This window comes from Delphinapterus leucas, chromosome 4, assembly GCF_059928025.1.
Source record: "Delphinapterus leucas isolate spDelLeu-1000000601 "Yukka" chromosome 4, BTC_Dleu_Yukka2, whole genome shotgun sequence".
NCBI lineage: Eukaryota > Metazoa > Chordata > Mammalia > Artiodactyla > Monodontidae > Delphinapterus > Delphinapterus leucas.
The window spans coordinates 18,332,241-18,476,419 of NC_143132.1; the positions used below are offsets into that span (position 1 = coordinate 18,332,241).

Below are 144,179 nucleotides of genomic sequence, written 5' to 3' on the forward strand. Positions count from 1 at the left end.
ATCTAATTTGTTTCTGGTTTTATGTTTATCTTAGTTTAGTATTTAGAGCTTAATATCATTGGTAGATTTGTTTACTGATTTTATTGCTCTCTTCCTTTTATATATATATATATTTTTTTTCCTTTTTCCCTTTTTGTGAGTGTGTATGTGTATGCTTCTTTGTGTGATTTTGTCTGTATAGCTTTGCTTTTGCCATTTGTCCTAGGGTTCTGACAGTCCATTTTACTTATTATTTTTTTTTTTAGTATAGTTTTTAGCACTTGTTATCATTGGTGGATTTGTTTTTTGCTTTGGTTGTTCTCTTCTTTTTTTCTCTCTTTCTTTTATTACATTTTAATGTTTTTATTTTTTTTTTCCATTGTAATAACTTTATTTTATTTATTTATTTTTTCTTTTTTTCTTCTTTTTTTCTCCCTTTTCTTCTGAGCTGTGTGGCTGACAGGGTCATGGTGTTCTGGACGGGTGTCAGGCCTGAGCCTCTGAGGTGGGAGAGCCGAGATCAGAACACTGGTCCTCCAGAGACCTCCAGGTCACACATAATATCAAACAGCGAAAGCTCTCTCAGAGATCTCCATCCCTACGGCAAGACTCAGCTCCACTCAATGACCAGCAAGTTACAGTGCTGGACACCATATGCCAAACAACTGGCAAAATGGGAACACAACCCCACCCATTAGCAGAGAGGCTGCCTACAATCATAATAAGGTCACAGACACCTCAAAACACACCACCGTATGTGTTCCAGCCCACCAGAAAGACAAGATCCAACCTCATCCATCAATGCAAAGGCACCAGTCCCCTCCACAAGGAATCCTAGACAACTCACTGAACCAACCTTACCCACTGGGAGCAGAGACCAAAAACAATAGGAACTACAAACCTGCAGCCTGTGAAAAGGAGACCCCAAATGCAGTAAGTTAAGCAAAATGAGAAGACAGAGAAATACACAGCAGATGAAGGAGCAAGGTAAAAACTCACCTGACCAAACAAATGAAGAAGAAATAGGCAGTCTACCTGAAAAAGAATTTGGATTAATGATAGTAAAGATGATCCAAAATCTTGGAAATAGAATGGAGAAATTACAAGAAACGTTTAACAAGGAACTAGAAGAACTGAAGAGCAAACAAACAATGATGAATAACACAATAAATGAAATTTAAAATTCTCTAGAAGGAATCAATAGCAGAATAACTGAGGCAGAAGAACGGATAAGTGACCTGGAAGATAAAACAGTGGAAATAACTACCGCAGAGCAAATAAAGAAAAAAGAATGAAAAGAATTGAGGAGAGTCTCAGAGACCTCTGGGACAACATTAAATGTACCAACATCTGAATTATAGGGGTCCCAGAAGAGGAAGAGAAAAAAAATGTTCTGAGAAAATATTTGAAGAGATTATAGTTGAAAACTTCCCTAATATGGGTAAGGAAATAGTCAATCAAGTTCAGGAAGTGCAGAGAGTCTCATCCAGAATAAATCCAAAGAGAAACACGACAAGACACATATTAATCAAACTATCAAAAATTAAATACAAAGAAAAGATTTTAAACGCAGCAAGGGAAAAGCAAATTTAACATACAAGGGAATCCCCATAAGGTTAACAACTGATCTTTCAGCAGAAACTCTGCTGGCCAGAAGGGAGTGGCAGGACATATTTAAAGTGATGAAAGGGAAAACCTACAGCCTAGATTACTCTACCCAGCAAGGATCTCACTGAGATTGGATGGAGAAATTAAAACCTTTACAGACAAGCAAAAGCTGAGAGAATTCAGCACCACCAGACCATCTTTACAGCAAATGCTAAAGAAACTTTCTAGGCAGGAAATACAACAGAAGGAAAAGACTTACAATAACAAACACAAAACAATATAGAAAATGATAATAGGAGCATACATATTGATAACTACCTTAAATGTAAATGGATTAAATGCTCCCACCAAAAATCATAGACTGGTTGAATGGACACAAATAAAAGACCCGTATATATACTGCCTACAAGAGACCCACTTGAGACCTAGGGTCACATACAGACTGAAAGTGAGGGGATGGAAAAAGATATTCCATGCAAATGGAAATCAAAAGAAAGTTGGAGTAGCAATTCTCATATCAGACACAATAGACTTTAAAATAAAAATTACCACAAGAGAAAAAGAAGAACATGACATAATGATCAAGGGATCAATCCAAGAAGAAGATATAACAATTGTAAATATTTATGCACCCATCATAGGAACACCACAATACATAAGGCAAATGTAAACAGCCATAAAAGGGGAAATCGACAGTAACGCAATCATAGTGGGGGTCTATAACACCCCACTTTCACCAATGGACAGATCAACCAAACTGAAAATCAATAAGGAAACACAAGTTTTAAATGACATATTAAACAAGGTGGACTTAATTGATATGTATAGGACATTCCATCCAAAAACAACAGAATACACTTTCTTCTCAAGTGCTCATGGAACATTCTTCAGAACAGATCATATCTTCAGTCACAAATCAAGCCTTGGTAAATTTAAGAAAATTGAAATCGTATCAAGTATCTTTTCCAACAACAATACTATGAGACTAGATATCAATTACAGGAAAAAATCTGTAAAAAATGCAAACACATGGAGGCTAAACAATACACTACTTAATAACCAAGAGATCACTGAAGAAATCAAAGAGGAAATCAAAAGATACCTAGAAACAAATAACAATGAAAACACGATGACCCAAAACCTATGAGATGCAGCAAAAGCAGTTCTAAGAGGGAAGTTTATAGCAATACAATCCTACCTCAAGAAACAAGAAACATCTCAAATAAACAACCTAACCTTACACCTAAATCACTTAGAGAAAGAAGAACAAAAATACGCCAAAGTTAGCAGAAGGAAAGAAATCATAAAAATCAGGTCAGGAATAAACGAAAAAGAAATGAAATGATAGCAAAGATCAATAAAACTAAAAGCTGGTTCTTTGAGAAGATAAACAAAATTGATAAACTGTTAGCCAGATGCATCAAGAAAAAAAGGGAGAAGACTCAAATCAATACAATTAGAAATGAAAAAGGAGAAGTAACAACTGACACTGCGGAAATACAAAGGATCATGAGAGATTACTACAAGCAACTATATGCCAATGAAATGGACAACCTGGAAGAAATGGACAAATTCTTAGAAAAGCACAACTTTCTGAGACTGAGCCAGGAAGAAACAGGAAATATAAACAGACCAATCACAAGCACTGGAATTCAAACTGTGATTTAAAATCTTCCAACAAACAAAAGTCCAGGACTGGATGGCTTCACAGGCGAATTCTATCAAATACTTAGTGAAGAGCGAACACCTATCCTTTCCAAACTCTTGTAAAATATAGAAGAGGGAGGAACACAACTAAACTCATTCTATGAGGTCACCATCACCCTGATACCAAAACCACAAAAAGATGCCACAAAAAAAGAAAACTACAAGCCAATATCACTGATGAACATAGATGCAAAAATCCTCAACAAAATACTTGAAAACAGAATACAGCAGCATATTAAAAGGATCATACACCATAATCAAGTGGGTTTTATCCCAGGAATGCACGGATTCTTCAATATACGCAATTCAATCAACATCACTAATCATTAGAGAAATGCAAATCAAAACTACAACAAGGTATCACCTCACACCCATCAGAATGGCCATCATCCAAAATTCTAAAAACAATAAATGCTGGAGAGGGTGTGGAGAAAAGGGAACCCTCTTGCACTGTTGGTGGGAATGTACATTGATACAGCCACTATGGAGAACAGTTTGGAGGTTCCTCAGAAAACTAAAAATAGAACTACCATATGACCCAGCAATCCCACTACTGGGCATATACCTTGAGAACACCATAATTTAAAAAGAGTCATGTGCTACAATGTTCACTGCACCTCTATTTACAGTAGCCAGGACATGGAAGCAACCTAAGTGTCCATTGACAGATGAATGGATAAAGAAGATGTGGCACATATATACAATGGAATATTACTCAGCCATAAAAAGAAATGAAATTGAGTTATTTGTAGTGAGGTGGATGGAGCTAGAGTCTGTCATACAGAGTGAAGTAAGTCAGAAAGAGGAAAACAAATACTGTATGCTAACACGTATATATGGAATCTAAAAAAAAAACGGTTCTGAAGAACTCGGGGCAGGACAGGAATAAAGACCCAGACGTAGAGAATGGACTGGAGGACACAGGGAGGAGGAAGGGTAATCTGGGATGAAGTGAGAGAATGGCATGGACATATATACACTACCAAATGTAAAATAGATAGCTAGTGGGAAGCAGCCACATAGCACAGGGAGATCAGCTTGGTGCTTTGTGACCACCTAGAGGGGTAGGATAGGGAGGGTGGGAGGGAGACCAAGAGGGAGGAGATATGGGGATACATGTTTAGCTGATTCACAGTTATACAGCAGAAACTAACACACCATTGTAAAGCAATTATACTCTAATAAAGGTGTTAAAAAAAAAAGAAAGCGTGTTCAATTTCAATCATAATAAGAGGAGTTCAAGAGATACCACCAATCCCATAAAACTGATAAAACAGATAAAATCAAAAGCTTGACAGTATATTTTATTGGCAGAGCTGTGGGCAACAGGCAATCAGATGCAATTCTTGTAGAAATGCGAAATGGTATATTCCCTCTATAAGAGAATTTGGCAATATTTAACAAAACTACACATGCATTTACTGTCTAACCCAGCAATTCCACTTGTGCTTATTTACCCTGAAGATATAGCTGCAACAATAAGAAAATACATATTCTCAAGGTTATTCATGGCAGCATCATTTGCAATTGAAAATACTGGGAACTATCTAAAGATCCAGACATATGAGAAGGCTATACAATAAGATACTACAAAGCATTAAAAAATTAAAGAGGACAATCTTTATGAACTGGTATAGAGTGATTTCCAAAATTCAGTATAAAAACCTGAAGTGCAAAATAGCATGGACGACATGCTACCTTCTGTGTAAGAGAGAAAGGGAAATAAGGACATCTGTACCAATAATTCCAATTTCAATCTATCACTCCAGATTTCTCCCTTTCTATTTCTGATTCCACAATCCTATAATACATCTAAAATTCCTTTGCCCACTACAAAAAATAAGCTGCTCCTCTTTACAAACAAAAAGAAACACATGAGAGACAAACTAGAAAATAATGAAGTTGATTCCACTGAAGGCACGGGGAGACTGAGATGAAAGGCATATGGGAAGGACTGACACTTCTCTGAATACATCTTACTGTTTGCTTTTGACTTTCAGAAGCTCTACATATTCAAAATATAAAATTAAATCAACAAAGATGGGGAAAGAAACCAAAACAAACAACAATGATAACAGCAGCAACCTCAAAAAACAAAAACTGAAAACAAATGGAAATAAATGAACCCAACTACATTTCAATTAAATTAAAGTTGGGGCTAGAGAGGGAGAGTTTGACTAATTCAAGTATATTATGAACACACTAATAAATTATATACCCTTAGTCTTGGGTCAAGTAGGGTGGGGGAGTAATGAAAACAATTTCTGAACTCTTTTTAGTGTTGGGTGCTTTTTTTTTTTGCATTATCATTTTTGATAGTGACATAAGCAAAGTAATTCTGAAACAATTTAAAATGTATTATAGGAATGCAAAACTAAGTTAATGTAAAAAGAGAGTTACAGATGTGAAATGGTGGAAATTGAGGAAGAGCCCTATGGTAATGAATTGGAATTGGAGTGTTGGTGTAGACTCATATATAAAACATGCATATATTTCTTATCTCTGTCCACTGGAAGGCCCAAGAAGCAAAGACACTCCAGTAGCAACAAGAATATCTAGTGATGAGATGTTGATTTCTAATACCATTATCCATTAAAAGGAACCAGGACTCCTCAGAGAAAGACTGATTCCAGGGCTGGGGAAGGTAAGATTCAATATGGACCTGGAACATCTTTTATATCAGGAAGTTAAAAGAAGTGCCTGAAGCAATTATGGGATGTGTCACAAGGACACAGGAGCTAGTTTGAAGGGACTCCACTGGCCAAATATGGGAGATTTTGAGATTAATAAATTATAAACCCTCAAAAATTAGGAATTCATGAGTCCTTATTGATGATCAATCAATCAATCAATAAAGGAGAAGCATTCTTGTTTTGAATGCCAAGTGCCAATTGGCCAATGCAGAGACAGATTTGGAGTTTGAAAAATCATCATTCTGCAACCATCACAGTAGAGACTGCTTCAAGCAAAAAACATTCATACGTGTTAAATCTAAGGAGGAGAGGGATTTTGCTGAAGAGCAGGACGTTTGGGAGGCTTAATGCATTCCCACAGATTGCATATTACTAGGAAAGGAAAAAGCAGCAACTATATAGTAGAAATTTCCCATAAACTGACCCATACACTAAAGTATTTGGGGGAAAGAGATATGATGTATGCAGCTTACTCTCAAATGGTTCAGTAAAACAATAATGCATACACATATATAGAAAAAGAGCAAATGCTAAACAAATGGGACAAAGTGTTAACGATTGGTGAATCTGAGTGAAGGAAACATGGGTGTCTTTGTACTACTCTTGAAGATTTTCTGTTTGACATTATTTCCAAATAGAAAATTTACAAAAAAGCAAAAAATAAATCTACACAAATGTCATTGTTTCATCATCCTCTGAGTAAATGAAAGTGTCACAAATGATAGAACAAACAAGAAAATATCCAAATGGTAAAGTTTCCATCTTGTCCTTAGTCTTTCTTTGAATTAGGGACAGATTGTTGGATATTTTACACAAACTTAAAGAAATGATGAAACATCTGATTTAAATAGTTAAATAAAATAGGCTACATTATGTACTTAGTAGTGATACGAGTATATTTCCTCTAAAATGTGAATTTCTTACACTGCAGTCTTTTAAGAGCCAAGCATTTAATGCCACACAAGATGGATTACAGAATAAAATTACTTCCCTGTGGATAGACTTTTAAAACTAAATTAATATTTCAAAGCATATGGCTGTTACATGAATTTCTCCCAAATTTCCTTTGAAAAGCTAAGATGGTCATATTGAGCGGGAAAAAACCCTCAAACGCAAATCCCACTTTTAATTATGAGATACTCATCAGAAATCCTTGTGAGACGTAAAATTAGAACATTTAAAAGGTGATTTGCAGGGCTGTTAATAGCCGAACTATGGTGAAAATGTGAAGATGAGAAACAGCAGTATACTAAAATGGATATGAGCTAGAAAGAGAAACCTGGATTTAAAACCTGCTTCTTTCTCTTAGAAGTCACTTGAGGCAAGGGGCAAGATTCTCTAAGTCAGAATTTTCTAAACCAGTGGTTTGGTTCTAGTTGTGGTACCCAGCCAGCAGCATCCACATCAACCAGGAACTTTTTAGAAATGCAAATTCTCGGGTACCACCCTAAACCTACCAAATCGAGTGAGGTCCAGTGACCTGTGTTTTAACAGGCCCTGCAAGTGCTTCTGATACACACTAAACTTTCAGAATCATACTGCTAAGCTACAACAAAAATAACAGTAATAAAAATAGTAATAGTAATACAATCCATTTTAGGATTATGATGATTAAATGAGATATTACATATGTGGAAATGATTTCTAAACTGTAGCAAAAACTCTCATCATTAATGGTAGATTATTATTGTGTGACATAGAATTGTGAGAGAAAAATCTTAAAACCAATAGTACTTTGTGCTTTTATCAAACTGCCCTTCTACAAAACTTCAAAGAAGGTTAATTCCTTAAAACTTCCCACACTTGGTACTAGGTCTTGAACATAGGATTGCTCATTAAGCTTTATTGATGCTATCTGAAATAAGTTCAGTTGACCAACGTCATTGGCAAGTATTTTATCTCTTGTTTTTGATATGGTCAAACTGGGAATTTTAAACGTCACTGAAACCAACCAAGCTATTAATTTTGAAAGACAATTTAGCTTCTGTGTTTAGGGGCAGATGCTCTGCTTTGGAGTTACACTATCGGGCACCACTCATTGCTGTGTGACTTTGGCAAAGTTATTTACCCACGCTGGGCCTCCTGACTTTGCTCATAGAACAAGGGTGATAATAATAATAGTATCCACCTCAATGGGCTGTTGAGAGTATTCATTGAAATTTTAAAGAACTTAAAAATGACCCTGGTACACAACATTCAATATTCTTTCTACGCCCTGAATGCCATACTTAGTTCATCTCCCTTTTACTTCTTCATTTTTTCCCTCCTTGCTTTCTTTTGGGTTTTATGCCCATGTCTGCATGAACACTTTCTTTTCTTGGCATCTGCACATCTTTTAATGAAGATGAAGACCAGACACACATAGAAACCTTAAATGTACATAAAATGACGTATATACTCTTATCTCCTATTATGAATTAGCATAGCTTTTGAAATATCAACTTCTTTGAGGTAAAATGTACATACACTAAAACATACACATTTTAAGTATACTGTTAAGTGTACAATTCCATGACTTCAGCACATGTATACACCTGTAGAATAGCCACCATTATCGAGATATAGAACATTTCCATCACCCCAAAACAGTTCCCTCATGACCTTCTGCCATCAATCTCTTCCTACACATACCCTCAGGCAACCATTCATCTGCTTTCTGTCACTATAGATTAATTGTGCCTTTCTAGAATTTCATATAAACAAAATAACACAGTAATTTGTTTGTGTCTGGCTTCTTTGCTCAGCATATTGTTAGCAGAGATTTATCCGTGTTGTTGCATGTACTTCAAACTTTCTTTTATTGCTGAGTAGTGTTTCATTGTATGGATATAGCACAATCTGTTTATCCATGGGTTACTTCCAGTTTTTTTTTCCCATTTTTCTTCTTAACTATATATCTTATGGATTTTCCCCATCATTTTAAAGTTCATATATAACATGCACATATCCTAATTTACTTAATTGTTTTACCTCTGTTGGACATGTAGGCTCTTTATCGTGTTTTAAAATGATAATAAGCACTGTTATAAATATCTTCATGAACTCAAATATTAATGGAATCCGATTTGGGAATACGATTCTTGGACTATAGTCTTTATCTTTCAATGGTTTAGAAATATTTTCACTCTCTTTTAAATTCCAAGGTTGCAAATGAGAAGTTTAATGTCTGTCTGATTCTTTTTCTAAGAGACTTTTTAAAACTTATATATCAAAATTTATATGATTTTAATTTATACAAGTTCAAGTAGGTCTTGGGGATATGTATATATGCATGCCTCTTTAAAAAAAAATTTTGGAACTCACCATTTTACATCAGAAAATTCAAATATTATTATAGCTCAGAATTTAAAAAAAAATCTTTGCTGTTTGCTTCTTCATTTTTGTTTCTTCAAAAACTGCTTCGAGCCTGCATATTATTCTCATTTGGGGCCTCCTCTCTATGGGCCTTGGAGTATTTTTAAATATTTTTATCCATGATTTCCTCACCTTTATACTTCTTCTCTATGTTACGAATATGCGCTCTATTTGATTGAACAGTCTAAGTTGTTTTTGAACGTGACCATTTTATAATTTTTCTGTAATTTTTTTAAAAAACTCAAGTCAAGCTTTATTTTACTTTCCAGAAACTGTGAGGCTGTAGGACCAAGGGATGAAGTTTCTCAGAAGCCCAGGATTAAATGTTTGGATTCTAACTTAAGGGCAACAGGAAGCCACTGAGTTTTAAACAGGTGAATGAATGTGATTAAATCTGTAGTTTAAGAAGAAATAATCTAGCTTCAGTCTGGCTGATCTCCCTTGAGGCAGGAGAATGGTTATCATGGAGACTACAAGAGCCTATATTAGGGCAGAAATGGAGGCCAAAATGCAAATTCATTTGAGTGGGTATTAGGTGTACAATCAGTGGTACTTGGTGATAGACTGGTTATTGTGGCTGAGGGAGAAGGAGAAATTGACCAGGCTTCTTGTTGGACCTGGTGGATGGTTAGCTCTGCAATGATGCATAAAACACAGTAGGAAGCTCAAGTGATGTTTATTTTGGAGGCGATGTATCATTGCATCCTCTAATACCCATGTAGCAGTATATTTATAAATTCCTAGAGGAGGACTGACTAAAGTGTTTGTGCATTTGAATTTTGATACATATTGCCACAGTGCTCTCCTTAAACCATTCACTGTTTCTGTACTTTCCAATTCTCCTAGGTTTTCCTCACTGGTTTTCTTTGTCTAACATCTTAAACCCTGAAAATTCCCTTCATTTGTGTAAAGATAAAATACAAAGCTTTTCTTCATCCATTACTTCCAAAGGAAAAATTGGAGTGGAGAGCAGGGCGATAAAGGAGCTTATTAAACTCCGTGTCGATAGCCAAAGCAAAGGGTTAGAAAAAGTTCCTTCAGGAGAGGACCAAGCTCCTCGAGTCACTCTATAGAAGGAAGAACTGGAGCGTGGGGAGGAGTCGGGGCCACCCCCGCCCCCAGCCTCACGTAGGTGCCACCCGCGGAGATGAAATGTGAGCCCGGGTGGCCGAGGACGCTGCATCGGCCGCTTAGCCCGCCGCCCGAGCGCCGCGGGGACAGACAAAGAGACCTCCGCCCCAGCGCAGCCCCGCGCGGCGGCCCGGGCTCCCCTCGAAAGCTCCCAGGGCGATGGCCAGGTCTCCGCGCCACCCGGCTCTCCAGAGCGCTGCCCTCTCCATCTGACCGCCCTCCAGCTCCCGCATCCCCTCCCGGTGCCGGGCTCTCCCTTGGCTCCCAGCCCTCTCTACAGACCTGTCTGTCTGTCTCTCTGTCCATCTCTGTCCAGGCGCGCAACCTCCGGCCACCGGCTTGGATGGACGCGCGGAGGGTCCCCGGGTGTCCAGGGGTCTTGCTTCCGAAGTTGGTCCTGCTCTTTGTCTACGCAGGTCAGTGACCTAGGGCGGCGGGAGAGGGGAAGGGGGCTCGGGGCGGCGCTGGGGTCACACTCCGAGCAAACACGGGTTGGGCGGGATGCACGGGACCATGGTGAGAGGTCAGAGACTGTGTGGTCCCCGCAGGCAGGAACAGAAGCCTGCGCCCGCGCTCTGCAGCCCTGGGCTTGACCTCCACGCGGTTGTTTTGTCCCTTTCCTTACACGTTTCCTTTTTTTTTTTTTTTCTTATCCTTTCTCTCTCTCCGCGAAGCAGCTACCCGCAACCCCACATTTAGGGGTTTTTGTTTTTATTTTCTGGATAGCGTGCATTTTTTCCAGTCGTATCCAGGACTCGGGAATTTGGGGTGAGGGTGGAGACTGAGCTGTGCGAGGAAAGCATGTTTTTTGAAAAGCACCTGAAGTTAGGGAGGCATCGCTGAGGTTTCAAATAAACTAATCTGATGACTTTTCCATTTCGGTAAATGCTACCCACTGGCCCCTCCACCTCCACATTCCTAATATTCCGGATTTTCCCTTTCAGAAATAAAAAAGCCTTAGACCTCTGTTTTTCTTCTTTAGAAGATGATCCTCAAGTGTGGTGGACAGGGTAATTGGAAGCTCTGAGTTGAAATATAGGGTTTTCGAGAGGCATAAATTCACCCAGAATCTGATCTGTTTTCGCTGAATTTGTTAAGTGCTTGCTTATAGGTGAAGGGCATCTCATTTCCCTCATCCTAATTATTCTTAGAGAGAATTGCTAATAATTGATGAAGCAAAGCAGTTTTCTTGTTTTGTGACTGATGCTGAGCCCAAAATGGCCTTTCATTGGCTATTCATGTATAAAGTTAATTACACATGCGGCTTTGTATCCGCTTCATATTTTAAAAAACAGGATAAAAGCAGAGTTCTTTGTAAATGTTTTCATGTCTCTAACTTCCTATGACAAACACCACAGGCTTACCTATGACCTTGCAGTAGTAAGTTTATGTATAGCACTGTGCTGGCCTTTTGATACTTACAATGATATTGCAACCAAAATGAAGACGTTCTTCAACATTCTTACCTGAACATCAGTAGAACTGAATTTCTCATTCAACCTTGCCAGAAATGAATCACAATAACTTCTATAGAAGTTTCCAATCTGTTTATTAAAATGTAAATTAGTGTCTGCCTATAAGTTGTTTTAAAGATATTTTATTGTAGGGGAATAGCTGACCTTCAAATACAGAAATTTATAAAATAGAAAAAGTACTTTCTATTTAATGAGGATAGTCCACATTATAATGTTTTTCCAGCACTACTTAAGTCATATGATATTTTTAGAATGTGAGAGTCTAACAGAATCAATTGCATTAATATTTGTGTTATATTAAAATCTTAATGTTAAATTAAAATGTTAAATTAAAATTAGTTCATTTGAAACAATGATAATTCTTTCCACTTCTTCTGTTTACCAAAAGAAAACAAAAATAAGAAAATAGAACACAGCAGATGAAACTTTAATTCCCTTACTCATCTTTAGTCACACCACTGAACAACTTTTTCTTGTTCTTTTGTCCATTTTATTCTCTTTGGTGAGCCGAATGCTTCTAATTTGCACTTTTCCTTCCCTTCTTCCTGTTCCCCCAATGTTAAGTGCACAGCACCCCCAGGATTCAGGAAACCCGCCCAGCTGGCCAGCAGCAAGCTTGATCAGTTTGAAAAGTTTTCATTCCATTCATTTCTTCTCTCCATCCGCATCCCTCCCTAGTACACTACAAAGTCATTGCAAGCCAATACTAGGTCGCGTTATCATCTTTGATAAGAAATGATTAGCTAATGTGCTTTTGATATTAATTCCTGAACTCTATTTCAGAGGCCTTTTTATGCTTGCCGTATTCACTCAGCTAATACTTATGGAATGAGACGTGTTGAATGATACGTAGGACAGAGGCCATGCTTTGAGTCTTGCCTGGGAGATCAGGTGTGCCCTTTACTCTAAGGTATAAAAAGCTGTATTATAGGAGAGATACACCATGTGCTCTAGGTGTTTGAAGGAGACCTTATTGCTGGCTTAGGAGGATATGCTCCATGAAGATAATGTCTATTTTGTTTAGCATAATATTCTCAGAGACTAGCAAAACACCTGGCCCATAAGAGGAACTCAGGAAATATTTGCTCAGAGAAATTAAATTGAGGAGGACATTTTAGGACCTACACCTTTGAATTAGAGGAAGCCTTGGACATAGGAGATGTAGTAGGATAGATGTGAACAAAGGCAAAAATCATGAGATTTTTATATGCAAAAACAGATAACACAGTTGGGTTGGAACTAAGAGGTAAGGCTGGAAGTGAGGATTGGGATGAAATGGGGGAACACGGAAGAAATAGAATTAATCCAGATATGCTGTTAAATAAATTGCCAGCTTTAATGGGACAAAAACCTATGTAGGTGCACTGTCCGTAACCTGAATTATTTTCTCCAAGGAAAATGCATTAAATACAGGTTCCATTCGTTAAGGAAATAACAGCAAGGTTTCTATACCTGAAGCATCGTGTCTGACTGTGGAGTCACTTTGGGGAAGGGATTCAATCAAGTGTTTATATTATTATCCAACTCCCACTGCAGGCTACAAAGACAGGATTTGGCCAAGGTTTTAACCTTCCCAACCCTAGCCAGTGATTTCTGTCTCCTCCCTTTCCTTCCTTTCTGATCCTTAGCTATAGATTACAAGAGCCAATTCTGAGCAAGTGCTTGGAGCCAGATGCTTTCCTGTACTACACATTTCTTAAGATGGGAGTGGGGAAGCTTCTTCCAGATGCTGCCTTTAACTAAAGTCATTGACAAAAATTGGAACTAGCTAATTTTCAAGGATGTTAACTTGAATATTAGTAATAATATTATTTATCTTCTGAGGGCCATTGGGATGTTTCATGCTTTTACACGTGAGAAAATGCTTCTGTACTGTCCAAACTGTGATCTTTATAGGATTATTCTCAAATAAACCGGAGAAAGCAACTAACATATCAAAATAAGTTTGAGGTGTGGTTGACCCCCCAATTTGGAAATGTGTTTGTGAATGTATTTGCCATACTATTAAACCTTCCCTTTTCAGTTGTTTAATTCTGGGAAGTAGACAAGAGTACTGGAAAATGCCATAAAAATAATGAACAATGTGTGGCAGGATCTAGATGTTTGCTGCAGGTATAATCCAGCTTCTTGGCTACAAGATTTGGGGCTTGGTTTCCTGTAACATTGGCTCAAAATATTTTGATAACACCATGTCCTTACAATAGCAGTAATTGAATCTTCGATAATCATGGAGAGCTTAATAAGATGTCACTGTCTTGGGCATTATGCAAAAGCCACCCCATGAAGCTATTTAAAAATTACTTGTCCTGCTCTGACAGAATAAGGCGGGGTGTCAGCTCTCCCACTATCTGAACGGCTTTTAAGAGCATAAAGCAAAACATCCCAGCTAAGTGCTTGAGATAACTGACTAGTCTAAATATTTGACTTAATTAAACAGTACTAAAAATAAAAGCTATAGAAATTCCCTGGGAAAATGATAAAATAAACTGCAAAAAGCAGACACTGTCAATAAATCATTAGATTGTGTTTTCTGCCCTCAAAATTTTGGATTTAAGTAGAGTTACTGAATCTTACAAAGGTAGTTATTTTTCCCTTTCATGTCTTCTTACCACATCCCAGAAGAAAACATTAAGGTTTCTTCATTTATGAAGTAGAATAAAATTGAGGAAAAGAAAACATGAACTTTTGACTTGTTCCACAGAGGCCATGCATTATTGATAAAGGTGAAAGAACTTTGCTGGGTTTTGATCGCATCAATTTGTAAAGAATCATCTTGTCAGGGAGGTGATTTAAAAGCAAAATCTGTATTTTCCTCTCTAGACAAATCAATTACATGGACATGTAGGCATATATATAACATTTGCACTTTTATGTTATGACTTTGACAGAAAAGCAAAAGTCTTATATAATTTAGATAGTAGTTATTACCTTCAGAGATTGAGTTGGAAATGACCTATTTTGTGATTCTTGAACATGTACCTTAAATTATCAGACTGTACTTAATGTTTTCCTACATGTACCTGAAACTCACATATCCATTGTAATTTATACTACTGATTATAACTAAATGATAACCTTAACTTGTTAAACATAAATCATTTAGGAAGAATTTTTTAAAGGTAGGGTAATTTTTATTTAACATTTTGGTATAATTTTCCTTGCCAAAAACATGGAAAAAAAGACAATAATTTGGTTTTGTCAGCTCTGGTATGTCCTTTTTAATCACAAAATACATTTCCCTTTTCACATAGTGCTGTTTCATAGCTTATTGATTCTTTTTTTTTTTTTTTTTTTGCGGTACGCGGGCCTCTCACTGTCGTGGCCTCTCCCGTTGTGGAGCACAGGCTCCGGACATGCAGGCTCAGTGGCCATGGCTCACGGGCCCAGCCGCTCCGCGGCACGTGGGATCCTCCAGGACCGGGGCCCGAACCTGTGTCCCCTGAATCGGCAGGCGGACTCTCAACCACTGCGCCACGAGGGAAGCCCTCATAGCTTATTGATTCTTAAATCTGGCATCAAATAAACTCTTAATTATTCACCAGTGAATTATCTATAAGAACTTTCCCCCACAGCTAACTAACTCACTATCTTCCAATCCAAATGGATTAACAGGATGTGCAGACTCATCTGTGGTACCTTATGTATACAAACTGTAATTACGAAGGTAAAAAAACTGTAGAGAAAGGGAAGCATATAATGCATTGTGGTGAAAAATATACATTACTTAATTATTATCTCCAGTTGATATTATTCGTTTTAACAACACTTTCCATTAAATGTAGTTGAGAGTAGCACCCTAAAGTCAAAAGAATTTATCATTTAAAAATTATTGCAAGAACTCTGTTGACGAATTTAATGTCTGATTAGTTGGATCATTCATTCCTCCCTTCAATGTCTCATTCAACCAACTCTGACTACCAATTATGGTGCTCGATGGAGGAGGTTCAAAGACTGGTCTTTGCCTTTTCCAGATTTATGTCTAATAAGGAAGGAAGACTAGTTTAGGTGCTTACAAATGTTTTAGAATTGTAAGCACGTAAAATGAAAGTCTAAATGTGCTAAAGAGTGGTCATTGACTGATCAAGATGTGAAATAGAGTGATTTTTCGTGAAGGTGGGATTTTCAGAAATGTAACTGCACGGATATGGTTTTTATTTTGTAGAGGATTGCCTTGCTCAGTGTGGCAAAGACTGCAAATCTTACTGCTGTGATGGAACCACACCCTACTGTTGCTCCTACTATGCCTATATTGGGAATATTCTCTCGTGAGTATTAATCGAATTTGGCCATATTGATACTTTTTCCCTTGCCCGGTTATGTTTTCAAAAAGTACTAAGTTATAGTTATGAGTAGGAAATTCTACGATTGGTTGTTGACATAAAATCTTTACTGGAGACACTCAATACTCATCACTATCTAGTGTATTGTATTATTTAACTAAATGTTCAAATTAATATACAAAATAAATTGCTTTTGTTATAAGGGAGTTTAAAGAATATTTTTTATTGTCTAATTTGCTTTATGATAATAATAATGTAATAGTAATAATAATGTTTTAACTAGACCATATTCATATATTGATCATTTTTTAACATTGTAAACTATATTTTTTTATCCGCTTTGTTGAAGGATTAGTAAGTTAGAATTTGTCATTTAATGATAGCCAGTTTATTTTGCCACGCATATATTTGTCTGACTCAGCCAGCAGATATCAGGGAAAAGAGACATTATGAATAAAAAACTGTTGGGATATGAAACGTCAGTTTTCTACATGATGCATCTAAAGCAACTTTGGGAAACAAGATTAGAGCCCAAGAAATCTAGCCTCAACAGGGTAAAGTGATAACCGACTACAAAAATCAATGAAACATACATGCAGAGAAGGTGTTAAGTATTTCTCCCTAACAAATTAAGGATTTATTTTAGAGATGCTTCTAGGCGAAGGGAAATGGACGAGCAGAAGTTGTCTTCAGGGTTGTATGTCTGAGGACTGTGCAACTCTCTGTTCCTCTACACACACCATCAAGTTGAGAAATAGAAGGTAGAGAATAGGAACATAAGAATTTCACCCATGGGTGACCATCACCCATGGCTTTCAGGAGTCTGCATTTTGTATTTTTCAAGTGACTGTCAGGATGATTTGAAGGCTGCTCCATTGTGACTTAACTTGTGTTTTATGAAGGCTTACGTGGAGCCAGGAAAGATTAGGCAATAAGTGATGTGTGCCTGGCTATTTTAAGCATATACCCATTGAGATGGCTTATAAGTCATCCTCGGTTTCCTGAGAATAGAAAACCTGGCATCGCATAGACTTTCTAGAATCAAAGTGGGGCTGATCTTAGAGATCATGTCTCCATGAATAAGGCCAGAAAGAATCATACTTCAGGATATTCTTGAAGACTGTCATGGCGATGGCAGAAATGTCAGGCTGTAATAAAGATTGATGAACAGAATTTAAGCATTCTTTGAAATGCAAATAAACTCTAAAATGTTTTAATTTTTTCTCATAGAAGATTTGGTGGAAAAACATTAAATCCCTTTACATTTAGAAAACAGTCAGAATCAGCTTAGAATATAAATACATAATGATGTTTCTCATTTGTATATCACTTCATAATTTTTAAGTAAATTAAAATACTTCATTACTAAATTCAAATTTGATTTTTCCAATGATCTCCACATGCCAGAGGCTGTTGTTACAGGTAGATGTGTGAGTGGGCCCCAAAGGTGGTATAGATTTGAAGAACCTGGTGTCAGAATGACTCTGATTCTTTGGTCCTGTGGCTCCTGGCCCATTTCTCTGCCCACTAACTACATCACAATGTGTGTGTTGTGCCCTTTTTCTCACCTCATAGATACCTCCACCCTGATAAATATATAGAGAAGACATAATTACTTACTAATCAAAATAGTTAAAATTTTTTTAATTTATAGTTGTGCTTTACATGTTTTATATTTGCAATCAGATTCATTTTTTATGGTACCTATTCTTAGAATTAATTTTATCACTTGGTTAAAGTAAAGAATTCATTGAGTTATATCTTTATCTGGGTTATTAGGGCCATGTACTTGCTATGTTTGAAAAAAAGAATTGTGTTTTTTGGAGGGCGGAAATAAACACAGATGGCATTATATTTCAGGCAGCTAAACTGAATTTTCTGTTCAAAATAGAAACCACTAAGTAAATCCCTTGCTAAACAATTCTTAGAGAAAAAAAAGAGCTTTAAAGTGTTTTCCCCACTGGATAAAGGAGAATACATTTTCAGGATTTCCAGTTATTGTTTAAGATTTGAAAAGAGTTAACTCCACCCAAAGCTTTTCTCTTTTTTGAGTTAGGGTGGGTGTGTGGGGTAGAGAAAGAGAAAATAATTCCAAGAATGCTTACAAAAGTTCTTTCATGCACATGTTTTCAAATATTGCTATTTTGGAACTCATATGCTATGCTTCTTCTCTTCCAAGCATCCAGGCACATTCTTAGTAAAATCATTTTAATCATCTTAACAGAGAATTTAATCTACGTGGTCATCAGTAAGGTAATAGGGAAGAAAGCAATAAACACAGTGGAATGTTTTGTATCCTAAATGAATAATTTTATAAATCTGGCTTCGAGTCTTGTTTATTTTCAAATAGAAAATGTCTTGGCTTAGCCTAAAATGAGCTAAAGAGAGTACAAAACACGATTTGGGTCATTCTAGACTGTGTGTAAATTGGTAAGGTAAGACACACTGGATCCTTCTTGCTGAGGCCTCTCTAAAATAATCAGAGTAGAGGTATTTAGCCCTTAATTCCATTTAGTTCAACTGCTCTTTCTAAACTTCTGCAAATTAACCGTCAAGATTTGTTTTCAAAGATATCACAAGAGCTATCTTTCAATTTACCTTTTATATAGCTGAAAAGTATTATTTTACTCAGGTCTCTCCCTTTTACCCCCTTTCTATCAGTTAGGAATTTGAAAATTTATTTGTGTCTTGTGAAAACAATTTAAAAATTAAACTTTAAAAATAACATATATACTTTTTAAAATTGAGATGTAATTGACGTGTAACATTATATTGGTTTCAGATGTACAACATAATGATTTGATATTTGTATATACTGCAAAATGAGCAATACAATAAGTCTATTTGACATAAATCTATTTAAAATGGCATGCCTACTTTTGCTCATTATGGTCACAGATATTGACTTCCATATAGAAAAGTAACTATTATTTTCCAGAATTTAAGAATAATTTTTGCAAAAGTCAGCATATACTGTGCAATCAGTTATTTACAAATTCATATTGAGTGCCTGTTACCATGGCAGCATAGGATCCAAAGATGAATAAATGATGTTCCCTGACCTTTACAATCTCACAGTCTTGTAAGAGAAGAAAATGTAGACAAATAATTCTTCATAGAATTAATCTATGAAGTGTTATCGAAGGGCTGAGAAGAGAGTAAGCAGCTAAATGTGTGTGTGTGTTTAGAAAGAGATGTTTAGAGAAAGTCTCATAAATATGAAATTTGAACAGAGTTTTAAAGAAAGAGTAGATATTTACATAAGTGGACAGTGAAGAAAGGGAAGAGCATTCCAGACAGAGACAGTGTCCCCTACAAAGGCAAAGATTTAAGAAAGAAAATGGTCAGTTTGGGAAAACCCATGTTGTTCAGTGTTGCTAGAAAAGGAAGGTTAAACTTTGAATATAACATACAAATAAATAGGTAAGACAAAAGATACATCCTTATTTTACAGACTTTTATTGGTAGACTACATTCTTTTATTGGTCATGTCTAACAAAACTAAAATAAAATAGTTCAGTATTTTTCTGGAAATAAGAGCTGGTTTTATGTAAAACGGACACACTCTTAGATACCACTAAGACAAGGGACAAAGGTGAGAAGGCACCAAATGAAGATTATTTTTACTCATTCCATAGAGAAAATATTTAGAGTGAACACTTTGAGATGTTACACTATTTAATACCATTTATGACAGAATATGTGACTGGAATTTTTTCTCCATTTTTGATCAGGAGTGTAACTACCTGACAATTAGAAACCTCACTGTGTTTGAAAATGAGAATTGGGCCAATTTACAAAGTAAACAATTTCTCATCAAACTGATTCTCAAACATTTCATCCAGCCACTTTTCTCCATGGAAAATAAACATTCTGTGATGAATATGGAAATGGGTATTTCACTTTTGCTGTTGATGAAATTTGACTGACATTTCCTAGAGATAGGATCCAACATAAAGATAAGGTTTATGGAGTATTCTTTAGAACTAGTAGAATTCAAGGGCTCAGAGGGTGCAATTGAGTGGCTAATTACCATTAGTAATGGGACAGACTAAAAGCAGGACTTTACTGAAAACGAAGAAAGACTGTTATGTGAATAGGAGAATAATTGTACAATATTGAACATGAACCAAATAATGACTGGGTTGGACATGGTGAGCCAGATGATAAGATGTAAAATTTGATCCTCTCATTCAGAAATAGATTTTTGCTTTTCCATGTTGCTTTCATAGAATGCAGATATGTCTAGGGATCCTTCAGTGTGCCATCTGGCCAACACAAAATTCCCACGGGGAAAAATCAAAAGAAAGAACTAATAATGGAGATGCTGGTGGGATTAAGTTTCTTTTCTTCTCAATGAAATGTAAAAGATGTATTGCCCGAAGTTTTGCAAAGACAGCTAATAAATATCACAACTGTGATGTTAGAACCATGTTATTCATGAAAGCAAAACTGAGTTAAAAGATAAAGGTTTCATATTTCCAAATGGCATTTGAGGTCCCATACTCACTAAGTAGCTGAGCATTCTGAATAAAATAAGTGAGGCTGTTCAAATAAGGACAGAAACGTAATACAGTTTGAAAGGCCTTTGGCATTGGTAAGAACATCATTTAAATTAAATGAATTAAAATGTTCTTAGGACTTAGATATGATAAAACACCTCTAAAAGGTACATTCTGAGCAAATCAAAGTTTGTGGGAGTCTTGTTTTTGTTTTAATAATGACAGAATGATAAATAACTAATATAATGTTAAAATGAATATGAACTTGATTTTAATGTTAATGAGGTGACTTTTGGAAAGCACCTGGGGATGGGAGCTGGTTGCCAGGGAAACCAACCATGTGATTAGGGGGTTGGGACTTTCAATCCCAACCCCTGGACCTCTAGGGAGGGAAGAGGGGCTGGAGATTGATTTCAGTATCAATGGCCAATGATTTAATCAATCGTGCCTTTGTAATGAAACCTCCATGAAAATGCAAAAGGACAGGGTTTAGAAAGCTGCCAGATTGGTGAATACATGGAGATTTGTGGAGAATGGCGTGCTCAGAGAACATTTTTTTTAGTTTAAGTAATTGAATTTAAAAAATTTAATGTAGTAACAGATAATGTTTGCTATAAGAAGAAAGTCATTGTTTCTCAGAAGACATGTATTTTATGTATTACATAAATACATTTTATGTATTATTAAGAGCAGATATAAATGTGTAGATATCTAAAAATTTTTGAATGTACTCTATTCAATCATAACTGCCTTTGTAAATTAAGCTTCATTGTTAAAAACATAACTTGTTTTTAGGAAGGTCTAGATAAGTTTCTAGAACATGTTCCCAGCAATTTATTTCTATAATATGTACAGAGATATTCTATGTTCTACAGCTGGTAATGGAGGACATAGCCATGAATCAAACACAGTTCCTGCTCTTGAATTGCTTATAAGCTACTGCGAAACATGAACTTAGAAAACAGACAGTTTAGTAGGCTGTGGAAAGGACTAAATGTAGTGGAATCAGAGAGAAGGAGTTTTTAGTCCAACTTTAGGGTGCTAGGAAGACTTCTTGAAGGAGAGCAATTCTAAGAAGATCCTTGAAAGAAACGACAATTGATGAAATCCATCACTCACTTGAGTTAAAAAACCACTTAGCAAACTATGAATAGAGGAAAATTTCTTAACTGAATAAAGATCTCAAAAGAAAAAACAAAACCTACCTCAAGAACCATACTCAGTGCTATACTGTTATGACCATTCCCTTTTAAGGCAACTACAAGACAAGCTAGCATCTAGCACCACTCTCTTCAGCATCTTACTGGCTTGGTCAGTGTAACCAACAAGACAAATTAAAAAGAAATGATTCCAATTGGAAACGAAAGAACTAAATTGTTATTATTTACCAATGATATGATTGCCTATACTCCTCAGACTATAAAAACAAATAAGAGAATTCATCAACATTGCAGGATGTAAGATCAGTGTACAAAAATTAGTGAATCCCTATACATCAACAACACTCAGAAAACGTAATATATATGTGTGTACACAAATCTCACAACACCAGAAACTAAGTACCTAATAAGAAATCCAATAATATGTGCATGGCACTTATGGAGTAATATAAATACATAAAAGTTTCAAGAGATTAAAGGGAAACTTAAAGAAATTAAGAGATACCGAATTGTGGATGGGAATACTGTAAGGTCAATATCGGGATATGTCAATTCTTCCCGAACTATATGTAAAATCAATACAATTCTAGTAAAAACCCACAGGACCATTTTTTATTGAGTTTGACAGACTGAGCCTAAAATGTATATGAGCAAGAAAAGGGTGTAGACAAAAGAAAACAGTTATGAAAAACAACAAAGTGAAAAGACATGCCTAGGAGACATCAAGATTTATTATAAAGTTATGGAAAATAAATAGTGTGATACTGGTTCACAGATATATATACTATATATATACTATATATATATATACTATATATATACACTATATATATACTTTATATTCTATATACTGATAGAATATAAAGCTTAGAAGTTGACTCATGTGATAACAGAGATGATTACTGATTACAAACCAGTAGAGGTGGGTGGATTATTTAATAAATGGTGCCAAGACAATTAACTATCCATACAGATAAACGTTAAACTAGATCACTCCATCACACCACACCCCAAAATCTGTCCTAATGGGCTAATTACATAAAGGCAAGAAGCAAACATTTACAACATTTTTAAAAAGAGTAGAATGGCATCATAGTATCAGAATAGGAAAGATTTCTAAAATAAAAGCTAGAAAGCACAAACTGTAAAAGAAGAGGTATACTAAATCACTGAACTCTACCCTTTAAAACAATGAATTTTATGGTATGTGAATTATATCTCAATCTTTAAATTTTTAAAAAATATATAAGGCAACAATTCCATAGGCGAAGTGTCAGGCAAATTCCCCACTTGGAGAAGATACTTGCAGTTCATATGATTCACAAAAGATTAGTATCCATAATGCCTCAATAGGAGAATGGGCAATGTGTGTGCTCAAAAGTAGTAGAGCAGAAAACCAGAAGGGCAATAAACACATGGAAGATGCTCCCCCTGGCTAGCTAAAGCAGGGAAATGCAGTTTAAAACAGTACAAGACTGTTCAGAGCTGTCAGGCTGGCAATACTCTATAAGTCTGATAGCACCAAGCACTGTGGGCCAACGTGAAAGGGAACTCACACTGCTGGTGGGAAAACACAAACCGTTATCAACACTTGGGAGCAATTTGACCACATGCAGAAAAGATGAAGATGGGCATCCTTTAGGACTTGGCAATTTACCCCTTCTACATATATTCCCTAGAAAATCCTCAAATACGCACAAGGAGACATCGTAATGTTGGTTGATATTATTTAAAATAGCATAACGTTGGAAGCGACCTAAATTTCTATCAGAGGGGAATGGATAAGTAAATTAGAGTATATTCATACAGTAGAATGGGATATAGCAATTAAATCCACGCATGTTAGTGTATCATTAGAGTAAATCTCAAAACTGTAATGCTGTGTGAAAAAGAGCTAACAGAAAAAGAATGTGCCAAACATGACACTATTTGCATAAAGCTAAACACATAAAATAATTCTGTTTATTATAGAAACATGCACATGTGGTAAATGTGTGGTAAATTTGTGGGGGAGGGAAAGGTACAGATGAATTTCAGTATTTCCCAGAACTGAGGGATTTCCTGGGGTACAGGACTTTCAGTGCTACAATTTGGGACAGTCCTGGGACAAGTTTGTCACCTTAGGCACAGGAGTAGGAAGTAGACCTTCAACTAATATTTTATTACTTAAAAAATACAAATCTGAAACATATTATAAATTATTAACATGCAATAAGTATGGGTAGTGGGTATGTGGGTGTTTTATATTAGTATCTATAATTCTTATATTTTGGAAAATCCTTATAATTAAAAGAAAGAAAGCAATGGAAATGTTTGATGAAGACAGTAAGGGATCACGTGGACACCTAAGATTTTAAGACCAATTTCATTGTGTGGGTTTTCCAACACCACAAGCAATTAACTCAGTTCTGACACTACATACCTGGAGAGAACATCAGATCCACAGGTTACGGGTCCAGTCCTATAAAACTGCTCCTACCTCCCCCAACTTTAGCCACCAGTTGCAAGTCCATGGTGTCACCTGAGCTTCTGAACTATAAATTAGAGGTTTCAATGACCCTAGGATTCAATAAATTTGCTAGAGCACTCACAGAAGTCAAAGAAACATTTTACTTACTAGAATAAAACATTATAACTAAGAGACAGCCAGATGGAAGAGCTGCATAGGGCAAAGTATGGGGAAAGGTTTGAAGCTTCAATGCTGTCTCCAGTCAAGTCCCTCTCCCTAATTCTCCACATGTTAACCAACCCAGGAAGCTCTCCGAACCCTGTCCTTTTGGGGTTTTATGGAGGCTTCATTACATAGACATGATTGATTAAATCATTGACTGTTAATGATTTAACTCAATCTCCAGCCCCTTTCCCCTCCCTGGAGGTCTGGAGGTTGGAATGAAAGTTCCAACCCTCTAATCACAAGGTTGGTTTCCCTGGCAACCAGCCCCCATCCTCAGGTGCTTTCTGAAACTCACCTTATTAACATAAACTCAGATGTGGTTGAAAGGGGTTTGTTATGAATATTAAGACACCTTTATTACTCTTATCACTTAGGAAATTCCAGGGGTTTTAGGATCTCTGTGCCAGAAATGGGACAAAGATCAAATATTTATTTGTTAATATAAATATCACAGCACCTTGTTAACATGTGGATTCTGATTTGGTTAGGTCTGGTGTGGAACCTGGAATTCTGCATTTTTAACAAACTCCCAGGGGGTTCTGATGCTGCCCATCCTTTAAAGCATGCTTGTAGAGAGGGCTGGTGCTCTTTGGCAATGTCCTGTACTGCAGGGCAAAGTGATAAAAGAGACTAAGAATTGGGGCTAAACAAGAGGAACAAGTACAAATCAAGTCTGAAGTCCTGAATGATTGCGTAGATAGTGTGTTCTGGGAACTAATGAGGAACATTCAAGAAGGTTCAGAGAGGGAAATGAATTCCATTTTTAATATGTTGAGTGGTGGGGAGTGGGGGTAATAGGCTTTATAGCCTATAAGACAAATTCAGTGAACCTTTAGTGGGTGGGATGCACCAACTGAACCTTATTGGAGAGCCTGGAGCATCACATCTAGATTTGGGAGTAAAAAGCCTAGAGGTGCTGGTTGAAACAGGTGTGGGGGGAGTGAATGGGATGCTCCGGAGAGAAGTGTAAGAAAGAGAACAGCAAGCCCACCATGGAGCCTGTGAAAATTCAGGAATACACTGTATTTTTCCCCTTTCTAGATCTGATCAGCCTCCTGAAAAGTGTTCTACATCTATTTCAGCTTCCCTAAAAGTGTTCTCCAGCTCTTCAAAATTCCTTCATTGCTAAAATTGATCTTTCCTTCACTAATCACCCTGAATATACCTTCCATGGTGGCGGGAACAGTGAATCCCTTAATTCTCTTCTACGTGCTTGTTGTATTTTAAATTATGTAAAAGATAGGATTTGTGGTATTTTGGTTCGTTCTGAATTGAATATGTTGCCATAACAAAGCAGTTTATGTGAGGATCCATCTTTATTTATTCATCCATGAGATTGTGCCCCAAACAAATCAACTCACAGCTGGTCATATATTCCAGGTTTTAGGGGCTACCTTCATTTGATAGAAGTCAGAGTTGGATATTATAAGGGAAAGAGTGTTTAGCGGTGGCAGAAATTATTAGAGTGAAGGGAACTATCATTTATTTAATGCAATCTCTGTCCCAGATGCTTAAAATATATTAGTTTATTAATCTTCAGAATAGCCCCCATTACCTGGGTATTATTATTCTTCTCTGTACAGATGAGGAAGTTGAGACTCAGAGTTAAGGAATTTGTCTAATTTCACACAGCTACTGTGTAATAAGCTGGCATTTAAAACTATGTGTTCTTGACCTTTTTCTGCTACTACCCACTAGCTCCTGAAGAACTGATGGTTTCAAGATGGGAAGAATGAAAACTATTTATTGCTATAAGAACTTATGAATATCTAAACATCATATTTTGGGGGGAGCTTTTTCTTAACTTCAATCTGGATTAAATTCCCTCCTATATGTTGCCATATTAGTATCCTTTCTCTGCCCTGCTATTATTTATCACTTTAATCAAGTTCCTAAATGATCTGTCTGTCCTTCCAAGAGGACAAGAAGTAGGTCTGCCAACTTACCATGGAAGGTATGGGGCCTGACCAACTGAATGATCTAGAGTGGATCATTTAAACAAAAGTAATCCTCCATTTAAGGATGAAAAATCTGACATTTTGTGAGTTCTAAATAAATATGTATCATCTGGGTAAATATTTGCTTAGAAATGTCAGCTCATAATTAAAATATGTTATTGATTTCAGAGAATTTCTTTCATGGGGTAAAAATCAGGTATGATTACAAAATAAAAGGAGTGATTTCTAGGAAGTCAGCCATCACTTTCAGATCACACTGTTAATAATAAATTATAATCAGATGATAGGAATTAGAACTCAAAAGGCAATTTGATTATAATGATTTAACTTCTTGTCATATTTCATTGTAGAGCACATATTTGAATGTGCTCTATCAATGCTCAGTGTTTCAGTGGAAAAAGTTGAAAAATGGCTCCACTGCAGAAGATCCAGAACCCAAAGGTAGAAGGTGCTTTGCACTGAAGCTTGCCTCAGGCATATACTAGGAGACCTAGTTTTGGTCCTACCTACCTCCCATACAGGCTTTCACACAATTCACATATTTGAATATGTTCTATCAATGAGGCAGTATGATCTGCCAGGCTGTGACTCATCAGGCAACAGGCTCCTGTACAACTCTATTCAGTTGCATAATTTTTAGAGATAAAATATTTTATTGATAAAATTGAGGAGGCAAGAATTATGCACACACAGTGATTTTTATTCCATTATATTGGAAGAATTCTGATGGACAGCTGCTGGCCAGAACACACTATCTTCCAGCTGTCTCCCAATTGCCAAATGTTAGGATGAACACACCCATAACTATGCAAATTTCAGAGGGAGATGATAACCACATAAAGTATAATAGGATTCCATCAGAATGTTCCATGGGTGAAAGCCTTGGCTGTTTAACCCACAGTAGCTCAGAGATAAATAGAATTTGTAGTTTGGATATGCATTCTTAAGGAAAGAGAAAGAAGAAAGAAAATCTTACAGATAACAAAAAGAATGTTTTTTATGCCTTTGGCCAAATCTGACAAAAATAAAGAAAAACATGACAAATTACTTCAAACATACTCTGTATGAATTCACACTGTCAAAATAGGTAAAGAGAATGTTATCTCCCTGTGCTTCACTTTGCAAAAAATGAGTGATACCAGTGCTTGCAAATAACCAACTGTACAGGGAGACCTTCAAGATGGCAGAGAAGTAAGACGTGGAGTTCACTTCCTCCCCACAAATACATCAGAAATACATCTACATGTGGACCAACTCCTACTGAACACTGGCAGAAGACCTCAGACTTTCCACAAGGCAAGAAAGTCCCCAAGTACCTGGCCATGTGGCTGAAAGTGTCTCGGTGCTCCGGCCAGGTGTTAGGCCTGTGCCTCTGAGGTGGGAGAGCAGAGTTCAGGACATTGGTCCACCAGAGACCTCCCAGCTACATATAATATCAAACGACGAAAGCTCTCCCAGAGATCTCCATCTCAACGCTAAGAGCCAGCTCCACTCAACAACCAGCAAGCTACAGTGTTGGACACCTTATGCCAAACAACTGGCAAGACAGGGACATAACCCCACCCATTAATGGAGAGGCTGCCTAAAATCATAATAAGGTCACAGACACCACAAAACACACCACCAGACGTGGTCCTGCCCACCAGAAAAACAAGATCCACCAGAACACAGGCAACAGTCACCTCCACCAGGAAGCCTACACAACCCACTGAACCAAACTTAGCCACTGGGGGCAGACACCAAAAACAAGGGGAACTATGAACCTGCAGCCTGCAAAAAGGAGACCCCAAACACAGTAAGTTAAGCAAAATGAGAAGACAGAGAAACACACAGCAGATGAAGGAGCAAGGTAAAAACCCACCAGATCAAACAAATGAAGAGGAAATAGGCAGTCTACCTAAAATAATTCAGAGTAATCATAGAAAAGATAATTCAAAATCTTGGAAATAGAATGGAGAAAATACAAGAAATGTTTAACAAGGACCTAGAAGAACTAAAGAGCAAACAAACAATGATGAACAACACAATAAATGAAATTTAAAATTCTCTAGAAGGAATCAATAGCAGAATAAATGAGGCAGAAGAATGGATAAGTGACATGGAAGATAAAATAGTGGAAATAACTACTGCAAAGCAGAATAAAGAAAAAAGAATGAAAAGAAATGAGGACAGTCTCAGAGACCTCTGGGACAACATTATATGCACCAACATTCAAATTATAGGTGTCCCAGAAGAAGAAGAAGAAAAAAAAGGGACTGAGAAAATATTTGAAGAGATTATATTTGAAAACTTCCCTAATATGGGAAAGGAAACAGTCAATCAAGGCCAGGAAGAGCAGAGAGTCCCATACAGGATAAATCCAAGGAGAAACACGACAAGACACATATTAATCAAACTATCAAAAATTAAATATAAAGAAAAAATATTAAAAGCAGCAAGTGAAAAGCAATAATTAACATACAAGGGAATCCCCATAAGGTTAACAGCTGATCTCTCAGAAGAAACTCTGCAAGCCAGAAGGGAGTGGCAAGACATATTTAAAGTGATGAAAGGGAAAAACCTACAACCAAGATTACTCTACCCAAAAAGGATCTCATTCAGATTTGACAGAGAAATTAAAACCTTTACAGACAAGCAAAAGCTAAGAGGATTCAGCAACACCAAACCAGCTTTACAACAAATGCTAAAGGAACTTCTCTAGGCAGGAAACACAAGAGTAGGAAAAGATTTACAGTAACAAACCCAAAACAATTAAGAAAATGGTAATAGGAACATACATATCGATAACTACCTTAAATGTAAATGGATTAAACGTGCCAACCAAAAGACATCAACTAGCTGAATGGATACAAAAACAAGACCCATATATATCCTATATACAAGAGACCCACTTCAGACCCAGGGACACATACAGACTGAAAGTGAGGGGATGGAAAAAGGTACTCCATGCAAATGGAAATCAAAAGAAAGCTAGAGCAGCAATTCTAATATCAGACAAAATAGATTTAAAATAAAGACCATTATCAGAGACAAAGAAGGACACAACATAATGATCAAGGGGTCAATCCAAGAAGAAGATATAACAATTGTAAATATTTATGCACCCAACATAGGAGCACCACAATACATAAGGCAAATGCTAACAGCCATAAAAGGGGAAATCGACAGTAACACAATCATAGTAGGGGTCTTTAACACCGCGCTTTCACCAATGGACAGATCAACCAAACTGAAAATCAATAAGGAAACACAAGCTTTAAATGACATGTTAAACAAGATGGACTTAATTGATATTTATAGGACCTTCCAGCCAAGAACAACAGAATACACTTTCTTCTCAAGTGGTCATGGAACATTCTCCAGAACAGATCATATCTTCAGTCACAAATCAAGCAAGCCTTGGTAAATTTAAGAAAATTGAAACTGTATCAAGTATCTTTTCCAACCACAATGCTATGAGACTAGATATCAATTAGAGGAAAAAACCTGTAAAAAAATACAAATACGTGGAGGCTAAACAATACACTACTAAATAACCAAGAGATCACTGAAGAAATCAAAGAGGAAATCAAAAAATACCTAGAAACAAATGACAATGAAAACATAATGACCCAAAACCTATGGGATGCAGCAAAAGCAGTTCTAAGAGGGAAGTTTATAGCAATACAATCCTACCTCAAGAAACAGAAAACATCTCAAATAAACAACCTAACCTTACACCTAAAGCAATTAGAGAAAGAAGAACAAAAAAACCCCAAATTTATCAGAAGGAAAGAAATCATAAAGTCAGATCAGAAATAAATGAAAAAGAAATGAAGGAAATGATAGCAAAGATCAATCAGACTAAAAGCTGGTTCTTTGAGAAGATAAACAAAATTGAGAAACTATTAGCGAGACTCATCAAGAAAAAAAGGGGGAAGACTCAAATCAATAGAATTAGAAATGAAAAAGGAGAAGTAACAACTGATACTGCAGCAATACAAAAGATCATGACAGACTACAACAAGCAACTATATGCCATTAAAATGGACAACCTGGAAGAAATGGACAACTTCTTAGAAAAGCACAACCTTAGGAGACTTAACTAGGAAGAAATAGAAAATATAAACAGACAAATCACAAGCACTGGAATTGAGACTGTGATTAAAAATCTTCCAATAAACAAAAGCCAAGGACCATATGTCTTCACAGGCAAATTCTATCAAACATTTAGAGCAGAGCTAACACTTAACCTTCTCAAACTCTTCCAAAGTATAGCAGAGGGAGTAACACTCCCCAACTCATTCTACAAGGCCACCATCACCCTGATACCAAAACCAGACAAGGATGTCACAAAGAAAGAAAACTACAGGCCAATATCACTGCTGAACATAGATGCAAAAATCCCCAACAGAATACTAGCAAACAGTATCCAACAGCACATTAAAAAGATCATACACCATGATCAAGTGGGGTTTATCCCAGGAATGCAAGGATTCTTCAATATATGCAAATCAATCAATGTGATAAACCATATAAACAAATTGCAGGAGAAAAACCATATGATCATCACAATAGATGTAGAAAAAGTTTTCTACAAAATTCAACACACATTTATGATAAAAACCCTGCAGAAAGTAGGCATAGAGGGAAATTTCCTCAACATAATAAAGGCCATATATGACAAACCCAGAGCCAACATCATTCTCAATGGTGAAAAACTAAAACCATTTCCACTAAGATCAGGAACAAGACAAGTTTGCCCACTCTCACCACTATTATTCAACATATTTTTGGAAGTTTTAGCCATAGCAATCAGAGAAGAAAAAGAAATAAAAGGAATCCAAATCGGAAAAGAAGAAGTAAAGCTGTCACTGTTTGCAGATGACATGATACTATACATAGAGAATCGTAAAGATGCTACCAGAAAACTACTAGGGCTAATCAATGAATTTGGTAAAGTAGCAGGAAACATAATTAATGCACAGAAATCTCTTTTATTCCTATACATTAATGATGAAAAATCTGAAAGAGAAATTAAGGAAACACTCCCATTTACCACTGCAACAAAAGGAACAAAATACCTAGGAATAAACCTACCTAAGGAGACAAAAGACCTGTATGCCGAAAACTATAAGACACTGATGAAGGAAATTAAAGATGATACAAACAGAGGGAGATATATACGTTGTTCTTGGATTGGAAGAATCAACATTTTGAAAATAACTCCACTACCCAAAGCAATCTACAGATTCCATGCAATCCCTATCAAACTACCACTGGCATTTTTCTCAGAACTTGCACAAAAAAATTCACAATTTGTATGGAAACACAAACCCCAAATAGTCAAAGCAATCTTGAGAAAGAAAAACAGAGCTGGAGGAATCAGGCTCCCTGACTTCAGACTATACTACAAAGCTACAGTAATCAAGACAGTATGGTACTGGCACAAAAACAGAAATATAGCTCAATTGTACAGGATAGAATGCCCAGAGATAAAGCCATGCACATATGGCCACCTTAGTTTTGATAAAGGATGTAAGAATATACAGTGGAGAAAACACTGCTTCTTCAGTAAGTGGTGCTGGGAAAACTGGACAGCTACATGTAAAAGAATGAAATTAGAGCACTCCTTAACACAATACATAAAAATAAACTCAAAATGGATCAAAGACCTAAATGTAAAGCCAGACACTATAAAACTCTTAGAGGAAAACATAGGCAGAAAACTCTATGACATAAATCACAGCAAGATCCATTTTGACCCACCTCCTAGAGAAATGGAAATAAAAACAAAAATAAACAGATGGGACCTAATGAAACTTAAAAGATTTTGCACAACAAAGGAAACCATAAACAAGACAAAAAGCCAACCCTCAGAATGGGAGAAAATATTTGCAAATGAATCAACGGACAAAGGATTAATCTCCAAAATATATAAACAGCTCATGTAGCTCAATATTAAAGAAACAAAAAACCCAATCCAAAAATGGACAGAAGACCTAAACAGACATTTCTCCAAATAATATATACAGATTGCCAACAAACACATGAAGGGATGCTCAGCATCACTAATCATCAGAGAAATGCAAATCAAAGTACAATGAGGTGTCACCTCACACTAGTCAGAATGGCCATCATCCTAAACTCTACAAACAATAAATGCTGGAGAGAGTGTTGAGAAAAGGGACCCTCTTGCTCTGTTGGTGGGAATGTAAATTGATACAGCCACTATGGAGAACAGTATGGAGGTTCCTCAAAAAACAAAAAATAGAACTACCATACGACCCAGCAATCCCACTACTGGGCATATATCCTGAGAAAACCATAATTCAAAAAGAGTCATGTACCAAAATGTTCATTGCAGCTGTATTTACAATAGCCAGGACATGGAAGCAATCTAAGTGTCCACTGACAGATGAATGGATAAAGAAGATGTGGCACATATATATACAATGGAATATTACTCAGCCATATAAAGAAACAAAATTGAGTTATTTGTAGTGAGGTGGATGGACCTAGCGACTGTCATACAGAGTGAAGTAAGTCAGAAAGAGAAAAATAAATACTGTATGCTAACACATATATATGGAATCTTTAAAAAAAAAAAAAGGTTCTGAAGAACCTAGGGGCAGGGCAGGAATAAAGGCACAGACGTAGAATGGACTTGAGGACACAGGGAGGGGGAAGGGTAAGCTGGGACGATGTGAGAGGCATGGACATATATATACTACCAGATGTAAAATAGATAGCTAGTGGGAAGCAGCCACATAGCACAGGGAGATCAGCTTGATGCCTTGTGACCACCTAAAGCAGTGGAATAGGGAGGGTGGAAGGGAGATGCAAGAGGGAGGAGATATGGGGATATATGTATATGTATAGCTGATTCACTTCGTTATAAAGCAGAAACTGACACACCATTGTAGAGCAATTATACTCTAATAAAGGCGTTAAAAAAAACATAGCTACCACAAATAATGAAAAAAAAAAGCAACTGTACAATGTTAATACAGCATTTTTCCTCTATAAACACCAGGAATAATGAAAGGTCAACTTCCAAAGTATTACATATAGGCAAATATTTGAATTTATATTTATCAAATAAATGGGGAAAACTCTTCTTTATGGTTTCAGTCTCAAGTAATTCCCATCCTCACATTAAGAAAATAGAACTTCTTGCCCTTTGTCAGGTGAAATTAAACAGGAAACAACTCTCTATGATTCTATTCTTAATTAATAGTTGTTTTAGCAATAGGGGGTGTAGAAGAACAACCAAGTTCACCAAATTGGTCTTGATTCCTCTTCTTTTTTGCTGTGTAAACTTTATTCTTCTAATATAATTGAGCCTCTTTATTAATTTGTTAAGAGGGTAGAAGAGTAACAACTTGCCTATCTCTCAGAATTAGACTGAAGGGTATATTAGCACATAAAAGTACTTAGAAGAGCTTTGAAATATGTTCCTGACATTGGGCTTTGAAAACGTTTGGAGTCTAGGAAAAGAGGAAACAAATGGGGAGCAAAGTGACTTCTTCAAGGTCATTAAGAAAACCTATGACTGAGCTGCAGAGTGCCCCTTCATGTGCGAGGCTCTTTTTCTGGTTCTCTGGGCCAAAACATGGGCATCTCTCCTCAGGAGAGCTTTCTCAGCCTTGAGTGAAATAAACAGCCTTCTTAATCAAATGTGATTGCAGCCTGATAACTGCAAAGGCAGCTAATTAAACTGTTTCCTGCTGCTCAGCCATCGCTATAAGCATAATACAGCCGAAAAAGTCATGTGCCTTAAGTAGCAAATCTGCCATGTTGCCCTAGGCTGACCTGTGAATTAGAGAAGCTGACTCAAAAACAGGGTAAACAAGTCTAAACAAAAATATATAAATCAGGTTTATGAAAAAATCATACATGTAATCCCAAAATCAGAGGGCAATGATTTTGCTTTACAAAAGGATTCATTGTAGAGATCCAATTAAGTTCCTTTTCATAATTTATTTCATTCACAACTTTTCAGAAATATGTAGTGTGCATATGACTGGTTCATCTCTATTGATGACATGCCAATAATTAATGCAGAAAAAGTATCCTAAGTGCTAGCCATTTCAGTGGAGTGATCCCAGTATGCTATAGAGTTGAGCATGCCTTTGCATATAAAAGTTTAGAATTGCCCTGATTAGACTTTTTTTTTAATTGTTAATCATCAGTTCTCTCAATATGTCAGTGTTTATGACTTACAAGAATGAAAAGGGGGATGAGTTTGCCTCCGATGATATCATACTTAACCAACCTTAGCAACAACCGCCAGACAAAGTGTTTTCAGTGCCAGCAAGTAAATGCCAGATGGCATGCTGAATACAAAGTCATTGATCATAGCACGGATCAGCTGAGGTCTATCAGTTCTAAAATGAGTTTCCTTTTACTCAGCGTGTTGGCTTTAAACAGCCAGCTTACTATACATGCTATGTGTTTCGCTTAGTGTTTGCTGTAAACTTGTTTTTGTCTCTTTACCTTTCTTTGGGATGATTGGCTCCACTTCTGCATAAGACAGAGAGAGCACACTCCACTCTCTGCTCCCCACTGAATGCAGCTATAGAATTTGGACGGAATGAGTGGAACAGCTATTTCAGGTAGATGAAGAGCAATTTTATGCAGATTAAGAAACAAGACCAAAATTCAAAGTACTACCCAACTAGCTATGAGTTTACCAGTTTTTTCCCCTCTGTTTACTCCACTCTGGACCAAACACAGCCCAAAATACATAAGTAGGCTTCAGGACATGGGCAGAGAGAGATACAGGAAAATCTCTCTAGTTATGGCTAAATAAGCAAGATCTCTTCATGCTCAAAGACAGTGGGGGAAGTACCCCCAATAGTTTTCTTTGTTCTCTTGTGTAGCTCCTAAGTGACCTTTTGGTTGCCACAGTAGTGGCAGTGACACTGGCAGCAACAGGAGCTGACAGGAGCCTAGAACTCTGAGAATGGCAAACCTTCCTTTCTGATCAGAATGATGTAATACTAGGAAAATGGGGTGAATCCCCATTGCTTTTTTTAAGCTTTGTCCTCCAACTATTCAACCCTGGAAATGAGCCCATTTGAGCAGGGTAAATAAAGCCCCTGTTTCTGACCAGAGAACCACAAAGGGTGGTCCCAGGGAACCAGATCATCAAGATAGAAGAACTTAAGAAAATGACCCCTAAAGTTGCTTGTGAACCCCTGGGCTCATCTCAGGTTGAACATGCATGGATCTGACCCTAAACAGTACACCATAGAACTTAAGAATTGAATACAGCATATACAACCACCCAAGTCTTAGATTGGCATTTGAGTGGTGTGCGCATGGAACAGATCCAAACATGACTACAGAAGCTTTGAAAATGGAACCTGCGTTGAAACCACAATCCACAGAAGTCTGATTGGAATTTGTGGTCTAAATTGAACCTGGCTGGTTGCCAGCTAAAACTAAATTATCAAAATTCCCCATAGACTTAAACAAATCTCAAGGTCTCATAACATAATATTCAAAAAGTTCAAGATATAGTCCAAAAATTACCCAGCATACAGTGAAACAAGGAAATCTCGACTCACAAAGGAAAACACAATCAGGAAACAAAGATGTTGGATTTATCTGATAGAGACTCAGAAGCAGCTCTTATGAAAATTACCCAGAAAGTAAGGGTGAGCACTATTAGTGAAATTAATAGTGAAAAGACTGAATTAGAAAAAAGGAAATAGAAAATATCCAATCTGAACACCATTTTTCCAACAATTGCTCATTTCATATTTCTGTATCATTCTCTCGATATTTAATGTAACTCTTTCAATATTTCAAACCTTTTCATTATTATTATATTTGTTATAGTGATCTGTGATCAATGATCTTTGATGTTACTACTATGACTTACTGAAGGCTCAGATGATGGTTAGCATTTTTCAGCAATAAAATATTTTTTAATTAAGGTAGGTATATTTTAGACACAATTCTATTGCACACTTAATAGACTAGAGTATGGTGTGAATGTAACTTTTATATGCACTTTGAAACTGAAAAATCCATGTGACTTGCTTCATTGTGATATTCACATTATTGCAGTAGTCTGGAACCGAGCCCAGTCTCTCTGAGGTATGCCTATAGTCAAAAGAAGGCAGGTAAAGGGAATGAATCAAAGGAGTGAAAAACAGAGAAAATAAGCAGAAATCACTAATAAAATGATGAACCTAAATCCAAACAGATCGATAATTACATTAATGGTCAAAGCAACACCAACTGAAGGACAGAGAATGGATTTTTTTAACTGACAGAAATGTATCCTATCTACATGAAACTCACTTCAACTATAATGATATAAGTAGGTCAGAACTATGGGAGGTGGGGAAAATGGAGTTGGTCAAAGGCTACAAAGTGTCAGTTATGTAAGATGAATAAATTCTGGGGAACTAATGTATAATAATGTGACTACAGTTAACAATACCATACATGTAATTGAAATTTGCTAAGAGGGTAGATCCTACTTTTTCTCAAGACAGGCACAGGCACACACACACAGGAAAAAGGTAACTGTGAGGTGGTCAATATGTTAATTACCTTTATTGCAGTGATCTATTTCACTATATATGTCTATAAAGTCATCAAGTTGTATACCTTAAAGGTAAACAATTTTTAATTGTCAATTATACCTTAATAAAGCTGGGGGGGGTGAGCGGAGATGAGCTATCAAGCTAAGAAAAGAAAAATAAATTAAATGGTTGAAAAAAGATTTACCATGCAAACAGTAACCAAAAGTAAGAGTGGTTTTATTAATATAAGACAAAGTAAAGTCCAGAACAGAGACACCAGAGATAAAAAGTGATATTGCTTAATGAGAAAAGGGTCAATCAACCAAAAAGGCATAACAATCAAAAGGAGAGCTTCAAAATTTTGATATTTGGTTTTTATAATCAGCAAATAAAGAAACTAATTTTGTTTTTTGAAACTAATCTTCCAAGAGAAAAATAACAATATGTGTATGTTGACTTACATGTAGGATTAAATGAAATTATTTACATTTTCTTTTTCTTCATTTTTAATTATGTCATGTCAGTGAATTGCAGATAATAGCATGGAAGGTTAGATTTACTCTATTCTAATTCTAAACCAACCTAGAACTTAACAATCCCTGGCATTTTTATGTGTAAACACCTCAACTAGGAAATGAGATCTTTAAGGAAATGGCCCACACATAATGCACCAAAAAGCCATTGGAGTGATGGTAGAAATATTAATTTAACTTACAGCATGGAGAGTATGCCCTGTAGATGGCATAGAATAAAGATCAAGACATGAGCAGCAGAAACTTGTGTTGATAATTAAATTTTGTGATGAAAATGACTAAAATGATTAATTTCAACTTAGGTTTATTTAGAGAAATATATTGTTTCATGAAATGTGGAAGAGAATTTGGGAAAAGAAAAGAATGTAATATTAAACCCAAAACCCTTTAATCATTGGCAGGATTTCCCAACTATGTTCATACATTTTAAAAAATTCATTAAGCTTTTTAAAAGAATGGTCCTGGCTTTTTTCTTCTAATCTAAGTATTTATGAGAAGAGAGAGCTTACTCAGAACTGCAAGACCCCAAAATTCATTCCTTTCTGGGTGCAGGAAGGAAGTAGTTCATAAGGGAAAAGAGCTTATCCTCAAACAATTTATCCAAAGCCGGTAAAATCTGTTCTACTTTTTAGATTATGCTATTAGGAAGACTAACCTCCCAGGTGTTTCAATTAATCGATGGTCTGATTTAAAGATCTACAAAATCTTGTAGTTCTTTTTTTCCTGTACTGCATCATTTGTTCCAAATAACACTTTCAAGCCTATATTAGCATACAAGAAACAAAAACATATTTATTCATTTCCTAAATCACATTCAAGTTTTTAAATGTCTTGCGATTATAAACACTAGACAGTTATATCTGCTCACTGGAAAGTAAAGTAGAGATTTCACAGCATTTAAATTACTTTAAATTAGGGGTTCCCAAACTTCAGTATGCATTATAATTACCTAGGAATGCTTGCTAAAAATCCATTTTCTCGGAACCTAATCTAGAAATGCAGATTCAGTAGGTCCAAAATAGAGGCAGAAAACATATTTTTATTAGCCACCTCCCATTAGGAAATTATGGAACAGATGGCCCTTGGACCACACTGGTCTAAATAAACCATACCAGGGCTTCCCTGGTGGGGCAGTGGTTAAGAATCCGCCTGCCAATGCAGGGGACACAGGTTCGAGCCCTGGTCCAGGAAGATCCCACATGCCACAGAGCAACTAAGCCCGTGAGTCACAACTACTGAGTCTGCGTGCCACGACTACTGAAGCCCGAGCACCTAGAGCCCATTCTCTGCAACGAGAAGCCCATGCACCACAATGAAGAGTAGCCCCTGCTTGCCGCAACTAGAGAAAGCCTGCGTGCAGCAACAAAGACCCAGCACAGCCAAAAATAAATTAATTAATTTCAAAAAACAAAACCATACCAAAAAACATTTCATTTTGGACTCCTATTATCTTGTTTAGTAATCAAATTAAGAGATATAATCTGTGATTTCATGAACTATGACTTTTTCATACATACATAGACACATAAAGAGTTATATTACTATGGTGAATATATTCAGGAGTTTTGAAAATAAAATCCTATAAAGATTTATTTATGTTTGATCAAAGTAATTGGACATAGGAGGAGATCAATGAGTTCTCAGTGACCCCATGGACAGTCAAATTTACAAAGCTTTTAGCACTGCCCAAAACAGGGTCGTAAAAGGGTGAGAACATTAGAATCTGTCCCATAGGTGGCTACAAGGAGTAAATTTGTTAATACTTGAGAACAACTTTAGAACAGCAGCTGGTGCTCAGTAGCCATTAGCTACCGTCTATTCTTCTCCAATGTGTGTTTCCATTACATCAGTTATCTCATACGTGATAGGCAAATCAGGGATTGGTATTAGTGTAACAGGAAAGTTATGTTGGTTCAAGCATGATTTTTCCTTGGTAAAGAGAGTCAAAAAAAGTGAGAGTAGAATTACAATCTTCAGCGGGTAAGGACAAGACCTTTAGTTTAAATCAGCAGTCCCCAACATTTTTGGCACCAGGGACCAGCTTCGTGGAAGATAATTTTTCCACGGACCGCTGGGGGCCGGGCGGGGATGGTTTAGACGGTAATGCGGACGCTGGGAGCTATGGGGAGCATGAAGCTTTGCTCGCTTGCCCACCACTCACCTTCTGCTGTGCGGCCTGGCTCCTAACAGGTTGGGAACCCCTGGTTTAAATGCTGCACAGGTGGGATCCTTTCTTGTACTACTTTAAGCAATATAAAAATGAGTGCTCATATCTGGGACTCCCTAACCCAAAAAACGCACCCTCAGCCTTACTCAACCCTTGACTTCTGCCAGATGACATTTCCATCTGCATTGTCTCAGTGTTGGGAAGCTGGCATTTCCACTAGATTGTTTTTGTGCGTTTTTAATATCCTCTGAGGCAGCCTCAGGCCACAATGAGCTTCCTCCTGGAGTTGGGCAAGTTATTTCCTGAGTATCCATCCATTATTGCTGCTGGACTACTCTAAGCCCAGTAGAAGCTATTGTGACATTAATGAAGCGTTCTCTTCAGAGCTCTTATCTTGCAGGGCCCCCTACATTGTATCTAAGAGCGAGTACTGAAATGGTCATGCATTTTTGTAACACTTGCAAAGTACGGTATTTTGACTGTCTCTTTTAAGACCACAGTCTCTTTCCACTTCAGTTTCTTCATCATCAGGGGCTTTGGAAAGGCTGCACAATTTTGGGGTTCCAGATGGGAGAAGTGGAATTGTGGATGCATTCAGTCTAAGTTTAGTATATATTTAGGTGATTCCTAGTCACTTCCATGTGTAGCTAAATTATTGCAAGTCATTCCACTACAGGAAGGGCTCCCCAAAATCTCCCATTGCGGAGCACAGGCTCCAGACGCGCAGGCTCAGTGGCCATGGCTCGCAGGCCTAGCCGCTCCGCGGCATGTGGGATCCTACCACACCGGGGCACAAACCCACGTCCCCTGTATCGGCAGGCGGACTCTCAACCACTGCGCCACCAGGGAAGCCCTGCCCAGTGCTCTTGCAGCAAGGGTCAAAGCTGGAGGTCCGGTGGCAACATGAATGTGTAACTGAAGTGTATCTTACAACTATGCAGAATGGAAGTTTATGAGTAGTGATGGAGAAACAAAATTTGACATATAGGAGCCAGAAGAAAGTCTGTGGAAAATTCTTCCAAACACAGTATTACTACTTGTATATGAAAGAAACCGAATAGAAGTTGTCTTAAATTTGATGAGTCCTAAATATTTACACAACATTATCACCAACAAGTTGTGAGGCTGAAGAAAATTTTTACACCAAGAATAACCCCAAGCAAATCTCAATCCCTGCACTAGAATAAAGACTGCGTTATCTTTTTCTTCTCTGTTTGTTGCAAAGTTATTGTCATGTGAAGAAAAGCTGAAAGAATTTGCAGCCAAAAAATATAGTAAAACATATGGGAATTTACCCTGCTGAGCTGTATCAGGCAGTTAGGTAATCTAATGTATTTTCCTTAAAAAGGGTTCTCAAAATTATACAAGTGTCAGACTTCAGGAAACACTGATCCACCACTGGCTTTGATTACCAAGCTGCATAGATCTTAACTGGTCTCTCTAATCTGTTTTTCCCATAAGTCCTATTTTTTTTTTTTTTTTTGCGATACGCGGGCCTCTCACTGTTGTGGCCTCTCCTGCGGAGCACAGGCTCCGGACGCGCAGGCTCATTGGCCATGGCTCACGGGCCCAGCCACTCCACGGCATGTGGGATCCTCCCGGACTGGGTCACGAACCCGTGTCCCCTGCATCAGCAGGCCGACCCTCAACCACTGTGCCACCAGGGAAGCCCAGTCCTATTATTTTTAATTCATGATATTGTAGAATTTTTTTTCAAGAATGCGTACATCTTGTTATAACAGAAACATCTGTTGTTGCTGTTGTTGTTATTATCATCATTGCTACAATTATTGGACCTTGGGATGAGGAGGGAGGGATACATTTAACCAAACCTCTTCAATAATAGTTTTTAAAGTATGATTTTTGTATTTTACATTGTATTTTGTAGATTAAAAACTTTCCATTTTGTATTTTAAAAATTGCATTTTAAGAAAATATCAAGAGAATGAAAGCCCACAGAAATTTTGTTTTATTTATTTGTTTGTTTTATTGAGGTATTGTTGATTTACAATATTATATTAGTTTTAAGTGTACAACATAGTGATTCAAAAATGTCATAGGTTATACTCCATTTAAAGTTATTATAAAATGTTGGCTATATTCCCTATGCTGTACAATATATCCATGTAGTTTATTTATTTTATACATAGCAGTTTGTACCTCTTAATCCCCTACCCCTAGGAGTCTGTGAGTCTGTTTCTGTTTTGTTATATACATTTGTTCACTTTATTTTTTAGATTCCACATATAAGTGATAACACACATTATTGGCTTTCTCTGTCTGACTTATTTCACTAAGGATAATACCCTCCAGGTCCATTCATGTTGTTGCCAATGTCAGAATTCTTTCTTATGGCTGAGTAATATTCCAGTATATATATGTGTGTGTGTGTGTGTGTGTGTGTGTGTGTGTGTGTGTATACACACACACACACACATATATATATACACACACCATATCTTTTTTATCCATTCATCTGCTGATGGACACTTAGGTGGGTTCCACATCTTGGCTATTGTAAATAATGCTGTTATAAACATTGGGGTGCATGTATCTTTTTGCATTAGTGTTTTCGTTTTCTTCATATATATACCCAGGAATGGAATTGCTGGATCACACGGTAGTTCTATTTTAAGTCTTTTGAGGAATCCCCATACTGTTTTCCACGGTGATTGCACCAATTTACATTCCCACCAACAGTGTACAAGGGTTCCCTTTTCTCCACACCCTCACCAACATTAGCTAATTGGTAAACCCACAGAAATATTATCCCAACTTTTTCTGAAATTAGAAACTAAGCAGATCATTGTTTTCTTGATATAGTTACTGAACTTGCATTTTGTTTTAAAAGTTACAAACCATTTCTTCCAGCTCTGTTTTATAAATGTCTGATATCTAAAGGTAGCAAGAGCCATGTCCCAACTAAGGAAACACCTTATTTATGGGCTTATTTAAATTAAATTATCTGTTTAGTTTTTCATTATTGAGAAGTGAATAAAGTAAACCATCTTTAAGTTTTTTGGGAGCATCATGTTAACCAGAAGATAGAAACTTTACCTGTGCTGTCATTTATTAACTTTCCCATCTTGGAATTAAACTGACAGTTGTTTATTAGCATCTTTCTGTGAAAAAAATAAATAAAGCTGCCTAAAGGGAAGAGAGTGATGTGGGTACCCCTTTAAACTGGATGGTCAGTGATGAGCAGATAAGGGTCCCAAGGAGGTGATATCTGAGCAGAGAACTAATCCAAACGGAAAAACAGCCATGTGAATATTTTGACCAATACCACTTCCCCAGGTGGGAGGCAAATCCAGAGAGTCTAAACAAGATCTGCCAAAGGAGAAAATAGAACTTTAAAAAAAAAATATTTCAAAATAGCACAAATATCTTATATCTGTAATGAAATACATTATGTGATTTTAACATAAAATTATTTGCCAAATTAGAAATTTAACACAGACCAGGATTTATAGTAGAGAAATTTTGTCATTTAATGTGTCCTGGAATATTTAACCTGTTCTGAAATGGTTTTGGCATTTAAATTATTTTTTTCATGTTATTTTATAAAGTATAATTTATTTTATTCTCAAAATATTCAAACCCATAAACATTCAAATCTTTGTAATATAAAAAATATATTTTTGTTTTACTTATAAACGTATCCTTTAAAATTTACTTAAATAATGTTAAGCAATTTTAATAAGATTATCTTTCCTTCTGACATTGTCATTAATCAGTGTATCCTAAGCATCAGCAGGGTACGTCACAATGTGTACCCATCAAGAGTGCCATTAGAGATGTACCATGACTACCGAAGAATTTATAAAATTTAGTTTTTTAAGTCAGAAAGGAGATTTATAAACATTGCATTCTTATGGTAGACATTAGGCTAATACATCCTAAATAAGTCTTGATTTATAAATCCTTTTATTGTCCTTAGGATTCAAGTGACTGATTTATGAGTCAGTATGCTAAAATCTATAATTTGATCAGGCACAAATCTTATTCTGTGATTTCTGTTTTGACATGTAATTCATAAATCCTGGTCAGTGTAGGTTTTTAGTTTTCTAAGTGCTCTGTATTTAGCAGTGTGTCTTATAAGTACACATTTTAGGATGTCGATAATTAAAAGTGATAATTTGCACATAATTCAGTTAAATAAAAACAGCAGCTAAGCAGAACTTTCTCTGAAGTCTACTGGGTGCATTGGTAAAAGTGAGCTCTAAACTTATTGGTGATTTCCAAATACTTTAGCTTTAAGAACAGTAAAATATTATAATTAAAATTATCGTTGACTGTAGCTGCCAGGTTGGGACTGGTGTGTCAAAACCCACTAGCTGTCTTCTAATATCCAATCTCTTTTTTTCTGCAATAATATAATTTCCATAGAGCACAATATCTGCCCAAGATAAACACTACATTCGGCAGCCTTCCTTGCAGCATGACCATGTGACTAACTTACAGCCAATGGTCTATGAGCAGAGGCAATAGGCACAACCTCAGTACATATACTCTGGTTGGAATGCAAAAGTAGCTCAGGAAAGAGTATGGCCTGTGACATGAGGGTACCATCCTTTGAGCCCAGATGCACTTATGCCATGACAGATAGATGAGGGAGAAAACAACTTCTCATATTTTAAGACATTAATTTAAATCTCTGTTATAGCAGACAAATGTTCTTTCATTTTTCAACAAATTTTATTAAATGTATTCTTTGTCAGCAACTCTGCTAATCATTGTGGACATAAAGGTAAATGTGATTCAATCCCTGCCTTTGTTAAATGTATTCCTAAGCAGTCATTTGTTTCTTAACGCTTGAATACATAAGAATTGTTTTCAATTTTGTTTTCTGTTTGCTGCTATAATATAAAAATATAATCAGTGTTTATATATAAATCCTTATACAATCTTGCTAATTCACTTAGTACTCCTAGTAATTATTTTGTACATTAGTCAGGATTTTCTATGTAAAAAATTGTCTTCTGCAAATAGAGTTATGCTTCTCTCTGATCTGTATGCCTTTTATTTCTTTTTCTTACTTTGTTGCCCTGGAAATATTGAATATAAATTATTAGAGTAGGCATCTTTGCCTTGTTCTAGAACTTAGGAGTAAATATATTCCATTAAGTTATGATTAATTTAATTTTGTTTGTTGATCCTGTTTGTCAGATTGAGGAAATTCTGTACTGTTCCTAATAATTGGGTGCTGAATTTCATCAAATACATTTTTGCATGTACTGAAATGATCATATGCTTAGTTCTCTTGTAACGTGAATTATATTGGTTGATTTTCAAATTTTACACCACCCTTGCAGCCCTGGAAGAAACCCTACTTAGTCATGATTTTTAATTTTTTTAAATATATTTCTGAATTTAATTTGGTAGGTTTTTGTTATGGATTTTTGCGTCTATGTTCATGAGGGAACTTGGTCTGTAATTTTACTTCCTTGTAAATGTTTTTAGTTTTGTTCTCAGTTACACTAACTTCATACAACTGCCAAGGAAGTGCTCATTCTTCCTCTGTTTTCTGAAAGAAAATGTGTGAAACTGATTTATTTCTGCTTTAAAAGCTGGATGGAATTCATCAGTGAAGCCTCCTGGGTCTGGAGTTCTATTGGGGGAAATATTTTTGATAATGATTTTAATTTTTAATAGGTATGGAACTATTTAGATTTTCTATTCCCACATATATTTTTTTCAAAAATCTTTTTCGTTCCACCTAAGTCTTCAAACTTAATTTTATTAAGTTCATAATATTCCCTTATTGTCCTTTAATATCTCTAAGATCTGTAGTGATAAACCCTCTTTTATTCCCAGTATTGTTAATTTGTATTCTTGTTCATTCTTTCTTTCTTTTTTAATCAGTGTACCTTATCTAGAGGTTTCTCAATTTTATTACTAGTTTCAAAGAAGCAACTTTGGGCTTTGTTGATGTGTATTTTTTGTTACCTAACTCACTGATATCTGCTCTTTGTTATTTCCTCCTGTTTATTTTATGTTTTCACCGCTCTTCTTTTCCTCTTAAGATGGAAGCTTAGATCATTTAATGTCAGATCTTACTTCTTCTCTAATATAATCATTTAAAGATCATAAGTTTTCTTTTAAGCATTGTATAGTTACATCCCACAAATGTTGCTATGAACTTTCATAATCACTGACATGAAAATTTGTTCTAATTTCCTTTATGATTTCTTTTTTGATTCATCAATTATTTAGAAGTGTGTTTCTTAAATTTGAGATATTTGGAGTTTTACTCAATATCTTATTACTATTGATTTCTAATTTATTTCTGTTTTTGTCGAAGAACATACTCTGGGATATTTCAAATTTTGTACTTTAATGAGATTTGTTTGGCCCAGCATATGGCCTCTTTGGTGAATATACGTGTGTACTTGAAAAGAATGTACCTTCTGCATTCCTTAGGTGTAGTGGTCTATAAATGTCAAGTAGTCAAGGTGGTTGACAATGTTCTTCACTTGGTCTGTATCCTTACTGACTTTTTATGTAGTTGTTCTATTAATTGCAAGGAGAAGTTGTTAAAATTCCAACCATAACTGTGAATTTGTCTCTTCATCTCTTTAATTCTACCAATTTTTACCTCATGGATTTTGAAACTCTTTTTGTTCCTAAGTGCAAATGTTCTTCTGAATGTTAAGTCTTCTGATGAATTGACCTTTCAACATTATGAAAATATGTACATATTTTCTTCCCAGCCTTTAAGGGAGTCTTTGAATTCAGGGTGCACCTAACAGAATTTTTGTATTTAAAGTACCTCGGATATACAAAACATATACTTCATGCCTTTTAAGCTATTCTGACAACCCCTGCCTTTTTATTGGAGTATTTAATTTCCATTTGATGTAATTATTGATGTGGTTGGATTCAGGTCTATCGGCTTCCTCTTTGTTTTCTATTTGTCCCTTTTTTGTGTGTTCTTCTATCCCACCTCTCCTATCATTTTGAGTTCATTGAAATTACTTTTAGAATTCCGCTTTAAGTTATTGTCTTTTTCATTTACCTACTTCTATTATTTTTGTCGTGCTCTACAAATTACAATATATATCCTTAATTTTCAGTCTGTTGGAAGTTAAAATGTAATAATTTTGCAATCTTTATATATAAAGTGTTTTTTTCCTCTGGATACTTTCAAGATTATCTTTTGTTTTTCACATTTCCAAGGTGGGTTTTGTTTTTTGTTTTTCCTATTTATACTATGTAGGATTCTCTGAGTTTTTTGAATCTGTTAAACATTTGAAAATTTTGCCCATTCTTTCTTCAAATGTTGGGTTTACCCAGTTCTGTCTCTCATTTTCTAGAACTCTATATGTATATGACCTTTTAATATAGTCCCACAAATCACTGAGAGTCTGTTATTTTTTTTCCTTTTCGTTTTCTCTCTGTTCTCCACATTGTATAATTTCAATTGAAAAAAAAATGAAAAAAAATTTCGATTGAGTTGTCTTCAAGTCACTGACTCTTCTTTTACTTGCAATATGCTATTAAGCTCACCCAGTGAATTTTTTGTTTTGGATATTGTATTATTTTATTTCTAGAATTTCCATTTGGTTCTTTTTTCTTTTCTGTTTTTTTTTTTTTTTTTAGTTACTATCTTTCTGCTGAGATTTTCTGTTTATCCATTAATTGCAAACATATTTCCTTTGTATCCTTGGGCATAGTTAAAATCCTTATCAGCTAATTCTAGCATCCGGGTCATCTCAGGATCAATGTCTTTAATTGCCTTTCCTCTTGACTATGTATCCAGTAATCTGAGATGTATCCTGAACACTGTGAAAAATACATGGTAGAAACTGGATTTTGTTATTTCCTCGTGTTGATTTTTTGTATGTTTGTTTGATCAGGTAGTTAATGTGGCAAGACTCAAGTCGCAGTCCTTGTCACCTCTGCAATGGATAGTTGCTAAAATCTCTGTTCAGTTCTTTTAGCCTTATCTGACCTGCTGGGAGTTTGCCCAATGCATGTATAGCTCAGAGATGATCCTGAGATTTTCCCACAACTTATGTGCAAAATTTAATGTCTCCTTTCCTCCATCATTTCTCCTTTCCCTGATTTCCACCCTCACTTTCCATTTACTTTGATAGTCCTAAGCTCTGTCTTCTGGTTCTTAAAACCAGTACACTACAAGGGTTTCTATCTAAGAGTTAGCTAATTTGCTCAATCTGATTGGGGCATGCCTTTGAACAAAAAGTCTTATCAGCAGGAAGCATCCAATCCCATTTCCTTCTTGCAAGTTTTGACTCAATTCCAATTTATGTCTGCTTTTGGTTTCTCTCCAGTGACTTCAGGGAGTTGCTTATTTTGTTTTTTTTTTAACATCTTTATTGGAGTATAATTGTTTTACAATGTTGTGTTGGTTTCTGCTGTACAACAAAGTGAATCAGCTCTACGTATACATATATCCCCATATCCCCTCCCTCTTGCATCTCCCTCCCACCCTCCCTATCACACCCCTCTAGGTGGTCACAAAGCATGGTGCTTTTTATATTTTGTCAAGAATTCACAGTTGTTTTCTGTGGTAAGGTTGGACCCATAGGAGATAATCTACTTTCACCGTTCTACTGGAAGAAGAAAATGCCCACTCCCTGTTTGTTGCCTTTGAGGAACTCATAGTCTAGTGTTCTAAGTAGAGAGATGAAAAGCATCTAGGGAAAGTCTAAGAAAAGTTCTTTAAAGAAATGATTTTCTTAAAACAAAAAAGAGGTATCTTCCTTAAAGTTGCATTGCCTATAATCTTGTTTTCTCACTTTTATATTAAATAAGAAATAAGGAGATATGCTATTATGAGAGGACAAAAAGATGTGAATCCCAGACATAATAAAATGCTCTTTATGAATGCATCAAAACTTCTGATAAAACAGCATTGAATGCAGATGTCTGTTTCTTCCTGAAGCCTCACAAAGCAATGACAGTAAAGAAATTAAGAGAAGAAAAAAAACAAAACCTCACAAGGACAAAGAGAAAATAGCCGACAACAAAAGTAACATTTTGAAATCTGGGAAATAGTCTAACTGCTGGCAACTGCTTATACTAGAGAAAGCAATGATCTGAGTGTGTTGCAGCAGAAAGCCAAAAAGCTAGTCATTTCCACACGAAACTACAGAAATCTTCAGGGATTGGAGACAACTGGTGCTTGAAAGGCAGGTGTGCAAAAAAAGACTGAAAATTGGAATGTGGACTGAACATCTTTAAAAGAGAAGGTGGACTTCCCATATCCCCTCTCCACCCATGCTTCATCAAGAGAAAACCTGGGGTCGATTTTGGAGAGGTTTTATCTACAGCCTCTGGATTTGGAGACAGCAAGCACAGTTGAGATCGGAGGGTGAGTTACTGTGCTGAAAACAGAGGGATTATGGGAAAATCTTCCCACTGCAGAGAGATTTGTTTTCCACCTGGCTCCTGAAAGGCCTGCAACCAGGCCCACATACTTGAGGCTGGAGATTGGTGAACTGCCTTCTGCAAAAGAATCGACCCACCCAAAAGTAAAGACCTACAGTAGGGATTTTTTAACCAGAGAGTCTATGAACATGAATGAGAACAATAACTCATTTTTGTTTACACTAACCTCTGAAAGTCAGCATTTCCGTCATTTCTGAATGTGGGCAAGAAACCGTCGTAGTATTAGCAGTATCTGTGACTTTGTCACTAACAGGAATCATAGATATGTGTCCCCTGCTTTGGCAGGCAGATTCTTAACCACTGCGCCACCAGGGAAGCCCCGATATAATTGATTTCTTGCATTTAAAAACATTGCTCTGAAACAGGCTTCACCAGACTGCTATGGCACCAAAACAGTTAAGAACCTCTAAACTATGGATACAGGCATTTGGAGATTTCCCCTAACCAAATGAATGATCCCATGATAGCAACCTTACAGTGAGACTCACAAAGTGATAAGCCACACTCATGTTTCTGAATAGGGTTTTTTTGGGACTCACTTTTAAATATGATTTGACAGTTAAGGAAGACCAGACATTTGAGGACAACTTCTGCTATGAAAGGTAAAGACAGAACAAAACAAAATAGAGTCAAATCAGAAACAAAGAGGGGAGAGAAACAAAGTGGTGAGAAAATGAACCCATGAAAGTAGAATCATAATTAAATCCTAAGAGAAATAAGAGACTGTATTGTGTTCATAAAAGAAGACCAGGACACTACATACAAAGGAACAAGGAACACGAGGGAGCTCTTAGAAATTCTATTAAGAGAACTTCAATAAAAAGCTCAACAGACATTCCGAAAATAATATGAAGGACATTTCTGTTTTGCTTCTTTCAGGAAGTAGAGGAAAAAGTCAAAGAGATGGAAATGGTATTTTATCCACCTTACCTATTATCCATTTACAAAACACCTACTGATCTCCACTTCTGTACACTGTCACTGCACTACAATGCCTTCACCCACACCCACCCACCCCTACAGTAGCACATGAGAGAAGGTGAGAAAATGGGTTGGTTGTAGGTAGGGCATCAGTAATTTGCTCTTTCCACAGGCTGCAATATTAGATCAACGAAGGTTCATCTCTGTAGTGATCATTACTGCTGCTCACCAAATATTTCTAATTTTCTACTTACCAGCCTCATGGTAGTAGGCTGCTCCCTCTGCTGTAGTTTGAAGTTGAGCATTGCTCTGCGACTTGATTTGGCCAGTGAAATGTGCAACGCTTCTGGAGCGAAGCTTCCAGAGCTGGTTTACTATTTGGCCTATGTTCTTCTTTGTATTTCAGTGAAGCTTCTGCCAGTCTGGGTCACTGAGTGCAGATACAGGACAAATACCCCTTCCTGCCAACCTCACGTTGGATATAAAGTTTGAGGACTAGATAAACCTTGCTTGGACCAAGCACTGAGAGCTTGAGGTTGTTTGTATTGAGTATAAACTAGAATTTCTACCGTCTACCTCCATGCATGGCTCTTTAAGTGTTCTGAGTTGTGAACCAAAGGGAAATTCCACACAGAAGAATAGGATAAAGAAAGCTGAGTTGGACCATTTAATAGCCTTGATCCTTTGCATAAGTTACCTGGGCTGCAGTGGTTTTAAGTCAAACACTGCATAGACCCATACCTGATTCCAGCACCACACAGCCAATGAGTCCCTGCACATGCCATTCTTTCTACCTGATGAACTCTCCCTAGACCTTCTCCTATACTCTTCAATCAACTAATTAACTTTTGTTCACCTATCCCAATCCCCTCCAACATCATTTCCCATGAAAACTTCTCTAAACCCAGATGCCATGCAAGATCCCCAGGCATTACGCTCCTACACTTGTCTTTTTCCTTCACAGTGTTCACAATGATCAGGGTTTACAGTTACAAATTCTTGGCACTTTTGCTTGACTTCATGAGTGCAGCATCTCTGTCTGGGCCTGGCACACAGTAGGTGCTCGATAAATATTTTTTGAATGAAGGAACACATGAAAGTAGTATCCAGAAAGCTGAGAATAAGTCTGGAGAACACAGAAATTATGTCGTATTGGGGAAAATGCAGAAATAAAGGTCAGGGCTGGGATGAAAACAGAACCAGTTCAAGGCCTGCAGTTTAGTGGTGCCCCGGTAACATCAAGAAGAAGATCCATTTCCATTCTGGTGTCTCATGGCTGCTAGTGCTATAAAAATAGTGACTAAAAAATCAAAGGGAAAAAGTTATCATTTTCTTTCTACCTAAGTACTGAATTTTAAAAGCAAAGCTTCAGGCCCTTTGTAGTCACATTAGAGTGACTCCTGCCATGCTTTTCTAAAATGAAACTTGAGTATGGAGGAAATGGTGTTTAAAATGTACTAAGGTGACGTACACGGTCCAAAAAACGTCTTAAGTTCCTGCCATACCTGATTCTGAAATGTTATAATTTGACATTGCCTTCCTTTGATAACATACACAATTTCTTCATTCACATAGACTATACCTATACCCATACCCATTTGTTAAAAGCATAATAAATCATCATACAGAAAAGCAGGGCTTAATACCTGTAGGGATTTCAAGAATATATCACTTCTGCATTTTTTTTTTCCCATGTTTCTCTGGCAATTTAAGGCTTATGTGGTGAAGAAGACATACCAACTTACCGGTGGTCTATTGGATAGGCAAGTTGCCAATATCCTCTGGTGGAGATCCCTCAGAGTTCACTCAACTCCTGAACCTGATGGAGAAACTGAGGCAGCCTTTGGAGGGTGGCATCTGAGAGTGGCTACTGAATCACCATGGCATCACATGCAGAGAAAAGAACCCTCACAAAGCAGCCATTGTATGTAAAACAAATGAAATTAGAGAGTCCCCTGGATTTTAGAAAGGACTGTAATAAAACCTGATTGCAAACTCATTAACTTCACTCCACAGCCACTGAGTGAGGTACTAGTAAAAGTTTCTCGTGTCTGCTTGCCACCCACCCCCGCCCCGATCCAAATTAACAGAATGAGCAAAACTTCAACAAAACACTTCTTTATAATAGCAAAATTATTCTGAGCTGAGATGCCTCCATTCCTCCTTTCATAGCTTCCCTCCTCCCTCTTTTTGCCATCACTTAGCAAAGAGCACCTTTCAACCGTTATATTCTTTTATCCAACACGACACCCACTCTGGGCCAGGCTGTCTCTGGGGCCCGTGCTCTGGCAGGGACTACACCTCAGCTGTCGCATTGTCAGTAGACAAATTTCCAATGACTTATGGGAAACAAAACGAATGAATGGAAGTAATAAAAGTACTAGGGGTAGAATGTGTTTCTATCACAGTTATTCTGTAAAATGGGAATAGTCTTATTTTCTTTGCCACTCTGTGGAATAAAATTAAATATGTAAGATCTATGCAAGCAGCTGGTACCTGACAAGTTCCCAGAAGGAGACAGCACACTCAAACTGGAAAGTGAAGAGTTGAGTAGAAGGACCTTCAATAAAGCTGCAAGCAGGGACTGGAGAAACCAAGAAAAGATGGCACAGTATTATGGACTGTCAACAGCAGAGAGCTTCTATCATCCCTAACTGGAAAGGGACAAGAGGAGGGAGCAGTAACCAAAATCCAGAGAGAGTAGCTCCCATCAGAAATATGGCTGTCTATTGAAGGCAGCCAACTGGCAGGAACTGACTGGATGGGGAGCCAGAACATCATGGGTCCCATTCTCACGCTCCTCTCAGCCTCCAATCTCCTACATCAGGCTTCCATTGGCCAAACCCAAACAGAGGTCAGAGGGCACATTTATCTCTGAGGCAGTCATTATGGGTCAGCCTTCCTGATTATTGAGCAAGATGGAGAAGGGTGGAGGGTGGGTCAGAGGGACAAGAAGATAGTATCTAGCACATTGACACATGGTAGAGACTCAGTGTATGGTCACTGATGCTGGGGCTGAGAAGTGAGAATCATCGATTCACTCATTTAACATTAACCCTTTGTGAAGCCCTTATTATGTAAAGGAAGTCTGCTAGTTCCTGAGAATACAAAGAAATAAGACATCATTTCTGCTTTGAAAGAGTTGTAATGGAGAAATCAGACATGTAAACAGGCAAAGGACAATAACTCATAGTGATATTAGTGAAATATTCACAGTGTCTTCTTCTAAGGTCATTATTGTGAGATTCTGGTTGACAAATTGCTTAAACTGAATTGAAACAAACACTGACAGTGTGCCAGAAATACTGGTGAAGAGCTTACCACATGTGCTTGAGGCTCCAGGTGTGTGGTGCAATTAGAATTTGATCCTGAATTTTACATTATTAGAACCAACCTTAAAGCAAATACATCTGAGTCCTAAATTCTTAACAAAAGCTTGTAGGCCTTTTGCCATGAAAGAATATGTTGGCTGGGTATGTCATGTACGCCAGTGCTGGCTGAAGTTCACTTTTACAGGTCTTTTCACTCTCAGAACCAAGCACTGAACACAAAACACACACACACACACACACACACACACACACACACACACACACACACCCCTCCACCACCACCACCACCAGCAATGGTAATAGCAACAGCCTGGTCAATGCTTTGTGATAACGTGCTGCCTGTAGTGTGGCCAAAATAACAGAATACTCAACTTTTAGACACCAGTAAAATTTCTCCATTAAAAAACAGTAATTTTATTATAATGAAACAATCATGCTGGCTGATTATGAACAGCTTGGATCCCATAAGCAGTTTTCCAACTCCAGTGACTTCCATAACACACAAATACAGGCAAACTGGCTGACAAATCTAAGCTTCGCAGCACACCCCAAACCCTAGAGCTTGGGTTTGCTCCGGTCTCCAAAGGAAGACCTGGTTATTTACTTACCACAGTTATGGCGTTGCTCACCAACACTAGCAAGTCAGCATTCCTGTTGCTAAATATTAGTGTGGCTACACAGTTCATCACTGTCACTGTCACTGGAAATGACGGGTTGGGCACAATAATATAAAATTATCAAGAAAGAGCTTTCAAAGAACCTTTGTTTCCTTCATTTTGAAGATTCGCTGTTACCATACATCTAAGGGTTAACTCCTTAGCCACTCCAAATACACCTCTGCCCTTCAGTCTTTCTAGCAAACAAACTTGTTTGTTTTAATAACATAAAATCCAATAGCAATGAACCACAGTGACCTCTGTCAAAAACAATGCTACCTATAGTTGAGATTTTAAATTAAGTGAAATAGAGACTAATGATATTGTTTATGACTATGCAACCCATGTTCCCCTTTGCCTTCACGATCTGTGTATGGACATGCCATGCTATTGGTCTATCCATCCTCCAAGCCTGCAGTACTGTGCTCTTGTTCCCAAATCGTGCTAACAGCTACTGCTAGCTCCAGCAAAACCATGTTTTGTATAGATTTAGGCAAAGCCAAGAGCGATCATTTGTATTTAAAATATATGTATTTAACATATATATATGTTAATATATGGCTCAATCTATGTAAGGTAATTTATATCCAGTTTATCAGAGACTCAATTATTTCATAAAACTCTATATACCTTTTAAAAAATATGCGAAGGGAACATATGTAAGAAAATCTGATGTGATAGACACATGATGGGTTTTGAACTAAGCATATTTCAATTCAAATTGTCAAAAAAAATATTGCCACCTCTGCCACTTGTTAACTAGGTGACCTCAGGCAAGTTAATAAGCCCCTCTGAGCCTTTACTTTAGGTTAAGTGGCAATGACAATATGATCTATTGGACTGTTGTGAGAAATAAGTTATATATGTGAGGTGTCTTTGTAAAGTGTCATTGAGAAGGACTCAATAATTGTTTTAATCTCACCTATGCCCCTTTGTTTGCTCTTAATAGTGGACGAGATGTGTGTGAAATAGATACTAAACCAACAAAACTTTACAGTGTTAGCCTGCCTGCCCCAGAAAAACCTTTGTTGAAAAGGCTTATGAGAGATTTATTTCAATGTTCTTTCTTCTCTTGCACATTTTCTCCTCCAATGGCCACATATAATCAGTAACCGAGTGCCTCAATAACTGTAGGTCAGATTTATTTCTGATCAGGAAATTGCTTCTCTCTGAGTACATAAATAATGGTGCCATCCCAACAGATTGAACTGATTCTTAGATTTTACTTTCACTTTTTTCCTCATTTTAAGATCTTTCCAAAATTGCATCAACAAATTTCTGGAAAATATTACTTAACAAGAGATGTCTGTAAAGAAACCAAAGGCTTTTAAATGCTAACCTTTGGCTCTGAAAGCAGAAATCTAGCTATTAATCAAAATGATAGTATTTTGGCATAAAATATTCCTATTTCTATTATGTCAAAATGGCTTTTCTGTAATGATATTTGTTTCTTTTTGATTGACACTTGACCAAATTTCTAACAGAACATTTCTGGATTTTTACTCATTTTAAGTGTTGCTGAATTTTTTCCTTGATCCTTTCTTTATAGGATTGCTAGATTTATTTCTTGAGCTTTCTATGTGCTGTTTTTATAAAACAATTCACTCTATAATTTGAGCTTTTTTTCCCCAAAAGATAATAATAATGCCTTAACCTTCAGTACCTCTGACTTTGTTTAGTATCGTATTTCTGGAGACCCAACAGGTGAACAGAACATCTGATCACTGAACTATTATATTATTTGAACAAAATATTCTCCTGGGACCTGTAAAAGATTCTGATCCCTCAAACCTGAATTTAGCTTTGAAGTTGGCAGCAGAACTCTTTGTAAAATAACAGTGTTCTGGAGGAGCTGAGCTTTCTTTGTATATGATTCATCTGGCCATATTCATGCAAAATAAAAGAAATGTACAGAAGCAGCAATCAAACAGTATATTCATCCCAACGTAGGCCATTTTTACCTCATGATGAAAACAGATCTATTCAACTATCAGCAATTGTTATATAATGAAAGATTCCTAAATTTAGGGAGAATATAAAAAGCTACTTATTAGATCTTCTTTTTCAGTTGGCCTTCTAAACTTCGAGGTTTATACAACATTCATTGGGAAAAAAATAAGTGATTTGACTTCATGTGGTTATGTAGACTGGATTATTTTACATAATTAAAATATGTTGAGTTTACACAACTTCATGCCTGCAAAACCAAAACAAAATAGAAAGCCATAAAATTTCAGAAATTTGGTTAATTCCAAATCCTAAGCCCCAGTTTAACGACAGGACTACTTATTTTGGTAGTATTTTGACCTGTGGAGAAAGAAAAGAGGAAAACTGGCAGTGCTTCTGGCCTTTACTCTGGCTCTAATTTGCTCTAAATGTACTATTATATGTTTCCTTGGCAGAATAGAGTTATTTAAGGGCAGCTACTCCCTGACATCTGATCCTTCATGTTATGAACGCACTGCTATATTTGCAAGAAACAAACCTAGAATAGTCCAGAGTTTCTTCACCTTTAGGGTCAACTTACTTTATTGTCTAATTCATTACGAGTGTTTGACCTGAACTCTTGGCTTCTTTTATACAGGGATAGGAATGCTTGGCAGAGGGCAAGAGGGCAGAGTTTGAGAATTAACAAGGCCATAGTGTTTGGAGGACATGTGATATGTTCCTAAGTGGGGTTCCTGGATTTTAAAACATGTTCACCTTGCTTATTTCCTTTAATACCTAGAACCCTGAAATAAGGGCAGGAATTATTCTACCACATCAAATATGAAAACAAATAAAAACCAAGAGCCAAAGAGGTAAAGAACCTTACAGAGGATTTACACAGTCCATCAGCTAATAGAAAGTTGTAGTAGGTCTTAAAAGGAAGATAAATATCTCCACAGACAAAAAAAAAAGGAATAGAAAATCACAGGTGTTTGGGCTGAAGCCTCTGGAGAGGACACAGGCAGGGATGGCTAGATTGCTGATCTGAGATGGGAACTTGGTTTTCTGAACTTAACACTAGGATACCAAGGTGGAATATATGTTCGTGGAATCCTGAAGTTGGAACTGGAATTCATTTTTTCATTTAAACACTTATAAATTATTTTAAGTATAGTGGGGATTATCATATTCATCAAATAAATTATAATTAAAAATGGCTGTCATAGTTTCAGGTGCACAGCAAAGCGACTCAGCCATACATATACATGCATCCATTCTCCCCCAACTCCCCTCCCTGAAACTGTCACAACATTGTTAATCAGCTATACTCCAATATAAAATAAAAAGTTTAGAAAAAATTTTTAAATGATGATAGTTTAAAAAAATGGCTGCCATGATCTTAACATGGAAGTAGCTTTTACATTACAATAAGAGGTTAAAATGTAACTTTTGTAAAACAGTTTAGCAATAAATTAGCAGCTGCCTATAGTTAACTTTCAGCAAGGTAATAAAACACCTACAAAGTTATCAGAGTGAAATGGTTTTAAACTGTAGGCAATGATTATAGAGGTTCACGGGGGTCAGAGAGCCTAGAATAGCTTTAATGAATAAGTGGATTTCTTCAAAGAAAGGAATTAATATAGTGCTATAAATCAGTCATTAAATATTCCACATACACACTAGAATAACATTTTTTAAATTTAAAAGTTGTTATAGGGCTCAGAAATAAAATAAATAGCTCCCCGGATAAAAAATGAATAGAAATACACGGATGTTTAGTCAGGGCTGAAAACTTTCAGGAGGGAAGCAGGCAAGGATGTCTAGGAATTAGTTTCCAAAGTTCTGTACTCATTGGGGGAACCACAGAGCTGGGGGCTGAAACCAGACTAACTTCTTGAACCTACAGGCTATTACGAAGCTAAGGTCAGCTCACCCACCTGTCAGAGAGGCTGAAATAGCTGCAATAAAATAACATGATGGAGCCGTTGAAAATGGTTCAGAATAAATATTATTTTAGAGTCTCAAAGACATGAGGAAGGCCATTAAAAAATTTGGAAGAGCAACAAAGACAAACAGACAGAAACAGAAAGAAAAGTGAAGAAGGTGAAGAAGGAGGAGGAGGAGGAAGAGAGGGAGGAGGGTAGGGGAAAGAAGAAATAATTAGAAATCCTGTAAGTTAATAATGTGGCATTGTCATAAAAGAAAAATTTCATAGAATAAGCTCTGTGTAGAATAAGATCTGTGTAGAATAAGATTCTGTGTAGAATAAGATCTGTGTATGGTTGAAGAGAGATTTAGTGAATTGGAAGATGGTCTGGAGGAATTTATAAGGGACACCAGAAAGGAGATGACAGAGGGAATATTCTAAAATCTTCCCATGTTGGTTATCAATTTATTGTTTCTTAGCTCCAAGTTCACCCTTCAATATATTCTCTGTGAGAACAGGTGGCATTCCTTTAAGCTTTGCCCTTATAAAGTGAGTGTGATGTTAAGCTTTCTCAGTAGAGGGCACTGGAAGTACATGGAAGTGGGAGGAGGTCAGCAGTGTGGGTATGAGGACATAAGTTGGAGCTCTGCTCCAGCCAGCCACCCAGAATGCAAGATCACCCAATACCTCTGCAGCTTTGGCCTGACAATAACCTTTCTCTTGGAGCCTTTAACCACAGAAACCAGAGCCCTGAGAGCTTTCTGCCTGCACAAAAGTTCTCTTGCCCACACAGGTACCTGGATTTCTTCTGCAGGCTCCCTACTTGGCAGAGCATTCCCACCACACCTCCACTCTCTCTGCAGATACCCATGCAGCCCACCAGCACCCATAGAATTCCCACTTGCTCTACAAGCCCAGCCCCTGGTTTCTGATCATCTGGCCCGGTCTGCTCTCCAGAGGCGGCCTCCTCATTGCCCAGTGACTGCAGACCACCTCTGGCCAAATTACAAACTTCTCTGCTGTCCAGGGACTGAACTACACCTCCAGCAAGTGAAACTTTCCCAGTCTGTCCTTCCTGGGTACCCTCCCTCAGCCCTAGCATACCATATAGAATTTCCATATGTTTTATAGCTATTATTTTATCAACCTTAATAATTCTTTATGTATATACTTCCCCTGTTTAAAACACTGTGTGGTCTCTATATCCGAATACAATCTCTGCACAGTTTTCAAATTGAACGGAGACACGAATTAACTTTAGACTTACTTATGCCAGCTCTACATGTTAAAACCACTGAAAGAATAAAAATAGAATTTCTGAACTAGCACCAAGAAAAAGGCAATACATTGAATCAATTTAACCAACCTATGAGAAGATAAAAAGGAGGGGGAAAAGCAAAGGGGAACCATGATTATAAACACACACACACATATGTACACAATAATGCAATAGAAAGGTCCCAAATTATCATAATCACAATAAAGGTGAATCGACTAACTCACATATTAAAGGACAGAGATGTTTAGGTTGGACTTTTTTCATTTAATCCAATGATTGGATTTTTACAAGAGAAAAAATGACCAAAAAATATTTGCATATAAAGGAAGGAAAAAGATACATCATGCAAGTGTTAATCAAAAGAAAGCTTAGCATTATAATTTTAATCAGTAAAAAATCTTTAAAGCAAAGAGCAGTGTTAAGCAAACTTGAAAGCAAAAGGCTCCATTTTATAAAGAGACTTATGGAAAAAAGGAACAGTGCACCCTTTCAGTTATCATGAGGAAGGTACACAATCCTACTCCTATGCATCTATCAACATAGGCTTAAATTATATAAAACTAAGGGTGACAGAACTACAAAGAGAAACTGATAATGCTCTATAATGACAATGGGAGATTTTAACACCCTTCTCAGAAACTAGTAGACTTTTCAGACATATAATATATAAAGATCTAGAAGATTAGAATACAGGTGAATACGTTAGAAAACAGAAAATTTACTTTCCCTTCAAGAATATATGTGAGATTTACAAAGTATGAGTACAAAGAAAATTTTAACATATATCAAGAAATAATGTCATACAAACCACTCAAAGTACAATTAAAGTTAAATATCAAGCACATAAAGGTAGTTAAAATACAGCAACCTAAGTTTAGCATCACTCCTAAATAAATTTTGGGTTAAAGAGAGAATCTTACTGGAGATTATAAAATGATTTGAACTTAATAGCATTAAATGTACTACAGAGTTTTCTGAAATGCAAACTAAACTACTTAGAAAAAATATATAATCTTAAAAAGATTAAAAATAATTGAGTTAAGCACTCAGCTCAGGAGGTCTTAAAACAGAAATAGAGGTTCAAAGAAAGTAGAAGAAAGGAAATGATAAAAAAACATCTTTTCTGCACCACTAATTGGAATATAAATTGGTAGAACCTTTGACACATGGTGAAAGGGGCATATTCAAAGATGTTTCTTGGAGTCTTATTGTCATGAGAGAAAAAAACAACTAAATAAACCCCAAAATGTTCATCAAGGAGGGAAAAAGTAAATAAATTGTGGGATATTCAGGCAATGTAATAAGCACAGTGGTTAAGAAGAAACGATTTTGAGTAAAAGAAAATAACTTGTAGAAAAATACACATAAGTAAATTTTTAACAATGAAACACTCTATTATTTATGGATACATTTCTTTTAAAAAGTATAAAATGTGAAAATCTGGCCCAGCTAGAGTCCAACCTCATAGCAAGGGTTGTCTTTGGAGAAAAACAGAAAGAAATAAGACTGTGGAAGGATATATCATAGACATTATCTGCAATTATTTATTTTCTCAGAAAACTGGCTGAGGCAAAATGACAAAATGTTCATGGCATTTTATTCTGGGTGATGGGTACATGGTTGTTTGTTGAGTGACCCTCTGTATGTCTATGCAGAATGTTAAATTGGCAAAATTTTAAAAATTACAGAAAATAAGAAGGGGAGAGGGGAAGGATTGGGGGAGGGGGAAGGGGAGAATGGGAGGGAAAGAGAGAGACAGAGGGAGACAGAGGTAGACAAAGAGAGTGAGAGAAAGAGAGGGAGGTGGGGAGGAGCAAGGCATCACTGTGCTGCCGACTTCCAGGTTGAAGGCCAGGCACCATCAGTTTCTAGGCATCTGGATCCAACAGAACTGCCTAAACCTCAGTTAAGCCTTTATTTCTCCACCACACAGTGCTTTGTTTCAGAATGTCTTGTAGAGTTTGTTGCTGAGGAAAGGAGACAAGGATTTTATATATATAGGACAAATATCTTTCTTTCTGCTTTCCACAGCACCAGCTAATGACTGGAGGGACCAAAACATTGAAAGTAAGCTGTCTGTGAAATTGTTGGGTTAAATTCAAGAGTAGCAAATTTGAATATCCTCTTGGATTCAAGTTGAGTGTACTCACTTTTTAATGATACTGAGTTGCATTTAATTTCTGTCCAAACTTACATTTTAAGAAATAAAATGGCTAAAGAATAAGAATGTCAAACGGACTATATACAGATACATACATTGTTTGAGATCTAAGAATACCCAAAACACAAAGGAACCCTTAGTATATGAAATGTTAAAACATAACAAGTATAAGCAACCCCTAACCTCCAAGTGGAATACAAATGTGTGTGCATTTATTTGTCTTACTGTCTAATCTGGATCTTAGAACTAAGACACCAACACACAAAGTTTTTGCCAACATTCATTGCTTTGAGGCCCTGCTAACCAAAGCAACAAATGTTGGTGAAAACTTTGTGTGTTGATGTCTTAATAAGCTTGAGCTTTGATAATAAAATATCATAGCCCAGCTCACTTAAACAACAAACATTTTTTCTCACAGTTCTGGACGTTGGGAAGTCTAAGATCAAGATGCTGGCAGATTTGGTTCTTGGTTAAGGACATCCTTCCTGTCTTGCAGAGGGCTATCTTCCCACTGTATCCTCACATGGCAGAGAGAGGAAGCTCTGATATCTCTTCCTCTTATAAGCACACTAATTCCATCATGGAGACCCCACCCTCCTAACCTCATCTAAACCTAATTACTTCCCAAAAGTCCTTCCTCCAGATACCATCGCATTGGGGGTTAGGGCTTCAACAAATGAATTTTGGGGGAACACGAGCATTCAGTCCCTGACAGTTGGATATTTATATATTAAAGGTAACAATACTAGAATCTTACAGAATTTTTCTTTCTTTTTCTTATTTGAGTAAGATACAGAGTTTTGATTAGTTTCTATGAAATGAGTAGCCACTTACAATGAGGTCAAGTTGAGCAGGTGCTAGTACTTTGCATTTCCCATTCAACAATATGTTCTTTCCACAAATATTTACTGGCTCTTTTGCAATGGTGGAGGTGTTCTGTCTCTTCTCTGTCCAATATGATAAGCACATGTGGCTCTTGAGCACTTGAAATGTTGCTAGTGCAAATGAGGGACTGAATTTTTAATTGTATTTAATTTTAATTAACTTTAACTAATATTTAAACACCACAGATAGCTGGTGGTTACTGGATTGGACAGAACCACACTAGACACTCTGCCAGAAACAGAGCAAGAAACAATCCAATCAAGATTCCCTGCTTGCTATGGAGCATTTATGGGTGGGGGCACAGAGGGAGAAGAGTAGATATCAAAGAGAAGATATCAAACATGCAAATGAATGCACAAAAACATTTATTAAAAGCAGAAGGCTGTAATGAGATTGACAACTTCCTTAGAATGAGGGTCAGCAAGGCTTTCCTGACAAGGGGACATTTGGTCTGGAACCTGGAAAGTCAGTCATGCAGAGGTGAAGGGCAAGAGCATTTCAGGAAGAGGATTCAGGCAGAAAAAAGTTTGAAATGGTCGAGGAATGGGAAGAATATGGGTGTGGCTGGAGCATCGTGACCCAATGCAGGGGTCCTAGGGAATGAGAAGGAGATGCAGAGCATGTTGACATGGGTCCAATCACGTAGTGCCTGGCAGACCACAGTCAGAAGTTTGGATGTGACTCCTAAGTGTAGTGGGGATTTTAAATAAGGGAATTAAATGATTTCATTTGTATTTTATTTTAAAGGTCATTTGCTGCCATGTGAAGAATTGTGAGGGACAAGAGAGAAAGCAGAGACACAACTCTGGAGCTATCTCAGGGGCAGAGGAGAGAAAGAATGGGGCTTTTTCTCAGATAATGGCGTGGGAATAAAGAGAAGTGGACAGATTCCATATGTGTTTTGGAGGTAGAATCAATGTAATTGGGAAGGAAGTTAGAAAAAGAAAACTTCTAGCTAGAAAAAGAAAACTTCTGGATTTCTAAAATAGAGGCAGGAACAACTGTATTCTTTTATTAATTTAACAAATTATCTTTTTTCCCACCAGCTTCCTATTTTCCTTTTTATTTATTAAACTATAGTTGATACATGATGCTGTGTTAGTTTCAGGTGTACAGCTTCATATTCTTTTCCATTATAGGTTATTACAAGATATTGAATATAGTTCCATGTGCTATATAGTATATTCTTGTTGTTTATCTATTTTATATATAGTGGTATGTATCTATTAATCTCTTACTCCTAATTTATCCCTGTACCATCCCTTTCCCTTTTGGTTACCATAAGTTTTCTATGTCTGTGAGTCTGTTTCTACTTTGTAAATAAGTTCATTTGTATTGTTTTTTTAGATTCCACATATAAGTTTATATCATGTAATATTTGTCTTTCTCTGCCTGACTTACTTCACTTAGTATGATAATGTCTAGGTCCATCCATGTTGGGGCAAATGGCAATATTTCATTCTTTTTATGGCTGAGTAATATTCCACTGTATATATAATACCACATCTTCTTTATCCATTCCTCTGTCGATGGACATTTAGGTTGCTTCCATGCCTTGGCTAAGCAGCTTCCTATTTTCAATCTGTCTTCATTTCATCCACCAGAGTGAGACTTCTAAAATAATCCAGATTATAGCTCTCTTTTTTCTTACCCTTTAAATACTTCCTCATCATATTACATACACAGGTCTAGACACTTATGATGGTCCCAAGCTCTTTGCAGTCTGGTCTGACCTTCCCAGACTTCCCCTCAGCCAAGCCCCTTCCCAGCCTGTGTTCCCACCAAACTGAACATCCATACCTTCATGCCTGTTGTTCTTTGCACCCAGGACAGTCTAGCGCTCCTCCTGTACCTAGAAAAATTTACTCATCTTTCCAGTCCCAGTAATCCCTGGCAGAATTCAGTATCCCAGGGATAGCACTGCCCTTGAATTCATTTCCCGAATGATGTTTTTCACCATATATGATCATTAGCTGTGTCTATTATGTCTCTCCTGATAGACTGTGAGATTCTCGTGGTCTTTTTATCTTTTTTCATCATTATATCTCCCAATGTATAATGGATACCCAAAAATATTGGCTGAAATAAATTAAGGTCTATTCCAGTATGAAAAATTATAACAGGTAAAATAAAATATTTTCTCCAGAAAATCAAGATGTGGAAGCAAAAGGTCCATTTCAATCAAAGCAGAACTGATTTTGTGAGTAAATTGTTCACAAATTGGGAGAGTGTTCACCTGATATATCAAAACCCCTTAAAAATACTATTTGTGCATTTTTCTAAGTCAGTGTGTCTTAAGTTCTTTTTTTTTTTTTTCCTGAGGGGGAGTGCCATCACAGGTGCTTTGAAATTGTGATCAAAACTGTTGGATCATCTAACAGATTCATATCAATATACAACTTTGCAAATAATTTTAAAGGCTTCCAGGCCCACTAAATTACACTCTTCTGTGAGCTTTTTAAAAATAATATACAGTAAATATTCTCAATAGTTGGAATATTGCCCACATTGTCAATTATTACACTACAATTCTCATAGTGTGTATGTCTAATACTACAGTTGGTTTAAATGTGCTTTGTTCTCGATGGCATAGAGCTTTGACAGAAGACCACACAGGACAATACAACATCAATGTGAAACTGTTGGTGAATTTCACTTCAGATAGAATTCATTTGTACAATGATGACAGGGTACCTTTTCAATCCACACCACCACAGATCCTTTCCTGAAGGACAAAACAGCTAACAAGGAGCTCCGTTAAAGAGGAAAAACATTATATATGCTACCATAGCCCACTAAAGAAATGGATATAACTTATTCCTAAACATGAGCAAATATTTTATTCTGTCTCTTCATGTTTTCTTCTTTGAAATATGATGGTCCTGTTTTTGACTCTGAGGTGATGTCAGGTGAGATGTGGGTAGGTATATTGAAAAATATAGCACGTATCCTGCATCTGATGAGACAATATTTTGTTGATTATTCTCTTTGGAATTAGATACACTTAAGAGTTCAACAGAGGCAGCAGTCCATCAGAAATTCTTTTTTAAAAAATACATGGAAATTCCATTACTTGGTCAAAATTAAAACAAATTGAAGGAGGCCATTATTTGCTATTATTGATTGATGTGAATTTGAATGTTCCTTTCAGATAAGTTAGTCCTGATGGCTTTTATTGGAAATTGTTATTGAATTCAGTGTCCATTCAGTGTGCCACTGATTTACAAAATTTAAGAATTAAGAAAATACATGAGCATATCTCCAGGTGAAAATTTATTGGCAGAGCTGTATCTATGTAACTAGATTTCATTAGTATATGTATAAAGTACTTTGAGTCTAGGCTACAGAGAATGATAGGTTAAATCCCTCTTAACTTCATCTCCCTACTATATCCTAACTCCTGGCAGTCTCTTCTCAGTCCAGCAACCAGACTGATTCCTTTGAAAAACCTAAGGTTGAATCATGTCACTTCTCTGCTCAAAACCCTTCAGCAGCTCCCCATTTTCATGCAGAATAACAGCCAAAGTCCTTAAATTGTGTACAAGTCGCTCCATGACTGGCCTCTTGACATCTGACCTTGCTCCTACCATTTTTCAACTTTAGCTACCTTGACTTCCTTGCCTGAATATATGAGATGTGCTTTAGGCTCCTGCTCTGGCTGTGCCACCTGCCCGGAATGCTCTTGCCCAGGTGTCTTGGCTCACTCCTTCATCACCTTCAAGTCTCTGTATCTCAAATCATCTGCATCCTTTCTCTTGATTCTCCTTACCCTGCTGACTTATTCTTTTATTCATTGTAGAATTTAATACATTCTGACAATATTTATACTTTATTTATTTATTATGCTTATTGTCTTTCCCCCACTCTTTCCAGAATGTAATATCTTCAAGGATGAGTATCTTATTTGATAATACATTCCAAACATCTAAAATAGGGCTTGATACATGGTAGGGTCTCAATAAATATTTGTTGAATCAAACAAATGAACGATTGGCTGTACAGCCTAAGTTTTACATATTAATTTATTCTGAGGGTACAAAAATGAATAAGAAGACATGATCCCGCTCAAAAGCTGACTACCTCTAACATTTGGAACTCTATTAAAATGTTTGCCATTGATCACAGGCCTGAGTGATAGAGCAGGGATGGTTCTACAAAGTCTATTCAACTTTGAGAGAAAAGACATCTGTTACAGGGATTTCAGGGATACTCCAAAAATGTACCTTACTGCCTGTATTATTTTAACTCAGAGTGATATCCTCTTCTTGGGCCCTTTACTTTTCTTAAGGTAATCACTTGGCAAGAAGTAAACTGAACCATTGGTTTGTGTATCAGAAGGCTAAACTTTAGGGAGATGTGCTATCTGGGAGCATTGTAAAGTATGGAGCTACAAAGAATAAAGTAGCATAATTTCTGCAGAGATTAAAGCAGTAGGTTCAAGAAGTTAGTGTCCTGGACAAAAATGTCAGGCATCTAAGTCTGGATCTCAGATGGCTGCAGATACATAGGAGCTGATTTCTGCTTTCATGACCCAGACACTGTCTCAGCATTGCCCTTCCAAATGCTCAGGGAGTGGCTCCACCCCATTTGAAGTCAGCCCTTCCTTATTAAGGATCCAATGTCCTCATCATGGCTGTGTAGGTGCTGAGACACAAATATTCAGTGATGTTGTGGGCCAAGACCTCAGGGCCATGTGAGAGGAATACCGATATACCTTCAGGTCACAGTCTGTTCAGGCTGCTATAGCACAATACCATAGACTGGGTGGCTTAAACAACCAATATTTCTCACAGTTTTGGAAAATGGGAAGTCAAAGATCAGTCAGCATGGTTGGGCTCTTGGTCAGGGATCTCTTCCTGGTTTACAGACAGCTGCCTTCTTGCTGCAAAGATGGAGGGCATGGCAGAGAGAGAACCGGATCTCTAGTCTTCTTTATAAGGGCACTAATCCCATCATGGGGGCTTCATCCTCATGACCTCATCTAAACCTAATTACCTCCTAAAGGCTCCACCTCCAAATATCATCACATTGGGATTAGGGATTCAACATCTGAATCTTGAGGGGACACAAATATTTGTCCATAGCAGTACCCAAGAAATACCTGTATGTGCCTGTTTGGAAATCTTCTGGGGTCTCTTAGATGTTTAATGAAGAATTGTCTGGGCTCCCCCTTTCCCACACCCTCCAACCTCCAACCTCTGTCAATATATCTGATTCCTCATCTCTCTGAATCTTCTCATTTTAGAAAAAGGAATAAAGAGAAAAATATTTTATATAAACTAAATATACCTCATGGATGAATACATTTTTCTACTGCATTTTTCTTCCAGTTGCAAGCCACTTCTGGGAAATATTAGGTTTATCTGACAGCAGTACTTGAAAGATTAGAAGTAATACTGTACTAAAACTGTATATAATAACATGAAAAGTTTAAAAAAAAGGATTCTTGAAGGAATAGGTTCAGATAATCCTAGTATAGGGTGTTCTGTTTCTTCCTTGTATATCACTTTATTAATAGGTACATATTTTTAGCCTTCATCATAGTCAAAATTATAATTGGATAGACTATCCTAGTGAATTTTTAAATCCTGGCTAAACATTTCTTTTATTATTCCCTAAAATCCCTTCATTACTTACTAGCTTGTAGAATAATTTTAAGTTAAGCAAAGAATTTTGAAGCAAATATTCCCTAAAATATATAATATATTCTAGAGGCCAGTAAGTGGCTTTATGCTTAACCATTATCATACAGGATAGACACAGCTACTATTGTCTATTTGCAGAGATAATTAAGACTAATTATATTTGGGGGAACCTCTGTAAATCTATCAAAACTAGGGAACTTATCATCCAGCAGTCCATTAGTTTGGTGTCCTGACATCAATATTTTTAAGCTGCAACTTTCAGAAGATATGTATTTCATGCTTTTAGCCTCAATAATGGTGAATTTTATTATAATCACTGCAAACTCAAGATTACTTCTTCATAATTTAGTACCCTTCGGTCATCCATTAATAAATGCATTAATATTTATCAAATGAGAAGAAAAAAGTCTCTCTTATATGCTTGTTAAATGCCTTAAATATAAGTTTTACCCTCTAATCCAAATCGGCTGTCAAAGGGCCCTTGTGAACTATCAAGAGTGTCAGAATTATATAAATTACATAGTAAAAGAAATCATGCAGTTATTTAAGTAGAACTTCTTGGAAGTATGTGATCGTAAGATGCAAATCAGTGTATTTCATTAAAGACTTTGAAAAACAGATTGTATCCCATAGGCTTGTACATACTATTGGTAGTGGAAAGTATTTTTAGAATCAGATCCTCACATTGGCTTTGCAAGTGGTATAAAACAAAATCTACTGTAAACCCATAGTTTACCTTCAGTACCAACTTCTATTTCATACAACTGCTTCATTCTAAAGAATTCCAGTGACCAGAAAGGATTGTATTAGCTGGAAAGAACCAAGTCAAAAATAAGGGGGCGAGAGAAAGTTCTGAGGGGAAAATTGCCTACACAGAGGAGCCTAAGAACATGAAATTTCATTTACACATTATTCTTTAGTACTTACAGTTTTTTAAACACCTCTTTTGTATGACTATCAGGCACTGTGGGGAATAAAAAGATTTGTATAAACTCTAAAGTTCATAGAATTTATAGTAGGCACACAAGTATTATTTCAGATCAAATATAGAATCACATAAGTGGTATAGAAAGAAATGTAAGAGTGGGAGAGAGAGCGTGCGAGATCATTTCTGAATAAATAGATCAAGGCAGATTTTATTGGGAAGGTAACATTTAACATAGAGGGCACAAGGTGTACAGTGGCTGATTGGAAGACAGTAAGTAGCCCAAGAGGACTGAACAAAATAATCACGGAAAGGAAATATATACTGGTTTGTGAAAGGCTTGGAAGGCCAGAAATCCAAAGCAACCAGAAACCTAGAGCAACCAGCAATGTTCTTAGATTACTGTATGTACCTGTTTGTACATGGGACACAGAAAATCCATGAGTTGTGAGTCCAATGGGCCAGTAATAAAAGAGACAAAAGATGTGTAACTTACAAGGAAAAAAACTAGAGAAAACATGGGGAAAAAGATTAGTACTATCATACTTACCATGTTGAACTGTAAAAAAGACTGTCCATTCATAATTTTTCTATCTTCATTATACATTTAGTAAATATTTATTTGAGAGGCATGACGTAGTGGTGGGGAGCAGAGGGAATTGGTTTGGGTTCACTTAGATGTGCCTTCAAATCTCAGCTCCACTAGTTGCTTATTTTTCTGAGCCACAGTTTCCTCATCTGTAAAATGGGGATAATGCTGCTTCCTAGCAGAACTCCTGTGCATGTTAATGAGATATTGTAAGCAAAAGCCTTATCATCACAGGGCCTGGGGCATGGTTAGTGTTAAAGAAAAGTTAGTTCCCTCCCACCATGGCCCCTTCCAGGCTCTGTTCTGTTCCTTCCTCTGTGTCTCTTGTCTTCCCCCAGAGCTAGGGCCACTTAATCCTTCTTTATAGGCTTTCCTGCTCTATAGATCCTAGAATTAAAGCTAAACCTGGGCTTCCCTGGTGGCACAGTGGTTAAGAATTGGCCTGCCAATGCAGGGGACATGGGTTCGAGCACTGGTCCGTGAAGATCCCACATGCCACGGAGCAACTCAGCCCATGCGCCACAACTACTGAGCCTGCGCTCTAGAGCCCACAAACACACAACTACTGAGCCTGCACGCCAGAACTCCTGAAGCCTGGGCACCTAGAGCCCATGCTCTGCAACAAGAGAAGCCACCGCAAGGAGAAGCCCGCACCACAACGAAGAGTAGCCACTGCTCGCCGCAACTAGAGAAAGTCCATGTGCAACAACGAAGACCCAATGCAGCCAAAAATAATATAAATAAAATAAATATATTTTTAAAAAATAATAATAAGATGGGGCAATTCCCTAAAAAAAAAAAAAAAAAAAAAAAGCTAAACCTAAGCAGGACTAATGTAAGGAGCCCCTACCCAATATTTGGGACTCAGCTCAGTCACCCTATTAGTAGGAGTTCAGCTCTGACCTTGAGTGTTGTTTCTGTCTTTGGCCTTTGGACCAGTCACCTCCTCGGAACCCCAGTCTTTCTAAGACCAAGTCTCTATCTTCCTGCCAAACTCCACAGCCCCCACTTTATTCTCTTTTCTGTTGTCTCTACTGCCCTGGACCCTGTTCTTGTTAATAGAATCTTGCTATTTATAATGAACATCACCCAAGTTTAGGGCCTGACTGGTCTTCAGTGTGAGATCGCCTGCTTCTGGATTGGGTCTTCTGCTTGTGCCCTTCAAAGCTCTTGTTTGTTTTTTATGGAACTGAGCCACCCCTCCCCACAGAAGCTTTTTTAGAGCACTGACTCGGGTCTTTTGCCATGCCACTGGAATTTCCCTTGGACCCTGCAACTAAGGAAGTATGTGATTGCATGTGTACTCAGCCCTGGTGTGGTTCCTGGCACTAGTCCCTTGGTCTACAGGTATCTGTACCAGGCCTGTCCACTTCCACACCATTTTTAAAGGTACAAAGATGAGCACAAGTCTTACACTTAAGAATCATATAATAGAGTAGGGAAAATGAGACAAGTGCATGACTAAGCACAGTGCAAGGCAGGATATGGTAAGTGTGTCAGAGAAGCGAGAATTCATAGAAGAAATCACATTAGGTTGACACATTTCTGAACTGCCATGTTGAAAACGACATTTGAGCTGGGTTCTAAAGTGTTAGATATCAAAGAGGAGCATGCAGCTAGAACAAAGAAGCAACATAAACAGACAAAAGGTATCAAGGAAAGGGTAAGTAGTGATGTGAAGGCTAGAGAGATCTGGTCTGGAACTAGTATTAGAGATCCAGGCTGTAGTATACAGCCATACAGGCTATGCACTGCCCAACTCCACAGGGTCCCATTCTTACACATTGGGGATTGACAAACGTTTTCTGTTTCATCTGGCCAGATAGGAAATATTTTAGGCTTTGCAGGCCATGTAGTCTTTGTTGTAACTACTCAACTCTGCCTCTGTAGCTCAAGAGAAGGCAAAGACAATATGTAAACAAAGGAGCATGGATGTGCTCCAATAAAACTTTATTTATGGACACTGAAATTTGAATTTCACAAAATTATTCTTTTGATTTTTTTCAGCCATTTAAAAATGTAAAAAAAAAAAAAACTGTTCTTAGTTAATAGGCTATACAAAAATAGGCAGCAGGCCAGATTTGGCCCTCAGGTTATAGTTTGCCAACCCTGAGATAGACTCAATGCGAATGATACTCCTGGATTGTAAGACACAGTGGCCATGTGGAAAGCCATTAGTGGTGTTTATTAAAGGCAAGCATAATACTGTCAAAGCTAGATAAGAGACAGATGTGAGATAGGAAACCAATTCTTTTCTTTCTTTTTTTTGAGGAGGCTAGTTCTGAGGCTGCTGTCATAGTTCAAGCTGTGCGTGTGTGTGTGTGTGTGCGCATGCGTGTGCGTGCACTATTTTTGACACATTTTTGAACTGCTATGTAGAAAGTGACTTTTGACCTAGACTTTGTTTTTCTACACTCTCTATTCCAAAATGACTATACAGTGTATGACCTGGCACTGTGACCAGCTCTCTGAATGTCTTTTATAAAAGAGAATGGCAGAAGTGTCTAAAGAGAATAAAAGGAGAAAAGCAGTCATTCTCAAGGTTGTAACAGTGGAAGAGGGGGGGGACCCAAACCCTTGAGTCAAAGCAGTAGTGTAAGTTGTCAGCAAGAGGAAACAAAGGAGCATTCACTTTACAATAACCTGGTCCTATTTTATCACAGCATCACATAAAACATCTTACAAAATTCACCATGCTTTCTGTTACTCTCCATTTGAAAAGCCAGCACTTCAGCAGGTGTCAGAAATCTTGGTTCAGTTACCTTCTGCTTCAGAAAGCTTTATCTCATTGTAGATATGCTGTCTGCATTCCAGCACGTGGCCGTGGGTATCTATTTGTGGCTGGCCTTATTGGATCCATCTTCTCTTGCTCATTACAGCAGAGTTATGTGGGCCAGTGACTAGGCAGGAAAACTCCACGACAAGTTTCAACTAGAAAATTATCATAGGGATTTTTATATGTTAGTTACCCTAATACCAACTGGTTTACAGTCTTTAACATTTCAGGCTAGCAAGCTGTAATCTTTAAAAAATAGTAAAGATGTTCCTAAAAATGTTTAGTATCTGTGTGTGCAGTAATGTTACTAGCAGGAAGAAGCAGCTTCTAAACTACAATAATGGGTGGAGGTCATACCTAGGCAAATATATGCTTAATATGGGAAATACTTTTCTATTAGATATAGATACATATGAATGGAATGAACTTTCTCATAGATAGAAAACGGGATGCTAAGTCAATAAGAAATTCTCCTTAAGGACAATGTGTTAATTTGGTAGGATACTGGAACTGGTGACTTGGACTCCCCTTATCATAATGTTGTAGGAGTCCACTGACTTTTCTAGAGAACCCAAAGCATATTTTAATAGTAGAATCTACATCTTTGAGTATTTTGCATTAAATGTATTTAAAAGATTACATTTGTTATTTAAAACATTTCTTTGAATAGAGGAGATAGACAAATAGGTATCATTATTAACATTTTATCATCATCAATGATCTTGAGGTACTAACAAAATAATTATGTATAAATTCAGTATCTTTTTGAAGTCTGACAACACAGGTACTCATGAATTACCCAAATCTATAAAAACCTACTAAAAGATTTTGATAACTTCCTAAATACATTCCAATGCGATGTTTCAAATAGCTGACAGTTGGCCAGTATCACACCTGATCCTCAATACACATCAGTCCTTGGAACATAGGGTTGATGTTGTCGCCCAATAGCTGATCCAAGTGTGGAGGCCATATGTGGAGACCGTGGAGCCATAAGATGCAAAGGGACTGGATTACTTAGTCACTACATAGAGGAGAGCCGTCGTGGTGAGTCACCTAACTTAAGCAGACTTCAGTTAAGGAAGAAATAAACTTTCTCATTTAGTCACTGAAATTTGGGGGCTTGTCACAACGGCACAAACTCAGCCTATACTAACGTAATTCATCTAGATCTTTTCTGCAGCTCCTATCAGCACTTTACCATTATGTCCTAATACACCATGATCTCTAATTAAGATGTTTAAGAAAGTACAAAAACTGCTTTTTGGTGCTATGGAGAAAATAAGGCAGGAGAAGGTGATAGGGATTGGTTAAGATTTCAGTGCCTTTAGGTGTTTACACTGAGTGGTCAAGGAAGGACTCACTTAAGAGAGAACTTTTGACAAATGACTCAAAGCCATGCAGATATCTGCAGGAAATTCATCCTAGGCAAAAGGGAATATTCAATCATCTGATGTTTTAGGAGAAACAGAGACCAGTGTAGCTGAAAGGCAGTGATTGGAGGAGGAGGAGAGTAATGAGAAATGAAGTTAGAGGGGGGGAAAAAAGCACATTATAGAGGGCATCGTGGGCTGTTATAAGGACTTTGGCTCTTACTCTGAGTGAAATTGGAAGCCACTGGAAAGTGTGGTGCTGTGTAGTGACATGGTTTGATTTCTATTTTTAAAGAATTGTCTTCTAAAAGCATATTTATGACACTAAAACATTATTTACAATGGATGATGTTGTTGCAATATAATCCTGGCTTCACCCATATGTCATTACAATCCTTGGCTAATTCTCACCAGTCCAATACTGGAGGGACTAACTTACAATGCAGACTATATTGATGACAATCAGACTTCCATCTAAGTTTCCCAATGATACCCTAGGCTGCAGTGACCTGATCTGAAACACTGCCATAAAGCTATCAAAGAAATCTTTGCAAGAGTCTTTATTCTCCTGAACCTCCACTGTAAATTGTCAAAAAGAGTTGGATATAATTTCATAGCATATGAAACCAGCACTTGGAGTACCCTAGACAGAGATGCATTGATCTCACAAACTGATTACTTCCTCATTTCCACCTGGATACCCAAAAGACGTCTTTTGGCTCAGTATATCCAAAAATAAAATCATTCCCCACTCCCATCTACCTACTCCAGACATTACGTTCACTGTATTCCCGTTTTCAGTTCAGAAAAACCCCATTACCACAGTAGTTCAAGTCAGAAAACCCAAAGATTCGTAACCATTTCTAAAAGTTCCTTCTCCTACACACCTTTCAAATTCACCCCTTCCCCTTTCTTTCCCCAACACACCTTCAAATCTAGCCCCATTCCCTCTCTTGTGAACTGCTGAATCAGCCCCTAATGCATCTCTCAGGCTCCATTCTCTCATTGGACACTGCTAAAGGGGCATCTTTCTAAAATACAAATCTGGTTGTGGCACCCTCCTCCTTGTAAAGAATGAGCTAAACTATTTGGACTTAAAGATCCCTGACCATCAAATTTTTTCCTGCATTTTACCACATCTAGATTGCAATTTTTGCTGCGCCACACAAAACTGCTTGTTGTTTTCCAAACATCACAAGCAGTTTCACACATCTGTGACTTTGCCTATGCCCTCTGCTGGAATATTTCTTCACCTTGTCTAACTGCAAAATTGCTCCTGCTTTCAGCCTCTGCTTATATGCTAGATCATTTGTGAAGTCTTCCCTGATGTCTCCTCCAAGGACCCTCATGTGTAACTTTATTTCAATGGTGACTTTGAGCTTACATCTGTCACCCCCATGAGACAACTCTTTGTATGTCAAGCCCCTAAGACAGAGGCATAGTAGATACATAGTGCTCAGTCCATGTTGAATGAATTAATACTCCAAAATACCAATCTGGCTCTGTTGCCTGGTGCATAAGGAAGAGGATGCCATGTCTGTACCCCAACATCCTATGATGCTCAATGGGTAGAAAGTGGCATTATGCTGTCACATTGTTTGTGAAGGAAAATGTAGTAATTTCTTTCAGCAGTTTTTTGGATAAGTTGAACGTAAATGATATTTTGATATTGAACTTGTCCTGTTTTTTTTCTGGCATTTTATTGCTCCAGATTGATTTATCTTTGTAACTCTTCTTTGGCTTGCAGCCAGTGTTATTAAATGATTACCATTCTCCTTAGGGCTGACCTCATTTTCTTGTTCACTGGATACTTTGGCTATGAAAGGGAAACGTGTTGAGAAAAATCAGCCTTTGGTTTCTTGGTTCATATGGGGATCTGAATTCTGAAATTTGTGTCAAAATAGATTTTATTTAAGAGAGCAGCTATCTAAAACTAATAATCTTTTTGATGCGATGGTAAATTGGATTGTTTCCTTTATCTCTCTTTCTCATCTTTCATTTTTAGTGTATAGGAATGCAAGCAAATAATGGAAAAACTAAAGATGCCCGATTTTCTTAAGAAATTACATTTCAGTAATACAGCATTGTTTAGTGTTTGTATTTGACTCTTTTATTCTTATTACAGGACAGCATATGTTCTGAGTTGGAACATTGCTGTTTTTGCCTGATCAACTTGAAAGCTCTCTCTAGTTGGCATAAGGCATGTTTGGTTGAATACTGCAATAATATGCTGATATAACTGGTGGCTGAGTCATCGGTTTTTACAGGATTGGTACTGTAAAGAGCTGAGTCATATGTCTTGTGTCACAATTGAGTGTGAATTTTAAAGCCAAAAGTAAAATGAATGCTTGAGCGTACTCAAGTGAAAAATTACAGCAACTTGTGGGCTGAGGGTTTTCATAGCTACTATTTGTCCAAGCTGCATTATTTTAGTCTTTGTATTTTCATGCAGCAAGTGGAAAAATCCAAGTTCAGAGCTCACTGTTATTGTTATGAAAAGGATTATGCTAGAAATGAGTCTAGTTCTCTGTGATTAGCTGTAAACCTTGATCCCCTGCTTATCATGAGCTTCATTTGCTTATAGAGTTTCCAGTGGCCAAGTGCTCAAATGAGGGGCCAGGGTCATTTTTGCAAGTGGGCAACCACTGAGATTAGGTAGAGAGCCAACAGAGGTCTCAGAACTTATTTTCAGATAAATACCCAGAAGTGGAATTGCTGGATCTTATGGTAGTTTTATTTTTAACTTTTAACGAAGCCTCCATACTGTTTTCCATAGGGGCTGCACCAATTTACAATCCCACCAACAGTGGACAAATGTTTCCTTTTCTCCACATTCTCACCAGCTTTTGTTAGCTCGTCTTTTTGATGCCAGCCATTCTAACAGGCATGAAGTGATATCTCATGATGGTTTTAATTTGTGTTTCCCTGATGATTAGTGACATTGAGCACCTTTTCATGTACCCATTGGCAATTTGAATATCTTCTTTGGAAAAATGTCTCTTCAGGCCCTTTGCCCTTTTTTTATTGGAGATATATATGTGTGTATATATATATATATATATATTGCTGTTGAGTTGTATGAGTTCTTTATATATTTTGGATATTAACCTATTATCAGATATATTATTTGCAAATATTTTCTGATTCTATAGATTGCCTTTCCATTTTGTTGATGTGTGTGTGTGTGTGTGTGTGTGTGATATGGAATTCTTATAGCCACATTTACTGTTCCTTTATTGTTGACTTTTTTTACAGTTGTCTTCAAGCCATTTCGCTGAACTTGCTGTTCAAAAGTCCTCTAGACTAAAGAGAATGTTAATAGACAAACAAGAGCTAAAAAATACAAATATTAGAGCCTTTTAGAATAATTTTGAAAATTAATATAGATAAGCAATGGGGGGGCCTGAAAATTTCTCTTTTTTTAAAAGAAAGTGAACTTTTAATTTTTTTGCCCCATCTCCCTTTGGCATGCATTTGTAAAATTTAGAATTTTCCAAAGGTATTTTTTTTTGTCCTTTGCACCCTACACTTTAGCTGTTATGATCATCTGAATGGGTAATATCCAGACAAGTGTTTTATTGTGACTTTAAAAAAATGTTACTTGATCGGGCGCAAGCTGATGAATTCTGTCAACTCCTTATTAGAAGTCTTAAATCTCCAAGAGGCCACGGCAGTGAATGTTCTTCAAGAGTGGTCTCCAGGCAACAGGATTCCAGCAAGATACTGCAGAGGACACAAAAGTGAACAGAAATAAGATGAGATAGTGACTTTGTAAAAAGGAAGAATTCATAAAAAATATAGATGTATTTGAGAGATACATATCAGAACATTCTAGTGTCTTGGAGAGAGGAGTTAAAAGGAAAAAATATAAGCCATAATTCATTTCTTAAATTAGAACATGGGATTTTTTAGTTATTGATTCAGGACTTGTTTAATAACATTTGAATTTTTGTCAATAACATGTAAAGCTCATTAACATACTCTTAAAATATAATTTTGGTTCAATTTTGATAGTATACCTCACATTACTGATATAAGTGGTTAAGGAAAGCAGGACTCAAATACTTGAAAGTCAAGAACAGTCTCTAAGTTTTCTCACTAATATCCTAAATAAATGAGGTCCCCGAATATTCTCTCCATTATAATAGTATCTCCCAGTGCTTTTATTTTTATTTATTTATTTTTTTTGCGGTACGCGGGCCTCTCACCGCTGCGGCCTCTTCCATTGCAGAGCACAGGCTCCGGACGCGCAGGCCCAGCGGCCATGGCTCACGGGCCCAGCCGCTCCGCGGCATGTGGGATCCTCCCGGACTGGGGCACGAACCCGCGTCCCCTGCATCGGCAGGCAGACTCTCAACCACTGCACCACCAGGGAAGCCCTCCCAGTGCTTTTAATGGTGGTGAAATTACCCTACTGAAATTAGAATTAATGTCATAGAGACTGTTTTTGTGAACTCCAGTGTAGCTCTAAAATTGAGCCTTGTGAAAAAAAGAAAAAGTAAGGTTAAGTCTGTTATGAGTTCCACCTACTTTTATCTTCCTTGTCCCACCTGCCTCCAGAATCAAGTATAAAACAGACACTTTTGACTACAGCAAATACACTCAGACCATATCTCTATGGAAGAATATAAACATTTGGGCAAAAATAAACAAGCACATGGGAATAAGGAATAAAAAGAAAAAAATCATCATCAAACATATTCATCTATAGGAACAGAGTACCAGCTGTTTCACATATGGTATTAAAGATAAGAAGAACTTAAATAAAATGTCTTAGCTTTAACATTAGCAACAGCTGACTGGTGTATTACAACATAAACAATATGAAATAGAAAATATATTTGTAGTTAAATATGTTATAAATAGACTTATGACACCTGTTTTACGTGTACAAGGAATCAGAGCCTTCTAAAAAGAAAAGACAGACACTGTAATATCTTGTCCTTGTAGATACAAAGACCAAGAGAAATTGAAAGGGCCAAAATAATGTAACTATTCTCTATATGCTGGAAGGTTTACAGCCTGAAATAATTAGTGTACAGGAAGGAAACAGTGACTTTAACTTTCTCTAAAAATATTTAAATTCATAAATAACTTGTTCTTTTCTTATTGCTTTACAAATGTAACTTACTCTTCTTATCAAACTTGCTATGCATTTTCATCTGCTCCCTGAATATCCTTCAAAGCAAGCAACATTCAGATCCCCATTTCATCTCTATTTGCAAGACCGAAAAAAAAAGCAGTTATCAAACTTATACACAGAGAATGAAGTCTGCCCCATGCTGCATTTTGAATTGGGGAGGAAAGTATCCTTGATCTCTTTGCTTTGGCTTTATTTCTGAACATTTCTGTCTTTAGTCCTTTGCCTTCCTATATAGACTATTCTAAATTTCCGAGACATGTTGCTTGATTTCATTACATCCTGGGTGCATAAATCAGTGCTTTACTTTAAAAATTTAGCAGGATTTTTTAGAATGCAAAGAATATTTCACTATCAATTGGTTTATGGTCTTGGAATGTCAGGTTTTGTTATTGCTTTTATTTTTCTATTCAGATATTATGCATATTCCTTTCTACCCTAAGGCATTGAGGTACTAGGGCAAGCAAGCCAAGCTCCTTTGCTGGATGTTTTTTCCATATTCATTAGAATATACTTATCCGTTGACACTTAATAATCAGCTCTCTCTCAGGATGTGCTCTTCATCCTCAGTACATTTTCCTGACCATCATTAATTCTTACAACACTTCAGAGAGGTAGCTAAGTGGGCATGACTGGTCAGATTTTCATTCAGTCTAACTGGGAATCCTTCCATCAAGGTGACACAATGAAAGTGGGACCCATTATCTCCACTGTACAGATGAAGGAAACGAGCACAGAAGATTAAGTGGTGAAGCAAGGGGAAAGAGAGAGAGGCTGTGTGAACAGAGTGGAAACGCCTTTTCAATCCCAGCTCCCAATCCTAGCTCGTTTGTGTTTGATCTTGTTACAAACCTCTCTCTCGACTGGGGAAAACAGATGGAACCAGATGGGATGCTTTAGAAACTTCTGTATAAACCTTTCTCCAAGAATTAATAAGAAGTGATACAATTAAAGGAAAACAAATAATCACACCATGATTTGTGATTCTCAACTGAGCACTAGGGAATTGGTTAGCATCTATTCAGAGCGGGCTTTTGCCACCTTACTGATATGGTTCTGCGGGAAAAATTGATTACTAGGATTTCTTAGACGAAATATCCATCGTTGTTCTTGAATGTCTAAACAGTACATTGAACAAGCATGATCCCACTGCCATTTTACAGGAAGCTGTCCCCTCTGATGGCTGAAACTTTGGCACATCTGTGGCTTTCCCACTCACAGGTAGTCCTTAAATCTTCTAAGTCTCAAAACACTCTCATTTGGAAAGGTGCAATGTCTAATTTGAGATGTCCGAAAGCATTTCAGACTTCACGCCAGACTTCTCCCCATCTTCTAGCTGAGAACAGTAGTTGGTGGGTCACCTGTCTTCAGGGAGAGGGGCACGGCCACCTCTGGCCTTCCATCATCCACTCCACACACAGACTCAGCAGTCTCCCCTGTTGCAGCCCCGCTGCCCCCTGGTGGTTCTCTCAGGACCTAGAACAGCTCCCAGCTGACTATCCCACATAGCCCACACCTAGTCCATAGATAGATAGTCACATTCCTTGCCTGTTCTGGACTGAATGTTTGTCCCCTACCTCCAATTCATATGTTAAGCTCTAGTCCCCAGTGTAATGGTATTTGGAGGTGGGGCCTTTGGGAGATTATTAGGGTTAGATGAGGTCATGAGCCTGGAGACCCCATGGTAGGATTAGTGCCCTTCGAAGAAGAGGAAGAGACACTAGAGCTTTCTCTCTCTGCCATGTGAGGACACAGTGAGAAGGCAGTCATCTGTAAGACAGGAAAGGGCTCCTTGATCTTGGACTTCCCAGCCTCCACAATTGTGGGAAAATAAATATCTGTTGTTTAAGTCACCCAATCTATGGTATTTCTTACAGCAGCCCGAGCTGACTAAGACACTGCCCTGTGTTTGGCTAGGGTATAAATTCCCCAGACCCAGCCCTTTTACCCCTTTTGCCTTCACTGTCATAGACTCCTCCTCTAACCAGAAAATACTGCATTCTGTTCATTTTTCCTCCCTTTCCAATGTTCCTTCAAATTGCTCAAGACCATAATTCTTCTCCTTCAGCCAGTCTGGCCCATTCACTGGTATTTTGGCATTCCATGTGCGTTCAGACCAAGTAGCTTTTCACTAATACAACTTCCTGCCTGTCTGCCCAACTTCATTTCTGGTTTCACTCATGAATGCCCTTAGATCCTGCTCTACTGGACTTTTGCAGTGTCCCAGATGCCCTGTGTTCTCTCCCTCCTCCAGTGTCTTTCTCTTGCTTTACTGTATTTTTTTCCTATGGCAGCTGTTACAGATTACCAAAAACTGTAGCTTAAAACAATAGAAATTTGTTCTCATAGTTCTGGGGACAGAAGTCTCAAATCAAGGTGTCAGCAGGGCTGTGTTTCCTCTAGAGGCTTTAGGGAAGAGTTTTTTCTCACCTTGTCCAGTGTCTAGTGTTTGTTGACATTCCTTGGCCTGTGTTCAGACTTCTGCCTCCGTGGTCACATTGCATTCTCCTCTTCTGCCTGTCAAATCTCCCCAGTGTGTCCTTCATAAGATGTTTGTCATTGGAGTTAGAGTCCACCCAGATAATCCAGGATGATCCCTTGATCTCAAGATCCTTAATTTAATTACATCTGCAAAGGCCCTTTCCAAATAAGGTAATGTTCACAGGGTCTGGGAATCAGGACATGGACATATCTTTTGGAGGACCACCATTCAACCCACTATGCTTGGCAGTGCCTTTTCTCACCTCCCAACTGGTATCTCTGTCTCCACTCTTGTCTCAGGCAATCCCTTTGTCATTGTCACTGACATCCTCCTGCAACACAACTGTCTCCTTGCCACTGATGCCCCTGCTTTATGGTCTCCCTTTTACCATGGTTTTCAGGGCCCTTCATGACCTCATTGCTGTTTAGCTCCCCAAGCCTATCTTCAGCCATTAGTCAAACACCTTCCTACCATCAAAGCTGTAGACAGTGCTTGCTCTACGGATCTTCTCTCTCTTAAAATGTGCCCTGCTCTCTCCCGATTTCCCACAGGTTATTTCCTCTTCATGAATCCTTTGTTTTCTTTCTTGACTAATTCACCTTTCAAATCTCATTTTAATTACAACTTCCTTAATATTCCTAAATATCTTATTATCTAACTGTCTTTCTTCCATGGTAGAGGTCAAAGCAGATGTTTTCTGGATCACTGTTGTGCCCACAGCTCCTAGACAAACAGATGAATAGGTACTTCATCCATAGCTGATGAATATATGAAGAGATACGTTCCTCACTCTATTTTCAATAACTTATCAAATGTAAAAGATGGGAATCTTGTCAAACTGATGCCAAATTTAGCTTCTTGGAGTTTAAAGCCAAATGAAAATATATGATATAAATGAAATGGGAACTCAACTTGAGATCCAGTTTAGACATTTTAACTAGGCGGAGGGCATAAAATCAATATTTACACGTGGGTCTCCTGAAAGACCCATGTTTTGCTTGTCTTTCAGTGTAGAAAAGAATGTGTGTTTCTTAGGCATCTTGAAACATAATGTTTAGGAGCCTTGATCTTAAATTGATGAATTCCCCCAAAAGCAATTAGTTTCACATTATCATGTTGTCAGAGGGAGTATGTACGATGCTTTCTGAGGTTGGTCTTATGGACGTAAGCCACACTTCACTGAGTCCATGGCATTTAAATAACTTGAACTTAAAATAGTAAAAGATCAAATTATATTTCTTAGCCCCATGTGATACTAGAATTTCCCTAAGGGAATAGTAAAGGAAGCAAAGTAGTAGCAGAAGGGAAAAATAAAAGTCAAGAATTATAGAATAGAGCCCAAAGTTTCTGTGACCATTTTTCTTTGTACGCATGCTTCTGATAGCCCTCTTGCTAGCTGATTTGCTTTTAAAAAATGACCTTGTCTTTCTTACAGAATCAAATCCAAATTCTTGTTAAAGGGTCTATTTTTTGGTCTATGAATTGAGTAATACAAGATTGATGAAACAATCTTTGAAATCATGAACTAGTGAATTGATTGGCATAATTCCAAACAGTTTACATAAAATAAGTTATTGGTGTTGTTCCCTGGAATTTTTATGATTTAGATTTCCTGATGAGGGTCCATTGGTTAGGAAAGGCTCATTTGCAAATTAACGCTGAGCAAATGTGAGAATATTTTAAGGACCAGTCAAAATTATTAAGACTGTTGGCTTTGATTTCAAGTAAAGAAGAAAAAACAAAAAGCCTTCATGCCAGTAAACTGAGTACTTTTAGTAACCTTCCTACATCATCAAAACCAAGTAATTAATATGCTAGTGTCCAACAAATGCCTTTCATTACTAGTAGATATTTTCAAGTTTGTCATTCCACTGGACCTTAGCGGTCCCAAAACAGGAGAAATTTGAGGAATAGTTATAGATGACTAAAGGAAATTAAGGTACACATTGCCATTAAGATTCACTCACATCTGAAAGGAAATTAATCTTTCTTGCTGAATGTGGGGTAGGTCAGCAATAGAACAGGGCATTGGATAAATAAGAGGTCTGAACCAACTGGCAATTTCTAGGTTGCTGAACTAAATTTTCTCCCCATTTGGGAAGCACTGATCTGCCTATTTTCACAGAATCAAACATATATCAATTGTTCAGTTTCTTTATTTCTATAACATTTTGTTAATATTTTACTAGTTTTGTATATTACCAATCAGAAATATTTTTCTATGCTGAATATCCATGTGTACACCCATGATTTCTTCCCTTATTTTAAGTGCATTTAGTAGACTGAGAATATGATATAGAATGAGGACTGAAAAGAAAATAACAGTAATATTCATAATGATATTTATTCTGTGTAAGTGCCGTAGATGGAAATGTTTAAATGTTTAAATCACTATCTCTTTTTTGTTGAGAAATTGCTGCTAAAATCACTTCTTTTGCCAGTTTCACGTATCTGAGTCCACTTGGTGTTTCTTGGCCCTGAGCTCTATCCTTCGCCTCCTGAACCAATTTCAACGGAGACAGAAAGATTTTAGGCAGCTTTAGGTCTCTTTGTTACTCCAACTCATTGATTCCTAATTCTGGCTCTATATTAGCACAACCAGGGTAACTTAAAAAATATAATATCTGGATCTCATCCCCAGAGATTCTAATTTCACTGATTTGGTTTACAGGTGTCAATATTGTTGTGTGACTTAATTTCAATCTAACATGAAGCCAGAGTTGGGGACCAGCCTTCACTCTGAGGCTCTCAACATATGAGAGCCAACATGGGATTGGCTCTCATATTTTTTACCAAATCAGGTGCCTTGTGGGGCCCATTCAGCTCTGTTACTCGAGGAGCCTGAGACCCACACCTGATTCCTTACAAGTTTCATCTGTTTTAGGAGGCAGTATTTCCAGGGCCCACCACGGGACTTATATTTTGTTGCCTGAGTTGAAACCACTTATGATGTCTCATCCTGATAACAAAATTCTTGCGCTCAAAACTGAAGCTCAGAGACGTCAGGTCACAGAGGTCGTCAGTGGTGGAAACAAGATTTATACGTTGGTATGCTGAATCCACATCCTGTGCTCTGAGACACAACACCAATGCCTTAGTCAGGATAGCTAGGCTATGCTGCAGAAACAGATAAACCCTGAAATCTCAGTGGCTCAACCCAACGCCATATTATTTTTTGATCACATCAGCAGCTCACCTGTGTGGCTCTCCCTGACGCCATGGCTCAGGGACTCTGCCTCCTTCCATATTGTGGACTCACCATCCCAGAATCCTTTGCTTCCAGGCACCCAGGCTGGGGTAGTGAAAGGTGGTGAGGAAGGAACACCACCTCTTCACCGATCTTGACAGGAAGTGACGTATCTCTTCCTTCAGTATTCTGTTGGGGAAAATTAGTCACACAGCCCCTCCCTTCCAAGATGCATGGACAGCTGGGAAATGTAGAGGAGCAGGTAGCTCTTACTGTCTCCACAGCAACGCTGCTGCCAGCACTCACCTGCCTTAGATGGACCTGTGGAACTAAAGATTATGACCCCCTTAATTCTCTGTTTCTTCTTGTTGGATCCACCTCTCTGCCCACTCTGCAGTAATTTGGTCAGAAGAATCTTGACTTTATGGTGATGACCCACACTGTAATTTGCTCTTCTGCCCATCCACACAGGTAATATAAGTTACTTAAATAACTACTGTTTACCTCATCCCACCAGACTACACAGCTTATGTTGGCTAGTTATCTTCTCACCAGTAAGAGAACTGTCATTTTTGGGGCCACTCCTCCTAAATGTTAACTGTACTATTAGATGCAACAGGATGAAGTCTGCCTAAAGAGACAATACTGATATAATACCACTCTAGTGGTTCAAACCAGGCATAATTCCCTCCCTGTATGTTGCATGGCTATGAGTGGGTAGCTCCCTGGCCCATTGGAATTTCAAAGAATACAGTGAAACATTCAAGCACATTATAATAGCTGCTCCTAAAATTGCAAGAATCCATCTGATTTTTTAATCTTTTATTCTCTCTATTTAAAAAAAATAAAGTAAAATATCTTCCAAACCAACTGTTTTGTCATGGTATAGCTATTTTTGCCAAGATCTTTGAGACAAAACTATGACTTTCCAAAGTAGAAATAATTAATAAAGAGTTGGCTTGATAATATGCATGAGTGCATGCATTTATAATTACTCACTTAAAATACTGAATACTACCTTGATGATTTTTACACCTCCACAGACTTGAGATTGTTGCTTATATTGACAATAAATGAGATAAGAATTATTGAGAAGAGGTATTCTCTTTCTATCTCAGAATTGGAGGTGCGGAAGAGACTTGCATGAATAAATATAGCTTAAATTACAGTTAGCCAATATTCATTTTCTTGGACTGTAATTAATTATCACACTGAATTTTAACTTGCTTCTAATCTTTCTTCAGTGTTCATTAGGTTGAGATTTCCACCTCTGTTTTGCTTTCCTTTCTTTAACTGCAGCAGGTGTATTATTAAAGTGGAATTTCTGCAAATTAGTTGTGGTACTGGGGAGCTGGAGGGGACATCGGGCATCAGCTGATCCAATTAAGATTCTAACTGCACAAAGACTTGGATCGGAAGATCAGACTGCATGAAGCAATCTAAGAATAACTCAAAGACTATTATTTTTAATTTATGTTTTACAGAGGTTTAAGGACATGCATTTCAGAGAAGGGCAATTAAGAGTTCATTGATTATACAAATAAAACAAACCTCCTATCTATGCATGCTCACTATGCTAAAAGTATATGTAATGCAATATTAAAGAGTACATATGCTTTTTATAAACATACTCATCTTTGGAAAACACACTTGGTTGAAATCAGACCAGTAGACAACAAGGGTAAGCAAAGTTTATCTCCTGCCCTCTGACACCTTCTGGGCCTGACACTTCCCTTCTTTCCTATGAAAGGTCAGAGCTTTCCCTCTGCAGAGGTCCCTTCTTTGAGAGAGATAAGAGATCTGGTGAACTAAATCTACTGAAGTGTCCCACAGTTACAGGGAATTATTCAGTAATGGAAAAGATGCCTCCAGACTTAGTGACTTTTAAGTGCTGGGAGTGTCCAAGAGCTTTGCCTGCCTGCAGATAGCACAGAGTTATAATAATCTTTTAGGAGTTTGAATTTGATGACATGAAGGCACCGCTAACTTTACCTTCCATGTTATATGTTCTGAATTTTTGAACTCCCTCCTCCCCACCTTCTTCCCTGCCCCACTTTCATTGTCAGGTTCAGTCTTTCACCACGGTTTGTCCGGATAATTACAATGGTCTTTCAATAGGACCACTTGGGTACGGCCTGGTACCCATTAAATCCACTCTTCACATTACTCTTAGATTGATCCATGCTTGCAGGTTTTCACTTATTTTTCCATTAACTCCAATAAAAAGGTCAAGTTCTTTACAGTGTTATTGAAGAACCTCCTAATTGCCACCCCCAAACCCCTGCTTTTACTCCAGCCTCATCTGCATCTTTTCTATTTCAGCAACTCTCAATTTTTCATGGTCCCTTAAACATGTCACAGTATCTTACATTCCTATGGCATTTATACCTTGTTCCTTTGATCTTAAATGTGTTTCTGCTCCAATCTCCTCAATCTCCATTGATTAATTCCTCATCTTCCTTTAAGATTCAGAAGGGGTTACCTCCTTTAGGAATCCACCCATCCTCAAGCACTCCCCAAACATGCATATACACCTGCACCTTCTTTCAGTGATATACATTCTCACACACACCCATCTCTACTCACACACACACTCGCACATTTTCTATCCTCTGCTGTCGTAGAACCTACTCCATGCTTCCCCTGTTTGCAGTCAATGCTGTGCATTATAATTATTTACATACGTGCGAATGTGTCTTCCCCAGGCTCTATCTTCCTTGAAACACTAACATATATCTAGGAAATACTCAAATATGTTTAGTGTTATATAATTTAAGATTCTTTGAAATAAGGTCTTTCAAAACATGGCCACTAGAAATCCTTATAGTCCCAAACCTCTGTATTTGTCTAAAGTTACTTTTCTGACTTTCTGGTACCACGTATATATTTAGGTGACGGATGAACAGAACTGAGATTTGTCTCTATCTGTCCTTCATTCTCTTTTTTTTTATTGGAGTATAATTGCTTTACAATGGTGTGTTAGTTTCTGTTGTATAACAAAATGAATCAGCTATACGTATACATATATCCCCATATCTCCTCCCTCTTGCGTCTCCCTCCCACCCTACCTATCTCACCCCTCTAGGTGGCCACAAAGCACCGAGCTGATCTCTCTGTGCTATGTGTCTGCTTCCCACTAGCTATCTATTTTACATTTGGTAGTGTGTACCAAATGTGTATAAGTCCATGCTACTCTCTCACTTCGTCCCAGCTTACCCTTCCCCCTCCCCGTGTCCTCAAGTACATTCTCTACATCTGCATCTTTATTCCTGTCCTGCCCCTAGGTTCCTCAGACCTTTTTTTTTTTTTCTTAGATTCCATATATATGCACTCGCATACGGTATTTGTTTTTCTCTTTCTGACTTACTTCACTCTGTATGACAGACTCTAGGTCCATCCACCTCACTACAAATAACTCAATTTCATTTCTTTTTATGGCTGAGTAATATTCCATTGTATATGTGTGCCACATCTTCTTTACCCATCCATCTGTCAATGGACACCTAGGTTGCTTCCATGTCCTGGCTATTGTAAATAGAGCTGCAATGAACATTGTGGTACATAACTCTTTTTGAATTATGTTTTTCTTCATTCTTTATAATCCTAGCTTACAGCCGTAAACTCAGACTTGGGCTTGGAATCCTAATGTCAACTATACAAAGTTATCTTGTGTGTGAATGACTGTGTCATTGTTTGCCAAATTCTTGCCTCTGCTCCTGAATTGACCAACTCTATTTCCCCCATGTGTTTCTGCACTGGTTACATAGAGCAGGTCTGGGGACAGGCATTTGACCCAAGCTGGGCTAATTGTGGTATTCTTGGCTTTGGACAAGTGGACTGTTCTATAGGAGGTTCCCCAACTCCACCTGAGCTATTCACATTCCTTCTCTGGGATTGAATCTACTGTAATGAGACATGATTGAAATCAGTTTTCCTCTCATGGATAATTATACGGCATAAAACTCAGAAACTGTTTGTAGCTATTTGATTGATGAAGAAAGCAAGAATAACTCAAGCCAAAAAGTACCCTTTGAGAACTGGTTGGTTTGCAATTATCTCCACTGATCAAATTTTCTGAACAAATGCCCAATTCCTATGTTAGTTTCGTAAAATGAGTTCAGTGAAGACCAAATGCATATAATAATAGTAATATTAATAGTAGCAATTAAATGTTTTTTCCAGATATATATGATCATATATGAACATATTTAAGTTTAATTTAGGAAAACAAGAATCTGAGTGAAGATTCCCTGAACTATCTTACTTGACATACTCTGTATACTGGGTGGATTCCAAATGTCATGATCTGATTAGCTGTGATGAGGATGTATTGCTTGTTAATGACTTTAAGAACCATTAAAGTGAGTGTGAGGCTAGATTCTCTGAGGCAGCCAAAGTGTAACAGCTCTGATCAACCACAGTAGGCTGGTGCAGGTGAGGTTGTGAACAAGACTTTCAGAGAGGTGAGATCAGGCAGCCTCCCTTGGGTCTGAGCAGCCCCAGCCTGAGGGAGCTGTGTGCAGAGAGTAAACGTCAGAACTGAGCAAATCATTGGCAGAACTAGAATGGAGACCTACCTGCAGATGGTGATCAGTTGCAGGTTTGTCTCGGCAGAGGATGGGGACTTTCTAGGGTCCAGGAAGGGCCCACAGCTGTCTGAGTGGGCTGGCTACCTTGTAATGTATAGACTAGCAGTTGACGGAGCCACATGTGAAAATACTGTATTTGGTGGCCCATGGTCTCACTGCCAGGGGTCCATTACATCATCAAGGTCTGCTACCTGTTTCAGCAGTTAATCTGGAAAAGTTTACAACCTCCACCCCAATCCTATGGGAACCTTATTAAATTTTCAAATGTCTAGGCCTGAAAGGTAGTTGCTGTTCTGCTAGATCAATAATTATATAAGCCTCCATATTTATTTGAAACTCTCCATGCTCGTGTCAATGGAAAGGAAATCGGATTATCCTGAGGGTTCTGATTTTCATAATCAGATTCAGTCTCTTAAATCTTACATGCTCTCAGGACTTAAATCTCAACAAATGGATTTTTAATAGAAATCTTTAGAGTTAGTGTTAAGAAAAAAAACGGGTTCGTGATTTTTTTCTACTTAAAATATGATAAAAATGTACAGGAAGAAAAAGAAGAAAGTTCTGTCTAAAGTAAACATCATAAGCAAGTTAAGGTAATTAGCTCAGTGTGAAGTTTCAGCAAAGGTCACTTCAAAGGGTGAACTGTGCCAAAGCATTATAAACGTAAGTCTAGAAGTAATTGGGAAATTTTTAGGTTTAGAAGGCAGAAGGCAAGGAAACCTGTGTGGCTTGCCTTCTGCCTGTATCTACTTAAATCTAGTTTATGATTCCCTGTCTCATTTATTCTTCATTTCAAGACATTTTTAGGGACTGTATATGGTACAGCAAGGGGCAGTCATCCACATGGAAGATATTCCGCACTCCTGCCTCTCATTTACTACCCAATTCAGTCAGTCATCAGGTCTCAAGGTTTCAATTTCCCAAACATTCCAGGAATCCTTTCTCTCCTCTTCTTCTCTGCTTCCTAAGGAGACTTTGTTCATCTTTATATGTCTAGTGCTCACTAGAGTATCTGGCACAGCAAACAGACTCTATAAATGTTTGGTGAGTGGATGAAAGAATATGAGCAGGGCAGTCCACTGCCATATAAACAGCTCTGGGGTGAAAATTAGGATCGCTGAGCTCTATTCTTTACCACGAAACTAACTAGAAGATCGTTATTTTAGCCTCCCATGGATTTGATTTTTTTCACCCACAAAACAAGTGGGTTGAATTCTATTTCACAAAAGCATCCTCTGGGTCAAAAAATTATTATATGCAAGTAAGAAGTATTAAGAAATCACTACTATTCTCTTGAGTTTATTACATTCATTAAAAAAAATGTTCTCTTTTGCTGAGTATGATCAAATTTTTAAATTATTTTATTGACTTAGTCTTCTATGCCTGGAGATAGTGGCCTTTCAAAATCTCGCTTTTTGTTTAGTATCTCATACATGCCTCTAAAATCCTTGAAGACGGATACCGTGTATCATTCAACTTTGCATCCCAGCACCCAGAATAGTGCCTAGCACATGGTAGATAACCGATACATATTTCATCAATAAAGTGATGACTGTTAATTATCTAGCAATAGCTGTTTAAAATTACAGGCATAATGACTGAGGAATAAATCAAACATCTCAAGGCCATGACTGGAAAATTCAACCAGTGTTAAGTGTGGGTCAATACTACTTTTCCAAATATTGTTGTTAAATAAACAATGAAATGAATCACATTTGTGAATATTGTGCAAAACGTTTCTGGAAACTTCGGTAACCATGAATGACTGAATTTAAATTTTGACTTACACTATGTTATGCTGTGCTATCTCACGGCTATACTGACAGCTAATCAGATCATGACATTTGGAATGCACACAGTATACAGAATATATCAAGTAATATACTTCGGGGAATCTTCACTCAGATTCCTGTTTTTCTAAATTACAGTTAAATATGTTCATATATGATCATATATATATGGAAAAATATTTAATTGATATTATTAATATTTAAATTATTTTATTATATGCATTTGATCTTCATTGAACTCACTTTATGAATCTAACATAGGAATCTAACATAACTTGTTCAGAAGATTTGATCAGTGGAGATAAGGGCAAACCAACCAATTCTCAAAGGGTACTCTTTGGCTTGAGTTATTCTTGCTTTCTTCATCAATCAAATCATTTACTATCGCACTCCAGTGATAAAGCGTTATCGTGCAGATCACCCTAGCATTCACAGCACATTCAAGACCATTTTTTATTCTCATTTTGTATACCTCTTTGACATCTAGGCAACATAGGGATTTTTTGAAGGTCTTTCACTGAATCATACAAGTTTAACTCTACCTAAGATGGAAGATAAGTGATCTCAATTTAATAGAAGTTGAATGCAGTCTCATGCTTTCTTGGTTCTGGTATGTCTCCGGATGCGCAGGCTCAGCGGCCATGGCTCACGGGCCCAGCTGCTCCGCGGCACGTGGGATCCTCCCGGACTGGGGCATGAACCCGTGTCCCCTGCGTCGGCAGGCAGACTCCCAACCACTGTGCCACCAAGGAAGCCCCCTGGTATGCTATTTTTGGAACCTTTACCCGGGGATCTCAGAGTACCTGTGTGCTCCTTAGAACTAATTCCACGTGAAATATTTCTTTTTGTTTACCCAGTGTGCTTATTGTAGCAAAGAAGTTGTATTAGGTAAGAGTAGGTCAAGCAGTGTAGCTCTCTCTCACACACACACTTAAACTAAAATAATAGAGGTTTTAATAATTTTTTTAAAAAGCAGTGTGTTTCTGTCTCATGTAAAGGAAACCTAGAGATAGGCAACTTGGGAGTGATATAGCATCTCCATGTAGCTGTTAGGGATGCATACTCCATCAAATTCATACCTCCTGCATCTCTAGGTGGACTATCCTCATGGTCCTGCATGGACACGAGAGCTCAGCCACCACACCCACATTTCAGAAAGCAGGATGGAGGGTAAGATAAGGAGGAAGGGACAAAAAACCCATCCCAGCCATCTTTCAAGGGGGTTTCTTGAGTGATAACACAAAGCATTTTATTTACAACTTATTTTCTAGAACTTTACTGCTAGGTTTAAGGGTATCTAGAAAAAATAGTATTTATTTCAAGTAGCCATGTACCCAGTTAACCATCAAGAGTTCTTTTATCAAGGAAAATGTAGAGAATAGATACTGAGGTAGACAACTGTCTACCACAGGGACTGAGTCGGTAAATGAAGTAAATTTAAACATTTAGAGAAAAATTAGTTTCTAATTTTATTATTCTGAGGACTACAGAAAAGTTACCTATAAAGCCCCAAGAAGGAAGATATGTTGAATTATGTTATTAGAGAGAAGGACTAAAATGAAAAAAAAAAGGTAAAATAAACATCTTTAATGTACCTGAATTTTACAGGATTTTTTTGCAAGTAATATAGACTTATTGGGAAAATCACATGGATTGGTGTTTCAACTCTTCATAAGCATTTAACACGTCGAATTGTAACAATATTTAGCAATAATTTAACCACTTGAAGTTATAGTCATCGTATTTGATATATATATAAATGTATATGTATATAAATAGGTAGAGATAGATACAGATTCAGATATAGATACTGATATAGATATATTTAGTTCTGGGGACCTACTATTATTCATTAAAGTGACAGAACTAAATACCCTCCATGTTGAAAACAATACTCCATTGAGCTTGTTTTTCTATTCTTACTCTTCTGTATTGATTTATTAAAGCAACAATGAGGAAAATGCATCATTTTTAAATTAAGCCAGTAAGAGTTTTGCTAAAGTTATAGACTTTATAAATTGTGAATAGGTGTAGAATAAAACATGGGTTTTGAAGATTTTGAGCATGAAAATATTGTATTACATATTTTAATGCACTGGCTGAAAGAACAATTATTGAGCTAATGAAAGTCTGAAGAAGAACTTTGCCAAGTTTTATTTTTCTCATGTGTGCTTTTTCCTTTCAGCCCTACAGTTGAAATGATATCTTTTCATTGCTTTAATTAATCACTTATGGATTATTATAAATATATAAGATTATTTAATATTTCCTCTTTAATAGAAAGATAAAATGCTTTTGCTGCATTTATGACTTATTTTTCATTCTAATAGTAAATGAACTTATTTTAAGTCTATTCTTTTGAAATTGTAGGCAGTTATTCCAGAAAACTCTCTTCTAAAAGTTTTCTCACTTAATGTACTTCTTAAAAACTCTTATGTTCATTTGAAAAGTTTCTCCTAATGGAAATATTCTATAATTCTTCCTGCATCTTATGTAGGCATCAAATATCTCTGTGGCCATTTTTTCCTATTTAATAGAGACATGTTATTAAATTATTGCATAGAATAATCATGTCCTTTGTATAAAATGCATTTATAAATTGGTCATGTCAGAGAAAGAACAGAAATAATCTAATGGCATTCTTTGCATATTTACTCTTTACCTTAAACATCAATTAATAGTAAAACCATGTCAAAGTATCTGTATTTTTAAGTTGCTGTATAGCAGTACCAAGGTTAAAATGTGTTGTAAATATTATTGTAACAATTGCAACATTATCAGAATCGTTTTTACTTATGAAAAGCTATTTATGGAATGAAAAATATTGTCTCTGAGCCTTGTTATAAACCCCGGTTTCATAGTATATTAAAGCCACTACAAGTACATTTAATATCTTGATTATAAAGTCTCATTTTGGTACACATTTCAATCTATAATTTTGTTCCAAATTTTTTTATTATCTGCAAATGGTCAAAAACCATCCATGGAGCTAAACCATACACACTGAAACTTAGATGTGTCCACAAAGACTTTTGGAGAACAGAGAAGAAAGCCTGTGGGGTGTCTTTCCTCTTGACACCAACCAATTCTCATATCAGCTGGGTGTCCTACAGTTCAATTTAATTCTGACGCACACTACCTGGAGTGAGTGTCAGACTCCACAGGTGTAATGGTTCGGCCCCATAAGCCTGCCCTTATTTAGGATGCCAGTCACAAGTACTGAGTCCCCAGGTTATACACACGTCCATACAACTTGACTACAAAGTCAGGGATCCCCCCAACCCCTTCCTTCAGGTTTGACTAATTGTTAGAACAACTCATAGGACTCAGAAAAATGCTTTACTTACTATTACCAGTTGATTATAAAGGATACAACTCAGGAACAGTCAAGTGGAAGCGATACATAGGGCAATGTATGTGGGGAGGGGCATGGAGCTTTCAGACCTGCTATGCCCTCTACATGCTCTACTCTATGCTCCCTCTCTATGCTCCACTCTCCTGGCACCATGATGTGTCCATCAACCTGGAAGTTCTCTGAACCCCAACATGTAGGGGTTTTTACCGTGCTATCCTTGTGTAGGCATGATTGATTAAATCACTGACCATTGATGATTAACTCACTGACCATTGGTGATTAACTCAGCCTCCAGCCCTGTCCCCATCTCTAGAGGTCAGAAGTGGGAAAAGTTCCAACCCTCTAATTATGCTTTGGTCTTTCTGGAGACCAGTGCCCCTGTTAAAGTTATCTAGGGCCCCCCAACCACCAGTCATCTCATTAGCATACAAAAGACACTTTAATCACTTCAGGGATTCTAAGGGTTCTAAAAGCTTTGTCCAGGATCTTGGGGCAAAGACTAAATATTTATTTTCACTATACCACAAAACATGAGTAATTTTTGTATTGAAATAGCATCAGAAATGTACTAGAGTAAACAACATTAGTAGTGATAATCAAAAAGAATATTCAGACCTTGCAACTCTTGTGAGTTTCTGATTAATGGAATTAAAAGAGCTTCCAAATACCATTAAATGTTAGATTTTTCAGTACAAATTGTCTGGCCTGTGCTACCACTTGCTTTGTTACAATATCATTACTGACATCATGTTTTAGAAAACGTCATCTAGGGAAAGGCAGCATTAATTTATTCACAAGTGAAATAAATCAGAGTTCAATACTTTTTCTACAAAGTGCAAGATGGTAAATATTTTAGGCTTTGTGACCCTGTGGTCTCTGTCACAACTACTCATCTTTGACATGATAGCACCAAAGCAGTCAAACAACAGGTAAACAAATGTGTTTGGCTTTGTTCCGATTAAACCTTATTTACTGAAACAACTTGTGGGCCCCATTTGGCCCATGGCCATAGATTGCCTATTCTTGGACTAAAAATTGTCCGAAAAAAGTTATTCACTATAATAAATAATTATAATGGATAGTTTAAAAGAATAATTTGTTTATATAACCTTGGATTTTTTTTGTCTGGTGATTCTTGTATGTAACCAAAAAACTAAATGCTTTTGTTTAGAACTGAGCTCACACAAAATTATTAAAGGCACGAAAAGATAATTACTTGTGAAATTGTAGAATTCATAAAAGGTGTTGCAGTAGCCTCCTGAAAACAGAAATTTCTCTTTGCATATACATTTACATGAATTATGCTTTATAGTCCAAAATATCAGCAGTTAAAAAAGAAAGAATTAACAACATCAAAAAGAAGTTATATTTTGTTCTTCTCCCAAGAAAAATGCCCTTTCAGGTTTCATTTGAATAGGGAATTAACACATGCCTTTAGGAAATACTTTCATTACAGAGGAAGAATTTTGTGGGTGATAGTTCCTAACAGTTTAATAATTGTGGGTAAGGTTAGCTTAATTTGTGTATTTATTAAAGATTTTTGAGCACTTTTAATATGTATAGGAAAAGGTTCAAAATCATAGGAGATATATATATGTAGATCAATGGCAATGTTTTTCCCTAAAAACCCAACTATGTTTTTAAGGATATTCATCACAGTTTTAATCTCTTCTATAAAAATGTTTTTATATTATGCTTTAAAAAATCACTTTACAATTTTAAACAATACCATTTATTGCAATATTTTATTTTTTCAGAGTAGATGTACATTTCCCTATTCTTCCCTCTGTGTACAACTTTAAAACCCTAAATATTATCTATAAAACAAACAAGAAAATTCTGAAAGGTGAAGAGAAGAAGGCAGAGCAGCTAGGAACTTCGTGGGCTGAAGAACAACATGACATGACAGTGAGCTCCCTGGGTTTTCCTTTTGCCTCATTTCCCCCAGGTTTGTAGATAAAGAAGCTGGCAACCCATAAGCACCAATAGGAGCAGACAATAAAAACCCCAACAAAGGCCTGATCTCTGCAGCCAAAGTCCCTAGAAAGAGACAGCCTAGCAAAACAGAAAACTTTGAGACAGTAACAATTTAACTAATTTGACTATAACCAAACACCATAAGAAAAAAAAAATACAGCCTCATCCCGATGCCTATCAGCACAGGTCAAGTGCAGAGCCTAGACAGAACAGAAAAGCTGCAAAATATATGGAACAAAACTGATAGAACTGAAAGAAGAAACAAACAAATCCAAAATTATAGTTGGATACTTCAGCATCCCTCACCAACAATTAGTAAAACTAGATAGAAGATCAACAGGATATAGAAGAACTGAACAATATCATCAACCAACAGAATCTACTCAACATTTATAAAACACCCTGTCCAACAGCAAGAAAATATACAGAACCCAAAAGTACTCCCAAACAGCATGGCCAACTGATTTTTGACAAAGGTGCAAAAGCAGTGCAATGAAAGAAGGATAGTGTCTTCAATAAATGTGCCAGAGCAGTTGGCTATCAATGGGCAAAATAAATGAAACTCGATCTAAACCTGACACCATATACAAAATTAAGTCAAAATGGATGATAGATTTAAATGTCAAACATAAAACTATAAATCTTTTAGAAGGAAACATAGGAGAAAACCTTCAGAAACTAGGGGTTGGTGAAGAGTTCTTAGACATGACAACAAAAGCACAATTCATAAAAGAAAAAATGGATAAGTTGGACTTCACTAAAATGAAAAACTTTTACTCTTGCAAAAGACTGTTAAGAGGATGAAAAGACAAGCTACAGGCTGGGAGAAAATATTTACAAACTACTTATATGATAAGGGAGTCATATCTAGAATTTACAAAGAACTCTCAAAAGTTCAACAGTAAAAACACAAATAATTCAATTAGAACATGAGTAAAAGATAGGAGACATTTCACTGAAGAAGACATATAAACGGCAAATCAGTTCATGAAAAATGTTCACTAGCTTAAGGTAAATGTAAGTTAATATTACAAAGTGAAATCACTGTGCACCCATTAAAACAGCTAAAATAAACAATAATGACAATATCAAATGCTGACAAGGATGTATAGAAACTGGATCTCTCCTATACTGCTGGTGGGAATGTAAAATAGTACAGTCACTCTGGAAAATAGTTTGGCAATTTCTTTTAAAATAGAACATATGCTTATATATCCTAGCAATCCTACTCCTGGGCGTTTATTCCAGAGAAATGAATACTTATGTCCACATAAAAACCAGTACATGATTGTTCATCGCAGCTTTATAAATGGAAAAGCCAAAACTGGAAGTAAACAGAATGTCCTATAAGAAGTAATGGTTAAACAAAGAAAAAAGAAAAAAAAGATTTATCAAAGGTGATAACTTGAAATTAAAAAAACTGAAAGTAATCTGGAAACTTCTTTTTTATTGTAATTTTCAGGTCTGGTGTTATATCTATACCATGGAATACTACACAGTAATAAAAAGGAATGTATTGCTATACAGAAAAGCCAGTATGGCTTCCAAGGACATAATGCTGAGTGAGAAAAGAGCATTTCAGAAAGTCACGTACTATGTGATTCCATTTGTATAACATTCTTGAAATGACAAAGTTATAGAAATGGAGAACAGATGAATGGTGTCAGGGGTTATTGATGGTGGTAGAGGTTGGATATGACTGTAAAGGAGGAGCCCAGGGAAATATTTTGGGATGATGGTATAGTACCTTGCTTGCTGAACTGGTTGCATGGATCTATGTACGTGTTAAAATGACATAGAACTGTACACACACTTTATACCAATGCCAATTTCCTGGTTTTAATGTTGTACTTTAGTTACCTAAGATGTAACCATTGGGAGAAACTGGGTGAAGGATACACAGGACCTCTCTGAATCTATAATTATTTCGAAATAGAATTTTAGAGAAGAGAAAATATGCAAACCTTGTAATGCATTCTTTCAAAAAAAATACATTCCCTAAATAAATTTTTTCAAGGATTTTATGATGCCAAATTTCTCAACTTAATAGCTTCTCTCTTTCCAACAGTTGACTAAACCAAATTATTTATATATTGGAAGGTGACTGCTTATTTTTTTAAATTAATAACAGACTAAATAATGCTATAAATTTTATACTTGCCATGTCTTAAATAACTAATTTACAATTGCTAATGGGTATCAAAGGATCAAGGACATGAAAATCATGATTTAATCAAAAACCTCATTTAACACATTAGTTTCAACCTCATTATTGACCTCAAGGGCAGGCATTTTTGCTGAAGCTGCCAACAAGAAAACAAAATGTGACTGATTTTTTACTTTTCTCTATTTAAAAAGGAATTAATGAATATAAATACGTCCCAAATTGATAGCTTCCATAACACATACTTTGGAAACTCTACACCTGAATAATTAGACCATTGATTATTTCTGGAACATAAATTAAGTCCTCCAATTTAGTCTTATTTAGACCTGAAAATTACAATAAAAAAAGAAGTTTCCAGATTACTTTTACTTCTTTTTAATTTCAAGTTACCACCTTTGATAAATCTTTTTTCTTGAAAAGACATATTTATTGAACTGCTAGACTCTGCCATTCTTTAATTGCTAATAGCAGCCCATCCAAATATGTCTCACGTTCTACTTTCATAATTTACTAACAAAGTTAAAATGCACGTGGGAATATTTTAAAGGAGTCTATTGGAATGCATAATGGTATTCTGTTTTTTTAAGTGAGTAGGGAAAAGTCAGAAAGAGAAGATCTCTTCTGAGTTGTATAAATATACGTTCACAGTCCCTTATCTGCAATTCTGAAGTCCTCAAAAACTCTGAAAAGTAAAGGTTTTATACAACTCAATTGGTGGCAGGACTGAACCTGAACGAACCTGGGGCTTTTTTTATAGCTTCTATGTAATACACGAGTGTTAATATTCCTACCTTTATTGCAGAAATGTACATGTGTTATGCTCAGGATGTTGGCCCTGGGAATATCATATAATATACAGTATATGCATGTTCCCTTTTCAAAATCTGAACATTCCTGACTTACGAGACACATCTAGTCCCAAGGCCTTGGGATGAGAGATTATGAACCTGTCCTAGAAAAGTACACGATAGATGTTCATATAGCACTTGAGAACAGGAACTTATTTATGTGGCAAATGAATCTAGGAGCACAGTTATTTCATAACATTAAATTTGGGAGGAGAGTCAGATAAGCACCAAGCTGACCTTTATTTCATTAAGAAGCAAACTGGGGCATTGAGCAACTTGCCCGAGGTTACCCAGCTACAGTTGGAGCCATGGCAGTCTGGCTTTAGAAGTCATGCTTTTAAACCACAAAGATTTTGTTACTGAAGACTTAACCTGAAAGCCTCCTCTGTCATAGCAGAATGAGACTGAGTCTCTGAGCTGAAAGCAGGAGGATTTTGTGAAAGTCCATACCCTTATGGATAAAACCCCAGGCTCCAGGAAACTGGCAGCCCAGTTCATATTCCCCAAGTATGAAACTGGAGGATCCTTTTAAGGAGTAAAAATGAACAGCTACAAAGAAAAACAAAACTATGTGAACTGGCCTCAGCTGATCCTCTACTGCAGGGTTCACCTGTCCAATACTAGCTTTGCACACTGAACTCCCAACCAGCTATTACTAAATAACAGCTTATTACATAGGAATAGATTCAGGGATCACCAGACATTTAAGGAAAATGTCAAACATGAAACAGATTCAAGTAAACAATCAATAAGAAGGAGCTTAGACAGGACAGAGGAAACACAAAAAACAGATAAAGTTTCAAAGAATATGTCATGAGTACTGTTAGAGATTAATAGAACAAATTACATCCATAAAAGCAGAAAAAGGACACTATAAAACAGGTGTTGCAATAAAGGATAAGATAGAGCACGTGGAAGTTAAAAATATGATAGCTGAAATTTAAAAGTTCAGTAAAAGTTTGGAAGATAAAGTCAATGAAGTTCCCCGGAAAGTAGTTCAAGAAAACAGAGACAGGAAAAATTAGAGAAGTTATCCAGGAGGCTCAGAGGTTTATTTCAGAATAGGCTTTCAGAAAGAGAAACAGAGAAAACGCTGCAAAGGAAATTATTAACTTGTGGAATGGTTTCAAGAACTGAAAACATGAGTCTTTTTTTTTTTTTTAATAAATTTATTTATTTATTTAGGCTGTGTTGGGTCTTCGTTTCTGTGCGAGGGCTTTCTCTATTTGTTGCAAGCAGGGGCCACTCTTCATCGCGGTGCGCGGGCCTCTCACTGTCACGGCCTCTCTTGCTGCAGAGCACAGGCTCCGGACGCGCAGGCTCAGTAGTTGTGGCTGACGGGCCCAGTTGCTCCGCAGCATGTGGGATCTTCCCAGACCAGGGCTCGAACCCGTATCCCTCCATTGGCAGGCAGATTCTCAACCACTGTGCCACCAGGGAAGCCCAACATGAGTCTTTTTTAACATTATCCTTAAGAACATATTTAAAGGGGCACTTGTCATGTAGTCATGGAACTATAGTTGAAAGGCTGAGGAATCTTTATGAGTCTTTTCAATAAATGTACTTTCGCTTTTCCTTTTTAGGGGCACAGCAATTGCTGGCATAGTATTTGGAATCGTATTCATCATGGGGGTCATTGCTGGAATTGCCATATGTATCTGCATGTGCATGAAAAACAACCGTGGGACACGGGTGGGTGTCATCAGGACCACCCACATCAATGCCATCTCCTCCTACCCTGGTAAGCAAAACTGCTTACTCTTTCTGAAGGAAGAGTTAGATTTGTTAGTTATGCTGTCCTCCTGGGGTAGAAGACTCTCACTGGAATAATCTCCAAGTATGTAGGATATTTCTAAATTAATGTAGATTGAAGCTCTAACTTTCAATGGAGATTACTTAGATCCACATAATAAAATCTACCTCCTATTTGAATACATTCATATTTTCAGTGGTTGTCTTATTGACTACAGTTACCAATCAGCCATAGTGAAGAGGAATAGACAATTCACACCCACTGTGTCTATTTGCTAGTGAGTTCTGACAAATAATTATAGAGAAAGAATAAGTTACATGGCTGAATTAACTGGCATCTGATTCAATAGGTATGTATGTCTTGAGAAAAAGTATTGAAGAAAGTTTTTATGTGTCCCCCTTATGCAAAGAAAACAGTCTTAACATAATAGTAAAATTATCAGCAAAAAGGTAATTTATTAATAATTTGACAAGTATTTCTTGAGAATTTACTAGAAGTTCCATATATAAATATATTGAACACATAAACAAAGTGCTTCATTTTGCCTTGATTTCAATAGCGTTTTTAAGTCAACCTGTATATATATAATTTGATATATAAAAAGGAGTCAAATTCTAAATTTAACAAATCCTTAGGAAGGTAATTTTCTATCCATACTCATGTCCTCTCTCTCAGTCCCTATAGGAAAGGAATAAGGTAGCTTCTACATACAGTCTGCCCTGAGTATCAATTCCCTAGTAATGTCTCTCCTCTCTTAACTTTTTCCCTACCATCTTCAGCTTGAGGGAGCAAATTTCAGATGAGTGCGAGCATGGTCATTTTCCCTGTCCTCTTTTGTCCATCCTCCCTCTTCTCCAATATCTCCATGTTAGACTGCTTCCAGGCTCACTCTTGTGTCTTCTTCCATCCTGTATCAACACTCACTTCTTTGGTTCTATCATTTGGCCTCATGGTATTAAGTACCCTTTACATGTACCCTATACATATATACATATGTACCCTATACATATATACAGATGTACCTATACATATGTACCCTATACATATATACAGATATATTACATATATCATTTGGCCTCATGGTATTAAGTACCCTTTACAAGTACCCTATACATATATACAGATATATTACATATATCTCCTTTCCAAACCTCTTTCCTGAATTTCAAACTCATTTGATCCCACTGCCGGTTGAACATCTACACTTGGATGTCTAACTGATACATTTCAAATTTCACATGTCTAAAGCTGTACGTCCGAACATCCCCCCAAAGCCTCCTTCACTCACCATTCACTATCTCAGTTGATGGCATCTCCAGCCTCCCAGGAGCTCAGGCCAAAGACCTTGGCGTCATCCTGGACTCCTCTCTTTCTCCGACATCTACATGCAATCTAACAGGAGCACTTCTCAGCTCCATCTTCAAAATATAAGAGTATCTGACTACTTCCCACTGTTCCTTCTCTGGTGGGAGCCACCATCAGCTCTCCTACTCATTCCTGTGAAAACATCCTAACTGCTCTGCCAGCATCCACTCGTGCCTCCCAGGGGTCTATTCCAAACACAGTAGCAAACTGAACACATTTAAGATGATTAAATGTCAAATCATATCACTTCTCTGCTCAAAATTTTCCAGTGGCTCCCCATTTCCCCCAGGAGAAGACTTAAAGCCAGTGGTTTCTCATTTTATCCAAAGTAAAAGACAAATTCTTTACCAAGGCCTGCAAGGCAATGCATGAATTGGCCCCTCTTTTTTATTTCTCTGACCTCACTTCCTTCTACTCACCCTCTTGCCACTTGGCTCCACTCATACTTTTTCCTTGCTGTGCTGTGAAGATACAGGGCACACTGCCATCTAGGTTTGCCTAGAACACGGACTCCCTCACTTAATTCAAGTCTTTGTCAAAGGTCACTTTCTGAATGAGGCCTTCCCTGATCACCCTACTTAAGATTGTAATGTGTCCCTCCCCCATAGCACCCCAATCCTCCTTACTCTACTTTTTGTCCAGAATGCTTCTTTTAATCTTCTAAGATACCACATTGTTCACCTAGTGGTTAAGTTTACTATTTATTGTCTATCCCCACTTTCTGGAACATTAGCTCCATGAGGCAGGGATTGTTGTCAATTTTATTCACCACTCAATCCTAAGCATACAAGACTGGAAATGGCATGTAACGGGCACTCAGCAGACATGGCTGAACGAATGAATATCATGACAAAACCTGATTTAATTATATCAATGTCTACAATTTACCTTCAATTCCACCCTGGAATGTATAGCTTTTACTCACTACAAAAGCAATTCACTATTTTGAATCTTTCCAACTTACTAAGAATACCATTAGGGTTAGTATAACAATGTTAAAACTATGGTATAAGGAAAAAATAGGGGGAGTTATTTTTTATTCTTCAGATCTCCCTATTTTCACCTGGCCAATCCGTAACTCAAGAGCAGAAGAGGAGCGTCTGACAGAGACATTAATTGGAGAGAAGATGAGGAGAAGCAATCTGTACATAACGCTCCAGATTCACTTTTCTTGATCAAAAAGTGTAGTTAAAATTAATTTTTAAAATATTTTTTATAAAACTAGACTAGAAAATGCAAAATATTTTAATGTGTTTTCTGGGGTCTGAGGTTTCTATTTCATGCATGTAAACAGGTTTTCAAAAACTTTATTTTAGTAGCATCACTATTATTATTATTATTCTGTGGTACGCGGGCCTCTCACTGTTGTGGCCTCTCCCGTTGCGGAGCACAGGCTCCGGACGTGCAGGCTCAGCGGCCATGGCTCACGGGCCCAGCTGCTCCACGGCATGTGGGATCTTCCTGGACCGGGGCACGAACCTGCGTCCCCTGCATCGGCAGGCGGACTCTCAACCACTGCGCCACCAGGGAAGCCCTAGTAGCGTTATTTATACTGGCAGATCACAGCACCATGTTGCATTTTCAGTAAATGCATTGTTCTGGGAACTGAATAATGCAAAAAACATCATAAACCTTATGATGGAAACATTTTCACTGCAAAAGACTAGGCCGTCGAAAACATGATTTGCTTGATTATTTCTCATTTCCTTCTCAAAGTCCCTAATTAAGCTTTTACTTAAAGGATCAGGAAATAACACAGAGTAGCACTGACTGCTTTTCAAAATCTTTCATCTATGGAAATAAAAAATAATTTTACCCACATTAATTAATTAACCCTGTGCTAATTGAATAATCACTCAAGTTATTGAATAGTCCTACAGTCTGAAGGCCACATAAATGGGTAGAAAATAATTTAGTCAAGGTTATCTCATCCCTTGGTGAAAGCACTCAGTGGGGAACCCTACAGCAAACATGACTCTGCACTGGGAGTAGATTACCAAGAACAGGTAATATGCCACACCCAACCTATTGTTGGACAGTGACCATCTGAAATAGTTTTTTACTCCTGCCATGTTGGGTGGCATGAACTGTGTCCTGTTTAATGACAACTATTTTTAAAACCATCAGTGTGAAAACAAGAATTATTTGTCAAGTCTTACATTTCCCCTACTTTCCAGAACTTCAGTATAAACAAAAGACAGTGATTATATTAACTCTTTTTTAAAAATGGGTTTGGATGACACACATCTGAAGGAAAATAACGCAGAAAGAACAGAAGAAAAGGCCTGGCAATGATATAAAAATCAAATGCCATGAAGCACATTACTGAGTCCCTAATGGTAGGTATGTAGGTACATAGATGACAGATTGATTGATTGATAGATGATTGATAGACAACATAGACAGGCAAATAGACAGATAGATGATGATAGTGATGAATTTAGATAGATAGACAGGTGGATAAACAGTGAAGAAGGATCTGAGTTTCTTGATAACAGAAAAATGCCAAAAGATGCATGTAGAAAGAAGTTGTGGAACTGTAAAAGAATCATCATTTAAAACCATCATAAGAAAAATTTAGAACAGGATTCATCAATTGATGCTCAATTTGGGGGACACATTGCTGAGGAACAGGATATTTGCATACTCTCAACCTGTCTACCTCCAGATTTCTCATTAGTTACAAGGAGAATAATAGTAACTACACGGTGGAGAAACCAGACAACATCTTGACAAGGAAGTAAAAATTAATATCAACAAAGAGGGACAGATGTACATCTTGCACCTTTGGGTGTTACTTTGAAGATCATACAATTTCACGTGTGTAGGGTTCTGGCTGGAAGCTCATAGCCTGAATCTTAACATGAGAAATTATCTGACAAACCCAAGCTGAGGAACATTCTATAAAATAGCTGGCTTGTATTCTTTAAAATCTCTTGGAAATATTTCATTAAGAAACCAAGGGGCTTCCCTGGTGGCACAGTAGTTAAGAATCCCCCTGCCAATGCAGGGGACACAGGTTCAAGCCCTGGGCCAGGAAGACCCCACATGCACGGAGAAATTAAGCCCTTGCACCACAAATACTGAGCCTGTGCTCTACAGCCCACAAGCCACAACTACTGAAGCCCGCGCACCTAGAGCCCGTGCTCTGCAACAAGAGAAGCCACTGCAATGAGAAGCCTGCACACCACAACAAAGAGTAGCCCCCGCTCACCACAACTAGAGAAAGCCCGCGTGCAGCAATGAAGACCCAACACAGCCAAAAGTAAACAAATAAATAAATTTATTTATTTATTTTTTAAAAAAAGGAATCCAATCTCCATTTGCATAATTGAATTCACAATTGAGGGCAACCACATTGAACATGAAAAGACTCATGCACTCGAAGGATTTGGTGATATGAGGATGGTCTCTTCTGATTGTATCTATTTTCTTAGTGAAATAAGAAGCAAGTCTTAGGCTGCAAGTGGCTTGAGGAAGTGTTTGTAGCTAAGGAGAAAGAAAAAAGCATGAAACAGTAATCTCAGAGAATGGAGGGGTGGTGAAATGCCTAATGCGCAATTTCCAAGCAATGCCAAGGGCTTCCACACTTAAGAATATGGTCATGCATTTGAAGTGAAATGAGTCAGCATGGCTGTGCATTTTGCTCTAAGCATATTAAGCTCCTAGATACAGATCTGGGGTAGCCAAAATGCTGGACTGGAGCTTTGTGAAGCAATGGGGAGAGAAAGAGATGAGAAAGTTGTTGATAGATGCACAGGAATAATTTTTGTGATGGACAATAAATCTAAGCTGAATGAAGAAAGACATGACAGGAAAGAGGTGACATCAGTTTAAATTAATTTTTTTAATGCCATCAGTAAATCAGAAATCCAGGTGAGGTCCAAGATGTATTGGGATGTATATTTTAGAAAGATAAGTGGGTGGTCATATTTACAAAATGGTACCATAATTGGTTACAGTAAGGGTGAGAAAAAGATTTTTGAAGGCAAAAGGCTCAAAGGACTGAGAGGCAGGGTTACATGTGTTAAAAACGGATTAAAGAAGACAATTTAGGTGATGCAAACTTCATGAATCAAAAGGTCTTCATGGGGAGAACAGTAAAATGGACAGAAGGCAGGAAGCTTTTATAAGGTGAAGAATAAAGAACGAAGAAGAGAAAAATAGAAACTATCTGATTGGCTGGGGCCACAGAGGCAGCCTTGTTTGGGGTGAGAAGGAACCAGGAAGTTAAGTATAGAGCCCAGAGTTGGCTTGGCGTTTGGGGATTAGTTGACTGGATATACTGAGTTTCTCATCAAGCGGAGCTTTTCAATGACGTGAAAGTTACCTAAGCTCCAGTTTGCTGATGTGGCAACCCAGGCAGGAGTGGCTCCATCCTGGAGCTAGAAATTTATTTCAGCATGTGGATGTTGAAATCACCTAGAATGATAACAGAAGCCGTGATGCAGAGAAGAGTAATGGGCTTGATACTAAAACTTCAATAAGTGAGGGCTTCCCTGGTGGCGCAGTGGTTGAGAGTCCGCCTGCCGATGCAGGGGACACGGGTTCGTGCTCCGGTCCGGGAAGTTCCCTACATGCTGCGGAGCAGCTGGGCCCGTGAGCCATGGCCGCTGAGCCTGCGCGTCCGGAGCCTGTGCTCCGCAACGGGAGAGGCCACAACAGTGAGAGGCCCGCGTACTGCACTTCAATAAGTGAGATTTTGGGGTAGAGAGAACCACAGCTATGGATAACAAGGAGGAGCAGAAAGTAGCAGAATCTCATGGCATGTGCTACAAAAAAGCTCAGGTTTTTGTTTTTTAACTTTTAATTTTATATTGGAATATAGTTGATTAACAATATGTTAGTTTCAGGTGTACAGCAAAGTGATTCAGTTATACATATACATGTATCTATTCTTTTTCAAATTCTTTTCCCATTTAGGTTGTTACAGAATACTGAGCAGAGTTCCCTGTGCTGTACAGTAGGTCCTTGTTGGTTATCTATTTTAAATATAGCAGTGTGTGCATGTCAATCCCAAACTCCTGTCTATCCCTTCCCCCCACCCTTCCCCCCGGTAACCATAAGTTCTTTTGGATGGACCTTGAGATTGTCATACTGATTGAAGTAAGTCAGAGAAAGAGAAATATCACATGATATCGCTGATATGTGGAATCTAAAAAGAAATGGTACAAATAAACTTATTTACAAAACAGAAACAGACTTACAGACTTCAAGCTCAGGTTTTTAAAGAGGGAAATAAGTTGTTTAAAAATGGCTGAATCACAGGGAACACCCTGCATACCTCCTGGTCCCATAAAATGTAGGATGTGGGAGAAAAAGGATAGCTCTGATTTAATAGTGCTGCAGAGGAAGCTGTCCTCTCATGGAAAACCAGATTTTAATTAAATTAGAAAGGTGAAGCAAATGTTCCCTTTCACTCCCTGAGATAACTGTCTCATGTATTCTTCTCTCTTCTCAAAGCTCGAAAAAAACCCTCAGCCTTTCTCTCTCTCAGCAGATAATTTCTCAGCCGACATTACTTCTCTGTGAAAACAGACACAATTGGAGGAGAACTTCCTTATATTCCGAGCTGGGGTAACATGTAAAGGGATGAAAAGAGGGTGAGGGTACAAAGGGCTTTTCTGATGACAGACTGTGTTCCACTGAGCACTGTGAAGGGGGTGGGGAAAGTTGGGAAAATTAATTAGATTAGATATGTAAAGCCTTCCAGAGCTAAAGATCTACACTGAAGGGTGCTCTAGGAGCTTGTCCTTCTCATGCTAACAGAGGGATGTAAACGTGACAGGACGTGTCCTGATGTTATCTGAGAGGAAGGGGGACGCTAGGTTCTAATGATGTCACCCTTTCCGGAGGTGCATCTCGGGCCATTGTAGAGGAAGAGACGGGCAGGGCTGTGCTGTGTGGTGAGGGGCAGGCAGTGGAGGACCTGCCAGGAGCTCTGTGGGCCTCTGCTCTGAGTGGGGTTCAGGTGAATTGTGAGTAGTGGGGTTTGGGGGAGGGTGACGAGAAGGTTTGCTCCTAGTAATAATGTTAGAAGTTGTCCTTTTTTTTTTTTTTCTGGAGTATAATTGCTTTACAATGCTGTGTTAGTTTCTGCTGCACAGTGAACTGAATCAGCCATACGCATACACACATCCCCTCCCTCTTGGACCTCCCTCCTCCACCCTCCGTCTCCCCCATCTAGGTCATCACGGAGCACCGAGCTGAGCTCCCTGTGCTATACAGCAGGTTCCCACTAGCTATCTATTTTACACATGGCAGTGTATTTATGTCAAACCTAATCTCCCAATTCATCCCACCCTCCCCTTCCTCCCCGTGTCCACATGTCCGTTCTCTACGTCTATGTCTCTATTCCTGCCCTGCAAATAGGTTCATCTGTACCATTTTTCTAGATTCCACATATATGCGTTAGTGTATATTTGTTTTTCTCTTTCTGACTTAACTTCACTCTGTATGATAGACTCTAGTTTCATCCACATCAGGTTCCTTAAAATAACTAAAAATAGAACTATCATATGACCCAGCAATCCCACTACTGGGCATATACCCTGAGAAAACCATAATTCCAAAAGAGTCATGCACCCCAATGTTCACTGCAGCACTATTTACAATAGCCAGGACATGGAATCAACCTAAATGTCCATTGACAGATGAATGGATAAAGAAGACTGGTACATATATACAATGGAATATTACCCAGCCATAAAAAGAAATGAAATCGGGTCATTCGTAGAAGTTGTCTTTTAAAATAAGTCATGAGTGATAGAAGTGTCAGCTAATGCTAAGATGTGTTAAAAGATAAACTGAGGCATATTAAAATCTTGAAGAGTTTATTTGAGCAAAAATGGGGCAGCACCAAACCCAAAGTGGTTAGGGGGGCCCTGCCCTATACAGAGGAAGCATGGAAGCAACAAAAGGAAATTATTTGATTTCCTTTAACTTAAAGCCTAGTTGGCTGTTTGTGATTGGTTGTCCTTAGCGTTTTGATTTCATAACTTTGAGGCACTTGCAGCTTAGATTTTGGTTTGCTTACATAGACACCATGGCATTAGAGCCAGCTCAGTCTAATAACCTCCTTGTTTAATTAATTTAACAGGTGGTAATCATATTGCAATATATAAATGTATCAAATCAATACATTGTACCCCTTGAACTTACACAATGTTATGTCAGTTGTATCTCAACTGAAAAAATAAATTTAAAAAGTGTTAAAAAATAAGTCATGAATTTCACCTGTTCTATCAGATAGTAAAATCATTGAAACTCAATAATAATTAAAATCAGCTGTTTCTGGTAAAAAACAAAAGATATGCCTTGGTAATTGGAACAGAACAAGTGATTAAAATTTCACAAACTCTAAAGGAGAGATAACAAAACAATGCGAAAAGTGAGGATTAAGAGGCAACGCTTCAATACTTTGGCTTAATCAAAATTCAAAACTTAGAAAAAATAAACTCTGATGTAAAATAACAGATGTAAGGAAGCACCAAATATATAAATTTACATGGAAAAACTCAAAAATAGATTGGTTATGAACCACATATCTGAAAGACAAATGTTTAAACTTGGAAACAATACAGAAGAGATAAAAAGGATGAAAAGCCCACATATATTTTCTTAGATACAAGTTTTAAACTTCGGGATGTCAATAAGGTAAAAATACCATAGCTAATCATTTTGACAAAGTTATTTTTAGAAAGGTATAGAAAAGATAAATAACTTTGTATACATATTTATATCTTGTTATCTTAATTGTATCTTAATTCTAATTAAGATCCCAGTTTGTAAATTATCAGCTCACAACAAACAAAAAAATCACACAATGTGAATTACAAATAATAAACAAGACGTAAAACTGTCAAAGAAATGTAAAATTAAGGGATATTTTAATAGTGAAATTTTTTCACTATTAAATTACCAAAATATTAAATGATAGCCAGCTAGTTGATTCCTGGAATTTTATTCTAAAAAACTAAATCAAAGTAATAAAAAGTCTATATGTAGAAAGACATTTGTCACTCCACTATTTATAATAATAAAAAATTGCTAATCTCAAAATAAGTGAATGGTGAGTGGAATAATGTACAGCTGTTAACAATAGTGTTCATGAAGAATATGTAGCAGAATGAAGAAGATTGTTACAATACAGAGTGAAAAAGCATAGACTATTTTATGTAACTACAAGGATATAAAAACACAAGTGACTAGAAGGGAGTATATAAAGATATTGTTTGTTAAACTGTGGTGACAGAATTATGGATGATTTTCCTCTGTTTCCACATTTTCTAAAATAATGTTGTACAATTTTTATAACACCATGCACCTTCCCTTTATATTTGTTTTAGAGATGTTATCCTGAGTGGGTAAAAAAACATTAACTTCCTCCTATGAATTTCATAGAATCCCTAAATTTTGCAAAATTCTACACAACTACATTGACATACATGATAAATGACATATTTGCCCTACTTAAGTCAGAGGATTAGAATTATTGGTTATTATTAGAATTATTGATAGAATTATTGGTTAGAATTTCAAAAGCACCATATCTCCAGCTGCATCCATGTATCTTTTAAAGATGACTTGACTTTTAAGAGAGAACAAAACCTCTTAGGGTTAATCAAGAATTCTAAAATTGATACTCTGAAAAGTTTACTTCCTAGTGAAACATTTTTATCTGTAAGAAAGAAAGATAGCACAGTCCACAGTTACACCATTATTATTTTGAAATGTCTTCCCGCAGCTGGTACTATAAAAGATGTGCCATGTTTATTTCATGATGGATATAGTCCTCCAAATACCACTCTTCAGCATTATATTATCACCTTATCAAAATAACAAAGGCTACATGCATGAAAGAACACTGTTTCATATCTTAGATTTTCATGCTCAACATGCAGCTGTATAATCCGTAGGGAATCTCCCTGAAATGTCTCCAGCAGTTTATATGCAGATGGAAAAATATAAATGCTTTGTTACTGAAGCATAAAGACACACCACAGCTTCATGACAGAGAAGGATGCAGAGTCGATCTGTAGAATCATCTGGTGTGTGCTTCTCAAGTGGGAGGCAAGGAAAAGCTTCATCATAAAAACAGCTTAGAACCCACATGCTTATCAGAAACAGTTCAATGGGAACCCAGCTGTAACTTCCTGTTTTACATGGAGGCTGCATTTCTTGCCTTGGATAAAGTTTATTATAAATCTCTTTGTCTCAGTCCTCTTGGATATAACGAAGCAAAGGAGTAGGCGTAATGCAGAGGGAATGTGTGTTTAGACTCTGGCAGGAGTTATTCCATTTTGTTGTAGAAAACAAAGCTTGGAATAGGCCAGCCTCCCCAGGTCTAAAGCAGCCGTGGAGAAGCTGCCTTCTCCACAGATCTGTGTCCTCTGCTCTGAGCCCTTGGCCTGCTCAGCCCACGAGAGACTTGCAAAGCCTTTGCTCACCAGAGCATCCCTCAGAGGACATCCCACCCAGTTCTGTGTCTCCATCTTTCTCTTGTGTCAGGTGCCTCAATTCTGCTTCTTCACATCCCTAAGTACAGGCAGATCAGTAAATGGTTTAAATCATCAAGCTCCTGATAGAGAGAGCCAAGTTAACGAGATACAGATGGGAAAAAATCTAAAAAAGAGTGGGTATATGTATAACTGATTCACTTTGCTGTACAGCAGAAACCAACACAGCACTGTAAATCAACTATACTCCAATACAAATTAATTAAAAAAAATTTTTTTAAATAAAGAGATTCAGAAGAAACTTTGTGTTTGCATATAGGGTGAAGCCCTATGTTTATACATGCATATTGATCAGAATACCGTCATAATCTTATTGTAAGAGTACAATTTAGAAGACGTTTTAGAAATAAGTTTGTTGAAATGTTGCTTGTTCTTTTCTTCCATTCTAGAAGTAAAAGCCTGGCTGCTTATTTGCATTATTATAACACTAGTCTTGTGGTTTAGGTTACATTCACAGTAAGCAATTAAGACATGTCAATTTCCAACTAGAATCACAATCTTGATGATAAATCAATTACTGGAAAATCATCAGAGGGGCTGCTGAGAGGTTGCTCAGATGTTGTCAGAGTGATTTGGTTCTTAAAGACATGGAGTGCTCAAGGAATACCTCTCTTCCAACCCTGGAAACGGGGTGGAGAGCACTACAAAATAGATGTCTATATACAGTCATAACAAATGTATTAAATGTGATTTTAAAACACACTGTCATATAATAGTACAATAAAAAATTAAAGACACTTTTTCTAATAAGATTTAGAAAACTAAATTCTCCATCCCCATTTCTAAACCTGTTTGTCCTCCTTTTTTTTTTTTTTTTTTTCTTATTTCTGTAATGGCTCCATGACCCTCCAAGTTACAGGAGCCCAGTACCAGGTACCCAGTACCTCGACACCTTCTTACCCTCGACCCCTTTTCCACCTACTCAGTCATCACTTAAGCACTCAGCTGCTCAAGGGCTCCTATAATCCCCACCCCCAACTTCCATGAGTCCTTTATCATCCCTCACATATGCTACTACATCATCTCACCTGTTCTTTGTTCCACCTGAATACATACTGACGAAAAAGTCACCTTCCTAAAGCATATTCACTAGCATATTCAAAAAATCTCTGATGCCTGCATATCACACACTCCTTATGTAATATTCAAAGTGCAATGTCCATGTAGCCTATCTTACACCCAATAGTCTGTACCCCCCACTCCCCCGACCCCTATTTTATATAACATGGGAATATAGCCAATATTTTGTAATAAGTGTAAATGGAGTGTAACCTTTAAAAATTATATGAAAAAACATTTTTTTCGTTGTGCCACACAGCATGAAGGATCTTAGTTCCCTGACCAGGGGTGGAACCCATGCCCCCTGCATTGGAAGCACAGAGTCTTAACCACTGGACTGCTAGGGAAGTCCATAAAATTGTATGAAATTAAAAAAAAAAATAAATTAGAATATTTTTTGAATTTTATTTTATTTATTTTATACAGCAGGTTCTTATTAGTTATCCATTTAAATTAGAATTTTGTAAAAGCCCACCATGATGGTGATACAATCAGATTCCTCAACATCTTTTCCCGCTTCTCTCCTCCATGTATCTTTTGCTTTGAACAAAAGTTCTCTCTTGCTTTGGTGCTTTTGCTCAAATTGAATCATCCTTTAGCCCCTTCTCTATCTGCCCCTTCTATATCATCTTTCCAAGAAACTTGCCCTAAGCCACCAATTCTAAATACTTTGGCCAACGGCACCACTTTTTATAGCACTTGCCCTTCCATACATGTGTGTCGCCAGCCTGATAAAACTATGATTATTGAAAGCAAAACTTATGTCCTCCCCCAAAGTACCCAGCCTAGTGTCTCAAATATAGTGGACACTCAATTATTGCTAAATGCCTGATGCCCTTCTCCTTTTCTTTTCCAGTGGCACCACCCCCCTACAGTTACGACCATGAGATGGAACACTGTGCAGACTTGCCCCCTCCGTACTCCCCGACCCCAGCACAGCGTTCTCCACCCCCTCCATATCCTGGAAATTCAAGGAAGTAATCCTTCCCCCAGAACAGAATATGTGCCAATCAGAGATCTTGCCCGGGATAAAATGTCTCTACTCAGAAACAGACAGGAAAGGATTGCCCTAAGGAAAACCTTTTTGGGTTAGACAATATGTCAAGTGGAATGTCCAGGCTAAGAGAAGAGATTCAGGGTTTCTACCCTACTCAGAGCTGATCCCATATGGGGTATTATGTTGGGTTCAATGGGACCACATTTGAAGAGTTCTACTGATCGACATAAGCACACTCAGAGAAGAGTAATGGATAGACAAAACATCGGAAATTCATGTTGCTTAAGGAACAAATGAAGGAAATTGCAATATTGATCCTGAAAAGGAGAAGATTTATGTAAGACAAGAGGATAACCTGGACTACATAAGGAAACAACTATACTCTGTAGCTTTAAAAGTCAGAACTAGAATTGTTCAGTCTTTTTGTTCATCAACAAATGCAGATCGAGTGCCTGAAAGCCTACTCTGTGCCTTATATTGTTGGAAACACTAGATGGAAGTTACAGGAAGAGAACTTTGGCTTTAGTATAAGAAAGGGCTGCTGAAGCTTTCATATTGACTAGATTGCTTTGTGAAGCTCCCTATCACCAAGACTCCAAACAGAACCTGGCTGACTACCTGGTAGAGACACGCTCGAGAAGGGAGAGCTAAATTAAATGGTAGATGGGTTCAACGGGCCCCCAAAGCTCTGCTCATGTTTTAGGTAGATGTGAGGTGAATTTCTATGCCATCAAGAATGAAAATAACAGAGATAGTTGAATCTATCTAATTTGAGACTTAAAACAATCAAAAGAACTTAACAGCTGCTTGAAGCCAAGAACTCTTCAATGCTAGATACTGCCACCTAAAAATCATCTGTTTTTATTTAGTGTATTATGATAAAGGTTATTCCAACTGTGAAAAAAAATTTACCAAGTTCCACAAGCAACAAATACTTCATTTCAGATTAAAAGATGAGAAGCCAGAATCCCATGGGATTTTACATCAGGGAGTGCAATTTCAGAACCCGACCAGGAAGATATACAAAAGTTTACAAAAAGAAGAGGGAAAAATGAAGTTTGGATTCTGTTCTGTGTAACTCCACTCACATGCAGCTTAGACAAATTTCTGTTTTTCTTGTAATATTTTAATAATCTATTCTCTTGAAAAAGTTATACAGTTAATGGAAAAGTAAGATATTGACATCAAACTGTTGCCTTTTGCCAAAATCCATATTTTATGAAGTGCCTACCTTTAGGTGTAAAAGTTTTTAATAAATAATTTTAATATGCCATACTTTGCTGCCAGTGACCTTAATTAACATTTCTATTTTTATGAGGGTCCTTTCATGTATTTAAAATTGTACATTGAGAAACTATTGGGAATAGATGATTATATTTGTTTGTCACTTTTCAATTAAACCTAAAATGTTTAATCCAACATCATTAGCACAATTCAGTGAAATCCCAAAATGATGCTAAGGATTTTGCTGGACAAAACAACCAAAAGAAATGTCTTAAAGTAAAAGTTATAGTTCAGGAACTCAGTAGTTGTAGTTGGGAAACTCAGTAGCTCATATAAGTAGCATATTTTACTTTCAAATACATTGATCTGACTGAAATACAGTCTAACTGCCAGTGAAATCTAGAAGCTAGATTTGTTTGGAATGACTTGCTTGATTTTTAGCCACTGGTGATTTTCTTGCTTATGAAGCCAGAAAGCATTCAAGCATTCTAGTCCATCCAAGTAACTGAGATTTTAGCACAATTTTAACAGTGCATATGCTTTAATTTATCTCCCTTCTGCAAGTGCAATCAGACCCAATTACACTGTAGCTACACAACTCAAAGTGCCAGAGCCTCTGTGACACTCAGAATGATGTTTCCCAATGCACATAAGTAAAAATGGAGAGGAAGAGTCCAGCAGAAATTGAATTCTCATCATCTTCACTGTCAATAAATGTTTACTGTGCATACCTTCTATGTTCTGCAATCATGACCCACATAGGAGCTATTACAATCCACACCATCTCTCTTCTTTGAGTTTTTTTATGGCCTCCCTTAAAGCATATCACAAACCCACACACCTACAACAGACGAGTCTTTTTACTATTTGTATTTAGTATCACGATCGCGTAAACGTGCACGATATCAGTATAGACTTTTGGAGTTCACTGATTATTTTCATAGATGACACATCTTGGGGGGAAATAGTATATGATATGAAAGCTTTGAATTATGGTTATTTAAAAACTAATGTATTTGCTATGTCCAAAGTGTTTATAATAAGCAATAAAATGAAATAACCGATTATAACAAGAGTTATATTTTAAATTGTCTTGCGTCTATTTTGTTTCACCCTCCATCTCTGCCGGTTTAGCCTCATTCTTCCGTACAGGAAACATGGGACTGGAGCCAGATAAACTTTGTTTGGAATCCTGTCTCCTGCCTGTATGATGATTTGAGGCAGACCACTTCATCTCTCTAAAATTCAACTTTCTGCTCTGGAAAATGTAAATAATAGAATCGACTTCATCAGGTTTTGTGAAAATTGGATGACTACACATAACATTCTACATATTGTGCCTGGCATATAGAAAATGTTGTATAAATATTAGCCAAAAATAAATTAACAAAATAATAACATAAGGATGACAGCCTCTAGAACTGAGCTATCTAACACATTAGCCACCAGCTACATATGATTATTTCAATTTAAATGAATTTAAATTAAACTAAAGGAAAAATTTAATTCCTCAGTCTCACTAGCCATATTTCAAATGCTACATAATCTCATGAGGTCAGTGGCTACCTTATTGGGCAGTGCTGCTCTAGAAAATCTTACCTATAGGGCTTCCCTGGTGGCGCAGTGGTTGAGAGTCCACCTGCCGATGCAGGGGACACGGGTTCGTGCCCCGGTCCAGGAGGATCCCACATGCCACGGAGCGGCTGGGCCCGTGAGCCATGGCCGCTGAGCCTGCGCGTCCGGAGCCTGTGCTCCGCAACGGGAGAGGCCACAGCAGTGAGAGGCCCGCGTACCGCAAAAAATAATAATAATAATAAATAAATAAAAGTAGAGGTAGGACATCGGTCATAAAGATTCTATCTAGGTTGGTGACACAAATATAAATACCTAATTCTCTTTCCAACCTTTGTGCCCCCAATCCCAGGCCTTACCAATTCTATAAGCAGGTGTAACAGTTATCCATCACTGTGTAACAAATTACCCCAAAACTTGGTGGCTTGAAACAACAACATTTATTATCTCGGTTTCTATAGGTCCAGAATCTGGACGTCGCTTAGCTGGTCCTCCAGCTCAGGGACTGTCACAGGCTGCAGTCACGTCAGTGTGCAACAGAGGAAAGATCAATCTCCAAGCTCACTCACATGCGTGGTCATTGACAGGAGTCTGTTCCTTGCAGGCTTTTGGACTGAGGGCCTCCATGACTCACTGGCTGTTGTTTACCCCTATTCTTCACCATATGGGCCTCTCCTTAGGGCAACTCAAAAATATGCCAGCTTGCTTCCCCAGTGCAAGACAGCAAGAAGAGCCATAGAGTGAAAGAACCTGGTAGCAAAACATAGTGCTAGCCAGAGGGGAGTCATAGACTTAAAACCTAATCTTGGAAATGATATCCCATCACTTTTGCCATGTCCTATTCCTTAGAATCAGGTCCCTAGATCCACTCTGTACAAAAGAGGAGGGGATTACATGAAGGTGCAAATACCAGGAGGTGAGAGCATTCTTGGTAGTCAGCCTACCAGAGCAAGGATAGTTCATCTCATTCCCTTTAAATTCATTATTTGAAGTTCAGGCAATCTTGCCTCAACCAAGAATGTGCCAACTCAGCAGCTGAAAGAATACCAGGGCCATGCTTGGCTGTGATCAAATTGCTTTTAGTGACCTGGCAGGGCTAGAATGGAGCCAGCAACAGAGGCCCATGCTAACTGGGTAAGTGCTGCATTCCTAAGGAATATTGAAAGGAGACACTACATTTGCATTTTTCATGAACTTCATTTACAAGCTGTACTAAAGTCTATCACATTTTGACAGGGAATGAAGTACAACACATACCACATACCTTCTGGACAAGTCTTAACGTGGTCCCAGTTCTAACCTCTGTTTCAACTTTGTTCCAAAATATTAAATCTTCATCAAGAAAAGAATTCCAAGACAAGTTTCCAGATGAGTGTTCAGTGGATCAAGTTGCTACCTAACCTAATCCTGAATACCTTCATTAAAAATGGAAAACAAACCCAACAAATGTTTGGGACTGCAGAAACATGTGCTGGGAATGTTTGCCTTCTCTGGATGCATTAAGGAATAACTGGTTTAAAACAATGATGCACAGGGGCTTCCCTGATGGCGCAGTGGTTGAGGGTCCGCCTAACAATGCAGGGGACACTGGTTCGTGCCCCAGTCTGGGAAGATCCCACATGCCGCGGAGCGGCTGGGCCCGTGAGCCATGGCCCCTGAGCCTGCACATCCGGAGCCTGTGCTCTGCAACAGGAGAGGACACAGCAGTGAGAGGCCCGCGTACCGCAAAAACAAAAACAACAACAAAAAAAAACAATGATGCACAGTTAGACTCTTCGATTCCTATTTCTGCTCTGCTCCCCCTCTGATACCCCAGTCGTGAGGAGCTTTTGAGTGTCTACCACTTGCCATTTCTTAGAGAAGAGGCAGAGGAATCACCTTCTGAATCACGTTTGGTAGTGAGTGATAAGTGAATAAGAGATCTCATATTGTTTCCATGGCCTGAAAGATCGATAATTTTTTCTGATTAAAATCCAAAGAGAACCAAGTGATCTGATTTCCCCATTTTTGTACCTTGAAGTCAATGTCTTCATTATCACACATCTTGCATATTATCTTCTCTGTTAACTGGGAACAACTTGAAAGCAGTTCAGAAGAATGAAACTGTTGAAGTTCAAGTTCTGTTTTGCCTGTGAAAATGAACTTGGAGACCCACCCCCTGGGTCTCACCACCACCTGAACACACAAGACAAACTCCCTCACTTCCTTGCCTGGGAATAGGCCTCTCACTTCTGTAAAACCCCTGCTCTTCTTTCCAGATGTAGCTAAAGGGATTATACTCTGAGAATTCTGATCATTCCTCCAATCAGAAATAATTGGGTCCCACCTCTGCCCCTTTTTGTACCTATCTTTGTACTCCAAGGACTATCTCTTGGACATCTGTCATCCCCAGGTGGTCACTCTACGATATTTGAAATATGAAATAGATGATTGAATATATTAGGTCAGCAAATAATATTTGGCATTAAAGAAAGTTAAAATAACTTTAAGAATGAAAGGAAGAGAGTTTATAGTGAGTAGCATATTCTAAAAGGGGTCCATAATCCAAGATATGGGTCAGGGAACTGGGAAAAAGGCTATATAGTTTTGTGGTTTTTAATTATGATGCATGTCAATCCAGATAAAGCTGGATTGTGTTTTTAAGCACAAGTTAACACATGTTGGCTAAGGTAAATGCACACGCTAATCGTCACTGACTCAGTTAAAACAAGACAACATGCTAGGTTGGGAGAGGCACTTTCATAATTCTTCAGATTAAAATTGAGCTTCTCATTTTTTCCATAAGAAAAATACCAACCAAATATCAGAAAAGAATTACCTCATAAATCACATTTCCATAGAATGGATCCTAATGTAATGTAGATTTCAGAAGCATTGTCCAAAGGATCCACTAAGGGCAGTTTTACTAAACTATGATGCCATTGTTTTCATATTACCATTCCTTCAAGGTATGTTGGAAGACCACTGAGTATTCTGAAATGAGACAAAAAAGACCAAAACTGCTGGAAATGGGTAATAAAATAGCTACCAGCTTTTGTGCTATTACTATTTTAATATGTACAGAGAGCAACAGAGCGTTTATCCAAGTCCTGAAAAGCAATAATACCATTGTAAAAAAGATTGATTCTCAATGGAATCCTCCCTAAAATATCTAACTTTAAATCATAATAATACCAATAGTTTGGGGGGTGTTGGTGCCAGGCACTGTTGTGAGCACTTCACATTTAATTACATTTAATTTTCCAGTCCCATGGTCTAGGTATTAAAATTATCCCCATTTTGCAGGAACTGTAGATACATCACTTCACAGTCCTAAAAAGTAATCTTTCGGTGACAATAAACCTTTAATGCTACAAAGAAATATATCCATATTTACACTTTGCTTGTAAGAGCTACCCATGGCAATCTTGGAGCTGATCATAGAAGCTGCCTTTTCATGGCTTGAGTTCCAAGTGGATGATTGTACATGTTTGAACAATCGTGATGACTCATATCCTTCACTTGGTCCATCTGTTGCAATTCATCATTTAGTCTCCATCGGTTCCAGTTCTTACATACACTGTGGCTGAAATAGAGAGCAACAGGACCCTTTCATTTCTGATACTGGTCCCAGCAGATACTTTCACTCAGTTATCTCCCAGGTCATGACTTTTCACCTGTACAGAAACCACTATGAATTTTCAGTGGATGCTCTATATTTTCTTTTGACCAGACAAGGAATGAGTCAATATTTATGGAAAAGGGATAAAGGAAGGAGACATCTGCAAAACGATGTGAACTTTTTTTTTTGCGGTACGCGGGCCTCTCACTGCTGTGGCCTCTCCCGTTGCGGAGCACAGGCTCAGCGGCCATGGCTCACAGGCCCAGCTGCTCCGCAGCATGTGGGATCTTCCCGGACCGGGGCACGAACCCGCGTCCCCTGCATCGGCAGGCGGACCCTCAACCACTGCGCCACCAGGGAAGCCCAATGTGAACTTTTAACTAATTTTGAAGGGATAGTCATAAATATTGGTAAGAATGAATAAAAACTATAAAAATTGGTGTCTACATTGTACACATCTCATATTGTTATGGAATTGGTTGTTGGTTTTCTGTTGTGCATTTTTTTTAGAAACTTGAGAGGTCTACAGAATTTTAAAAGAAAAAATACATATAAGCAAGAAAATATTAAAGGACATTAATAATATGTTAGAATAGTGAGGGAAGGATTTTTAAATGAGAAAAAGGCAATAGTAGCATTCCAGATAATTCTGCATAAACAGCAGAGTTCTATACCAATCAAAAAATACAACAAGTTTTGCCCAGCACACAGCTGTCTATACATGAATGTCAAAATTAAAATATTTATGAAGTCTGTGCTTCTCCAGACCATACTAATCTAATAAATGATATTTCTCCATCTTGGGCCTCATTTGCTACTGTAGGACTTCCACACTCCTGCAAAGTACAACTTATAATTATATTTGGGAGTCCCCAGAGGATATTTCTTATGGCCTTTCAGTTACCAGGTTTCATCTCCCAGTTTCTTTTTCTCCAGCTTCCTTTTACAGATGTAATTGGCTAGACATTTGCCAACCACTAGATTACATGAAGGTCACGTGGCACTGCCATGCTGCTGACGACCCCTGTTAAGATCTGTGCATTGGTTTGCTGTGCCCAGACACCAGGATTCCTTCCAGGAGCTGCTATGTCGCAGTATCACTGCCCACTATTGCAGTGGCTGAGCTATCATGAAGAATAACCCCGGGGGCTGTGTCCACCTCCAGATGTTGTTGAAAGCTATTGGCCTCAGGTGCCATTAGAGTTAGGACACACACATCCTGAGGCCTGGGCCACTAAAAGGGTAGAGAATCCAGTATGCTAGAGTTTCCTCTGTTCTCTCCCTCCCTCAACAAGCCAAGAAAATGTTGCACTATGAGATAAATGGGAAAACACTTCTTTTTCTTTCACTGAAGACTTTAGGCTCAAAGCAGCAATACTTCATGTTCCCAATATCTCAGGGGTTATTTTGTGAAATAGATCTTTCAGTTTTGGCCTCACATCTTCTCCTCTCCCTCAAACTCAGACATGGATCTATAAGGAAAAGACAAATTTTAGACAAATTCTAGTGATAGACACAGTGATATTATTATTAAAAAACATTCCTCTGAAGTCTCCTCTGAAGACTGAGACATTTTTGGGGAATATAACTCTGGCTCTTTCCTCCTTTAAGATGAACCTTACCCAGGAGACTTCATAATCTCTCATGGAAGTAAACTCTTCGTGGACACGCTCTACCACTCAGTCCTTCGGACATGTCGGAGTGAACAGTTTAAGCTCAACATGGGCAACTGCCTTCTGCACTACTTACAAAATCCTATGATGTCAATGACTAGCCCATTTCTCCCAGGAAAGAATAAGTGGCCAACAAGTAGCACTTACCTGAAACTATTGTTTGGCTGAATTCAAATGAATTGAGGGAATAATTTTATCAAACTATTTAGATGGACTCATTATTTATTTCAATTTTTTATATGAATTGACTATCATTTTGGATGTCTGTAGACAAGTTCTTAAAGATATGTCAGTAGAAACCAAAATAAGGGCCAAATGCAAAGGCCCTCTTCGTCGTATAATGATTTTTGAGCAAATGTATGGTACATGCCGCAACAAAGATCCTGCGTGCCGCAACTAAAAAAAAAAGATCCCACATGCTGCAACAAAGATCCCGCATGCAGCAACAAAGACCCCACGTGCTGCAACTAAGACCCAGCGTAGCCAAATAAATGAATTTTAAAAAAAAGAAAATATACATTTTGGGTATCTTTAGTGTTGGATGAACAAAGTATTGAATAGAAACAAAAGGTAAAAGAACCTTTTGCATTAAAACTTTCTGTACTGCCTACCTTCCCCCTTGCCCCTCTGGATCCAATCTCTACTCCTCTCCCCTCTTTCTCTGCCCCAGGAGTATACGCTGCATGACTGCATCAATGAGCTCCCTTGCCTACTAGGCTTCTGGTTGAGCCTGGTCAACAAGGAGCCCACTCAGAATATCATAAGGAAAACAGAGTAGGAATAGGGCATTTACTTGGGGTATTTCTGTGGGCTGTATCTCTCAAACAAAAGTCTCAATTCCCATGGGATGCCTTGTCCAAACAGCTATTTATGTTATCTCCCTCCTCTGGCCCATTCAGGACTAGGGCTAATAAAGCTTCCCCTCTGATACTAGCCCACAGGTCCTGCATTATCCCTTGTTGCTTCCCTACACTTACTTATGCATTTCACTAAACTCTCTTTAAATTACCCTGTTTGAGTGTGCCATTAGTTTCTTGCCCTGACTGAAACACTCATTCTTAAACAACAACAACAACAAATCTACACATGAGTCATTTAATGTATTAAAATAGACAAGAGTCTCTTCTCAACTGCTCTAGGTTTCATCATATATTTATTTGTGAAAGCAGGCAGGAGATCTGGGTTCCAGTCTCAGCTCTACCACTAACTAGCTTCAGGACAGTGAAGAATTCTCCAGGGCCACTATTGTCTTAAAAACAAAATGAAGGTGTTAGACTAAATGATCTTTAAGATCATTTTTAGCTTTCTGTCCTTTGAGGGACTAATAAATTACTATGTGGCAGCTCTCAAGAATGAAAAAGCCAATAAAAATAATTGCATAGACTCAGAGCTATAAGGCACCATAGGAATATTTTTATGTAACAGCTTTATTTCTTAGGTGAGGAAACAGACACAGAAAAGAGAAGAGACATATTCAAAGTCACTGGTGATGAGCCAACTTGTTGGTGGCAACTAATAGGATACCAAAGTCCTTACTCTTATCCACTGCACAATGCCACTTCTCTACACAGCTGTTGGTTCAGGTTGTTATTTCCATTCTCCTTCCAACCTCAGGGCCTTTGCACATGCTGATCCCAGTTTTTCTCATTGTTCAGATCTCAGTTTAAATACCAAACCATCAGATAAGGCTTCCCTGACAACCTGGTCCGAGTAAGTCTCCAACTACCCCTTACCATTACTCTGCATCACTATTTCCTGTGTGTTGCCTTCATATCACTTATTCCAAAATGTAATTAAATGCTGTTTGTTTATTTGTTTCAATTCTGTCCCCTTTCTCCACTAGAATGTAAGTTCCCTGAGACCAGGGGCATGTCTGCATAACTCTATATGTGGCCCCTAGTAAAATGCCTGGGGCAGTATAGGCATTCAAAAGAAAGTATATATTGAATTCACTATTGAATGTCTTTTACAAAACAACAAACTAGGGTATAGACTAGTTGGCTAAATGCTCTCATATGAGAAGAGTAAAGTTAGGTGTAAGCCCTAAATTCTCAAATTTCAAGGGATCATCTCAGGAAATTATCTCCCTCCTTCTCCACTCCTTTTCTATACTGCCTCCCCTAAGGGGCACGATTCACAGTGAGGTCTGGTGGAAGAGGAAACAGCAGGCCAGAGGCTCACAACTCTTAACTAGATGAAGTAGATGAGATCTTAATCTACACATAAGGGCTCACAGGACCAATAAAGGGAAAAATGTAGCTGTGTATGCACTTTATGTAAGGTCAGGCTTATAGCTGACATCATTACCACCGCAACCCAGGCCCAGGGGGTCTCTGGAACAACATGGTAGCATTTGAGTTGACACAACGCCTAAGGAGATGCTACTGGCATTTAGTGTAGCACAAAAGACAATCCTGTAAAACAAAGAATTTTCCCACCCCAAAGGCCACAGGGGCCAATATTTTTCCCCAGATTTTGTTTCCTCAAGCACCTCAGAGTAAACCCAAAAGGTAAAAATGCACAATTACATGAAGTATCATTAATTTAGAAAGGTTTCAGAGAGTTAATGACCCCAAGACACGCCGTTAGCAGTGAATTGCTCCACTGACTGTGCTGGTCTGAGGAACAAGGGAGTATTAATAAATCTTCTACCTTCATTCTCTTCTTCAAACTTCAAAGACAGGTGGTTAAATAGCAAAAATAGCTCAAGTAGTGTTTTGGTCTCTCTGGGTGAAGTTTTGCTTCGACAGCTATGTTTCACCCAAGTCATGGACATGTGTTCTGGCCTCCCGGTGATGGATGCAAATATCCATTGTTCAAGTCAGAATATACTTCTGCCTGACAGCAAACTGTATTCTGTTCAGAGCGAAGCTGCTGTGTTTTATTGTTGGTGAAGAGGCGAGTGGTAACTTGTGGAAGTGTAAGTTGTTGGAGTATGAATAATTGATGTTGGACATAAGTCCTTTCTTTTATGGACTCCATTCATTAGGGGAAAATCCAACCAGGAAGCATGGTTTTCATGACACCAGGCTTAAGGTATGTCTTTGGAAATAAAAACATTGGCTTTTTATATGTCCTGGGGGTTTGGATTTAAATAAATCAGGTCCTGTAACTGTGAGAGACGATTGAAATTAAAATATTAGAGGCCACTTTTCTACTTATATAAGGAGAACAAAACAGAAAATTACTAAATGGGTCAATTGATCTAATGACATCTCCAGGCCTAGGTTTAAAAATAAAATAAAGTTGGTAGATTTCAAAGGAAGGATATGATAACCTCTTTCCAGCAAGTTACCAAAAGTAAGCCTGGAACATTTGTGGACACCCTCTTTAGAATTACTTTCATTCACTTATTCATTCATGCATTTGGGTATTTTTTTCAATCAATAGATTTTTTCTTTAATTGCAAACATCTTTTATGTCAGGCACTAAATGCTGGGTTGATAGCAATGAAGAAAATGGACAAGGTCCCTTGACTTACAGAGATTACAGCAAGCTCTGCTTACTGTATATGAAAAATACCAGTCACTACAAAATCCATTTATCGGATCCAATTGTAGGAAGTGCTGTGAAGACATATCAGTCCAAGATGCAACCTTAGAAGTCATTAAGCTTGACCCCATTATCTCAAAGGTGGGAAGGATGAAGCAGAAGGAGAAGTGACTTAAGTGAGTGTATACAGGGGAAGCAGCATGCCGGCAGCTCACACCAGTGAAGCAATTTTCTTCTGCGCATAAGGTGGATAGGACCACTAATAGGCAAAATATAGCTGTGTATGTGCTTTAGCTATAATCAGGCTCATAGTTCATGTCATCTAAAGATTCATCCTTAAGAACATTTGTCTTCTAAACATTTGTCTGAGAGTTCTTTTTTTATTGTTTTAATGTGACCAACACTGACAGTTTTCATTTAGTTTTGTTTATTAAGCCTATATGTTATATCTATCTATGATTTGTTTGCTTGTCAGTTGGTTGGTGGGCTAGTTTTAGCAAGGCTTAACTACTTCACAGTTGTAAAAAGCCCTTTGTACAAGCCAATCAGAAAAGGCTACCTATTGATGACTTCAATTATAGGGTATTCTGTAAACAACAAAACTACGGTGACAGTAAAAGGATTAGTGATTGGCAAGGGTTAAGTGGCAGGGAAGGAAGAACAGGCAGAACACAGAGGACTTTTAGGGCAGTGAAACACTCTATGATACCATAATGATGGTTACATGTCATTATACATTTGTCAAAGCCCATAAATGTACAACATCAAGAGTGAACCCTAAGGTAAAGTACGGACTCTGGGTGACAATGATGTGTCAACACAAGCAACAAATGTACCATTTTGGTGTGGGATTTTGATAGTGGGAGAGGCTGTGCTTGTCTAGGGGCTGGGAATATATGGGAAATCTCAGTACCTCCCCCTTGATTTTGCTGTGAACCTAAAACTGCTCTAAAAAATAGTCTATATTCTTTAAAGCCCTTTATAAAGAGACAAATCAACAATTCAGTAAACAAGGAAGAGACAAGTACTGCTGTCTAGGCCTACCTTTACTGATAGGCCTTCATTCATTCAACAGACGTTGACTGTACCACCTACTATGTGACAGTCACAACTCTAGGTGCTGGGGATTTATCAGGGAACAAAAACTCCTTGGAGCTTCATTATAATGGGGGAGAAGGACAGAATAAATAAATACATAAATAAATAAGTAAATAGTGTGTCAACTGTGGAAAAGCTCTGAAGAAAATAAGCAAGGTCAAAGAAGAGAGGACAGAGTTGGTTAGCAAAAGGTTTTTTTTCTGGTAGGAAGATCAGGGGACCCTTGATTCAATGCCATTTAAGTAGAAAATGTAAAGTAGTGAGGGACTGAGGCTTGCAAATATCTAGGGCAAGCGTGTACCAGGAAAAGGGAACAGCAAAAGCTAGCAGTCTGGGATGGGAGAACACTCAACCCATTTGTGGCAGAGCCAGGAGGCCATTGTGGCCGGAACAGAAGGAATAAAAAGGAGATGAGGTTACATGAGTATCAGAACAGATACGGGAAAGCCTTGTCAGCCATGCTAAAGATTCTGGATTTCATTCTGCGTGAAATGGGAAGTCACTGGAAGACTCTGAGGCATATAAGCTTACTAGAATGTGAGTGTTTAATTCAAATGGCAAAATGGTATGATATACGTTCACTGTAATATTTAACACTTGTATATTGCTCTTCAGATTTCAAAGTGCTTTCATCTGCATGACTGCATTTGTATCCTCCTGGGGTGTTTAACAAGAAAGTGTGAGGAAGAGCTGTGAAATAAAGATATATATGGGTTAAGGCAAATATGGAAATACCCAGCCTGAGACCGTTTGGAATTAGGCCATGGTTATCTGTCCCATCGTAGCATGGTTTCCTTTATCAGGACAGCCCTTCCTTTAGCACATCCTTAATGGATATTTGTAGACTGTAGAAGATAAAGAAAATTTTGGGAATTGGGTCACTGCCGTGGATCTTGAGGAGGCGGGGAGCAGAGCTGGGTTGTTGGGTAGCAGTTGGGAGTAGCTTATGGACAGGTGGTACTGGAATAAAATTAGGAGTACTTCAAAGTGGGGAGTTATGGTTCCCTGAAATTTTTTCGACCCCAAAATGTCCCGTAATGCCTGGAGAATACTGGTCAAGCTCTACCCAGCCCTTCTTAGCCTATCCACCAGAGGCACATCCAGAAATAAAACTTCTCAGCGCAAGATGAGGTGTGAAAAGTTCATTTTCATTTTAAAAAGGCTGTAGGTCTTCCCTCTGAAATGTTCTGTCGCCCCGTTTGTAGTTTCCTGGACTGGAAAATCTGGTTCTTCGTGTGGTTCTGCCTATACTTCCTGATGTTTATTATCTCTATAGTACACAAAAATACACAGCCAATTTCATTCTTTTTTGGCCGGTGGGTGTGTACAAAAAGGGTTGTGTCAGATAATTAGAAGTATGAGGACGGGTAAGTCCTTGGTTTTTGTAAATGTTCTTATGGACAGTTTTACCACTTTTTTTTTCTGACAGAACTGGCATGTAACATAGGGCCCTTTACTTCCTAAAGGTATTGTAATTTATGAAGTGTATTTAATATCTTTTATGCATGCTTTGGGCAGATATGAAGAATGGGAAATATTATTTTACTGTACTTCCTCTCATTTAAAATGAATTTAAGAAGTGCGTGTGCTTCTGAAAGTAGAAAATTTTAGTTTACCACTATGAATATTTAATAGTCTACATTTCCTATGATGAGTAATTTGATGTGTGTGTGTGTGTGTGTGATGCTCATTTAAGCATGGATAATAGCAAATGGATATGGAGGTGATGTCCAAATCCAGAGAATCCATCATATATTTATAATAGAAATCATTCTTTTCATCCCCCAATTAGTCCATTACAAAATAAAATTTACAAACCAAGCAAATGTTTCCCATGTCAATTACCAGATTTTAATCCCTTACCTACATAAAACATTCAAAGGAGGACCTCAAATTTGGAAATAGCTACCATGTTTTTCATTATAAGATTAACATTTTCCTTGAGTCAATAATTCATGACATCTTCCAGCTTTCTCTCAAAGCTATTCTTACAAGATGAATCAAACGAGAGAAGATAAATGTGGACATTTTAAAGAAAACTGCTATCTCTGCCGTCAAACTTCTTTTTTCTGAAATAATGATGCCGCCTCCCAACTCAGAGCCAAAACATGATGATTTAGGGGTTGAATGATTATATTCTAAGGAAGTAATGCTATTTTATTTCTGATTTTTTAAATTTCTCATTTTCTATTTCTGAGTGGCATGAAGGAATGCACAAGCTTTTTGGTACATACAGAATAAAAATTAACTGAACTGAATATTGAAATTACCAAAGCACTCAATTTCTTAAGATGTAGCTGATCAAAAATAGAATATTCTATTTCCTTAGAAATTAGGAAAGAGGGGAAGAGGGTGAGGAGTTTAAAAAGCTCTAAAATGTATAAATTGTATCTATATACACACAGACATACAACCTATGGTTCTGTTTTCTGGAGAACACTGACCAATACACTATCTCACGGTGTTTTTCTGAGGGTGAAAGCACAAGTTCCATATGGTGCTAGAATATCGTAGGTGTTTAATAAGTTTTCATTTCTTTCCCCATTACTCACACCCCCCAAAAAAAAGTTACAGGGAGCCCACTCATAAGGCAAGTTCTGCAAGCAAATTGGCTTTGTCCTCTGGGCTTTGTAGGAGAATCAGGGAAGGGGGTAGAAGGAGAGAAAGTCACAAGGGATGGACTCTCCCACAGGAAGGAGCTGCCTAAGACACAAAAATTAAAGTCCAGTGTGTCATTAGCTGTCACTTGGCCCAGATCCCATATCCAACCCTAGGCTGGGTGGGATTCCACCAGAGGAGAAAGCTCTATGCCCAGCCGGAGTCATTTTAAATGAGAGCTGTGGGCCTGGTTTCTGGAAACCATCTCACATCAAGCCCAGAACCACACGGTGTTTCACTTGAGCTCTGGCATCTAAGAAGCATGTGGAGAAAACGAATTCAAAAATAACTCCATCAGAAGCAGCACTATAAAATGAGGCTAAGGTTTTTCTCTGTCACTGAATGTGATAAAAATAATGCAATACCTTAAATACCATCACTGCTTTCTATCAGAATTTCTAAGGGAGAAACTTAAGCCAAAGTCAGGTAAGTGAAAAAGTTGACACTAGTCTCATATGGTAAACTGATCATATTTCTCAACAACCAGACATATAATTCACTCTCATCTCTCTCTCTGGACTCCCTGACTACCTTCTACTATGGGTTGGACTGATTTCACCTGGGAAGATGTTGAATTTTATGGTCATTGCTTAAGTAGACACAATCACAAACTTCCACAGTCGAGCTAAACTGTTACAAGACTTTAAAATTTTGGTGGTCTTCAAAATGCATTGATAAAAACTATTTTCAAAGATATGTGTCTAGTAAAGATGTGGGGTACAGGTACACTCATACTCTATGAGAATGTAAACTGGACAGCAGTTTGGCAAATTCTGGAGAGCACTTTGGCAACATACACCAAAATGCCAAAGGTGCATATCTTTTTTTTCTAATTAATTTTTATTGGAGTATAGTTGCTTTACAATTTGTGTTTCTACTGTACAGCAAAATGAATCATCTATTCATATACATATATCCCCTCTTTTTTGGATTTCCTTCCCATTTAGGTCACCACAATGCATCAAGTAGACTTCCCTGTGCTATACAGTATGCCCTCATGAGTTGTCTATTTTATACACAGTATCAATAGTGTATATGCCAATCCCAATCTCCCAATTCCTCCCACCCCACCCCTTTCCCCCTTTGTATCCATACATTTGTTCTTTATATCTGTGTCTCTATTTCTGCTTTGTAAATAAGATCATCTATACCATTTTTCTAGATTCCACATATAAGCGTTAATATATGATATTTGTTTTACCCTTTCTGACTTCACTCTGTATGACACTCTCTAGGTCTATCCACATCATATGTTTTTTTTTTTTTTTTCGGTACGCAGGCCTCTCACTGTTGTGGCCTCTCCCGTTGCGGAGCACAGGCTCCGGACGCGCAGGCTCAGAGGCCATGGCTCACGGGCCCAGCCGCTCCACGGCACGTGGGATCCTCCCGGACTGGGGCACGAACCCGTGTCCCCTGCATCGGCAGGCAGACTCTCAACCACTGCGCCACCAGGGAAGCCCCACGTCATATCTTTTGATTTCATGTTTTCACTCTAAGGAAATGATCGAAAAGAAATAATTGGACAAATACACAAAGGATGTATACATGAGAATCATAATAGCAATGTTGACTATAAAATAATATCAATATAATTATGAATCAAGGCTAAATGCATGATGATCATTCACACAGGAAATACTCTACAACTACCACAAGTGAATCATGTAAAGCTATTTTATGTCTACATTGTATTAGGCAAAAAAAGGAAGATTTAGAGTGTGCTGCCATTTTGCTTTTAACAAAAATACTATATGTACATAAAGTCCAGAAGAATATATACAAAAAGATGAAAAATTGTTATCTTTGGATTGTTAGATGAAAGGGTAGTACTATTTTTTTCTTTCTTTTCTTTTTTTTTACTTTCAGGATGAATAGGCCACTGATTTTTATAATCAGGAAACAATAGTAATTTAAAATTCTAACTAGATACAAATTAATATAAAAATTTGTTTTCACATATTTTAAGGAGTTTTAATATATGGAGTCTCAGAAAATTGGTCAATAATTTTTAATTTTTGGAGTTTCAGAAAATTGGTCAATAATTCTTAATGTAAGGCAGAAGCAGAAGTGGATTTTTTCAGATTCAAACAAAACAGAATTATCTGAAAGCCAAGGAAAACACAAGACAATAGTTAAATGCTCAATAATCCTGCAAATAAGAGTGTAGGCTGAGATCCATGGTAACTACTGAATAAATATGTTTGTCAGTGTCTCTAAATCTGTGGTGCAGCACGAGCGGCTTGTCAATAAATGACTTATTGATGGTATCGTGAAGATGAATTCCAAGCACTATCATTGACTCTATTATGAGCAAGTTGACAAAGCTTTTGTTATCTTCTCAGCTGGAGCGATTTTCACATTGTAAGTTTGTGTAGCAATTTCTCTCTGGGTATTCAAGCCCATCTTAAAATGAAACTTCAGCCAGAATATGGTTTAACATGCGTTCAGTGATAAAGAGAGATCAATCATTTTTGAGGAGGGATGATGTGTAGAACAGGGAAATATACAGTATTTGTCTGTCAAGACAACAAAATAAAGGGAGTAAACTGACTTTCTGTTCAAGGACTCAACTGTGAATAGAGAGTTGTGATCAGTCTAGTTTCTTCTAATTTATATGAAAAGGGTGCCAATAAAATAAATATAAGTAATAAAATTAATAAATAATCATAGATAATACAGTTTAATAAAGATAAGGCTGATCCTGGAGTCCTCTGGTTATGCCAGTTTTAATCCTTGAGTTTCTGCATAGTGGGGAGGCGGGAAATGTGTCCTGTGGAGGAGAAAGTGCAGAGTGGGAGAATTTGGAGGACTCAGAAAAGCACCTATTTAGCAACTGGTATAAATTATTTCCATATTTTACCCATGCTGCAGCCCTCTGTATCTTTGATTCATGCAACTGGCATTGAGACTAGCTCTAGAAATGATGCCCTAAATCAGGATTTCCCTGCATGTACTCCCTTAAGCCAGTGGTTCTAAAATGTGGGCATTTTTTCCATCCCCCGCCCACCAGGACATTTGGCGATTTCTGGGGACATTTTTGGTTGTCACAACTGGGGGAGGGGGCTACCAGCATTTAGCAGGTAGAGGCCAGGAACACTGCTAACCATCCTATAGCCCCACAATAAACAATTATCTGACCCGAAATGTCAATAGTGCCAAAGTCGAGAAACACTGCCTTAAGCATTGAATATAAAAGTTATAATGAAGTTTTCTAATAATATTCTTTGAATGGGTTGTTTGATACTTCAAAATTTGGCACTTCTCAAAACAATGAGTAAAATAATGGCCATTTCAAATTATTTTTGCTCCTGGAAACTTTTAGCCATTTCTGGAGTTCTAGAAATCCAGACATGACACCACCTTTTAGTGATTTTCATTCTATGGACCTGCAGAAGGCAAATTCACAGAAAGACTTCAAAATCTTTTGATACAGCAGGGGTCTAAGTGAAAAGTCAGGCATGAAACAGCAACTTTCAACATAAGCAAACATTTGAAAATTTCTACCATGCATTTCTTCTACAAAAGCTTATGAGGTTGCACAACAATGTGAATGTACTTAATGCTATTGAATTGTACACTTAAAAACGGTTAACATGGTAAACAGAAAATGTAGAAAACAAATTTATGGTTACCAAAGGGGGAAGGGGGGGCATAAATTAGGAGTTTGGGATAAACATATTCACACTACTGTGTATATAATAGTTAAACAACAAGGACCTACTGTATAGCACAGGGAACTCTACTCAATATTTTTTAATAGCCTATAAGGGAAAAGAATCTGAAAAAAGTAGATACATATGTATGTGTAACTGAATCACTTTGCTGTACAACTGAAACTAACACAACATTGTAAATCAACTATACTTCAATTTAACAAAAAAGAAATAACAAGAACTTATGTTTCTTTTTTTTATTCTTTCTCAGGAAATCTCATTCTTGGGATCTGTTGTGTTACTACCACTGTTTACTGGTCCACAAAAATAGATCTTCTGAATTTCTAAAATAGATCTGCACCAATTATTCACTAATGACCTGTGATTATATGTGTTTATGTGTGTGTGTGTCTTGAATTTTTTTTTTAAATGTTAAATTTTATGTTGTGTATATTTTGCCACACACAAGCCTACGAGGAAAGCCTAGTAGGCCATGGAGTGAAAATTCTCCAGATGAGTCTCTTTCTAGAATTACAGGAATATATTAAAATTGAATCCATGCTAGAATCTCAGTATCACCTGTTTCTTGACCTCTCTTTAAGTGTGACGGGCCCTGCATACTCATACAGAAATGGTCTGTGTGTTGGATATCTTTAGTGCCTTTTCCCCTGTCCTCTTGGTTCAACTGTTTTACTGCAAGCTGTTGCTCAGGGACGACCTCAGGTAGCCTCCCAGGCCCTCTCCTCAGGTGTGCCACCCACTTACCACTTCCTGCCCTAGGGCTTCTCTGCTGCTACTGCCTGGGACACCTTTGGGAAACCCACTCAGCGATTCTGATGTGTGCACAATGTAGAAGTAGGAGGGTGTTAACACCACATAGGAAATCGGGCAACTCTGAGTCACATTCTACACAGCTCATTAGAGGGTTCCCAGCATACAGTATATGTATATCTATAGATGTATATTCTTGTATATTCAGCATAGAATCTCTCTGGAAGAATACCCAAAGAACTAGTGTCATTCTTGTTTCCAGAAAATGAAACTGGGTGGCTGAAGGACAAGGGTGAAGAGAGAATTTTCAATGATTATTCTCTTATGCCTTTAGAATTTTGAACCATGTGAATATACTGCTTATTTAAGAATTAAATAAAATTAAAATTTAAATAAATGAAATTATCCTTCATTAAAGTTAGAAACTCTGGGACTTCCCTGGTGGCACAGTGGTTAAGAATCCACCTGCCAATTCAGGGGACACAGGTTCGAGCCCTGGTCCGGGAAGATCCCACATGCCACAGAACAACTAAGCCCGTGTACCGCAACTGCTGAGCCTGCGCTCTAGAGCCCATGAGCCACAACTACTGAGCCCGCATCCACAACTACTGAAGCCCGTGTGCCTAGAGCCCGTGCTCCGCAACAAGAGAAGCCACCGCAAGGAGAAGCCCGCGCACCACAACGAAGAGTAGCCCCTGCTCGCCACAACTAGAGAAAGCCCGCACAAAGCAACAAAGACCCAGTGCAGCCAAAAATAAATAAATAAGTACATTTATTAAAAAAAAAAAGAGTTAGAACATCTTATTTGATGTGAGAAGACCTAATTATTCAGATTGATTCCAGTCCTATACATTGGGGGAAAAATAGATTAGATATGGCAAGGTTGTCAGGTTGAGAAATTACCTAGAAAAATCAAGCTTGTCACAGATTATCTGCCCATAAAGGGGGCTTTTTATAGAGGAAATGGCATTTGTAGTTCGGAAAGCAATCATCATATGATTTTGGTCATATTTTAAACAGTAAATGCCAGAAATGTTGGAATGAAACTTGGTTAGAAGATATTTCTGGTGACTTCACATTGATTACATATCAAAAGTAGTGGAAAGGTGTGTCTCACACATCAGACTACTAAGCTAACTGACAAAGGCATTTACTTTTCTGTGATATTTTAGTAGAAGCCTTGGTCTAGAAGCACAATCAGGTGAATCCAGATAAATTCTGTGCGATCATTTCAGAGGAAGAATTCCTTGATTTTGGTAGACTTCTTCTCAAAATAGCCCCACCTGCTTCTAGTGTCATATCAAACTTTGGCTACAAAACAGATTTTCTTATCCTAAAATATGGAAACTCTGTATACTTTCATTACTTCTATTATAAACACAGTGGCTTGCTTTATTGTTGGTCTCTGCTATGTTTTAAACAAGCATGAGATATGAAAATCTGTTTTATCGGAAGGTTAATCAATGAAATTTCAAATAATCAGTTTTCTATTCACATAATCTAGATTGACAATGAAAACTTTCAGGAATATTTTTATGCATAAAACATTGTTATAATATTTTATATTACCTTAGATAAACTTCTTCCTAACTACAATTTTTCCATTTTTATACATGGGAAACCTGAGGCTAGGAGAAGGATCTGGCTTGCCTACCTCACACAGAGAGACAACACAAGAAAATATATACAAGTTCCAAACCTCTATCTGTCTACACAAAGAGGGTGCTTCTCACTTGCACAGGCCAAACCATAAGCTGTGTTTCCCCAACTTTCTTTCTGTGCTTTACTGATTAGCTAGGAATTTATTCTTGATAAGATTACAAAATCAAATATGAGTTGGATCAAACTAAGGAAAATGATAAAACTATGATTAAACTAGGCATTAAGCACAACAGCAAAGCAAAAGAACTACCACGCCATATGACCACCTTAAAAATTACACTATTGGTTGCAGTCCCAAGTGTTTGCTCACAATAATTCATGGGAAATACTATCACATGCTAAGAGAAAGCATAATTAAGTTTGCCTGCTGGCATTGCCCTACATAATATAATCTGTTTATTCAGAAGCACTACTCTGTCTTCCAAAGGTTGATTCAGGAGCTTCTTAATCTGACAAGATAAGTTTTATTATGTTTTCCTTTGTAATGAATATTGGAATAGTTAATGTAGGGGATGATTCTTTATTAAAAACAATATATTATAAGAAAAACTCTTACTCCATCTGAGAAAGCAATCTCCCTGTTCCAGTGTGGGCTTATTAACCATCTAAATTTGATCTTCTCATGAAGCTAACTTTTACTTGTCATCAACAAATACATGCAAGGTCTTATATCAGGAAAAAAAAAGGTGACTGTTTTAAGCTAAACACTTATTAAGTAGCAAAAGCAATGAATCTCACTTAGTTTGTATTTATTAGGCCTTATATTTACTGAAGCCTGAAACTCTGGTTATTACTACTTATATAACACTGAACTTGGTGCCTGTGTAAAAGCATGATAAAGGTGACATTAACCAAATTAAAAAAAAAGAAAACTCCCTATGAGAGATTATCTGCTCCTCATCAAGGGACATTTTAGAACTACCTAGAGATTTTAAATACTAAAGTCAGCTTCTAGGGTAGTTCAGAAAAATATTCCCTAGAATTCTGAGGATGAACCATTCAGTTTTGAAACATTAGTTTCCCTTCCTATAACTGAGGTTATTATGGAAGAATACATTTTTAGTCTCACATATGTAGTTTCTGGACCCCTGGTAACAAACGTTTTCTTTCTTCACTCCATAGTTTTCCTGGGAACAATAAGTGATTTTTTGGTTTTATTTTGTTTTGTTACAAAAATAGTGTCTTTTAAATTCCAAAGTAGTCAAGGCATTGCTTGGGCAAATAAATTAGCCAATTCAACCCAAATTAAATCAATGATATCATGTAAACAAAAACAAAATCGTTGGTGATGATATTTATTTAACCTGTCATTTGGTAATTTTATAGGTTTGAGAGCAAAAATATAAATTTATATTTTCAACTTTAACCCAGATGGAATTTATTCTCAATCCAACCTTGAACAGGTCCAGGTGAAATACCAAGGAGATACTTCAAGGCTAGTCTTCTAGTGTACATTTTAAGGAATGAAGAATCTGGACTTTCTTTTCCTCCCAAACTCACCTGAAGCACCTTTAAAGTATGAACACATCTTATCCATGAACTTGTTCAAAAAACATCCTTCTGTTTGTGACTCTCAGTAGCAGACAACCCCCACCCCCCACCCCGGAGCTACTCTGGGCATGTTCGACATGATGCCCGAAAATATACCGAATGAGAAATGACAGGCTGACCCTCCAGTTGGAATCGACCTGTCCTCTAAACTTCGAAGCTTGGAGAGTTATTTGTCATTTTCACTCAATCGGCAGGTATGGAATTCTCTCGTAACAGTTTATGGGGTTGAAGCTTTGGTGGCTGTGCAGGACTCGATTTCTTTTCCTACTGCAGGGATGCAAGGCCCCCACCCATCCCATCGGGTGAGCAGACAAGCCTCTCAGGTTGGTGAGTGCTGGTCGGCCCCGATCCTCTGTGCGGGAATCTCTCCGCTTTGCCCTCTGCACCCCTGTTGCTGCGCTCTCCTCCGCGGCTCCGAAGCTTCCCCCCTCCGCCACCCGCAGCCTCCTCCCGCGAAGGGGCTTCCTGGTGTGTGGGAAACCTTTCCTCCTTCACAGCTCCCTCCCACTGCTGCAGGTCCCGTCCCTATCCTTTTGTCTCTGTTTTTTCTTTTTTCTTTTGCCCTACCCAGGTACGTGGGGAGTTTCTTGCCTTTTGGGAAGTCTGAGGTCTTTTGCCAGCATTCAGTAGGTGTTCTGTAGGAGTTGTTCCACATGTAGATGTACTTTTGATGTATTTGTGGGGCGGAAGGTGATCTCCAGGTTTTACTCCTCCGCCGTCTTGAAGGTCCCCTCAGGCTCTTTTTTTTTTTTTTTTGTTCCAGTTTTATTGTGATATAATTGACATACAGCACTGTGTAAGTTTAAAGTATACAGCATAATGATTTGACCCTCATGTATTGTGAAATGATTTCCACAAGTAATTTAGTTAACATCCATCATCTTATACAGACATAAAAAAGAGGAGAAAAGTGTTATTTTCCTTTTAATGAGAACTCTTCAGATTTTTCTTAAAGGCTCTTGACAAGAGGAAAAAGAAAGAATCTTTAGGTGAGGCAGAAAAAAATTGATGAGGCCAAGCAAAGAATTTGGACTCAAGAAAAATGTATACTCTTAAGGAACTATACAGACTTGAGTTATTCTAACCTCCCTTGCTCTCAGTTTTATCACTCACACAATGAGAGACTAAATGACATCTAATCTCCATCTCAATTTTGAAATTCTAAGATTCCATTATGAAATTTGTCAAAGTGAATATTAGTTTCTTACCAAAATTACTTTTAAAATCACCACATTTTATAAAATTACCACATTAAACATTTTGTATAAAGATTTTTTTTTCATATTTAACCCTAAGCAACTCTTGAGGAGGCATTTGACCAAGACTATCAAATACATTTCTTCATAGGGTGACCAGCAGTTAAAACAGAACTGTCTCAGTTTTACAATTCAGAGGCCTGTGTCCCAGGACTCCCATTGGTCACCGGCTCATCACCCTACGTCACCACAACACTATACTAGTCACTCCCTTCCACCACCTCCATAGCTCCCTTCTCCTCCAGGGATTAGTTCCTTCAATTGTCAGATTCAGTCCCAACCAGTTACTGATTCAATCTCAACCAAGAAAGACCTTCTATAAGGAACTATAATCTAGAATTGTCTTGGTTCTATTTCTCAGCTGCCATTTAATGAGCCTGGGAGAACCCTGGTCAGCTGCTTGCCCACTGAGAACTTGGTCCTGTATTGGTGGGAAATCCTGCTGTAACAGCCTGACCTCTCATCTATGGCCTTGACAACTTGCTATGCCCTTCTCCCACTCCCATGTGGGAGCTGTACCTGCCATTTGTATTCCTTGATGAACGTCTGAACCTTGAAATTTGAACCAATTCAACTTTCCACCTGGTAGTAATAGACGTGAATCTCACTTCTACTCCTTTCATTTCTACGCAAAAACTCCCAGACTGGGCTGCCCTCTCACTATCCCAAACCACCCAAACACTCCTGAAAGAGAATCTAGGCCAGCCCAAATCTAGCTAGGTGGCCATATCCCTAGGAGCACCATAATTTGTGCCAACGGCCATCTTTGCAACCATCCTTGGTTCCTCTCAATCCTAGCTTCCCTGTTCTCCCACTAGCTTGCGTTGTTGGAGGCTCCAGTATGAGGTATGGGGATTCCAGTCCAAATCATGGCCAAGCTCACCCACAATGGGATATGGCCCTGTTATTCTAAATGAGTCAAATTTCTCATATTCGACTTCTTCAGCTTGAATTTACTGTTGAAGGGACAGGTGATGCTAATGCTTGAGGCTCTGCTCCTTGCCCACACTGGTACCAACTCTGTCTCACGTTCGCTGGAGCACAGCTACAGAATGGATGAAGTCAGTAGGAGAATGAGCATGCTAACCCATCTCAGTCTCTTCAAATAATTGATGGCCAACTAGAATTTCATGCAATCTTTTTAATATACGTGGATTATATTATTTCAACACAGAAGAGTGTTCCTCAGAAAGAAATCAGGATCTTCAGCTTTAAATGATGTCTTCAGAGGATACTGGGGAGGAATCAGATCTGCTGTCAGCTGTCAGTCAATAAGCCAACCAGGAGTATTGTCTGAGTCTAATTCACTCTTCCTGTGGGAGCTCTTCAGTCCTTAGTGGCAAGACCCAGGAATAATGAGCACAAGCTGAGTGAGAAATTAAGGCCCCTCCCCCCACCACTCCCACCCTACAGTTAAGGTGGTGGCCATCTTCCAACCTTTAGGAAAGTAAGATCCTCACTCTAAGCTGAGACATGGACCCCACAAAAGGCCCAGTCAGATGTGGGAAGGAGAGGAAAAGCATGATAGTAAGTATTGTTCACTGGCCCTTTCCCCAAGACTAGTTTCAGAGGATGGGATTCAAGTGCCTCAGAAAAGGGACAAATCTGACGTTAAATAGTGCAGAAGACCTGTGCATACTACCTGCAGGTAGGGAATGTCATACAGCTTGGGAAATCTGGGGTAGAACAGAAAACTGACACAGGGGCAAATTAAGTAGCAACAGGGAAGTGAGCGATCATGGGGCAGGAGGCCAAGAGCCGCTGGAGCTGGAAACTGCTGGAGAGGCAAGTTGGCAGCAACTCTGGAAAAGGGCAGCAGAGCAGAAGGAAGAGACAAAGGGAACTAACCAAGTCAGGGCAGCAGCAGCTGAATCAGGGCAAAGCCTAGTTCTGTCTGGACAAGACAAAGCCAGACTGAGACCAAAAGAGGTGTCATAGAGGTGACTCATGAATGCAACAGGTGGGAAACCATGGAGATGGGAATCAGTGGGTTGGCTTGCCCATTATGACTTCATTGTTAAAACTCTTGACAAAAGGCACACCTTGTTAAGTTCTTGTTCCAGCTTTTCTTCACTGTACTCATTGCTTTCCAAATGCCAGAAGAATCAGTGTGTGAAAACACGTGACCAACCAGATATTTAAGTAGTCAACTAATGCACATCCAAGACTTGTATAGTCAGGGACCATGGAGGAAGAAAGTGATTACGATGACCTGCACCTACTGAAAATTTATACAGAATCTGAGAGTGATGAAATTGGCCAAACTCACTTTGCTCAATAGCACTCACCACTGCCATTGGATTTTGGGTGTGTGAGATGGAGTACAGGACAGGCAATTGGCTTAGAAAGAGACAGTGTGTTTCTCTACTAATCCTCCAATTACCTACCCACCCATCACCCCTGCCCCCCCGCCCAAAAAAAATCTACATTGGAATAAGAAACCCTGAATCAATAGTTAAGAAACCAAAGGTCAAGATAAGAATATGCCACTCATAAATTATAAAATCTTAGACATTCATTACCTAAATGTTCAGGAACTCAACTGCTTTATCTGTAAAATGAGGGTGATGATGCTGCTTTCAAAGTGGAATGTGAAGAGGGTAAGGTACTACAAATGTACACTACAATTATGACCATATAGAGATAATAGGAGAGGCATTTTTTAAATTTCTATTTCATTTCCTTTCTTCCTTATTTCTTTTTTTATTTCTCTACCTGAACAGACAGTGTATATTCTACTTTTTGACTGAACAACTTTCTAATTGTCTTCAAATAAGATAAAGTCCAGAGAAGCCAAAAGGGATTTGGAGCATCAGGTTTATCAGAAATGCTATTTATTGTGGGATGAACTGGGAGATTGGGATTGACATATATACACTAATATGTATAAAATAGATAACTACTAAGAACCTGCTGTATAAAAAACAAATAAAATAAAATTCAAAAAAAAAAGAAATGCTATTTATTAAGAAGAATTGTTAGATAACGTCTGCTTACTCATCATCGACAGAGGATTAGCATCAGCTCAATAGCACTAAGACATTACTAAGAGCCCTTCCTCTATGTTTTCCTTCCTGTCCTTCCCTCATACATCTTACTTTGTTCTCCCTCCAAAATGGTGTCACTTTCCTGATTTTCAGCCAAGTAAGTCTTCTTGTCCTCGTGTATAGAATTTAAAGTCACTTGATTATACACAGAAACATTGTTAAAATAAACTTTGTTTTAAAATGTCTACATAATACAGTGACAATGTCTATTATTTGTCAGAGTCTCCATCTGATGGAGACAATTTCTGAAGCCACTGGTCTGGCTTTTTAACTTCCTTTACCCTCTAAGAAAAGGAAAGGGGACAGAAGAAAGTGAAATAGAAATTGGAGAGTTGGAAATATTAGCAATAATTTAATTTAGAATTCAAAGTTGCCCTGTGCTACGAACTGAATATTTATGTCTCTGCCAACATTCACATGTTGGAACCTAATCCCCAATGTGATGGTATTTGGAGGTAGGGCATGTAGGAGGTGATTAGTTCATGAGGTTATAACCCTCATGAATGGGAGTAGTGCCCTTATAAAAGAAGCCATGGAAAGACCCCTTGCCCCTTCTGCCATGTGAGGACACAGTGAGAAGGTGCCTGTTAAGGAATCAGGCACTTAATAGACACTGAATATGAGAGCACCTTGATCTTGGACTTCCAGCCTCTAGAACCATGAGAAATTAATTTCTCTTATTTATAAGCCACTCAGTCGATGGCATTTTGTTATAGCAGTCTGAAGAGACTAAGATATCCTGGAATCCCTCCTCTCCTGTATCCTCCACATCCAACTGGTCACTAAACCTATTTTTTCAATATATTCCTATTCTAGCTCCTCCCTCTTTTATTGCCATTTCTCTATTCTATATCCTTGTGATCAGAGATCTTATAATACTCTTTTAACTGGTTCCTTCTTTCTGCCCTTTAATCTCCAGTCCATCCTCTAACTGTCATCAAGCTTCTCTGTTTAAAGACCTCTAATGGTTCCCTATTGCTTATAGTCTGACATCAAGTCTCCAGAGCCTGACCCCAGATCAAACATCTAGTAAACCTGTCTTAACACTTTTTCACCATGTATTCTTCTCTTCCATCAGAGTGGGCTATTTATAAATTATCACCATGGTGTGATTTTCTTTTAAATGAAGGGTCATAAAAAATCATTTTAGAACAATCATATCTTTTGAAATTAGCCTTTCATTGAAAAGGTCCTTCTTTTCAGGAAATCACTGTTTTTCCCATAGAACTTAGACCTGAGGAGAAAAACGTTACAAATCTAAATTTTAACTGATGTGGTTGCAGATTTCTTTTTATTCTTTCGACAAATATTTACAGAGTGTCCATCGTCTATTCTTCTGTGTTTGGTGCAGTAGACCGAGTGAATGGTCACTGTCAACTGTGACTATTAAGGGATGCTTTGTAGAAGAAACAGAAATCCATCTAAGGTCCTGTAAATAGCAAGGAAAAGGACATTCCAAATGAAAAAGCCACAGGTGTACACGTGTATGGGAAAAAGGTTAAAGAATGACATGGTTATAATGGTCATAGTTTGTTGGAGAATGTAAAATCAAAATATAATACCAAGGTCTAGTTTCACCTAAACGTTAAGGAATTTTTATAGACATTTTTGGAGATAAAAGTCATTATCATCTGACTGGAAGGGGATAAAAAATAAGGGTAAGCTTCATGATATACATGTTCAATGGATCACTTTCAGCACCCAGGCACGGCAGGGCTTATTGTGCAGAAAAATTTTGATAGAGCACAGGAATGGAGAAAGATGAAAGAAAAGGAAGGAGCACCCCAGAACTGAGATGTATGTCAATATTTTTGAGTATTTGGATATCAAACAAAATGATAGGTAGGCAAAATGGTACCATTGAATAGACCTTTTGATGGCATCTTTTGCTATATCTGCAAAGAGATATGTTGGTAATATTAATATTTTGTGTTTGACCGACTTACTGGGTCAAACCATTTCGGGTCTTTTAGGATTGGAGTTGGGTTTCAGTCATAATTTATTTGGATAACATACTAATTATTTATTCTCATACTACTCTTGGAGTTAGCAGAGCATATGAAATACTGTTCCAAAACAGTTGAGGAGCAGAATCGAAAGTCCAGAAATAGACTCATGGATTTATGATCAGTTGAGTCGCAACAACTTGGGGAAAGGAGAGTAGAGAGTACAGACAATAAAAATGAATGACACAGGCAAAAAAGTGGGTAAATCTCAAAAATAGTATGTTGAGTGAAAGAAACTAGACACAAAAGAGAACATGCTGCATGATCCTATTTATATGAAGTTTAAGAAAAGTCTAATAAATCTACAGTGATAGAAATCAGATCAGTGTTCTGTCTGGAGCTGGGAGGAAGGGTGGAGACTGACTGCAGGAAGACACCAGGGAACTTTCACGGGTGATGATAATATTCTCTATCTTATTTCGAGTGATGGCTACAAGGTATATCAGTTTACTAGGGCTGCCATCATGAAGAATCACAAACTGAGTGACTTAAACAAGAAACATTGATTGACTCACCATTCTGGAGGCTAGAAGTCTAAGATTAAGATGTCAGCTGGTCCCTGTTCCTTCTGAAGGCAAAAAAGGGATCTGATTCAGGCCTCTCTCCTACCTCTGGTAGTTGCTTGGCTTGTGGAAGCATAAGTGTAAACTTCACATGGCATTCTCCCTGCATGTATGCCTCTGTGTCCAAATTTCCCCTTTTCATAAGGTTACCAATTATATTGGATTAGGGCCTACTTAATTACTTCAGTTTAACTTGATTACCTCTGTAAGACACTGTCTCCAAATAAGGTCACATTCTGAGGTACTGAGGGCTAAGATTCCAACATAACATTTTTTGGGGGGAGGGCACAATTTAACCCACAGCACATGGCTTATACATTTGTCATAAGTCATAGAACTGTACACTTAAAATGTGTGCATTATATTGTATATAAATCATACGTCAATAAAGTCAATTTTAGAAAAGCTTGACATCTATGAAATTTGTTGTTGTTGTTGTTGAGAGTTATGTTTTATTAGGCGGAAATTTTTAGGACTTCAAGCCCAGGAGGCAGCATCTCAAGTAACCCTGAGAGAACTGCTATGAGGAGGTGAAGGGGAGAGCCAGGATATATAGGAGTTTTGCAACA

General features: G+C 37.7%; 1 protein-coding gene across 1 annotated transcript; it reads left to right on the top strand.

Moving 5' to 3' along the window:
• The first annotated feature begins 10,231 nt into the window (after nucleotides 1-10,231).
• CYYR1 (cysteine and tyrosine rich 1) lies at nucleotides 10,232-117,108 on the top strand. Its single transcript, XM_022573134.2, has 4 exons — nucleotides 10,232-10,888; nucleotides 16,110-16,212; nucleotides 100,675-100,832; nucleotides 113,643-117,108. Exons 1-4 carry the CDS (start codon nucleotides 10,489-10,491, stop codon nucleotides 113,765-113,767), a joined length of 786 nt encoding a protein of 261 aa, XP_022428842.2. The 5' UTR covers nucleotides 10,232-10,488; the 3' UTR covers nucleotides 113,768-117,108.
• The last annotated feature ends 27,071 nt before the right edge of the window (nucleotides 117,109-144,179 follow it).

Excerpts from the sequence above, each read along its gene's own strand:
- CYYR1 (XM_022573134.2), top strand. The coding sequence starts at position 10,489 with ATGAAATGTGAGCCCGGGTGGCCGAGGACGCTGCATCGGCCGCTTAGC. Across the intron at positions 10,889-16,109 it reads CCTGCTCTTTGTCTACGCAG|AGGATTGCCTTGCTCAGTGT; the intron begins GTCAGTGACCTA and ends TTTATTTTGTAG. Across the intron at positions 16,213-100,674 it reads TATATTGGGAATATTCTCTC|GGGCACAGCAATTGCTGGCA; the intron begins GTGAGTATTAAT and ends TTTCCTTTTTAG.